We start from the raw sequence: 144,179 nt of genomic DNA on the forward strand, positions 1-144,179 counted from the left end.
GCCGTTTCCACAACATTGAAGTCGTACGACCTTACCCAATCTTAGTTTCGCCCTGTTCATCTCTAAGTCTTTTATTTAAGTTAATTAGCATGAAGACATTATTTAGGGAAGGCACGCAGCCAGCGTAAGCACCTGCTTATATGCACTACAAGACAAGATTTCCCTGTTTCGCAGGGCAGCAATCACTCAAGGCACTCGTGATATGCGCGAATGCTTCAGTCTTACGACAACAGTGTTTCATTTCCCCCAGTATTCAGTATATAATAGTATCCCGTTACAGAACTGCTATCCCCTTCACTCGTGGCAGCAGAACACCAAGCTTGTCGTTCACAGAAATAACACGAAATAGCCAAAATTATAGTTTTTTTACAGCTTTTTCAGTTGAAAGAGCGTGATTACGAAGTTATGCCTTTATTAGGCCACGTAATGTGACATTTATAGAGCGTTAAAGAAATTGCTATATTAAAAAAAAGCGAGATTTGTCGAAAAGGCAGGAAATTATACTTCTCCAGTCCAGCTATAGCACAGACAAAAAAAAAAAGACACAGTATCACAAGACCAAATAAAAGAACAATAACTGTCTCTCACAGGAGTAAAAAATGTAATGTCCAAATAACACGCGTTTGATTTTCGTACAGCAAAAAATGAAATAAAGTACAAAGACAATATTACACTGTAAATATGTCCTTGTTTTCCTCAGGTTTCCTGAAACCTATATATATATTCCTCCCGAACAGTGCTCACTGCACGGCATGCGCAGGGTATGAGATGCCGGCGTCATTGCCAACATACAACGAGTCGCACATTAATCTTGCCCGCACTCAAAGCTCAACAACACCCACTCAAAATTAATCGAGCGAGTTGTGTAAACTTTCATTCGAGGCGCACCTCCTTCTACGATACGATACTTTGTGTTCGAGTCGAAAGACGCTTCCGCAATGTGAAGCGCGTAGCCTCACAATTATGCCTCCGTTCTTCTGAAGGCTGCGTGCGCAGATTCTTTCAGATCACTATCAACAATCAGCCTCGTGCTCACGATCCTCACAACTCACTATTTACTCCCTTCCATATGGATTCGGCACCTCGCCGTTACACTCCGTTAAACTGACAAATCGACGACTGCCCCTCCCCGATTCCCCGTCGCCCTCGCCCCACCAATCTAATCGCATTCGGGATTCGTTCTATCGTCGTGAACCACGTCGTTAAAGACCACTCCTTCAGCGCACCTGCGTTGCCGCCGTAATCTACTTCCGCCTTTGCTCACGTTTATCGCATTAGTAACCTTCGACTGTTTGTGTGCACCCCTGGCACTTCAAACCTCCTCCTTCTCTCCACATCGCTTATAATTCATTCCTTCGACTGCACTCTCCTCCCAGCTCTCCCACCCCTCCCCCCACGTCCCACCTTCTTCAGATTCCATCCTCCATTAGCCTTTTCCCAATCGCGCACGACTGCCGGACCAGTACAGACACCGCTCGACAAGGGAGCAATATCACGAAGCCGACGGACTTCTTCACTGCACGCAACAACACAGCACATTCTTTTCTTATCGTCACACACACAGACAAGCAAACAAACAAGCACACCGGAGATGACCACGCTCCAATCGTGTCCGTTCACGTGACGCAAACTGCTCCCTTCCTCGCTACAACACAGCACGTACAGCAAGGTTTCACTGCACACAAAATCGGCCCTTCCTATCTACCTCAAGAGCGGCACGTCTCTTACTGCAATCACGCCTTGTCACGTGACGCAAGATTCGGCAGCCTTTCCTTGCTGTAACGCAGAGCAGACAGCTTGCCGGAACCGCTATAGCTCCTTCGCTGCGTCCACCACCTTCCATCGTAACGGTCATTCGAAGAAGCGGCCACGTCGCTGCCTATGTGTGCGTATCGGACGCGCGCCTTTCTTTGCTTTCTGTTTTCACGCCAGCGATGCCCGCGCGGCGTGCAACGCTCTCCAAACATGGTCAGCAGGAAGCAAGCGTGTTCGGCTGGCTGCCCGGCCCCTTCCATATTCATTCGCCGCGTAACACCCGTCACACTCGGAGATGCTTCCCGCTGAGCGAAAAGGTGCGGAGATATGAGAGATAGAAAGCAGACGGGCAAGTATGGGTGGTGTGAGAGATAAGGTGTCCGAAAAGAAACACCGTTCCCTCATTAGTCGCGACGAATCGAACATGTGTCCATCTCGTACGAATTTATCTGGACAATTATAGATGACGACATGGGAGCCCCCTGAAAGCAAAAAAAAAAAAAAAAACTTGCGCAACAAGAGTGAAAACGCCGACGGCGAAGCATAGACGAGATGGGAGCGCGCAGTTCTTTTCGCGTTGTGTATTGGCTTTGAAAATTAACGGTCGCGACTATGATCAATTCCCTGTTCCGCAGCATGCATGTATACAAAAACGCATATACATATAGCTCCACACCGAACAACGTGAGCATTCTCTTGACCATGTACTTGCTTTTTTTTTTCCACGCTTCCTCAATGTCTGTCGCAAGTGGAAATATGAAGAAGCTAAGGATCACCCGTCCTCTTTCGGTGCCACAGTTTCCCGCCTTCCTAAACAAGCGCTAGACTTTCCAGTGTGACATATAGTGTGAACTACGATGACGAACTATCATGAGCTAGGCTTGAAACCCTTGAAAGCCGTTCCAGCCCTTTTGCAATGCTTGGAGGCGACCTGGAGCGTGGTCAGAAATGTTTTTCAGGCGTGGCCGAAGGCGGTTCAGTTATACTTTATGTACGAGAGTGTATTTGTGTGCGTATATATATATATGTGCAAGCAAAAACTGAAAACTTCAGGAAAAGTTTACTTTCTCAATGTTATTTTGGCTGGTGATTCTCCGAAGCACACTTAAATCAATTTTCTCATATAATATGTACACTGCACCATGATGCGGTCACCATGTCGCGAATTCAAACTCGCCCCGCAGAGGTGGTCTAGTGGCTAAGGTACTCGGCTGCTGACCCGCAGGTCGCGGGTTCGAATCCCGGCGGCGGCATTTCCGATGGAGGCGGGAATGTTGTAGGCCCGTGTACTCAGATTTTGGGTGCACGTTAAAGAACCCCAGGTGGTCGAAATTTCCGGAGCCCTCCACTCCAATCATATGGTGGTTTTGGGACGTTAAACCCCACATATCAATCAATCGAAAATGCTCGGCAGACGCATATAGATAAGGAAACAAGTGTATAACTGAGGGCTCGTTTTTTCAACTTGCTTTGGGCAGGATCCTGCCCACGGCAAGTTATCTTTTCACCCACTTTTCTTCATATTTACATTACAATTTGGTCTAATATCTTCACCTGTATTTTCCTTGGCATAAGTGTCTGTTAGATCTTTCTCTCTCTCTCTCTCTCTCTCTCTCTCACACACACACACACACACACCATATATATATATATATATATATATATATATATATATATATATATATATATATATATATATATATATATATATATATATATATTGCTAAGTCTTCTGTGGATTGGTAGCACTGCAGCAAAAGCGACACCTTACATATTGCGTACGAACGCGCTGTCCGAAAGTAGGTGAAAGGCAGTTTGTTCAGGTATCACTATCCCCCCATATGCGTACGTGCGTACAGGGGTGATAGAAAAACAAAACGCGAACAGCGCGGCACCATTTTCATCACGCTAAGACCTTGATGGCAATTCCAATATTCCAGCGTGGTTCTTGATTGTATGATGGATGAGTCTAATGTTTTTTTTTTTTTAATCCCCATCCAGGCTACAACGCTTAGAAAAGAAATGCGAACTGAATGCAGAGAATGTAAACGTCGCACAGCAGTTCGCGTTCCATTCCATCACCGTTGTACGAGAGTGTATGGTCCTGCGGGTATGTGATATGGAGAGATGATGAGCGAGCGGCAAGAGTGGGAATGGGGTAGGTTGAGTAGAATTCTACCGCATTGTTGCCATACATGCTTCTTCACACAACTTCGACAACCTTGACGCACGAGTAACCGGCGCTTGCACGCTCCTACGAAGTTTTCTTTTACTTTCCCACGATGTCCCTCCGTCCATAAACCACCGTACGGCGACTACAGCGTACGCAGCACGGTTACACGAGGTAAAGCCGATACGTCTGCGAACAACAATATGCAATCAAAATGTGTTTAACCGTAACAAGGAAAATAAAGGGCCACAACACTGCAAACATCGTCATTTAACGACCCACAAGTTAAAGCATATGACAGAACAAACGGGTAAGAAGAACAAGATAAATGGCTGTTAACCAGAAGGAGATAGAAGGCCACTATTCATAATCTGATGCACACTGGTTCGCCCCACAATTAGCATTGACTTCGTAAATATGCTTAAATACTATTTTGTTCGCCATCTGAGGCGCCCTCCAGGTGCCCCCAAATCAGCGGATCTCGTCGTATTGCAAATACGCTGAGGCAAGCGACTCGAGGGACACTTCGTCTCGCGAGGAAAGCGCGCAGTCCGTGCCGAGTCGAAGAGCGCGTCGGCCGCACAGGCGAACGACCTCAGGTAACCGAGCTTGCCCTTGGCAGTGAATGGGACGTCGACGGTCGTGCAGCAGGCCACCGCCGGGAGAGGAAGCCGCCGGAACTCCCTTTCCCTGCGTCATTTCCTCCTCGCTTAGATGGCCGAAGTAGAGCCTTCTTCTTCCTCGTTTATTATGCCCCCGCCGCTGGTTGAAAGGAAGTGCGCCCGCTTGTCGGAACTGGGTTAGCTTACTACTGTGTCGACTGCCAACGCCCCGTTCTCTCCTCGCCCTCTGTCTTTCTCCTCGCGCTCTATACATGTGCGCTGACGAGGACCGACCGACAGAAGTGGGGCCTAATAGTTAACGTTTGTACTCGCGATAATCCTAGGTTACTATAATTATTGTTGTAATGATGATAAACGTTGAAGCTGACGTTAAATACTTTGCGCGAAACTGGCGGCAAGCAGGCTATGCAAAGAAGATAGCAAGTTCTTTTTCTTTTGTTTAAAGGCGAGGACCTCAGATGCCTCACCAAACGCGAAAATTGATCGTCGGCGACATCAGCGTCAGGGCGAGCGCGATTGATGAAAAAACTGATCACGTAACTACATCAAAATATGGCGTCATCGTGACGTCACGGGTCTTGGAGGGGGCGGTTGAGGATTAATACAGTGACTGAGAAGAAGAATACGCATCAGATGTGCAAAAATTACTGCAGATTCATGAAGTGAATGCTGATAGTCCCCGGGAGTGAAGCTAGGTAGTATAAGGCCCTGCTGTGGTGGTCTAGTGGCTAAGGTACTCGGCTGCTGACCCGCAGGTCGCGGGCTCGAATCCCGGCTGCGGCGGCTGCATTTCCGATGGAGGCGGAAATGTTGTAGGCCCGTGTGCTCAGATTTGGGTGCACGTTAAAGAACCCCAGGTGGTCGAAATTTCCGGAGCCCTCCACTACGGCGTCTCTCATAATCATATTGCCACGAACGTGGCAATATGATTACCCATTACCTGTGACCCATTACCTGTGACAATATGGTGGTTTTGGGACGTTAAACTCCACATATCAATCAATCAATTAGGTAGTATAAGGTCTATAATGAGTTGAAGTCACCGACCACTATAAAGGAAAGAAAGATGGGTGAACGAACATATTGGCGGTCTATTTTAAAGCTATGAACACTATAATATATTTGAAACACCTACATGTGTTTTGTCCGACGTAACTTACGACAACGGCGTCAGCGGGCATCGTGAGACCCTAAGGAGCTTCGATCCTACAAAATCAAATGCGGCGGAAGGCCACTGTGTTCGGTATCGCTCCATGTACTGCGTGCAATGTCTGGGAGTGTTAGCCGCGTAACTCGAAGGTTTCAGGTTCAGGTATCACCGACGGAAAGGGTGATTTTTTTCGCCCACTTCAGTTCATTTCCATTGGCATCACAATTACTAAAGCTAAATACAACATATAACGTCATTTATGCTTTCGTTGCGAACCGAGATGTCGTGGATTCGGCTTCCAGGCCATCGCATCGACGGATGAAATTGTTCATGCGCATTTTGAGGACGTCGATATGACGTCAGTGAAGTTTTGGTTGACCCTGGCATCAAACAAACACTTCCGTTTTAAAATACCCTCAAACCGTTTTACACGACGAAAAAATTGTTTAGTACCATTATTTTGTCCATTATTTCGTTTTCGGGTTCTCTTTATTGACGTTAATTTAAGTACCGTTTATTATTACAGTATTTATCTAGGTATATTTTATCCATTTGTGTATGTATAGCCGTATCCGGCCTGTATATGCAGTCTATTCATGTGCTTACTGATGTTGGTTTGTCGGATTCTGACAAGAGGCCCTCCCTAGATCTTACCTTTGGGCCTACTCCTGAAAATCTTTCACTATTTAGAATGGGAGAGGAGTAAGCTGTCCAAGTACTGCAACAAATATTTGTTTAGTATAATTGTTTGGGGAGAGTTATATGCAGCTACCTCGAGTATCCTTACGCATTCCGTAATAAAAAAGAGTTCAACGATTCCGAGTACTTCGTACTCGACTCTGGGAACGCAGTGAACCGTCCAGAATATGTTTGGAAAAAATGTTTAACGATTTCGAGTACTTCGTACTCGACTATGGAAGAGCACTGAGCCGTCCCGCAATATTCCTGAATATACGGTAAGTGCATTCTGCGTCTTTGTAAAGAGACTCTAAAGGGAACAAATTTATACAGGTGCTGCTAACCTAAATAATCCGCTTAGCCGTTGTGGTTGCGCTGGGCATCTCATTGATTTTTTTTCAAAAATTTTATTTAAGATTGTGGATTGCCAAATTGTTGGTCACGTATTCTTGAAAAATTCTGCACTTACTTCATATGCTTTATAGAACCCCCCCCCCCCCCCCATCCCGAGTTTCTGCTTGCCCCATCTATGGCTTTTGTACGTGCCACACAACTGGTGAAGTGGTAGAGTGTCAGTTAGAATGCACGAGCTATCGGTTTCGATTCCCTGTGATCATCGAGTACCCACCGGTTTAGAAGAGAGCCCTTAAGTTCTGAATGCTATCCCTCCTCCCTCCGCCTCCTATCACCCAAGGAGAAAGAGAGAGGCAGACTTTATATATATATATATATATATATATATATATATATATATATATATATATATATATATATATATATATATATATATATATATATATATATATATATATATATATATATATATATATATATATTTCCGGCAGAATGTTGGGCTGGGCTCCCACCTAGGAGCTAACGGAGAGACCGTGTCTCCCGGCAGCTTCCTTGGCCTGCTGGAGCACCCTAAGTTGCTTGTCCAGGCGTGAACTGAGCAGCGCAGTCCGCCAACGCGCCCAAAGGTCTTCATTGGAGGCCGCGACCCCAGAATTTCTCACTAATGCTGGACATTCCCACAGGATATGGTCAAGAGTGGCTCTGGTGGTACAGTACTGGCATAGATTACAACTATACACATCGGGATATATGTGGTTCATGATGACGGGGTTCGTGCATGTGCGTGTTTGTAGCTGCCGCCACTGAACAGGCTGAACCCTATTTAGCTTGGGGTGAGGCGGAGGGTACTCCCGCCCAGGGAGGTTAAAAAAGGCATTTCTTTTAAAGTTACTTGCTCCCACCACGACGCGGCACCATGCTTCTTCACGAGTTGCCGAAATCACCGTCATTCTTAACTTCTGACCACTCATCTCTTTCAATGAACGGTACGAGCACGTCTCACCCCGTGAGCCTCATCTCACAAGCACGTACGCAACGAGAGCGCGTTAGCAAGGGTAGTCTTGAGACAGGTACAAGTGGTCACTGATCTCTCCTCAATTTGTAGGGGAGGTCGCCCTGTCCTTCCATCCAGCGTAGCCTGTAGCGGCGCCCTTATCAGACAATAGATGGCGCTGTCCCAGACAGGCGGACGGAAGGACGCATGCACGGACGCACTGACGGATGGACGAACGGACACTTCGCCCCCCTCATCATCATTCACTCCGCGTATATGCTGTGATTTTTTTTTCAATTACGATGGTACATGGTAGCTGCTGCGTACGCCCTGGTAGCAACTATGGGGGTGGCGCACAGGCAAGCGGACGGAGGGGACGGCAGCGCACACACGTAGCGGCGTTCGTAGAAGCTTAATTTGTTACGTAGCAGCATATTGTTACGTGGAGACTCCGGGTAGCCGAACGTTCTTGTATGGCGGTGCGGGAACCCTTAGTACAGGGCTCTCACTGCGGCTGACGCTCTGCGGACCCTGCCACCTCGACTGAACTGATCGTTCTGGTCAGCAGTTGCCTACATCACTCCGCCGCAGTTTGTTGTATGTCCGTGTGGTATGGTAGTGATGACCTGATGTGCCCAAGTGAAGTGATGTAGGGTGGCTATGGCTGATCAACGTGGACAGCAAGGAGAAAAAACTCAGAGTCCCTTATGCACACACCTAGGACGACTGTAAGGTGACAGCCATACTCTTCTTCTTCTCAGTCGATGTATTGTTCCTGCCATGCTACCTTTTAAAGGCTTTCTGCCTGCGGTTCTCCACTGCCTCCAGGATAGGAGGTACCACACATGGTTTTGCACAGCCTCCGTGATCTGCCCACTGTTTCCTCACTGTTAACAAAGTCATGGAGTCATGTGACATGACGTGACTGTGACGTCATGATGAAGTCACATACTTTGGCCGTTTGTTACGCCATCACGTGATAATTTTCTTAATCACCAGTGTTGACGGTGATGGGAGACGCCAGTCAACTTTCGCATTTGATAAGGCCTATATGGCTTTCGCCTTAATAAGCCGAACGACAAATTTTGGTGAGGGTTGGCAAATTAGGATTAGGATACGTAGGAGCATAGATTCACCTACAACTAACGGCTTCATCATCATTTGGTGTTCGGAAAGGTAGGGAGTAAGTTCGCTTAAGTGTATGGTATAGTATCGCCGAATAGTCACACGGGATAGGAATAAGTACTTCGGAGGCGGATTTTCAGGCAGTGCTTGGGGCCCACCATAGTGGTCTAGTGGTTACGGCACTCGGTTGCTGACCTCAAGGTTTCCCGATCCAATCCCGGCTGCGGCGGCTGGCGAAATGCTAGAGGCGCATTTACTTAGATTCAGGTGCACGCTAAGGAACCCCCGGTCATGGAAATTTTCGGAGCTCTTCACTATACGATGTCCCTCACAATCGCATCTTGGTTTCGGGATGCAAAAACCCCCAAAAATTATTTTTATTGCATGGTGCTCGCCCTGTACATCCATAACAGCCAGCTCATTTGCTTTCAGCACCATGTAACCAGGGAACCGTATTGCCATACTCTTCCGTCAAGTACTGTTTACGCCCAATTACACGTGCGAGTGCTTTCTTGCGCCTGCAAACCGCGCCAATGGTCTAAGAACCACCAAGATCTTCTTAGAAACTTCTCATGGTATTATGTGCACAACGCGAACATTCCTGGAACATACTTCGAAGGTGACGTGCGAATTCTTCTGCGCAGATCAAGATTGGGCGATGTGCGTCAAGTCATGACTTTGAGGAAGTAACTGATTTAATAACATTGAGAGAACGTGCACCAGTCACGCCGCGCGGACACTCACTTTCTCGGGTCGCTGCCGCATGTCTTCTACTTTGTCCCCCCTCTTTTCTTATTTTTTTCTCTCTCTCGTCCCGATGGAAGCACAGAAGAAGTCGTAGCCTGCAAGCGGCCAGGTCCAATGCGTCAGATCATCATCTTGGTCATCCATCGAGACCAGCTCTGCAATTGTGTTGAAACAGCCGCGCTGCGCTGCTGCAGAGACTACCAGTCCAGTGGCTTTTCGCGAGGTTTCTCAGCGATACCAAGAACCGCCGCATTCCGTCGGTCGGCGAGTCCCATTGGCCTCCGGCACCAGAGCCCCGTCCTCTGCAGACACCGCCATTGTGGTTCGAGCTCGTTCTCCTCAACTTTACTATAGGAGAACAGAACACAACAATACGTAAACCGAATAGCAATAACGCTGGAACATCCTACGGCACATGTAAAATACCACGCGCATCACCGCTTGTCAGTTGATCGACAACCGACGCTCTGTAAGGCGCCAGTATCCAGTGTACATCGCTGTTATCAGACTTTCCGTTCACCGGCCACAAGTTGGGCCAAGTCTCATCTTGGACCTATGGTCGGCTCCCATCGCCCACATCACGGCCCAGTGACACAATGATTTGACACTAAGTAGTAAGGTGTGTGTCGAAATGCTCGCCAATCCGTGTAGCATTCAGGGCGATAAGCAAATTATGCGATGCGCCCCAGCAAGCAGTTGCGACAATCCACTCGGGAGTCCGTGAGAACTGTAAGTGATCGCGTTACAACAGCGGAACTGCTTGATCTGTTCGTTTTAAATGCGGAGCATTTCTTAGTCGCACGATGTCACGCGTCGTGCGTCGGCGTTGTCCACACCCCCACTGCGCATGCGCGCGACTCGCGCATCGTGCCGCATGCTCGTGCCGACTGTTTGCTTACACCCAACCCCTCTCTCTCTCTCGCCTCGCAAGAGCGACGCGGACAGCGTCTGCTAGTAAAAATCGACTGCTCGAGCTGCCCAAGCGTTCACTGGCACATCAGCGTCCTACCACTCGTGGAAGGCAACACTTCTCCTGCATTTATTAAATAAGAACAGTAAAGACGAAATAACAATTAAGCATTTCCAAACCATGCCAATGACGCAAAACTTACGCGATCCCCCCCCCCTCCCCCCTGTGACGTATTTACTCGAGTTCCCAACAGTCGGAAGATGCGGGGGGGGGGGCATTTTAGGGGCGAACAAGGAATTTTATTGTTCATCACACTACACACAAATTCGGTTCCACAAACGCATACAAATTCGGTTCCGCATACACATACAAATTCAGTTTCACAAAATTATGGCACTTGACATTTGTGTTCACAATCAATCTATCACATGTTGGCAATGAATTGTTCTGGCACACAACACAACAAAAGTGGGTTTGTTTAGGTACTTCTCAGGCCTTGAATCGGCGAACACGCCAAAACAACCCGATTGTTGACGATTTTAATGAAGGCACAGGACCATCGTTTCAGGAACACCTCCTCTCCTAGTGAAAATAATTCTAATTCTAAATGATCCGTTACAATATTATACAACCGCAAAAGCAAAGGCCATTTATTTTTACTCTCCTTTGCTTGATGCACAGCCAGACACCTGTTTTCCCACAACACGAACATACCAGCGGTCAGAACTAGACGTGCTAGCGCGCCGTTTGGACATCTTTTTCTTTTGAGAAATCTGTCTACACCCAAAGGGTGGTACGCCCTGTCCACGAGGGACCAAAAGGTCTTGGCCACTCGACAGGCTAACAGAGCGTGTTTGTTGTCCTCGAACATGCCGCAATGCACACACTGCTCGGACCGAACGTAGTGCCACTTATACATTCGATCCGCCGTGGGCAGGACGGACCACCCATAACGCCACACCACATCCTGAATGCTGCCCGGCAGCCAACTCGGTGTCAGCAACACCCACGGAAAACCTGGGTTTTTGACCTCGCAGCCCGAGTTTACAAGCAGCTCTTGAGTGAGCTCCGTATTACGCACCTCCAGGATGGGGGTGTCTAGATTTAATGCGGCTATACGCTTGTAAATTCCTACTACATGCCTATAGAAAGGCGTCGGGTTGATTGCCTTAGGCCCCGCGGGTTGCGTCTGTACGAACAAACGACCCTGCACTCCCAAGAAATATGTTGCCAGTTTCCTGGCGGGATGTTCCTCCTGAAGTTGCAGGACCTTAAGGGTCGTCTTCAAAGCATACGTGTCCGCGAGGGCAACCACCGAAGGGATGTTCCATCCGCCCTTCTCGCGAGGCAACCCCAACTGCTCGTATTTAACGAGGGCCGTTTTGGCATTCCAGAAAAACCTAATTTTAGGACGAAGCTCCTGGTTTAGAAAAAGTTTATTTACAGCATGTACAGAACACAAAGGCTTCATACCATTCCAGCAACAAAGCACATACACTTCTGCACATCTATATTTCACGACTAACATCACTACGTCACAGTGAAGACATTTGCTCTAATATACATGATTATGTTGGCATACATGTACACAAAAATTCAATGTGATATCACGATACATGGGTATAACGATACAATAGATCCAAATAAAACACAATTTGTAACAAATGAAATCATATATAACAACTCAACGGGCGCTGCTTAGCACCAAGTCGGTCGAAAAATGAGTTGTATCCTTTCGTGTTCCACCTTGACGAAAGGGCACGACCAATGCCGCAGAAACTCTTGCTCCCCGAGGAAGAAAAGCTCTTCGGAGAGGAACGCGAGGATCTCCCGTCTCATTCTCCCCAGTATCGGCCACAAAGCACGCCGGCGGCAATTGGCAGCTACGGCCTCACATCGGTTTCTCCAAAGGCTGAAAAGCCCCGCAACTATTAAGAGAGCGGAGAAGCGGCTACGCGGAAATCGGCCGTTGGACACGAGTGCTTAATGTACATGCCAATGGCTGCTAATGGGAAATGAGAGACAGGAGCATTCGGCTTTTAGTCAACGCGCACGCTGCGATCCCCATTAGCAGCCATTGGCATGTACATTGAGCACTATCTGACAAGAAAGGGTTGCTACGTTATACTCGCTGGGTGTAACCTCCTTAGTTTTAGAAAGGTTTAGCGAGCGTTGAGCCGCAGGGCCATGAATACAATGAACTAGTATATACCATGAATGAATTCGAGGTGGTTAAAGGGGGGAAGCAGATACGAAGCGCAAGCCGTAAGAAAGTAAAAACCGAATTATCCTGTCTCTCATTTCCCATTAGCAGCCATTGGCATGTACATTGAGCACCATCTGACAGGAAAAGGTTGCTACGTTATACTCGCTGGGCATAACCTCCTCGGTTTTAGAAAGGTTTAGCGAGCGTTGGGCCGCAGTGCCATAAATACAGTGAACTAGTGTATACCATGAACTCGAGGTGATTGAAGGTGGGAAGTAGACCCGAAGCGCAAGCCGTAAGAAAGCGTGCGTGTGCCACCTCTCGTTTAGTCCTTGGAATGTCCGCTGGATGGCGGTGCTTCTCTATGGGGAATATATGATGAAAAGATGCGAGATGGTGGTACTTGGAGTGTTGAATAGACGGACGAACGGACACACAGACAGATGCGTGGATGGACGCATGAACGGACGCAGGGGTGGATGCATGAACGAACGCAGTGACGGGCGCACGAACAGACGCATGGACGGTCACACAGACGGACGCATGGACGGACGAATGCTTCGCCCCACTCTCCATCATTCACTCCGTGGATATGCTGCTATTTTTTTTTTTTTTTTTGCAAATTTTGGTTTCGCGCGACCCGATAACTAAGCTGTGCGAGAGCGTGCAACCAGATATTTCGGCCGGCTCACGCTCTCTTCCTCTTCCTAATCTTAGGACGGACTAAAAATAAAGACCATTCGCTCTTGGTGTCATAGATTTTAGATATGGGTACCGCCGAGGCATATGCCTATGTGTTGCCAAGTAGTTCGGTAGATGATAAGGTCGATGGTCAGTACGCCCATTGAGGCTGACGCGATCAATGTGCAACGAAGCCATGACTTTGTGAACTGTGGATAAAACTTGTAAAATGTTGAGAGTAGCTTACTGTTCGTATTAATGGCAATGTCGGCTATCAGACCTTTGTAATGTAGGAGCTCTGCTTCTCACGGAACGGCTTTACGCCCTCCCATAGTAGAGTACCCAGTACTCTAAATCGTTACCCACATTTTCTAAACACAGCTTACTGTTAAATCATCTCGATGTTCATGAATGTTCTGTCCTTGTGCCATTTTGCAGTGTACATCAGTGCATACACAAATAAGTTATTTTCGCTATATGTAACAGCTTGCACTGTACATATGATCAACACAGTCCATCTTTCTGTGTGCACGTACGCATGTAAGACGTATCTGGAAATAAAATTCTCTTAAACCACTTCTAGCGGGACGGCTCTCCCATAGTTGAGTACGAAGTACTCGAAATCGTTAAAGATTTTTTTGCTAAACACATTTGTCGAAGTATATGTGCCCATTACTGGATTGTTATGAAACTTTTGTGTTTTGTACATAGTGTAAATAAACTTTTTCTAAATGGGGCTTCGTTCTGATCATCATTGTCCATCTTTCTGTGTGCACATAAGCTATGTAAGATATATCTAGAAATAAAATTCTCTTAAACGAAAACTTTGTTCCTGACGAAATCCACTCGGCATTTCCAGTTTGGTTGTACAGGCAGCAGAGCCTTGTATAGGCTGGTTTGAGGCTTACGGGACGGCTTTATGCTCTCCCAATAGTACCTCGTACTCTAAATCGTTAACAATTTTTTCTAAACACAGAGCACTGTGCATAGGGCCCTGATCAAGTGTCAGGCCCACGGGACGGCTTTGTGCGGTCTAATGGTTGAGTAATAGGCACTCAAATCCTTTAACCACTTTTTCTAATACCGGTGTCACACGCGCACTTTATTCGCGATCAGTGCCGAACCGGATTAATCACGATCGAGATTAGGTGCAGCTACGTGGTCACTTTTAATCACGATCAGGCGTGATCGGGATAAAGATTATCGCGGTCCGAGCATAGCGATCTGCCTGAGAGATCGCGATTTTTTTGTCGTTGGAACCCTTTAGCCGAGCTCGTTGAAAGCACAATAAACAATAAAATCGAGCATAGTTCAATAAAAACGCTTTAAAACAGCTAGATTTTTATTAAAAAAAGCAAATTCTAGACTGTTTATATCAGAACATTATCTGAAGCATTTGTCACGCAGTTTATTTACGTACAGACCTACTGGAAGGCCGAGGAACGCCAGAAGAGCGAGGAACGCCAACAGGCCGAAAATACAAAACAAACGCAAGCTCGGGTCGCGCGTGCACCAACGCTGTGGCTTGCCGTTTCATGCTGCTTCGTCGTCGTTCGCATAGTTCCCTACATTGGCCCCCGGTGAATAGCGTAGCCAACCTGGCGACTTAAGGCGTAGTCACTATAGCGGGGTCGTAATACGGCTTCAGGCGACTCACATGCACAATTTCTCGGCCACGACGGCGTAAGTCATGAGACTGTGTCGATGGCTCAATCTCATAATTGACGGGTGACGTACGGGCGAGAATGCGGTAGGGCCCGTGGTATCGTGCCAGTAATTTCGACAAAAGGCCAGGAGTGCTCGGTGGAACCCAGAGCCAAACGAGAGCACCAGTCGTGAAAGTAGAGAGATGTCGGTCGGTGTCAAGCCGTAGCTTCTGGTGGCCTTGGTCCTCGGTTGTCAGAGAATGGGCCAATCGTCTGCAATCTTCTGCGTACCTGGCAACATCAGAAATTGCAGTGTACTCAGAGGAGTCGGGCGTGTATGGGAGGATAGTGTCCAGCGTGCACGATGGTTCGCGTCCGTACAACAGAAAGAAAGGGGAGAACCCTGTTGTCGCGTGCGTAGCGGTGTTATACGCATACGTGACGAATGGAAGGACAGTGTCCCAATTGGTCTGGTCTGAAGCTGTGTACATCGTCAACATATCACCGAGAGTGCGATTAAATCGTTCTGTGAGGCCATTCGTCTGCGGGTGATATGCTGTCGTCAGGCGATGAACCATGTTGCACTGAGCGAGCAATGCTTGAATGGCGTCAGACAAGAAAACACGCCCCCGGTCGCTCAAAAGCTCGCGGGGAGCACCATGGCGAAGAACAAAGTTGCGCAAGATGAAAAACGCAACTTCCCTCGCGGTTGCTGCGGGTAGTGCTGCTGTCTCCGCGTAACGCGTAAGGTGGTCCACGCCGACAGTTATCCACCTATTTCCAGAAGACGACGTGGGAAGTGGTCCGTATAAGTCGATACCGACGCGGTCAAACGGACGCGCTGGACAAGGCAGAGGCTGAAGTGTACCGGCAGGGCGTTGAGGTGGGACTTTACGTCGCTGGCATGCAGTACAAGCACGTACGTACTTGCGGACAAATGTGTACATGCCGCACCAGTAGTACCGCTGACGTAGACGGTTGTACATTTTGAGAGCGCCAGCGTGAGCGCTTTGCGGGTCGTTGTGGAAAGCAGTACAGATTTCCGAGCGCATGTGGTTGGGTATCACTAACAGCCACTTCCGACCTTCAGACGTGTAATTCCGCCGATAGAGTAGGTCGTCTCGAATAGCGAAATGTGTGGCTTGACGGCGGATAGTTCTTGAGACTAAATTAGCTAACGGATCAGTCAGAAAGGCGAGGAGTTGGGAAATCCACACATCTTTGCGTTGTTCCGATGCCATGTCTGTGAAGTCGATTGGTGTTATGACAGCTGAAGAAGGTGACGAGGAGGCCGGGTCAGCCGGTAGCGGCGAGCGGGATAGCGCATCAGCGTCGGAGTGCTTGCGGCCGGATCGGTGTACAACACGAATGTCGTATTCCTGTAGGCGAAGCGCCCAACGACCAAGGTGCCCCGACGGGTCTTTGAGCGATGATAGCCAGCATAGAGCATGGTGGTCCGTGACGACTTCGAAAGGGCGACCATAAAGGTATGGGCGGAACTTCGTCAAAGCCCAGACAATTGCGAGGCACTCTTTCTCCGTGACGGAATAATTACACTCGGCTTTCTTGAGGGTTCGACTCGCGTAAGCGACCACGTATTCTTGGTACCCTGGTTTTTGTTGAGCCAATACAGCACCAAGACCGACACCACTGGCGTCGGTGTGGACCTCCGTAGGCGCATCAGGGTCAAAATGACGTAGTATTGGAGGTGATAATAATAACCGCCGAAGCGCGGTGAAGGATTCGTCGCACTCTTTTGACCAAGCAGAAATGCCTTTGGAAGCTGTCAACAGGTTGGTAAGAGGCGCGATGATGGAAGAGAAGTTGCGCACAAATCGACGAAAGTATGAGCACAGGCCGATAAAACTTCGAAGCGTCTTGATGGAATTGGGCTTCGGATAGTCGGCCACGGCGCGGAGTTTTGCCGGATCCGGGAGAACACCCTCTTTGCAGACGACGTGACCCAGTATAGTGAGCTGACGTGCGGCAAAATGGCACTTCTTGATGTTAAGTTGAAGGCCAGCAAAGGTGAGACACGTGAGAATAGCACGAAGACGAACAAGGTGAGTGGAAAAGTCGCGAGAAAAAACGACGATATCGTCTAGGTAGCAAAGGCACGTGTTCCACTTGTAGCCGCGAAGGATGGTGTCCATCATCCGTTCGAAGGTAGCTGGGGCGTTGCAGAGTCCAAACGGCATGACGTTAAACTCATACAGCCCATCAGGTGTTACAAATGCAGTCTTCGATCGGTCAGGATCAGCCATTGGAACTTGCCAATATCCTGAGCGTAAATCTAAAGAGGAGAAATATTCTGCCCCTTGCAAGCAATCGAGAGCGTCGTCGATGCGTGGCAATGGGTACACATCCTTCCGAGTCATCTTATTGAGCCGGCGGTAGTCGACACATAATCGGATAGACCCATCCTTTTTGCGCACAAGTACAACAGGGGACGACCAAGGGCTCTGCGATGGCTGGATGACACCACGCTTGAGCATATCGTCGACTTGTTCGTTGATAATACGGCGCTCTTCCGCTGACACTCGATATGGTCGTTGGCGTAAGGGAGCATGAGTACCGGTGTCAATGTGGTGCGTGATGTTCGCTGTGCGACCCAAAGATGGTTGAGCGCAATCGAAGGCAGAACGCAACTCTCGAAGAAGGGACAAGAGTTCGCTTCTTTGTGTCGGCGATAGCTCAGCGGCAACAGAGGGCTGGAATGAGTCTGGCGCGGGCAGTGTGGCCACAGGTGGCGTCATAGCATTGAGCTGGAGGTGAGGTGCGTGTTCGGCGAACTCTAGAGGGCGCAAGAGGTCAACGTCTTGTTTGTTACCCAAACATTCTCCGCGAAGTAAGGTAACTGGCGACGATAGCGAGTTCGCGACGAGCATGGCGGTAGCACCGGATTCCACGGTGAGTACGGCAAAGGGCAGGGCAGGCTACGGCGGCGGGTAAATACGTCAGACGGAGTGAACAAAACAGTTCCGGCAGGAGCGGCCGTACAGGTCAGGGCTACAAGGGCGGATGTTCTCGGTGCTATTTCCGTGTCTGCAACAACGACAAGTTTGTAAGCTTCAGAAAGAGAATCCACCAAACAAGAGGTTGGCAGCGGTGTAAGGGCAACTTCTGCACGTGAGCAATCTATGATGGCCCGATGACGTGAAAGAAAGTCCCATCCAAGAATGACTTCGTGGGAGCAGGATGCCAGCACAAAAAACTCAATGGCATAAAGTTCACCTTGGATAATGACGCGTGCAGTGCACACAGCTGTAGGTTCTATGCACTGCGAGTTGGCCGTGTGGAGCATCAGGCCCGAAAGAGGCGTCGTCACCTTTTTCAACTTGCGGCATAAGGTCTCACAGATTATGGAAACGGCGGCCCCTGTGTCGATAAGCGGTCCCCTCAACATCGACGCCAATAACGTTTTGCGGCGAGAAAGATGGAGGCCTTAAGTAGTTCGAATTGTATGCAGCTGTTGCCTCCGGAGCTGCCGCGATCAGTTTCCCTCTTCCGTAGCAGGTCGGCGACGCATAGGTGACAGGGAGCGTCGTCGTGGCAATGGTGACCGATGGTTTGCGTAGGGTCGAGGACCGTCAGTGGTGTACCTTGATGGCGTCCTAGACGACGACACCATTGGCCTGCCCACGGTGTCGACTGGAGGGGGATCTCGGTGACAGTGGCGGGCGACGTGTCCAGCGATACCACAGGCGAAACAGATGGGCCGATTATCCGGCGTCCTCCAAGCGTCTGAGCGACGGTAAAATGGATCTGAAGATCTCGCGTAGGGATACGGCGCCGCAATTGGGCACGACATAGGGTGGCGTGGCAGGTTGAGCATACGGCATACGCTGTTGCGTAGGCCGAGCAGCGACGGCAGCGTACGTGAGAGGCGTTGTGACTGGTGGTTGCTGATGCACCGGCGGAAGGGCTTCAGCGACTTGGGTCCGAATGACGTGTTGGAGGTCCGGTGCCAAAGCTTGCGTGGGCTCATGTGTCAGTGGCAGCAGCGACAGCTGGCGCGCTACCTCTTCGCGGACGAAGTCCTTGATTGTCGAAAGCAGCGGCTGCTGGTCGGTAGGATGGGCAGCTAGGTGCAAGCTTGCGAGCGTGTCTGGCGTCGTGAGGGCTTGACGAGCAATTGCGCGCTGCCTACGCAATTCATCGAAGCTTTGACAGAGGGAAACGAGGACAGCAATGGTGGGGGGATTTCTCGCGAGCAACATCTGAAAGGCGCCGTCGTCAATGCCTTTCAATATGTGCCTAATTTTTTCTTCCTCAGGCATGGTAGAGTTGATGCGGTTGCATAGATGCAACACATCTTCAATGTAGCCCGTGTAGGTCTCGCCTGGTTGCTGCGCACGGTGACATAAACGGTGCTCGGCTTGAAGCTTGCGTGCCGCAGGTCGTCCAAAGACGTCCGTAATAGCCGTCTTGAATGCAGACCACGTAGTAATGTCAGCTGCGTGGTTATTAAACCACAGTTGCGCGGTGTCCGCAAGGTAGAATGTGACGTAGCCCAGCTTACTTGGGTCGTCCCATTTGTTATTTGCGCCGACTTTGTCGTACCTCGCCAACCAATCTTCGACGTCCGACTCAGTGGAGCCCGTGAAGGCAGGAGGGTCTCGTTGAGGATACACGGCACCGCAAGTGACATGGACGGTCGAAGGTCCCACCTGGAGAGGCGTCTCGGTGGCCATGTTCGTGTCACGTAGAGGAGGAAGCTTACGGGAGCGAAGTTCCAGGTTTGTACGGGAGTCCACACACCTCCACCAGATGTCACGCAGTTTACGTACAGACCTACTGGAAGGCCGAAGAACGCCAGAAGAGCGAGGAACGCCAACAGGCCGAAAATACAAAACAAACGCAAGCTCGGGTCGCGCGTGCACCAACGCTGTGGCTTGCTGTTTCATGCTGCTTCGTCGTCGTTCGCATAGTTCCCTACACATTGTATATTTTATGGTTCCCATCAACCACATGTAATTACGGGAGACGCAGACGACAAGCAGATGAGAAGCAGTCGACCATTGCCTTTAGCACTTATAGTTCAACTTTCGCCCCGTCGGAGCTGTTGGGGCCCCTCGAAGCAAACTCATTATGAGTGTTGCAAGCCTTTTGACTACGTCGCAAGGTACGCGAAGTTCGTGGTCGAATGAAGAGATCTTTACAGCAATTGACCGTTGGCAGAAGCGACTGGAACAGACATGAGGCGCCCGAAGTGAAACACTGGCGCGTTACAACGAGATTCACGCTTCGCTGCGACTACACGGCTAAGAGCGGGGGCCATCAGAAATAAAAGCGAAGGTTAAGAATCTCACACAGCAATGCAGGTAAGTGCTAGGAAAGTTTTGTCGAATGATAGATTTATGAAAATACTATTGTAGTGGCATGCAAAGTTTTTGACGTTCGAGCGGTTCTTACATGAATAACATTGCTGCATGGTAAAGGGCTTTATAGATATACCGTACGCAGAGTTTTGTCAGTGGCATGTTTTACGGCGCGCAAATGCCACGTGGGGCATTTCATCTGAACCAAGCTCGAACCGAATTAGCTTGAGCCGTGTACCAGCGATCATAAAGTTGATCGCGATCAATAAAAAAATTGCCAAATCCCACGTACAGCGGGAATCGATAATATGCGAAGCACGAACGAGGAAGGGTGAAATGTCACTTTAAAATGAGCACAAAGTTAATAGGCGGAGGTAAATTATGCCGTACATGACTTCTATGTCATGATTTTTATGTTTGGGCGGCTCATTTACCTTCGTCATCTATTAACGTCACCTGTTACCAACTTTGTTATATATGCAGCTGGCGAAACTGCCATGAGCGTGCTATGAGCTTAGCATGTAGTCATGTTTTACATGAAGTCCATATCATGATTATCATACCTGGACGTGTCATTTACATTCATCGTCCATTCACGTCACGTAATACTAAATTTGGTATATGTAGAACTAGTGAAACGGCCGCGAGAACGCTATGAGCGTAGCATGTAGTGATGTTTTACATTAACGCATATTATGATTATCAGGTTTGGACGTGTCATTAATCTTCGCCGTCTATTCACTTCCCGTGATACCAAATTTGCTACATGTGGAGCTAGCACAACAGCGGCGAGCGCGTCATGAAGGGCCCAACCATACTTCGACGCAACGTTGACGCACTCGCAGGCTGGGCGCAGCAACGTCACGCTAGCAAAACGCGAGCACTCTAGTGTGACGCCAGGCGCGACCAGCATTTGTCGACGTGGTCCGGTGGCAACCGGCGCGAAATGCGATATCCTGCATTTCGACGACGTTACTCGGACAGCACAGCGTCTGCCGCTCTTCGTCACGGAGAGATGCCGTGCGCGTTCAAACGCGCATGCGTCAAAGGAACACAGCGCGGCGCGCACCTACGAGTATATGGCGTGCAGATTCACAATAAAGGTCAGTGTGCAGACCCACTGATCTCTACTAGGGGAATATCGGCGCCTGGCGTGGCATCGCCGACGTGACGCGATAGAACGATGTTCTTCATATAGTCATATAGTCATAGATGTTAGTCATATAGTCATGTTATATCGTACCAAGCTTGGTATCGATACCATTATCGAAGCAGCCAGGAAAGCTAAAAGTTGTAGGCGGTTAGATAGATAGATAGATACGCTCAAATTGCCCCGCTGCGGTGGTCTATATAGTGGCTATAGGTACTCGGCTGCTAATCCGCAGGTCGCGGGATCGAATCGCGGCTGCGGCGGCTGCATTCCCGATGGAGGCGGAAATGTTGTAGACCCGTGCACATGTACTCAGATTTGGGTGCACGTTAAAGAACCCAAGGTGGTCGAAATTTCCGGAGCCCTCCACTACGGAGCCTCTCATAATCATATGGTGGTTTTGGGACGTTAAACCCCACATATCAATCATCAATGAGATACGCTCAAAGTCGCCGAAGTTCGCTAATCCGAATTGCCCGGATCGCGATTAAGAGTGCCTGTGTGACACCGGTATAAAACTCACAATAGGGACGGCTATATGCGCTCGCATAGTAGACTATACACTTTACATCGTCGAACACGTTTTCTGAACACGCAACTGCTGCGTTGCTGGCTGGTTATGACGTAGCCCTGTCTATAACGGGGAGGGGTTACTGCTCTCCCGTAGTTGAGTACCAAGTACTCGAAATCATTAAACACGTTTTCTAAACACACAGCTCTATAGTAGAGTACAAGGTACTCTAAATTGTTAAACCATTTTTGATAACACACAGCTTCGTTACGAGAGGCAGGGTGGGTAACTACGCTAGGCAGTGGAAAGAACAATTTTTCTACATGGGCAACCCTGTAATTCTTGCCGATGCAGAATTATGAAGTGTGAGCCATGGTCATATTACATGGGTGACCAAAATTGAAACGAAAAGTGTTGAAAACTCATTGCTATAGGCATCAACGCCTGCCGACGTTTGAAGCGGCGACTATGTGAGGAGAAAAAAAATAACCAAAAACTCAATTTATTATATCGTTTTCAAATAGTCGTAATTTTTAGTATGTCAAAGTTAACTTTTACTTTACGTTTATCTGACACTTGGCTAAATAGTTGATTGCCTCATTTTTGTGGTCTAGTGCCATAAATGTTGAGTGTATCCAGGCAACGTGCTGTCATGGCTTGTGTTTCGTTCGAAGCATTGCTGGGATAATGAGGCATCGCTCACTTCAGCGTAATAGTTTCATGCGTACCTTCCGTAGTTTATTTATTTGCTTATGTTCTGTTCACTGGCGTGATATTTCAGAGCTGAACTATGAATGCGACACGCTAAGCAACGAGACGCTCTACTCTATACGGTTGCCAAAGCGATATTCGCAAGGCTGCTGTCTTGCTGCAGTAGTTTTCCACGATTGGGTAACGTAAGTTTTCGAAATATTTATGCTATTGTGCTCGTGAAGAGTTGTGCCGCAATTACACTATTTGGATAATAAAACAACCTTACTTTCTCAATCTTTCTTGTTGGTCTTCCTTTTCTCTCACGCGTGCAATTAGCGAGCCATAAGGCGATAAAGTCGCATATTTATAACGGCACGTATACGGTCAGCAATTGAGAAAATTATCAATCTCGCGCAATGTAAGGCAAACGCACGACGTCGCTAAACCACTTCCGCTTATGCCATGATATTTTATTTTTATTTTATTTTTGCTGTTAGTTGTACTCTGCGCACGTAGATGGCGGCGGTGGCGACGAGCCTTCAATTACTGGATCCATGGGCTTCTACGAAACTTACGCTATCAGTTTACATATGCCATGTGCGGGGTCCACGAGACGGCTTTTGGCTCTCCCATAGAGTACCAAGCACTCTAACTCGTTAACCACTTTTTTCTAAACACAACCTTCGAGTCACGCTCCCTTAGTCGCGAACATATTATACTGGGACTGCTCTCTCATAGCAGAGTACAGCGTTCTCTGAATCGACAAACATTTTTTTTTCAAACATACGTGTGTTTTATTTTGAGATGTTAGTTTACCAAGAGACGGCTCACTGCTCCCTCATAGTTGAGTGCGAAGTACTCGAAATCGTTGGATACTTCTTCTATACACGCCCTGTGCCCCGTCCTCCCCTAGCAGGGTACGCAGTTTCCGAGAGAGTCTATTTGCACCTCAACAGCTCGGGGTCACATGACCCAAGGCAAACGTCACATATGGCGCCTTTGGTAAAACGATCGGCTTCAAATGGCACTGCAAGTGGCTACGTCTCCTCAAGCCAGTTTGATGTCACGTGACAGAAAAGAAAGACGCATTTTTTTTACATTATGGTTATTGTATTAGTGATTATTTTGTTAATTTAATTTCTCACTCTTTGAATTTTTGTTTTTTTTATAATGTCTTCCTTCTTGTACACTTTTTTTTTCTTTTGTTAGCAATAGTGCAGTTACCGTCCATGCCTTGGGCAATCCCCCAGAGTGGGTATGTGCCGTGGATTCCAGGCTACAAACAAACAATCATTATGGTTCGCTTGCAATATTTCAAGTTATCTTACATACTTGTGGTCTTTATCCACGCTGCGTAGTTCATTACCTTGGCGGCTTCATTCATATTTTGCTCTATTGCGCCGCGGTACCTCGTTTTCTTCTGCGTCCGCGTCACAACTCGGCCGAAGATTAATAATATTCGTCAGAGTTTAAAATCTCCAAAGCAGATCAGATTATGAGGGACGCCGTATATAGTAGAGAGCTGCGGTAATTTCAACCACCTGGCGTTCTTTATCTGTGCACCTGAATCTCAACACACGGGTCTCAAAAGTATTTGCTTCCATCGGAAATGCTACTGCCACGGATTCAGTCCAGCGACCTTCGGATCACCTAGGCAAGAGACCAGAGCGAGTGCCCGTCTCACTGGCGAGTTGTGTGTTGCCATAACGCACGTAGTACAGTACCGGTCACGGATCAGCACATTTGTCTAAAACACCAAAAAGGCGTCTGCACTGACTACGTTTTCTGACCACCACTATTTTGAAAGAGCCGAAATTCTCGCATATGCAAAGCCGCCAAGGCTAAATGCTTAAGTGTGAGCATGTCAAGTTGCGAGAGCGTGCCATTATGGCATTCTAGACAAGTTTCCTGACCCCTATAGTTGCCGAATGCTCACTGGTTACTTCAAAAATTAGAAGCGTCCACTGTGTAATGCCGCGAGACAACCGAATGGCCACCGGGAAGACTCCGGGCCATACACCTGTAGACTTGAGTGGGTTCCTTTGATGCAAAGTGTATGGCGCCAACAGCCGTATCAGTAAATGCCGGCAAACATGTTCGGAAGTGCGTTTGACGGCACACAACAGGGCGCCTACATTACCGGCCGTTCATGTAGGCTCCCAATACACAACACACTTGGCACTCCCCTCGACAAGATTCATTACTGTCGTACTTACACAACAACACATGACACGTCCATGAGCACCAGAGGAGTGACTGATCACGCGAGCTTCCTTTGACGAGCTCTTTAATCCGACAGGGCACGAAGCATGGAAGCGTAATGATGGACTCACTGAATGATGGGGAAAAAAAAAAACGTGCCTTCCTCGCCTGCTTTCGTCTCTGCCGTAAAGGAATCTCATACCCCCATTGTTTTTTTGTCACTTAACCTCTCAGTCGCTTGACAAAGCGTAGCCAGTTGAAGCCAAGCGCTGTTCCAATGACGTCATATGTGACGCTTAACTTTGGGTCACGTGACCCCGAGCTGTTGAGGAGCAAATAGACTCTCCCGCAGTTCCCATTTTACTGGGAATTTTCAGCTGTCATTTCGGGCCAAAGAGAACCTTTGCGATAAAGCAGAGAAACTCGTAAATGGTTAAATTCACCATTGAGGACCAATTTTGTTCGGTCGGAGTGCGCTTCGGTTTCTACAATCAGTTCAGGCACATGCATCATGCAAGCATAGCCCTTGAGATCAGTTTGGTATTTATTTGAAGCAAGTTATAGTTCACTGCTGATGTAGACACCAAGCCCACAATTTGCGAAGCACTTACAGCACATGAGTTAAAATGGGAATTCTTCTGCGTAGTGCGGAACATCACTGAAATCATTTAGTATTTGTTCTAATCATGCGTTTGGAATAACCGAGACATCTTGAGTAGTATCTCCCATAGTAGAGTGCCTGTAGAGGTATAAAGCGTAAACCAATTGATTCTAAACATAGCACGTGCCCATACATATGTAGCTCTGATTACAGAGACGGTGTCAAATTTTCGTTTTATACATAGTGTAAATGAACTTTCTCAGAATTGTATAATACCCCTGTCACTCGGGCACTTAAAAGTCTTTTAAGTAAGCGGTATTCTTCCGAAAAGGATTTCCTGACAGCAGACACACGGCACAGAGCGAACTCCTTTTCAGAAGCGGTCTTTTTCGTAAACGGCGTTCGTCTATCTCTTTTACGGCTCCGAATGAGTAGCCTCGAAACCAGTCGGCGCCAGCAATTTTCGAGTGGTGGGAAAAAAAAGAGCAAATGCTTATTTTTCTGTCACCAAAACTTTTTGTAAAAACAAATTTCATATCCTGCAGAAGGTGTAATGAACTCTTCTAATGGTTATTTCCTTTTCTACTCTCGTAAGCAGCTACAACGTGTCGGCAATATCACGTGGTGACGCTCGGTCTTCCGCTGCTTTATCCTCTCCTTGGCGGCTTTTGCAGCGTCTGCCTCGCTTTCCAGAGCGAGAAGGCAGGCCGTGAGGCTTGCGATCCTCGCTTTTTCTCCCGTACGGTCGCCCATAACGTGTCGAGAGCAGTGAAAAACAAATACGGTAAATAAAAGCACAGTGGTGCCAGACGGACTTGTGCACGTCGCTAATTATGGGAACGCTTCCTTATCTAGTGCAAAAAACTTTCACATTGGTGTTTCTTCATCTCTTATTCTTAAATTTATTTGAAGAAACGAGCAGTGCAACAAGTCTTTAATTTGTACATCGTGATACATCGTTTAATTTTCCTTGCTTCTCTTTTAACTGCTAGCGCCACGCTTTTGCTAGCGTCTTCGAACGAAAACACTAAAAGGAGATCGTTGCTGCCGTGTGTCTGCGCCGCAAACACCTTTTTGTTAAAAGTCTTTCAACTTCGTAAAAGACCGCTTACTTAAAAGACTTTTTTGCGCGCCCGTGTGACACAGGTATAACATAGGCCAGTTCACCAAAGGGAGAGCTTAGCACTCTCATAGTAGAGAACACAGTGCTCTAAATCATGAAGCTTTCTTCATAAAGACACGGATAAATAAAGAAAGAAAGGATAGAAACAGGCACAAAAGACCATGCTAATTAAAACCATGCTAATTCCGCCCTTGTTATTTAGAAATGGCTAATGAACAACGCATCATTTAAGACCTTCATAATAATATAAGTGGGCCACAAGCTCCACAGGCTTAGCATACCCAGTTTCATTAAATTTTGTCGGACCAGTGTCGCCAAAGTGCGAAAAATACGTGAACTCAAAATACGCGATGTGAAATTCATGATGTCACGAACGTAGATTCCAGCACAAATTTTACAAACGAAATACTTACTTTGATTATCTCTTCCATTATTAAATCTATGGTGATAATATTAACATTAGACTTCTCTGAGCACCATTTACAAATCTAATCTGTTCATTGTTTCACTTACGTCACCCTTTAGGGCAAAAAAAAAATACACGCCTAACCCCGGTTTCTAAATATTTGGTTTATTCAGCGAAGCAGCTGAAGAAGAGAGGAAGAGAGAAAAACGAATAAACCAAAACTGGAGGTTGACCGAGCAGCCCAAAGGTCACGTTAGGTTGACCGGGTTACACACATTTCGGAGTCAGAAAAAAAAAAGCCGTAAAAACCATGGCTTTTCAGTCGGTCAAGCGGCTGTGGTTGTTATCCCTTTCGACAGAGGTCGTTCGCACTAAAAGCCCTTGAACAAAAGGGGCGGGGTTCTTTATTCCTAAACTTCGTGCTCCCGAAGGAGTCAGCTGCGGCCGCCATCAGATACGCAGCGGAGAAATCAAACTGAGGAGAAAAAAAATATCACACTAGAAATATAACACCCCAAGGAAGCGTAAACACACAAAAAAGGAGGCACACTTGCCCCCCTGTAAGAGCAGAGGTGGAACCGGGGAAGGGGGAGGAGAGAGGTTACAGAACCTGCGCAAAACAAACAACACCTTCAACCCTTTCTTGCTTCGACTGCGGCATCTGTAACAAAACCTTCGCCGTCTTGTAGCGAACGCGCAGGAAGCAACGTAAGTTAAAACGCAGGAGGCCCATACAAAGGGGTAAGTATAGAGGGACGGGTGGATGGAAGGGGTCGCAGCTCTTTCTTGCACGACCTTTCATTTCGCGAACTCCTATACAATAGAACATTTCGGCTCCGTCGCCCCTCGACTTTCGAACCGTCAACCACCGACCGTTTCTTCACCCCTCAAAAGAAGGGAAACTCACCCACTTGCTCCCAGCCGATCCAAGAGACTGGAAGGGTTAAAATCCTGAACAGAAAGGGGTTTCAACTCGCTTTTCGCGCATATTGGTATGTTTAAGTCTTTCGCATTCTATTCAAAGGTCGCTCTTTCTCTCTCTCTCCCACTTTTTGGTTTCAAAATAGGGAGTTCGGGTTAGCATGTGTACGGTAGACGGGAGGATAGGGTTAAGATGAAGAAAAACGAAATTTGAAAAAAAAAATGCCCCAAGAGACGAAGGTACAAAAAAATCCTGCCTGAGGAGAAAAGATGCTCTCGTTTTTTTATCCCCACCCCTCCTTTTTGACGGAAGCAGCGGGTCGTTCAGCAAGCAAACAGACGCACCACGGCCTCCGCTCCAACTTCCCTAGGTGGCGCTAGTGTGATCCGCTCTGCCAGACCGCTCCACTCCATTCTGCTATACCCTCTCTCGCCCGTCCGTTGGGAAGAGGGCGTACGGAATCAGTCGCGCGCTCTTCGTCGGGTCCAAAGGGTACGCGATATAAAAAAATGGAAGGGAGGGGGGAGAGAATGGGTGAAAATCGTTATCTCTGTGTCTAACAGGCGTGTGTACAACACAGCACCGTCACTAGACCAGCCTCGTGAACTTGCTCGCGTTCTTTCTCAAAAAAAAAAACATCGTCTCTACATTCTCCAGCTCGTGTCACCACTTGTGTTACTTCTGCGAGCAGCCTGCATCTTCACCTTTCAATACCAACCCTAACCCCTCCGGTTTTTTTTGCTCTTTATTTTCTAAAAGTGTATGTCCAAGCACAGAAAGGGTTGTAAGCGGGGAAAAAAATGTGTTCCGTAGTTCAGAGTGCCGAACAATGCCGTAAAAAATGGGATCCACTTTCAACGAAGATAGGCGCGAAAGACGGCGGCGGTAGCATATGCTCGTCCCGATTCGGTTCTTTCGCCCTCGACTCGATTACACAGTGAGCTATTCGAAAAGACCAGGGGAGCAAACCACGCTTAGCGACTCGGGAACTTCGTGCACAATGCCACTATGTTGGAAAGTGGAGCATATGGCCGGTAATTTGTATCTCAGATAAGAGATGGTAAAAAAAAATAAAGAGCGAAGAGACAAGTGTCTATTGAGCTCCGGATGGGCTCTTGGCTCTTGGATGCCAATAGGCATTTCATGTGTAAGGTTGTATGGGACGTGGAAAAGTGCTCGTTGAAATATGTCGACGTGATAACTCGGATACGTCAGCTACCACTCCCTGAATCGATATTTTTTACCGGTCCCACAAAGGAAAAAAGAAACCCTTTCGCGTTCTTTTCCTATGGGCAGCCACCCACGACGTTCAAGCACAGAAATGGGTATGTAGGCGTGGGGACATGTTCGTGGCCACCTGTTGCGTTGAGCGAGTTCAGGGGCTCTAGTTAGAGAGCCGAGCAGCATGTTCTCGCTAAAATAATTTATTCTGCAACGGAGTTTCAAGGATGGCCAGGCGATAAAAGTCGCAATCACCAGCTTAAGGTGAACCTCGCTACCTCGTACACCGCGCACGTACATAGCGCATAAAAAAGGCACCGTTGTGTGTCTGGATAGATGATGAGTTATGGTAAAACGGAATAAAACAATAATACAAGGTCAACATGTCTTACAAGCGCCGCAAGGAAGGTTCATGAAACAAATGTTAATCATGTTTCAGCTGATAAGCTGAAAATAGCACGAGTATCTTTTATACACAAAGGAGGTGATGGAAACTCATTTTTGAATTATCGTTCAATCTCTGTTTTATCAGTCATCAGCAAGGTTGCTGAAATTGTTAACACGCGCTTAGTTAGCTTCCTTGAGGAAATAAACGCAATATCAAACCAGCAGTTTCGATTTCAGAAGAGAAAATCACAGAACGGCCCTTGCTGCGCATGAAGGATGAAATAATAAACATAAAATGTAAACTTCTCACAGTGGGACTGTTCCTGGACCTAAAAAAAAGGATTTTATTGGGTTAATCATAAAGTTCTTTCGCTTAAGTTGCGATACTACGGAAAAAGAGGCCCCCCTTCAGATTTGATCACGGGCTAACTTGCAACAAGAGTATAATGCACTAGTGTGCATTGTACTCTTGTTGTTTATCCTTGAATTTATCCTTCCGGTACGCACGTGCGTACCGGAAGGATAAATTTTGGGGCCGCTGCTGTTTATTTTGCGTATTAATATAGTCGACATTCCTTGCGCTGCTTCGATGGTTATGTATGCAGATGACACAAATATTTTCATCTTGTGCTAACGCTGGACCGATGGGTAATTTTCATCGACTTCAAGGGAGCACTAAAGATGTTGTTCAACCTCCTAAAGAAAACGAATTCAGACCCCGTTTCATTCGACATGGTATACCTACATCACCTGGCTGTTACCGCAGTAAACTCTATCACATTTCAGTGGATGCCGGCTTATTGCGGCATTCTCTCTAACGAAAAATCACACGAAGCAGCGCGCAAAGGTCTTCGACAACACAATCACAGACGGACCTATTTCACGAAACCAGATGCTGCTGAGCTGACTAAAAGTCTTGCGTTTGAAGGAAATAAGACACGCTGGAACCTTCCGATACATCATTGTGTCTTCCTTCACTCAACCGACCCCTACATTGCCCGGCTGGTGACGCGAGCAGACAGGTGATGCTCGCAACGTACGGAGCTCTCGGCCTGCCTCGGACAACAACTGAGCACCTCTTGTTCCCGAACAGTGGCCGCGCGCATATCAAGCGTGCCCTTTCAGCGCTGCTCGACTTTGTAGACGGAAGCGGACTGCGTGAGCGAATTTAGAGAATTCGCGCCCCGTGATTTTGGTAGACGATCTGTGCGTCCCCCCCTTCCTTTGCTCGCTCTCTCCTTTCTCTTTCCTCTCTTCGCTCAAGTCTATTATCCCCCATTCCCCTTCCCATGTGAACCACTGCTGAGGTGTCGCACTTAGCTGCAGACAGTTGCGGGGTTCACTTTTCTTTTCTTTTCCAATTTTAAGAACCACTTCCCCCCCCCCCCCCCTACCTCAGAACAAGACTCTCATTCAATATTCCTCGACATCTGGAAACACTGTACAATCGTCTATGTCTAAACAGCGCATATGTTTACAACCTACGGTACCACTTCGGTCAGTCAGCGAGTCCGTACTGCAACAACTGTGGCTACGTCGAAGCTGTGGAACATATATTGTTCCAGTGTATAGCGTATGCCGACGAGTGCGCGCTTTATGAGCGTTGGATCTTTCTCCCTTGACTCTCTTCCTTGACTGTGTATTGGGACATTTAGCCTGCCCCACTTTACAGAGGCGTGCTATGAAACTTTTGTTTGCGTACTTGGACAGCATCAGTCAGATAGACAAACTGTAGCTGTAGTTTGACACCACGGAAAAACTAATAACGCGCGTCCTGATTCAATAGGCAAAGAGGTGGCCCTTTCCTTTCTTTTTTTTTATTCTGCCTTCAATCTTTACATTCTTTTTTCTCTGTCTCTCCCTTTTCGTACTTTCAATCCTCAATCCCCTTCCCCACGCAGAGTAGCAAGTCAGCGATTTATATATGTGGCTAAATTCTTTGCTTTTCAATAGAGTTATCTCTCTCTCTCACTCTGTTTTCTTTTCTGGGCATGACATAGATTCAGTAGCGAGCTATGCAAACACGTGGCAGGATGAATTGTCCAAATGGCTCACAGCAAATAAAATATAGCTCAATGTAAACAAGACAAAGTTCATATTATTAAGGCCGAAAAACAAGGTTATAGACAATGAACCCATTATTGCTTTTTGAAATAGTGCTCTATCGCAAGTGGTTTCCATATTACTTTTAGGCGTAATTTTTAATGATAGGCTAACTTGAACAGATCCCGTTTATCGTGCGTATTCTGAAGTTTTCAGTTCTGTTGGTATCTATATAATCTACAAAATGAGATTTGCTGCCATTATCGTTTAAGAAACAATTGTACTACGCTCTTGTGCAATCATACCTTCATTAATGACTATTGACTTGGGGAAAAACTACGCAATCTAATTTTCAAGCACCATTTGTTTTACAAAAAAAAAAAGCCATTCGTACCATCAGTAACATGAATTATCGAGTCAGTACAAACGAACACTGGAGCAAACTTGTTATACTAAACACACACGACTTGAAAACCTTAAGGTTGACTCTTGAGACATATCACTTATTTAAAAACGATGCTACATTTTCTCTCAAAAACATCCGCCATATACTTTCCGACATGTTAGCTACAGAAATAACAAGATACGGACGAACTACAATTCGCAAACGTTGCACCGCCAGGTTACAGATCTTTTGAACAACAACAGAGGTATAGAACAATTTATAAGAAATCAAAGATCAGGAAAGATAATCAGGTGCCAAATAAATCAACTGTATACTTCTTTCAGAGTTTTTTTTTATTGCGTTTCGTTCAGTGCATACTGCCTGCTATTTGCGTTCAATGTTATCGGTGTCAACAATTGTATGTTTCATTATATATTTACTTGTAAAATATTTATACGTGTTCAAAGTTGTACATGAAATAATACTTCTTTTATGTAAGTTTTTCAGTTGCTTCCGTTTTTTTTTTTTTTTTTGTCGTTGCTTATGTGCAAACTGTTGTTTCTGGTGGGAGGACCTCGTCCGGCATAAATGCCTTTAGTCGCCTCTTTACGAAGTGTATTTTTTTTTTACTTGAATAAAATCAATACAAATTAAAAAAAATGTGGGCCTTTCACACGAGTATTTAGGAGCACACAAATATATGGCTCAGAATTCAAAGGCAAAATTGATAAATTTAGCTTTTATTTTTTTACAGTTGATTTAATAGTCTCAGCGATGAATACTGCAGCATTTTATCACTGAATGTAGTTCTACCAGTGTTATCGTTCCATTGTTCTGGTTGACGCGGGTATGAAAGGGGATATGATGCTACAAGGAAGACAGATCTGTTAGTGTTACAATTCTTAATTGTTTTTTTCTGTTCTGCGACAAGCCTATATTAGCGCGAAGATGCTATTTTTATAACTTCGACGTTTGAAAATATATGACCACTGTGGCAAAGATATGGTGCCTTGAATACACAGCACATTGCGCTTTGTTTACGGCGGCCCCGCAGCGGTGGTCTATAGTGGCTGCTGACCGCGCCGCAGGTCGCGGGTTCGAATCCCGGCTGCGACGGCTGCATTTTCGGTGGAGGTGAAAATGCTGTAGGCCCTCGTGCTCAGATTTGGGTGCACATTGAAGAAACCCAGGTGGTCGAAATGTCCGGAGCCCTTCACTACGGCGTCTCTCATAATCATGTGGTGTTTTTGATACGTTGAACTCCACATATCGATCAATCGATCATTTGTTCATGCCGTTAGAGATATTCAGCTATTTAAGGCCTCAATGCACGTTGTTCGACGCGCGTGCGATGCTTGCGCAAAATTAGTTAAAACTCCATCGCTTGTTCACGAAAGCCACGGCTGTTTTCTGTGCGCAGTTGCAAAACTCTTGCATAGCAGAAAATATTCGTGTGCGCTATGATAACTTGTTTGCACTGTTGGCCACACAATTTTGCAAGACAAATGCTTCATGGCCAGTGAGGCTTTTTTTTTTTTTTGCATGTCTGCGGAAATGAATCACGGTAATCAAGCGTTCCACGGAACCCTGTCAGACAAGAAAAAAACACAGTTAAAATAAAATGTACACTCGCCAAGAAGTAGCAGAATGAAATGTGCCGAGATTAAACTTCGTTTTCTAGCTCATTTCATTTCTTAAGGAGAAAACCTTGGATGCCTCATCCGGGGTCACTCGACAAATTTATCGAGCGGCCGCGCTTGAACAAACATTAAGACTGACCATCGGCAGCGCCAGAACGGAGTTATACAAAAAATCACCGTCGCACGGTGATGTCAAGGGGTTGCGAGAACTTACAGCATAGCGACGACGTCACATAACGTGACGTTACGCGATGACGTCACGACACAGTCGCTGGATCAAACGAGGGCCGAGGACGCAGGCAGTCTCACAAAGCTACGCGCAGAAAGCTGCAATGCTGCCGATCCTGAAAGCTATACGCCACGTATGTTGCACACAGCCTTCGAGGAAGGGCGGGGAGATTCGACACAATCGAATGTGACACGAAAGAATGAACAAAAGAAGAAAGAAAATGTATTTCGCCGTCCAGTCATCTTAGACGAATTCGTGTGGAACCATGTCACTTACACTTCTTCGTGCGTGTTTGTTTTCTTTTTGGAAGGAATCACAGTGAATAGAAAGAAGTCACAGTTGCTATACTACACAGTGTTGTTTACATTCCTCCACAACAAAAACGGGAAGGCTTTCCTTGTTCCTTCCCAATTTCGGAACGAGTTCCCGTTACAAGTTCCTGTGATGCGAAAGGAACACGTTACAGTTACACTTCGAAAATTAAATGTCTTAGTAACATTAACGTTAAATTTGACATTTTTACATAAAAATATAATTTCACCTAATACTGAAGCGTAAATAACGTATAAGCTTACATCGAGATACATATAATACACGAATTGTGTAGCGCTGACAGCAGGTTATGCAAAAAGAATCCAAATAAACGCTCCGAGTCGAGTTTTTTGAAGAACACCGGCCGTATCGACACAAGCATGTCTAACTGGCAACCGGAGCTTGCGTGCTCGTCAATTTTAAGTCCCACACATGGGCACTTTCCCAAGTCGGTCTTCAAAGGTGCAGCCAAGGTAGATATTCAAATAGAAATCTCCACTCCTGCGCCTATTAAATAGGTGCATGGGTGGAGATAGCAATTCAAATATATGAATTTACCCACCCATGCAGCAACTTTGTAGGTGAATGGGTGGGTAATTAAATTTATTTCACTGGAAACCGCTTCGAAAGAAATTCCTTGGGAGTTTAATGAATGCCGATTACAAATATCTCAGTATGAGTAGAAATCAATGTTGTGGACACGCATTTGCAACCTAGTGAAGTCTCCTGTTTGAAGTCGGCTAAGATACTTTTAACTATTTCTCTCCCTTTTTTCTGCCTTCCCCTCTTTCCTTTTCTAAGCTTCCTTTGTCTTTTTTTTTATCTCTCGCCCTGTAATCGCTCTCTTTTTTTTCCTTTTTTTTTCAATTTATGTTTCCTTCTCACACTATCTGGGTCTCTTTTTATATATTCATCTTCAACTCTTTCTCTTCTCTCCCCCACCACCCTTTCCCAAACCATTCCTGTACTAAGCTTCGCTAGCGTGCGCGCATGTTGCAGAAAAACGCACAGCTGATAATTTGCTCAACAACTCGTTTAATTAGGATAGTTACTCAGCTGCTAAGGCATATATACGAGTGAACGGAGTGTCAGCCAGAATGGCATTTGCATTGGTAAGATGCTTATACATCATTACCGCTGTTGTAGTCTATGACAAAAAAAATGGCAGCATATCCACGGAGTGAATGATGGAGAGTGGGGCGAAGCATTCGTCCGCCCATTCGTTCTTGCTTCCGACGATTCATGCGTCCGTCTGGGTGACCATCCATGCGTCCATCCGCCCGTCCGTGCGTGCGTCTGTTCGTGCATCCGCCCCTGCGTCCGTTCGTGCTTCCATCCATGCATCTGTCTGTGTGTCAATTCGTCCATTTATTCAACACTCCAAGTACCACCATCTCGCATCTTTTCATCATATATTCCCCATATAGAAGCACCGTCATCCAGCGGACATTCCAAGGACTAAGCGAGAGTTGGCACACGCACACTTTCTTACGGCTTGCTCTTCGGGTCTACTTCCCACCTTTAACCACCTCGAGTTCATGGTATATACTAGTTCACTGTATTCATGGCACTGTGGTCCAACGCTCGCTGAACCTTTCTAAAACCAAGGAGGTTACGCCCAGCGAGTATAACGTAGCAACCTTTTCCTGTCAGATAGTCCTCAATGTACATGCCAATGGCTCCTAATGGGAAATGCGAGACAGGAGAATTCGGCTTTTACTTTCTTGCGGCTTGCGCTTCGTATCTACTACCCACCTTTGACCACCTCGAGTTCATGGTATATACTAGTTCATTGTATTCATAACACTGCGGCTCAACGCTCACTAAACCTTTCTAAAACTAAGGAGGTTACACCCAGCGAGTATATCGTAGCAACCCTTTCTTGTCAGATAGTGATCAATGTACATGCCAATGGCTGCTAATGGGGAATGAGAGACAGGAGCATTCGGCTTTTAGGTAACACGCACGCCGCGAACTTTTTATTGTTCCACAAAGCACAGGAGAAATCTCCCACCGGCACCACCTTGCAGGTCAAAATGTAACGCTGGTTACACACTACGACTACGACTACGACAACAAGGGACGTACGGGTGCCGCTTAAAGAGCTTCGCCCCTAAAAAAACGGCGTTACTTTACGTATTAGCTCTAAATATGGATGCCGGTATTTAGTGTTACGTGCTCGTCGTTGGGCCATGATACCAGCTGCAGAGTGGTCATATCGGTTCTCTGTCTGTGAATTCTTTCAAGGTACCATGCCTGTGATAAATAACTACCACGAAAGAAAACAACTGGCCAACACTCTTAGAAAAAAAGTGGTAGTACTGGCTAACTTTGGGGTAGTAATGGTTTGTCACATACGTTACAACCCTGGTAGTAAGCGTAGTTAGTAACGGCGAGGATGGTAACAGTTACTACCTTTGCTATTACTACCAGCATTTAGTAACTGTAACTGCCCTAGCCATTACCACCCATTGGTAGTAACTTTCAAAGGTTTAAAGAAAAAAGTAGTAACCGATACTAGCTTGTTCATTCATTTTTGCATATTATTTATTTATTGCTAATGCTGGTCAATCAATGTTTCTTTCCTAAACAACTTCGGGTAATCAGCCGTGGTGAGTCATGACCGAGAAAAATACATAGACAGAACAATATCACTATATTTTACGCATACATGTAGCATGAAGTAAGCGTGGGGTATATATAGCGCCTATTTTGCAGGGGCGAGTCTGGCAGAAGGGAGCGCTTGTGTTTCAGGATCAATTAAAACAACTGTGAACCTATAGCCCTATATTATACTACCTGGTTACCTGTGTTTGGGGACGTAGCACAAGACTTTTATATCAGTATCACTTATAAAAATTATATGTCATTTTTATTTATCATAAAAGGGCCACAAAACGGCATTATGTACAATGGCCAAAACAAGGTACCGAACTCATTGTCAGTGCATTTGAATGCTTCACACAGCTGATATACCAGCGTTTAAAAAATAATAAGTATTTTTGGGGTTTGACACGCGAAGACAATGATAATATTTGGGGACACGCCACACTGGAGTACTTGTGACCATCCTCGGGGCTAATTGTGACCGTCGGGTTATTTTAATCCACCGGTCTTGTTAATTTGTGCTGTATATTACTAAGTTTGTTGTAATTGTCTATTACAACGCGTGTAGCACTTGCATATGGTTCGTTAATTTGTACTTCTCCGTTTCGACAATATCAGAATCACGTTTTCTTATCTCGGTTGCTTAATTTAAAACAAATTGTATATTCTTGATCTATGGATATCTTCTGAATCATTTTTCCGTTTAATGATAATACGTCGAGACGATTCCTCTCATAAGTTATCAGAATAGGAATCACACACTATTTTGGATTAGATAGTGAACAGCCGGGTAGCAAAAATGTAGCAACGGGTAAGAAAAGTAGTAACGGATGCAGTTACTACCTATTTCATTCCAGATACTAACTGTTTACTAACGTAGGTAGTAAACAGGTCACAAAAAGTTAGTAACGGATGCAGCTAGAAACTGTTTACTAACGTAAGCAGTAAACAAGTAGCAAAATGGTAGTAACGGTCGAAGAAAGGTAGTAACCACTGCAGTTACTAACCATTTACTTGCAGTTCCTAACTTTTTTTTTTAAGAGTGAAGTGGTTACGACGCTCGCCTTCTAATTGTGGGTAGGCGGTGTCGAATCTCGCCTCGCCGAGATTTTCGGGCAACGGTTCCATCCTTTCTCGCTCCCTATATTCCTTTCTCTTGCTCCGTCTACTAATTCTCTCGCCCACTGAAGTCATATCATCCCACACGGGACAAATCAGTGCACGTGTTCTGAGAGCGAAGCAGAAGATGGAGACGATGAAGAGAGCGAGTACTATAGTACGTGAGTATGAAAATTTTTTTGATAGACAGCAAACTTCGAGCATATAACATCTCTGATGTGCAACATCAACCGTCCCTACCACGTATGCTCAGTCTCGGCAACGGGCACTGTCCTGCGCCTCCAGCCGGCGCCTGGACCTTGAAGTATTGAAAAACAGGATCTTGAAGTTAAGTGAAAGCCATGATCTTGAAGTATTTGCGTAGGCACACGGGGACAAAGAGGAGACGCACGATTACGCGAACGCAATCAATACGGTGGAAATGCGCAAATGTAACCAAAGCAAACGCAGACACGCAAACGGGCGCCATCCTCGCGTACGTGCGCAAATATTTCGAGATGAATACGTTCCAACTAGGCCAGATCACACTTTTGAATAACATGATGCAGCATAATAACGCACCTGACATGGTCGCCCAATCACCCTGTTCTGCGTGATGTGTTGCGTGCGTTGGGTCCTGTGGAACGTTAAGAAAAGGAACGCTGTTCTCCCTGCCGTTTTGTCGTATATGTAGCATGTTGCCGTTACAGTTCCACCGGTCTTAAATAGAACGTTCCCCCACTCATCGCAAAATAAAGTAGTTCCGTGAATGCCGTTCCGTACAACACTGCTACTACAAGCTGAAGCTCTGCGCTAAAAGCTACGTGCCCTAGATTACATAGAATTTGTTTTTGTTTTTACAAACCATGTGTCTCGTGAACATATTATATGAACGCACAAGGTTTTCCTGAATGCGTTTGTATGCCGGCATACGTCATATATACGTCCACATGTGTCAAGTGCGAATGCCTGTTTCCTAGGCACAGCCACTACCGTTCAGCCATGATCCCCGAAGCCACGTCAACTGGCGAACTTAATTATGCCAAGCCAATCCATCTTTATTTTTCTCACACGCAACAAGCGAGAGACAAGTGCTGTCTTTCAGGCAATTCGCGAGTAATTAGTTTAACAATAAAAAAAAACTGCTAGGCCACTTTAGCAGCGTTCGCTCTACTTTTTTTTTTTTGCTACTTCATCGCTAATCTGACAGTGTCTAATCCCGTTTGGGGCACTTGTCCCGCTCCTCACGTACATTTTTTTTTATTTCTTGCGTTACCTTGTTCCGCACACAAATGAGTCTGTAGTAAATATCTGATGGATCACGCCTGGCGGTATGCTTCACACCACGACAAAAACTAAACATCCACGCTGCCGAAACAAGTCTCACGTAAAGTGCTCTTCGGCGCATTACAATTTTGTGCTTCGCCGCACGACACATAAGGAAGCCGGGGAGAGGTCACCGGCCCTTTTTCTTAGTGCTCAGAGCCCTCCACCCCCCCCCCCCAAAAAAAAAGGGGGGGGGGAGGGGCACGCGACAGTCGAACGCTAGACACGCGTGCAGTGACAGATCGGCTCGCCAGGCGACGGCCGGTGGCGTATATATCCATTCAAGGTCCCCGCAGAGAGCACATTGTGATGCAAACTCCGCGTGACCTAATACCTCGCCGCTCGCACAATGAACTCAGCTCTACATTCCTGCCGCCTCCTCCCCTCTCAAGGTCTTAGCCACCCGGCCTATAGCTCTGGTTCACTTTTATTCTTTGAATTTAATACAAAAAAATCTCGCCATGAATACGAAACGGTGCCTAAGTGGCGACTCGACTTGTAGGTCGTCGGGGGCTCTGCCGGATTTGACGAGGGGGAGTTCCTTTACATATTACGAGACGGGCGTGCCACTTTTTTTTCTCTCCTTTTCTTCAACGCGAGGCAAACTACGACCGTTCTGTCACCTTGTCCGTAAGTGAGGCGAAGGAGGGAGAGGAAAGAGCATACTTCCGAGTCAAGTCCGTTCTTCTTGAGTATTGAGTGAGCTCCCCTGCCGTTATATGTATCCCCAGGCTTTATCAGATAAGTAACCCCCTCTTCTCGCCATTTGCGCCTTCTCTCTTTCTCGCTCTCTCAGGCACATCGTTCTTCTCTCTCTCCCCTCGAGAGTGGCTGAAAGACAGCGGTATTGGAGCGGTGGGAGAGGGGGGAGGCTGTTATGTAAGGAACACGCGCAACGCCGGCTGTTCAAAAAGGAGTGTGCCTGCTTCCTCCCCAGCTTCCGGTTGCTTCCGGGTCACGAGGAGCAAGGAAGAAGCTCGGCGTTTTTAAGAGCACGCGCGCGCCATAACATCCGGTCACGGGTGCGGAGACGAAGAAAAGGACTGTTGCGTGTTGGCGTTGGTGGGGAGGACGACGACTGTTGTTGCGAGGGCACGCGACGTTACCCGAGCCGTAGAAAAAAAAAGAAGTAAAAGAAAAGATGAAAAAGAAGAAGTGAGCCAGCGGCGCGCGCTCCACTTTGCGCTCGCTCGGGGTTTTTCTTTGGCGCTGCTCGTCGGCCTTCTTGGCGGTGCAACGACCGGCATTGACCTCCTCCTGCGAGCGCGCTTTTTAGTCGCGAGCCGCGGAAGCTGTCTTACGTGGCAGTTGCTTTTCCTTCGCGCCCAGCCATCTGCCTTCTTGCCTACCTGCCTCTCTTACTCGCGCTTGTCGCTTGTGTTTGCTTCGAAGAACGCCTGTAGCGACGAGACAAAGTACGCATGCGGAACACACACACACGATCGCATGCATAGGCACATACATACATGCACGTACGAACTTCGCGAATCGCCGCCGAGTGACAGGAAAATAAAAACGCACCCGTCTCGGTCGTTTCGAGGAGGACCAATCTGAACAGAGCGTAGCACCACACTTCGTACCGCATAACAGAGGGGGCTTGTCAATCTCTGTTCGCGACCTGCGCATCGTGAATTGTTTTCTACGCCCGCGGTGCAGATTGGAGCTCGGATGCAAGCTGCTGCCGCATGTATACGATGCGGTTGCGGCTTCTGCACGTGACTTGGCACGCCGCTGTCCTTTTTTTGCGGGTGCAATGCCGCCCCGCTACCACTCCCTTTCCACCGTCAGGCTTGAGTGTATTTTCTCTTACACGTAGTGTAGGGGATGTGTATATGCGTCGGATGAAGGTCGCCGCGGGCGATGGATGCGTAGCGAATGGGCCGAATGGAGAGGAAGGTCGCGATGGCTGCGCCCCCACGTGACAGTTGCGTGATTGATTTCGCCGTGCGGAAGCGTCGGCAATCTGTCGTGCGTTGCGGTTTTTGTTGTTCCTACGCGATGCAAAGTATGTTCGCCGATGCCGCACAATGCGGAAACGAAACGCATGCCACCGTTGCGCAGTTTAACGGCGATGGCACTTTCTGCGCTTACGCTCTCTGTTTTTTTTTTTTTTACTTGTTTAACAGTTATTACGCTTACTGTCAGATGGCGCCGAGGTTCATCGCAGTTTTTCCTCCATGTTGATTATTAATTCGTTGTTCAACGGGTAGTTGAACATCCCCCCAACAATGTAGGGCGTAGTTAACTAATTCTGTCTAAATAGTTATTAAACTCGTAGTTGCGTAATTAGAAGAGCCTCACTTCTTAGTTGTTGCTGATGTCTACGATCAATAAGATGTGGGCCTACTCTATGCGGCCGCGCCACTCTTCGCCGTCTCCGAATCAACACGTGCGCCAAACAACGCACACATATATGCAAACAAAAATAGAGAAAGTAGTATGAACAGTAATTACTGGAAAGTTGACGTATACATACACTGTACAACAAATGTTAGTGCTCCACATAAGTTTAAAGGAAAAAGTTTATTTTTCAGCGAATTATACGCCACCCTGTAACATGTGGCTGAGCACCATATTCAACACAGCCTAATATATGCTTTTCAAAATACATAAAAAAACACAGTTACAAATGTAGTCAACATCCAGATGTGCTGTAGCAGAGTGTAACGTCCATCTAGTTGGTCTGCAGCTTAGCGGAACAGTTGTGGCGAAAGCTGACAACGAGGGGGGGGGGGGAGAGAGAAGACAGAATATTAGACTTTCTACAAGATTATTTTTCGCACATCACGCGGACACATACATATTCAGAGGTGTGCGCGTGGAGAGGGCGCAGAAAATACGAGCTATCACACAACACCATCAACTGAAACTACACACCACTTGGCCTTTTAACCGCAGATTTAGCGCTGAATAAAAACAATATAATGCTACATAAAACACTGGCTGTATAGTCTTTTTTTTTCTTTGGTTGTAAACGAGTACAGAACAAAAAAAATATGAGCGTTTTTCAGTACGATTAGTACTATAGTATCGGAAAGCAGCAAGTCATGCAGGTAGCCTTAAAGAATAGTTGGTCATTCAGAGTATACACTGTGTACCCTGCTTCGATTTGTGTAACTTTGGCCCGCCGCGGTGGTCTAGTGGCGAAGGTACTCAGCTGCTGACCCGCAGGTCGCGGGATCGAATCCCAGCTGCGGCGGCGGCTGCATTTTCGATGGAGGCGAAAATGCTGTAGGCCTGTGCGCTCAGATTTGGGTGCACGTTAAAGAAGCCCAGGTGGTCAAAATTCCCGGAGCCCTCCACTACGGCGTTTCTCCTAATCATATGGTGGTCTTGGGACGTCAAACCCCACATATCAACCAATAGGTGTAACTTTAAGAGACAAGAAGAGAGCAGAGTGGGTTGGGGAACAAGCGGGGGTTAATGGGACACTAAAGTCAACTAACAATTTACGTCAGAGTGAAAGCTCAATGTATGACAACATCTAAAACGACAATGTTATCAAAAGAAGTGCCCTACTTACCGAAAATTTAAGGTGAATGCACAAGATTACGTGCGCCGCAGTAGGACATTCTCAAAATGATACCGATGACGTGAGACAAACCGCCTACAAATAATCACTAGTAATAGATCTAGCTGCACTAAATAAAGAACCTTCCGTGCACCAAGAGACGCAATAAAATTCCCATCGTTCGTTTCTGTTTGATTCATAGAAAAAATAACCTCTGGACGTTACTATGGAGAATGGCGCAAATGGTTCAAAAATTCAAATTTCGCGTGGTTAAACTGGACGTCTGCCATCTCGGACCAAATAGCACGAAATCGATCAATCACCGTTGCTGCTGCTGTGCCTCCCGTTGATTTCGTTGTGTCTACTAGTGCCGGCGACCACGCAGCGAAGCCGGGCAACGCTGTGCACGGTAGCATTCCGCTATGACGGCGGAATCCCGTCATAGCGTCCGGGTAGATGTTGTGATGCTCCAGGAACCATTCTAGCCGTCCAAGTACCATCCTCTCCATCACTTTGCCCAAGCAACTAGCCAGTGCAATCGGGCGGTATGATGTGAGCACCAATGGTGACTTGCCAGGCTTCAGTAATGGAACCAAACGGCTGGTCTTCCAGTTAACTGGGAGGGTGCCCTCTCGCCACGAATCGTTGTATATCTCGAGGAGGGCAGTCCTCGCACACTCACCAAGGTGACACAGTGCTCTGTATGATATTCCATCAAACCCGGGTGCTGATGTCCGTCTACACAAAGCCAGTGCTGCTTCAAGCTCATGAATAGAAAAAAGTGGTCCATGTGGTGATCGTGTGATGTCGTGCCACCACGTGAGAGCGTGGAGATGTTGGGATCTGCGAGTTGACCAGATAAGTTGGCACAGAACTCTTCTGCCACGTCGACCTCCGATGTCTGTTGAGAGAGGGCTAGAGCCTTGAATGGAGACCGCTGAATGGGAGCTGTCTGGAGCCCTCTTATCGTCCTCCACAAGTGTGATAAAGGCTTGCGAGGATCTAACGAAGCGCAGAAGGCTGCCCAACGTTGTGACTCTAGCTTGTCTATGCGGCGTTGTATCTTCTTCTGAAAACGTCTAGTGATTCGTAAATCGTCGATTGCTTTCGTGCGTCGGTACCTTCGTTCCGCACGCCGTCGGAGAGCCCGAAGTCGTTTTAATTTCACATCAAATACGGTTACTCTCGAAGAGCATGTGAGGGTGCACACTTTGTCTTGCACTGTGGACTTGATCACCTCTTCTAAGTCAAATGAGGTGTTCTCTTGACAGCGTTTTTCCATGAGAGATGCAAACTTGGTCCAGTCCACTCTTTGGATAGTTTCGCGTACCTTGCAAGGTGATAATCCTCTGATCTTGACATATGTGGGGATGTGGTCGCTCCCATGTGTTTCTATGTCCGCAAACCATCCGGCACATCTGACGAGACCTCGAGAAACAAAAGCCAAGTCAAGGCAACTACTGTATCCAGGGCCACGTAAAAATGTTGGGCTGCCATCATTTAACAAGCACAGCTCGTTGTCTGAAGCAAACGTTATCAGACTTCTACCCTTTGCGCTGATCTTCGGGCTCCCCCATAGCGTATGGTGGGCGTTGAAGTCTCCGATGATCACCCATGGCCCAGGAGTGGATGATAGGATGTGTCCTAGTCTTCTGTGGTCAAATCTACTTGATGGCGACAGGTATGCACCGACAACAGTGACAATAAGACCCTTTTTCTTCACTGTTAAGCATATATATTGGTTGTCGTTGTCAGGTGGTACAGGCTGAAGAATGTAGGTCAGGTCACGTCGAATAAATAGCAGGACCTTGCTGTTTCCACTATAACAAGCCGACATAAAAGATTCGTATCCGGAGAGTCTGATAGCGCTCGATAAATTTGGCTCGCAGATGACGATGATGGGAAACATTGGTGGAAACGAACCGACGGAAATCTGCAATGCGTGATTTCAGTCCCCGTGCATTCCACTGAAAAATTGTTGCTTTTTTGACCTCTTCCCTGAAAGACAGTGGCTGGTGGGCCATTATCTACTCAAGAGCCGCCAGTACTGGACTCAGAGCGTCCAGTACTTGAAGTGCACTTCTGGCTGACGTTGTGCGCATGTTGTTTAACACCGTGCAAATTGCATTAATTATGGGTCGTAGAAGAGCAATCACTTGCTTATCCAAGTTCCGCTGCTCCTCTGTTGTCGCAGCTTGCTCTGATGAATGCGGCTTCTGATGCGGTTCTTCCACAAGTTGCGTGCGCGTAAGTGGCGGCCACTCTTCAGTAGAGAGAGATCTACTTGTTTTATTTCTTCCATCGTCTGCCTTCGCCGCGGTGTACCCTGCTGTGGGCGCCGTTTCCAGATGTGTTGACTCACTTCTTGTAGTTGACTGTGTTCTTCGCGAAGATCTTCGACGGTGACGTCATCGTCTTCGCCGGACTTTTTCCGCGGCCTCTTTGTGGGTAGCTGTCTCGCACCATTTGTCTAAGAATAGTAAACTCCTTTTTTATGCGTGGACAGTCTTTGGAAGATGCACTGTGGGCACCTTGACAATTAGGGCACTTTAGCATGGTTGCGCTGCATTTGTCCTCGGTGTGTGGTTCTGAGCATCGCGGGCACACTTCGGAGTTCCTGCACGCTCCCTGCACATGGCCGATCTTCTGACACTTATGACATCGCATAGGTTTTGGAATAAATGGTCGGACCTGGTGACGAAAGTGGCCAACCTTCATATGGGAGGGGAGACAGTCCCCTTTGAACGTAATTCTTACACAATGTGTGTTACCAAGGCGGCTTACATTCACAATGACGTTATCCTCATTTGCCGGTTTTATTAGCACTGAGAGATCCGAGTTTGGAATTACAGTGGCGATGTCATAAATGACTCCTGTTGAAGTGGTGCTATCAGCTGGTATTATAGACTTGACATTGATGTTACCCAGTTGCGTTACTTTCTGAAGCGCGTTTAGCGCACGTGGGTTCAGCACATCGATTGCCAAGATGTTCTTTCTTGCGTTTAGACGTACTTCTTTTATCTGATTTGGCGTAATATTCTCGAGATACACAGAGAGCGCTTGCCTGTTCAGCCCGCGTAGACTGTCGGTAGCCTTCAGCGGCACAAACAGGATAGAGTGAGGCCATCGCTGAGGGGCAGTTTTCACGGTGGTCGTGCTTGATGCCGAAGATGCATTGACGATCCGTCGTTTAGCCTTGCGGTACAGGACGGGTTGGAAGCCGTCGTCCGAGGACTCGTCGCTTGATGCGGAGTACAGCTCAGTGTCCTCACTCTCACTGGACGCGTTTCCTCGCTTCCTCGAAGCAGTCCCCGCGGTCGAACCGGACTCGGACGGTGCCCCGTGAGGTTGAACATCCATCACCACGATATATGGGGCGATAGACCCCACAACTGCGGCGAAAAATCCAGAAAAGCACAAAGACGAGCAAGGTGTGTTCCGTAAACGAATCACTTCGTCTTCCTTTTTCGTCTTCGTCTTGCAGGTAAAAGCGTAAGACTGGTTACACACTACGACGAGGGACGAACGGGTGCCGCTTTAAGGAGCTTCACCCCTAAAAAAGTACACCTTAGTCACCTTCCTTTCGCATGCTTCGCATGACATCGATTCCTATAGCATGTGGGATTTGCTGATTTTTTTTTTCTTGTAGGCTCTTGCTATCAAGAGTGGTGGAGGTGAAAAACTTTTTTTTTTCAGTTTAGAGAATGAATCAGAGTTGTGACATATCGCATGCTTGGGCCTTATTCCGGGACACCAATGGAGTTGGCCACATTGAGGAGCGTTGACTATCCAAGGTGAAGCAGCCGAGCAGGTACTCCTCCTAAGCATCTCTACTTGGAATAGGGAAATGGGATGAAAAAGGAAGGGGGTTGGCGGGGCACGAAGCAACGATGTGGTAGGTGCCGGCCAGGACTCCACAGATCGAGAAGGTGTCACTGATTTCCGGCGAAAAATGCCTGGCAACCGCCGGACTGAGGTATAGGTGTTCGTCCAGAGGCTCGTCGCTCGTCCGCTTTCGCTCGTCCACTTTCTCCAGACCACGTGCGGCGCCCGCGTAGAGCCGTCTAAAAGCCCGGTAATGGGCAAAAATTTCGCGGGAACGGATTAAGTTTGTATTACCAGGATTCGCCTGCAGGACATGGAGGTGCAGCGGCCGGATGAGAAAAGCACGGGCAGCGGCGTTCACCTCCTCTATGCCGAGCTGTCCCAGTGGCCTGGTGTCCATACTATACGAATAGGGTGAGGGTTACAGCGCCAAGAGGCTGCGCAAAGTAGGTAAGCTCCCATCGGGGTGATAGAACCCTGAAGATGTTGGGAACGGGAGGTGGACTGCGCAGCGGCCAAAGCAATAGCAACCTCCTCAGCTTGCGTCACAGCAGTGTTGGCTCTAAAGGAGAGCCCGTCGAGGTGTTTTCCCTCTGTTATCAGGGCTGCGTGTAGTTACCGGGGGGGGGGGGGGAGACGTCTACGTAGAAAACCTGAGGGCGGGATGTAGCTCGGGGTTCATGTTACGGGGTAGTGGTTCCACCCACAGTTTTTGACGCCGGAGTTCTGGTATGAGTGTCGGAGTGTCTTGGTCAGAGGTCGTATTGATGCCAGGCCTGTGTAGCAGACAGGCACCGCGAGGGCATCTGCGAGAGGCGATTAATTTGGCTAACGCGATGAGCTTCCCGCAGATCTGCGAAGGAGTTATGCAACCCTCGTGCCACGAATCGGCTGTTGGAGGTGGCAATGGGAATACACACACAAGGGGCGCTTCTACGAACCGCTTGCCGTGGAATCGCTTGCCAGCGCAACTGTCTTTCACAGCGCACCCGACTTTACTTAGTGAAAGACGGTTGCGCTGACGGGTTCCCATTCAAACCACGAGAATTGTTTGCCATCGAATATAATGACTATGCATATAATTATTTAAAGGTTCGTCGTTGCCAATAACATTGTTAAGCTTTCGTAAGCATCGATGTAATAGTATTGAATAGAAGTTAGCAGGACGTTGAAGTTCTCGAAATGAAACCAGTGACATATTAGTGGGTCTTTGTTATCACACGGCACAAACAAACGGAGCAATCGCTGAACACGTCTATAAGAATTTTGACATCCCCGTTATGACCACCCGTTGGGTGCAAGCAATGTTTAACCCGGGACGGCTTTGTGCTCCCCCATAGTAGAGTACCCTGTACTCTAAATCGTTACCCCCTTTCTCTAATCCCCCCCCCCCCCCCCTGACCACGTTCGGAAAGTGTTTCCGTTGTGTGGGACGGCTCAGTGCTCTCCCACAGTTGAGTACCAAGTCCTCGAAATTGTTAAACATTTGTTCCAAACACACATGTTGTCATTCTCGTCAGTTAAAACAAGTGTCCCCTGTACACTTTCTAGGACACCGTCTAGAACTATGCGTCCAGGTCAGTCTTTACTTGTTATTATGGCTACTATACTGCATATTATTTCATTAAACGTTCAGGGTTTTCGCAGTCCGGCAAAGCAGGCTGAATTGATTAGTGTCGCCCGCGCTGCAAATTGTGATGTTTTGTGCCTCCAGGAAACAAATTTCTTCTCGCTATCCGACGTGCTTGCCTTTAAACGACAGTTCAACCTAGATTGTTATTTCTCTTTCGCTACATCTCATTTTACGGGAGTAGGTATTATTATTTTTAATCGAGCTCTATTACGGGACCATCATGGTTTTTACGATGGCGTGGGCCGGGTTTTGGCTTTAGACTGTAGCTAATTTTCTTTCAGATTAAGGATACTGTGTGTGTATGGGCCAGCGCAAGCTGGACAGTCTAATGACTTTTTTAGAGACCTGGATGTGTTTTTTTCTTGACGGTCGTGATGTCATAAGTTGGCGACTTCAACTGCGTCCTAAATACACGAACCGATGTACAAGGTCCTGGCTGGGGCTGGTCTGCTTGGAATTCACGCGAGCTGCGTCGCCTTGTCCACCACTTTTCATTACTAGACGCGCACAATGTAGTGCACGGAAATACCTTTGTTTGGACATGGCGAGGTGGACGATCCTCCAGCAGGCTCGACCGGGCTTATATTCCCACGAGCGTTAGAGGCGTTTGTCTCCGATTTATGCGTTCCGTCGTTCCCACCTTTTCCTGTGTACGTATCTGATCATCAACCTATTGTCTTGAAGCTCGAAGTTCCATTTTCTTTTTCGGAAAAGCCATGGCGTCTCGACGTTCGCGTCCTGCTGGACGCGCGCTCAAGATCAGATTTGTCACGCACAATACGTGTGTCGCTCACGGCGTCTGGTCCTGAAGATTGGGATGCGCTTAAAACACAGTGGCACCTGCGCTTCGCAGTGGAGGGGCGTTCGCTTCGTCGACGCGTTTCTGAAGAGCTTGCTGATACTGCGATGAAGTTACGCATTGCTTTGTGCGCCGAGACGCCTTCTCCTCTGATGCGAGCGTGGCAGCGTAAACTGCGTGAACGCTTTCAACGCTTGACTACTGCTTCGTCCCTGGCGGCAGCAGCATGGCGCTGTAGACACAACCCATGTGCATATCCCGAGGTGCTGCGCTACGCGAGACATTCGTTTTTTTTTTTGGGGGGGGGGGGGGGGGGGCAATCAGAGCCATCTGTCTCTATGACAGCACAAGTACCACCTGCGCAGCGGCTTCCTACGCGTGATCGATCTGTTTTCTTGGCGCATTTTGAAGCAATGTCGTGTTCGGCCATGCGGACTAACTGTGATGAAACACCGCCAATGCTTAGAAGTTTGCCCCGTATTCCTCAAGAAGCTGCCGATTGCCTGCACATCCCTCCGTCGGCTGACGAGGTAAAGGCGGCACTGAAATCTATAAAACGTGGAACGGCCCCAGGGCCAGACGGTTTTCCTGTTGAGTTTTACTTGACATTTTGGGATGAGATTGGTGCTACCTTTACCGCGGTAATCCGGCGATGCTACGAGAACGGTGTCTTTCCATCAAGTTTTCGAGATGGACGCATTGTGCTTATTCCAAAGGGTGATGCTTCCTCTGTTAATCCTGAAGATTGGAAACCTGTCACGCTCCTCAACGTTGACTAGAAGATATTCGCGGCGGTAGCCGTTCAACGTTTGAGGGGTCTGTTGAACACCCTGGTAGGTCATCACCAGACTTCATCAGTGCTTGGACGAGAAATACACAGCTTGTCATATACCACACGGGATATCACTCTGTCGCGATCTGCGCGTGGTGTCCTTGTGTCTTTGGACCAGGAAAAAGCGTTTGACCGACTAGAGCACGCGTATATCCTTAATATGCTCACAGCCTTCGGCTTTTCTCATTCGTTTGTGGAAATGATTAAAAATACGTACACTGGTCTGAAAAGCACACTAGTTCTGGATGGCTGGGAAAGTGCCGCCTTTTCCATAACACGTGGGGTCCGTCAGGGATGTCCATTGTCTCCTGTGCTATTTGTCCTCAGCCTTGAGCCATACTTGCGTGCTCTTGACGCGGATTCACGTGTCCGGGGTCTTGCGCTTCCTGGTAGCGGTGTCGTGAAAGTCACAGCTTTCGCTGATGATATAACCTTGTACCTTTCAGATGAAGATAGCCTTTCACGCAGCCTGCGTGTATTTTCCCAGTATGGCGACATTTCAGGTGCAGCGTTGAATATCTCCAAATCCCGGTATTAGCTCCCCAAACTCCAGGCTTAGCGCCGGTTTTCCTATTCAGCCTGCCGCGTCCCTTCGTATTTTAGGTATTTTATACAACCACTACTGCATTTGCGAATCTGTTTGGTTAAACGCTCTCGAAGAAGTAAGACTGAAAATTCAGGATGCACGGGATTTTGACTCCCCGCTTCTTGAGCGTAGGTACCTAGCGCAGACTGTATTTCGCGGTCGCATTTGGTACCTGTCTCACATCGTGCAACCATCTTTACGTATCGTGCGATCACTGCAGTCTGCTTTGTGTTCCTTTTTTTGGTCAGGCGGCACTGAGTTGGTCTCTCGCGCGGCACTGGGACAGCAGCGTTCTCAGGGAGGCTTTGTTTTCCCTTCAGTGTCCATACGCTGTCGGCTGCTGGCACTGCGCTTCCTTTTGCACCTAGTGCAAGGGGAGGAATCTCCCGCACGAACGCTTGCATATTACTTTCTGGGTACTCATGTTCGACATTTGATGCCTAATGTGCAACTTAACAGGGGGCCGCAGTCAATAACATTTCCTGCGTTTTATGCAACAACTGTTGCATTTTTTCGCCATGTCAAGTCGAGCTGTCCTGGCATAGATGTTTTGAACAACCACATAGTTGAGACAACTGCTGCTTTGTAGCTTCCGTTGGTCCTGCCAGCCCACCGTGCTCGCTTTAGACGGGTGTCTTGGAGCACCTTAACGGCTTCTTTTCTGCCTGCACACCTCCGGGACTTCATGTGGCGCCTAGGATGGGGTGTGCTTCCCACTCTCGACCGCCTTGAAAGGTGGAGAATAGTCCAGTCAGCAACATGTCCGAACTGCTTCCTTCGGGAAACAAATCAGCATTTTCTGAGGCATTGTGTCATTGCTCGCGTTTTTTTGGAGAGCCGTACATGCCGGATTTCACTGCCTCAGAGTAAATCGCTTCGTTTCTTCTGGGCGTTGTTCGCGAGGCCGCTTCGCTTGTCTTCTCATTGTTGCTGGCTCTTTCTGCCTCTGGCGCAACCGCTGCGGTTGCAGCGGGCCGCCGCCGCCGCGCGCTCTACCCGATCCTAGAACGATTGTACTCGGAGCTGCTGTCTGTTTTGTCGGAGGAGCTCTTCTTCCTCGGTGAAGAGAAACTTCTTCGGCACTGGTCTTGCCCTTTTGTGTCGGTCTATGACGGACGAGTGAAACTTGTCTTACGGCCGGCCTGGTATTGGTAGGCTGATCTGTCGATGCGCCGGCAGAAATGGCATGCCAACATGTAAATATGCAAAATGTACATATTTATGTTTTATTTGTGTCTCTTTTTTACCTTGAAGTATTTTTTGTGCTTGTGTTTGTGTGAACCATCGAATGTACATGTTCTTTCAACGTCATCTCATATTCATGTTCATGTAAATGACGTCTGTTTTGTCATCATCGTTAGAGTATGTCTAAGAAGGAAATGTTCTGTTGAGTGTTATTGACGTTTGTGGAAATAAATTTTCTTTCTAAACAATAACGTCATCGGTCCACGGGACGGCTTTTAGCTCTCCCATAGTAGGGTACTGAGTACTCTAAATCGTTACCCACTTTTGCTAAACATATGTCGTTGTTTAGGGACGGCTTACTGCTCTCCCAAGTAAAGTACCAAGTACTCAAAATCGTTAAACATTTTTTTTACTAATTACATAGCGTTGTGGTTTTAACAAGGTATGGCGCACTTCTCTCCCATCTATAGTTGAGGACGAAGTACTCTAAATAACCTTGCCCTTTGAACTGTGTTCGCCACCTTGATATCTCATGCCCTGGTGAAACTACCACCAATTGATGTACACTAAGGAAAAAAAAATAGTCGTTTTTACTCTCACTCCTCCATCAACTCTGTATTGGTGGAAAATAAACTATTATTATTATTATTATTATTATTATTATTATTATTATTATTATTATTATTATTATTATTATTATTATTATTATTATTACAAAGTCACATGTGTATTCCTCAAGGGCTCAAGGACCTCAACCACTCCCGGGGTTCTACACTAATGCAGGGCATGCGTGTGCATTCGCGGTTGACAAAAAAAGAAAAGAGAAGAAGCAGATATACAGAGAGATAGAAAGGGGTGATGGAGTGGAGGAAATACTTTCAGACGCGAGAAAAGGCCACAGTTTAAACTCAAGGACACGCGTTATTCGCACCTTTCAGGAATCTTCGAAAGTTTACCTTCACGCGAGAAGCATGCATGAAAACTTTTGAGAAAAAAAAAAGGGGGGGGGGAAGCTCCTGCATTGCTAGTCCACATAAAAAAACTCCCTCACGCGCCCCTAGAAGACACTTCTTCCGCCGGTTAAAAGCATTTACGGTAGCTAGGAAGGTGTGTTCGCAAACATAGCTCGGCGAAGTGATTTGGGACTTCAAGAGTCGCTCTTGAACATTTTTTTTTCAATTCTTTTTCATCTTGAACAGGCTGGGCTACCACCTAGGGCTAAGAGCGTTTCTTCTGCCAGGGGCGTCGGCGGGATTTTGTTTTGGGGGGTGCGAACCCCTCATGACCGCTGGACGAGGGCCGGACCGTTGGTTTAGCTCGAGTGGGGAACAAGTTCTGGGTGGCTTGAGGGGGGCAAGTGCCCCTTTCGCACCCCCCCTGCCAACGTCCCTGTCTCCTGCTCCGACTAAAAGTTTTATTTTCGCACTTTCTCACTCGAGCTCTTCCTGGCGTGAATCTTGAGACTGTCGAAGGAGTCGACAACGCCACGACTGACATGACTTGGGGAAACGACGACGTTTCCGTATACGAATGCAACGTTTCCTGCTCGATTTGACGCCTGGCAACAATGCTCAAGGGTTGTCGACGCGCCATTCGGTGCTGCAGATTCGTGAAAGTGGTTTTGAATGGCCGTCGAACCTGGAACCCCAAAAGTTGTTCTCGCGAGTGGGTCTGGTTTGTCGTCGACTACGCAGATATATCCGCCAGCTTTCTCACCTACCCATGCAGTACTTTGAATTCACGCCTTAGGAACACACTATAGAGTCCTGCGACGCATGTCAACCTTCCTGTCCTTCCGTTGCCTTGCTCTGTGATGCATATACCGGTTTCCATTCAGCCGCAGTGGTTGTGTTGTAGAGTTCGCGGTCGAAGGAAAAAAAAGTGCGTAGATCCGAGCTGTAACTTCAACGATTGCTGTAGCGTTGAAAAGTCCCGCAAGCATGTGTATAAAGGCATGTGCGTCCATGAAGTACGGTATAGTTTCATGAGCCCGCAACGGCAGGATAGAAACAAACCAAACGACGAGAAATTTCGAGCAGATTCAAGAGGTATACCATATAATTATATACACATCTGCGATCACGAAATAAATGCGTGTCTTTTCACACTGATTATTACTTCACTAGATCACTTATGTCGGAACACCTGATAAATGTTTGCCAGACATTCAGGTTTTCTATCTGCAACCCGAAACAGACACATCCCTTTGTATTGAAAAATTGCACTATTTTAAACACTCGGTATAGTGACTGACGTCAGGATAATAAGTAAACGCGCTTTTGTGGAGCATAAGAAAATCCAAGTTCGTTTAGCAAAAAATAACAAAAACTTAAAACTGCTGGAATAGAAATTATGTCAGGAAAGTGAAGCCAGACTGCGCCGTCTTACTCCAGGCACGATAAAAGGTTACCACACAGTTTAGAGAAAGTTTATTTACAGTATACATGTAAGAAATCACATGGTTAAGATTCGAGTGCACAGAGCTATACATATACACGTGCACAAAGACGTACGACGACGTACGTCATAATGTGCGCTTGGAAAAAAAAAATGTTTGACGATTGGGAGCACTAAGCATGCACTCCACTAATCGAGCAGCAGAAGAGTGAGAGAGAGAACTTTATTCAAGTGGAAAATTTCACAGGGGATTGGTGGTCAGGCCATACCTGGCCGCCAGTCGGCTCTGAAATAGAAATGATTGTTAAAGTCGGACAAACCACATAATATAACAAAGCTGGAGTTTTACGTCAGGAAACCTGGATATTGTTAGGAGGGACGCCGTAGTGGAAGGCTCCGGAAATTTCGACCAGCTGGTGCTCTTCAACGTACGCTGACCTCGCACAGTACAGGGGCTTTTACCACTCCGCCTCCACCGAAATGCTACCGCCACAGCCGGGATCGAACCGGCGACCTTCGATTGATTGAGTGATACGTGGGGTTTAACGTCCCAAAACCACCATATGATTATGAAAGACGCCGTAGTGGAGGGCTCCGGAAATTTTGACCACCTGGGGTTCTTTAACGTGCACCCAAGTCTGAGCACACAGGCCTACAACATTTCCGCCTCCATCGGAAATGCAGCCGCCGCAGCCGGGAATCGAACCCGCGACCTGCGGGTCAGCAGTCGAGTACCCTATAGCCACTGATTCACCGAGGCGGGCCAGAGGAACCGCATAGCGACAATCAATCGCAGCGCCGGAGTCCCCTTTAGTTAATTTGAGGAAACTCTATATGCCGAAACCCAGTCTCTCCTTTTTTTCTTCTTTTCGGATGGCGGTGGGAGGGGGGCTCTCTTTTGTGTTGCAAGTGCGCGTGGTGAAAGCTAGTAGTGCCAACGCGAACGGAACGTTTTGTGTTTAGAGTGCGACGCATTTTTTTTTTTTTTTTAAGGGGCGACATTTCTTAGGGCCGAGCCTTACGGCATTCATCATGCTTCAGAAAACCGAAATCACAACTGAACAGCTGCACAAGGACAAAAAAAAAAAGTGTAATACCGGTGTCACACGGGCACTTTTAATTGCTATCAAGGTGATCCGGGTCGGTTTTCTTAACCGGGATCAACTTTATGGTCGCTGCTACACGGCCCAAGCTAATCTGCTTCGAGCTTGGGACATATCAAATGGACCGTTTGGCGCTTGCGTGCCGTAAAACATGTCATTGACAAAATTCAGCATACGATGTTTCTGTAAAACCCTTTCACAGTAATGTTATTCGTGCGAGACCCACTAGAACGTCAAAAACTGCGTGCCACTGCAAAAGTAATTTCATAAACCCGTCATTCGATAGAGTTTTCCTCTAACTTACTGGTATTGCTGTGTGAGATTCTTGATATTCTTTTATTTATGATGGCACCTGCTCATAGCCGTCTAGTTGGAGCGAAGCGGTAGTATCGCTGTACACACTTCTGGCGCCTCAAGAATACCATTCACTACTGCCAGCGGTCAATTACTGTAAAGATCTCTTCATTCAGCCACGAAATGCACCTACACTGCGACGTAGTCGAAAAACTAGAAACACTCAATCTATTTACTTTGAGGTGCACCAACTGCTCCGACGGTGCGAGAGTTGCGCGAAACTAGGCACGGAAGACAACGGTAATCTGCTTCTTTTATTGATATGTGGGGTTTAACGTCCCCAAACAACCATATGATTATGAGAAACGCCGTAGTGGAGGGCTCCGGGAATTTCGACCACCTGGGGCTTTTTAACGTGCACCCAAATCATCGTCTGCTTCTCCCATAACTACATGCGGTCGATACGAACCTTAAAATATGCGACATTTTAGATATTGTTTCAATTTAAACAGTTTACCATTTATTTTTCTAAAAAAAGTTCAGCTTTTAAAATGTACTTTTATTGAGCTATACACGATTTTCTTGAATTATTGTGCTTTCAACCAGCTCGGCCAGGGAACGCAGACGACAATAAAATCACTAATTCTCGGCCAGATCGCGATAGTGTTGATCCCGATCGGGCCTAATCGCGATTAGAAGTGACCGGGTAGCAGTACTTACTTCGAATCATGGTTAATCGGGGTCACCACTGATCACGATCAGAAATGTCCTTGCATTCAAATATGTGACAGCACAATACACTATCACCTGTGACCTGCACCGTCCCTCTGTTAGTCCATCCGTCCATACATCTGTCCGTCCTTGTTACTAGTCGGCGACTTCAACGTAGCTATTATGGACCTTAGGACACAACTTCGTCCACTTGTCATCATTCACTTCGTGGAGATGCGTGATTATTTCTTTTTTTACGTCGAGCGGCCATGGTAGGAAGTAGAGGTTTTTTTTTTTTAATTACTAAACTTCATTTTTAGATTCACATAATTTATTGCGATAGCACTCTAAGCTCATCTTTACGTGAATGGCGACGTAGGTTCCGCATAATGTCTGAGGGCGACAAGATCACCCCAAGCTCGTTAATTTAAATTTCACGGCACTGGAAATACTGCCCGAATCAACCAAATTATCGAAGGCACCAACAAAAAAAAATAAATGTCTACTGTGTCAATATTAATTCGCTCATTTCCTTGAGGAATACATAAATCCACGTAACAAGTAATTATTTCGCACGAGAGCAGTAACCAAAACGCTATTGTGGATGGCGACCACACCTCCCCACATTTTCGGCGCTTCGTGCTCCGAGGATCGTCTGAATTGACCGCATTGCCATCTCGGGTAGCTGAGACAGCAACCCGTATTTGTACGGGTTGGTTTCACTTGTGTTTAAAAAAGATTATAGCTTTATACTCTATTGTGTATTCAAACGAACACTGTGTTACATAGCCACAGTCGTACAGATTTCGCAGCAGCAGTCTCAGCAGCCAATTTAAGTTTACATTTTTAGTACTACGTCTATGCTCCTCACACGGGAAAAGATAGGCGTACAGACAGTACGGGCTTACCTTTATAGTTTGCATGAGCCGTTTCCATCGAATGCCAGGCGTACCCAGACCAGACACAAAACCAGTGTGTTTCAGTACCGCTGCCACTCATCCCTATGCGAGCCAATAATCACCACGAATTGAGAATTACCGACACCACGTCGCAGTACAAAGCCGTATGTCACCGTACCAATGAACAGCCGGCGTACCGAATCTGAAGTCGCTATGGCAGCGACTTTAATTTGGATTAGGCCGCTTAGCCAATAAAACCAGGCAGTTTCGGTTTCGAGATCGGCAATCGCCTGTTGCGCAAAGACGATACAACTCGAGTCGGCCTCGGCGCATGCGTGGAGCAATATATGCAAAAATGATTAGTTGTTGGCGTTTAACGTCCTAAAACCACCATATGACTATGAGAGACGCCGTAGTGGAGGTCTCTGAAAATTTTGATCACGTGGGGTTCTTTCACGTGTGCACACGGGCGTCAAGCACTTTCGCCATCAAAAATGCGGCTGCCGCGGCAGGCATTAGATCCCCCGACCTGCGGTATCAGCAACCAAGTGCCTTAGCTCACAGAACACCACGGCGGGCAAGCAAAAATGGTTGTCAGGTGCAGTTCAGCACACAATTTTCAATCACTGCCACTTATAGCACCTGCAGTTACCTACCCTACCTATGCAACTCCACGACCCCCCCCCCCCCCCCCCCCAACACACTTTGCATGAATCATTCACCGCGGCGGTCCTTTCAGAGCCATCCTCCTCTATGGTGTCCCCCATAATCGATTGGATATACTAGTCAATTAAGTAGGCTCACACACACACGCACACACAATAAGAGGAGCAGCTACAACATGGGCACACTGGTGTTGCATGTTGGGTAATGGAACTTTTAACGTATAGGGACGGAGTGAACACCACCACACTGTAGCACATGGTACATTCAGTCCATCCCTGTATGATAAAAAGCGCGATTACCCAAAATACACACGCTTACACACACACACACACTCACACAAACAGAACATGCAGAGGTCATTTCCCCTCTTCATTTATGTTAGATTGGCTTTAGCCCATTACACATCCTGGTGGTGCAGGACAATCCCATTTTCTTTTTAGTTATCTTCATATATAGGGGACCAAAAAGCACACACACACACAAGACAGCTTGGAAGTATCAAAATTTACTAGGGCAGTTCTGGTCTGGTACTTCGAGTAGTGCAAGAGTGCTCGTGACCTTGATATAAGGTGCAGTGCTCGAAGGTTGTCCGTGGCACATGCTTGACAGGTCACGGTAGAGAGCATGTGCATAACCTACTGCACTGGGCATTTTTGCAGATACTAGACAGGATAAACTGAAGAGCAAAAACATAAAAGAAGCTTTTCATTTGGCATCTTTATTATTAGTTCGAGCAACTCAAATGCAGTGTCTTTCAGGAACAATGTCAATTTTGCAGTGATGTCACTAGCTAAGTTTCTGATTCCAGTATATTACAGCGGTTACACAGCAGTCATTCTTATCCTAACACTGTGTTGCTGTTATCCTACAGGCCTAAGGTAGTAACACCAAAACGCTGCTTTCAATGCATGATGAATGACTGGTTGAGGAAAGTAGGCGACCCCTTCAGTCATGGGACATCCAACATTCTACATTGCACAAAGCAACACTGTCGCCAAAAGTGGTCGTCTCTGAATGCGGCTTCTGAGGTCACATCCTCGCTTGACACCTTTCCTAGACATTTTGCATGATTTGGCTCCAGGCATGTCGGTGCCTACCGGTGACTGCATTCCATGGTACTTCTACCATGAACATCGCTCCTAAAGACGTAATGCAGTCATTAAACAGCCTTTTGAGCAAACATGGCCAGCATGCACAGAATGAAAACCAACTAGACAATAAACATTATTTATGAGTTGCTGAATCAATTAGGTGTCATGCTGATTAAAATAAAACTAGCACATACACTACTATTAGGCAAGGCTTTTATATCCATTATAAACAGTGCATCTTCTGGAGTTATTAGAAAGCAAAATATAAGAGCTAGTTTATTTCCCTTTTTGTTTTATGAGATAAGGTGCCAGTGACTTCAAGGGGGTCGAAGATAGACATGTTCATTTATTACACAGAAATAACGCTATTCAGGAATGATTGCAGCAGTGATCACGTAAACTTGCAGTTGGAGAAGTCCATCTCAGGATGTTGTTCCATGAACCTAGAATGAAAAAATCGGGAAGACATATTGCAAAACTCTTCAAGAGCGTGACGAACATGATGCAAACTATCAACTGTGTCAGGATACTACAACAGCCATTGGTCCATAAGCAAAAAGCAAGACAATCTTTTTTTTTTTTTTTCATTTTGAAATGCATTGTGTACATTGTGATGCAACATAATTTACATTAAAGGGTCACCAAAGGGAAATAAACTCGTGTAGCGATTGGTGTCATTCTAAATCGTGCACTAAATGCAGCTCCCCCACCGTGAAACCTTAGAACTGCATAGCACAGGCACCAGCAATTCCCCTCTGAAGAGTTCCCACTGTTCCTTCAAATCAGACAAAACTGGAAGGTCACCAAGGCGAAAATCTGCGAGAACGGCGTGCGCTAGTTTTTGTGGCACTTTACTTGACTTCCTGCTTGCGACAACAGTTGAGATAAATGTAGCCTGCAACAACGAAGGCACCTGAAAAGTGTCGATGGGAAGAGAAATCGCGCGCACAGCGAGGCACCCTCTCTGGCACATCAGGCATCAGTCACTTGTTTCCGAAGCCTTTTGAATAATTTAAAGATAATTATAGCAATCACTTCTTGGTTGTTTCTGTTACCTATATTATTTGAGACCTTGTTCGTTTATTTAAACCTGGTTTTGATCCTTGCTAGCCTTGTTTTAGGCCTCTATTGACCACTTGATTTTGGGTGTGATCATGGTTCACGAGACTTACGGATGAATGGCAAACCAGACCCCCGAGGGGCTACACACTTGGAACGATTTCTCACGGTTTAGTAAATGACCGTTTCACAATACCAAAGGAATAACTACTGCTGCAAAAAGACGCAAGTAAGGGAGCAAGTGCGCAAAAATAAAATGCACGTGGTGCCTTGACGTTTCCTCACAGAGTCATTGTGGTGTCACCGATTTTGACAGCATTTATCTGGTGTCTTTGTAGCTCCTAATTGAAAAAAAAAAATTTAATAAGGAGCACGTTGTCTGTTCTCTGCAAGGGCCAGAGATGTAAAGTACCAAACCGCAAAAAATTTTATGGGATTAATGTGGCCAAACAGCAAATAAATTATTTACCCACGGAAATTCGTGAGGCCACACTGGCATTCATGTGCAGATTTTCGGCACGAAATCTACAGAGAAAGATTTTCCGTTCTATTAATACGCTTATCAGGTTGAAATTATTAAAAGTCGTTTTCAAAGATAATCTATCAGAAAAAGTTGACTCGTTTCACTTTAATGTCCTTTTGATTAAACCATTTAAATAACACATTGCCATTGTAGGCCGGTGGGTGAATATGCCTGTGTAGGAGTTTTCAAACACTGTTACAAGGAGAAAAACCATTTTGGCCTTAATTTAGCATTGACGAGTGACAACTCGCATTCCCCTAGATTGATGATTAAAAAAGTAGAGAAACAGGATGTTTTCTTAGAATAGAAAATTTATTTTCCTGCAAGTTCATGCGCTTCTACAAATGCCTCGATTGTGTGTGTGTGTACATATCAGGGGTCGTTACCTAGTCAAGCTACATTCAGACAGAGAAGCTTCAGCCGTCTGAAAAGATCACATTTCCACTTTTCGGTCCGTGGAAACATTTTCTAGTCGACATAGAGCAGATATCCTGCTTTTGCTGCACTCGCAGTCACAGGCATGCGCATGCATAAAGGCAAAATGCAGCTGTTTTTGGTTTTCACTGTGCGAAACTACTTTCACTTGACATCAACAATCACAATAACCAGTGGGACATCACTAGTTTCATTTCACAAGCCTACAAAGTTCAACGTGCACAGCTCAGTGCAAAGGTATTCTATGCAAAGTTGTGGTTCATCCCCAGCATGTGATAGCGATGACAGTGTGTCTGCTTCTCCTGTTGGGAGGCTGTTGGCAACGCGGTTTCAGTTTCGTTTTCATGCGCAGGCAATTTGCAGATTTTGTTTATCAGTAGAAAGATGCACATTGGATACGATTTTTAAACGTTGAGAATAAAGATTCAACCATCTTTATGGTCGTTAGCTGCCACTGGCAAGAATAATTTATTCTACCTTCCTTGCAGAGGCACAACGTCGTTTCATGGGCTTATTCGGGCTGTCTGTACCCAATTTTTGGGAAAGGCTGAGTGTCACTGCCTATATTATCAAGTATTTAGATTATACAACACCCTTATTACACGACAGATTTGCGTGGTTCCCTGAAAGTAGTATAATCAATGTTTCGCTGTAGCTTGTTGTTCGTAGTGTTACACATCACTCTATGTTTCTCAGCTTCTGTGCAAAGCAGCAACGACAGCTTTTCCTGGAGCTTCAGTACTGTATACACTCACCTAACGGCAGCATTCATGTAATAGCTACACCCAAAACTTAGTTTTAAGATTGTCCCCCCAAAAACATATTTAAAATTTGTCACGTATTAGCTACACCCTTAAAATTTAGAAAAGTCAGCAGCATCATCTATCATGCAGTGTGAAAATTCTGAAAGTTTTAAGGGACACTGAAACTAAAGAGAAACAATATCTTGGTTCAGATTGACAAACTGCATTTCGAGAACTTTAATGTTATATGTTTTATTATCGTAGTGGAGCATACACACCAACGCGTATGCGCCTTCGGAAGAGAACGAAAAACCCCACGCTCTGATTGCGCGAGAACCTTTGCCGCCTTTGCCAAACTTGCCGTACAGCCATTTTTCGTTGCGACCTCTTTGCGACTTCTCTGGTTGAATAAACATCATCACATTTGGTGGAGGTTGCCGAGATCTACAAGCAGACCTGGAACTCCGCTCTCGCAAGTTGGCCGAGAGACCACCGCGAAACATGACTGACGCAGTTACCAACCAGCCCATCCTAGCCCAGCCAGCACCATCGGCTGCCCCGTCTACCTGCCCCGGCGCTACCCGCCAACAGGACCCACCAATCTTAAGCGGCAGTGGTGAGCAAGACGTCGAAGACAGGTTCTCCTTGTACGAACGCGTAAGCGCCAGCAACAAGTGGGACGACGACTCTAAGCTCGCCTACGTTATATTTTACTTGGCAGACGTAGCTAAGCTTTGGTATACCAACCGCGAAACCGCCATCGCCAACTAGTCCTCCTTTAAAACCCTCGTGACTGAAGCGTTCGGCCAACCAGAGGTCCGCAAGCTCCGCCCTGACCAGCGTCTACGCCACCGAGCCCAGCAGCCTGGCGGGACGTTTACTAGTTACATTGAGGATGTGCTCGACCTCTGCAGGCATGTTAACCCATCAATGCCTGAAGAAGAGAAAATTCAGCAGATTCTCAAGGGTATTGAGGATGGCGCATTCCAGATGTTGCTAGCAAAAAGCCCGACCACGGTGGCAATCCTCGTAAGCCTGTGCCAGAGCTTCGATCAATTGCACCGTCAGCGTTCCATCGCCCGACAGTGTCCCACCACCACATTCGATCTCGGCCGTCACACTCGCAAATGCCAACGTTTGCCAAGAAAGTCTGTCCAACCAGAACAAAGACTTCATCAGGGAGAAAGTCACCCGACAGCTCTCCCAGCAGCCGCATAGTGACATGCCCACCGCAAGCCTGCCTTCGACACTGCAGCAGGCCATACACACTAAAATTTGCGATGTCCTCCCTACAGTGCCCGCCCGTTACCTATGCAGTTCAGTAGCATCTAATCTCTCAACTGTCGGCTACGCACCACCTGCGCCACCTTCACCTCTCAGCTACGCAGCTGAGGTCGCACGGCCCCCACCGCATCCAGTCTCCTTATCGGCTCAACCTCCTCCGGCCTCGCCTCCAGTTTACAGGCCCCCAGCTTGCTTTTTCCGTCTAACTAATGAGTGGCGCACCAGTGACAACCGTCCTATCTGCTTCGCGTATGGCATCGCTGGCCACATTGCACACTTCTGCTGCCGCCGTCCCACACCTGCGTACGCCTCCTTTGGAACTCCTACCTTCACGTCGCCGCAGGCCACCACGTCTGCATATGAACAGAGGCACTCCGACTCGGATCGTCACCCATCAACTGCTCGTCTCCCATCCCCTCGTCGCCGATCAACATCGCCTATGTGTCGTCCACCACCTCCTGAGGAGGGAAACTAATCAGTGCAGTTCCAGAGGAAAGAACTGCAACTTCTGGGCAATTCTCAAGGCCTCCATTTTCGCCGCAAAATGTTGATGTCGACGTTGAGGGAGTCGCCACACCAGCGTTAATTGATACTGGGGCTGCCGTTTCTGTGATGGACGCAAAATTTTGTCGCAAACTGAAGAAAGCGACCACATCTCTCTGTGGCATGGTGCTGTCCACAGCTAGCGCGCAACGCATTCATCCCTCGGTTGTGTGTACGACGCGCGTCGTCATCCAAGACGTATTGTACATCGTCCAATTTTTCGTTCTACCATCTTGCTCTCATGACCTCATCCTGGGTTGGGATTTCTTATCATGTCATAAAGCTATAATCGACTGTTCCCGTGCGGAAGTGTCCCATGTGCCAATGTGTGAATTTCCATCGCCCGACCGTTCTCCTATGCTCTGCAAACTCATCGCTGACGATGACATCACCTTGCCTCCGGAAGCTTCAGTCCCTATTAGCCTTTCATGTGTGGCGCAACCTGATGCCACGGTGGTGTTTACGCCACCTCTGGTTTTTACTGAATGCAAGGGCATCGTTCTCCCATTTGCCGTTTTTACAATTGCATCTGGTTTAACCGTAATGGTGGTTACCAACCACTGCAACTACCCCATTGGCTTACACCGTGGTGAAACCTAAAGATATGTGCAACCTGTTGACCATATCAATGATATTATTCTTCCCGACAAAACCACATTCGCGTGGAAAGGTGGGCTGCTTGCCGGCGTAGTGCTCTCGTGGAAGGGACAGCAGACGAATCGGTAAAGTAGTCGAGTAACAAGGCAAAGTATGGCTTTTTACGCTGCTTTGAAAGCATGTAATTGGTGTCGAGTGGTGACAAGGTGGTAAAAAGGGGTGACAGAGAAGCCACATATCCCATTCCAAATCCCATTGCCACAATCACTCATGCGTCTGAGCCATCAAGTTCGTCAGCCTTCGACAATGCTATTGACGCAGACCTTCCCCCCTCGCATCGCCGCCAACTTGTTGCGCTCCTTAACAAGTTTCGCTCTTCTTCCGACTTTCAAGAACCTGCTTTGAGCCGCACCACGACTGTCACTCATACTATTGACACCAGCTCACATTCGCCTCTGCGACAGTGTCCTTACCGCGTTTCCACCGTAGAGCGCCGCGTCATTACGAAGCAAGTAGATGACACGCTTAAACGTGGAGTCATACAGCCTTCTCTAAGCGCTTGGTCATCACCTGTGGTTCTGGTAAAGAAAAAAGATGGCACCATTCGATTTTGCGTGGACTACCGCCGCTTAAACAAGATTACGACGAAAGATGTCTACCCGCTGCCACGAATAGACGATGCTCTTGACTGTTTACAAGGCGCCGAGTACGTTACATCCTTCGATCTGCATTCTGGGTATTGGCAGGTGCCAATGGCTGAGTGTGATTGCCCTAAAACAGCCTTTGTAACACCGGATAGCCTATATGAGTTTAAAGTCATGCCATTAGGGCTCAGCAACGCGCCTTCGACATTTGAGCGCATGATCGATACTATCTTGCGTGCCCACAAGTGGAAAACTTGCTTGTGTTACCTGGATGACATCGTAGTCTTTTCAGCTGATTTCCCGACACATCTTCGTCGTCTCCACGAGATTCTGACGTGTCTAGCTTCTGCAGGCCTACAACTTAACACCAAGAAGTGCCACTTCGCAGCCCGAAAACTTACCATCTTGGGACACGTCATCACAAGAGACAGTGTTCTTACGGATCCCGGTAAGCTTCGAGCTGTCGCTGACTTCCCAATGCCCACATAACTGAAAGCTCTAAGAAGCTTCGTTGGTCTCTGCTCCTACTTTCGTCGCTTTGTGCATAACTTTGCATCCATCATCGCACCTCTGACAAGCCTGCTTTCCAACAGCAAAGATATATCTGCATGGTCACCTGCACGTGACGACGCATTTCGCCAGCTGTGCCGCCTGCTGACCTCACCACCTATTCTTCGCCAGTATGACCCCACTGCTGCCCCAGAAATTCACACCTTGCAAGTGGCGTCGGTCTTGGTGCAGTTTTGGCACAACGGAAAGGCACCCAAACGGAATACGTAGTCGTTTATGCAAGTCGCGCTCTCAAGAAGGCTGAATTGAATTACTCCGTGACAGAGAAGGAGTGTCTGGCCATAATCTGGGTGCTGACGAAGTTTCGCCCGTATCTTTATGGCCGTCCTTTTGACGTGGTCACAGACCACCACACTCTATGTTGGCCGTCCACCTTGAAAGACCCGTCCGGACGCATGGGGTGTTGGGCACTTCGATTGCAGGAATACGACATCCGTGTCGTATAGCGTTCCAGTCGCAAGCATGCAGATGATGCACTTTCCTGATCGCCACTGACACCATATGTGGCTTCTCTGTCACCCCTTTTTACCACCTTGTCACCACTCGACACCAATGACATGCTTTCAAAGCAGCGTAAAAAGCCATACTTTGCCTTGTTACTCGACTACTTTACCGATTCGTCTGCTGTCCCTTCCCAGAGAGCACTACGCCGGCAAGCAGCCCACCTTTCCACGCGAGACAACATTCTGTACCGCCGCAACTACATGCCTGGTGGTCGGAATTGGCTCCTTGCTGTTCCTACTTATATGCACTCTGAAATCTGCATGAATTTCCATGCAGATCCCCAAAGTGCTCACGCAGGTGTCCTGAGAACCTATGAAAGGCTGCGCCAACGATATTACTGGCGAGGAATGTATCGCTTTGTGCAAAAATATGTTGTCTTGCACCACTTGCTAACAGAACAAGACACCTCCACGGCACCTTACTGGCATATTACAGCCGCTCCCGTGCCCGGCTCACCCATTCGACCGCGTGGGTATCGACCTCTATGAACCCCTCCCATATAGTGGCTCTGGAAACCGATCATCTGACACGCTACGCTGAGACAGCACCTCTACCGGCAGCTACCGCCCACGAAGTTGCACTCTTCATTCTACGCCATAATGCTCCACGGGAATTACTCAGTGATAGGGGTCGAATGTTCCTGTTGGAGGTCAACCAAGCTATCCTCGCTGAATGCAACATCATCCACCGGAAATCTACCGCATACCATCCACAGACAAATGGACTGAGCTGTTCAACCGCACACTTGGCAACATGCTGAGGATGTACACCTCCTCCGCCCACACAAACTGGGACGCTGTATTACCTTTTGTTACCTTCGCTTATAACACCCCGACGCAAGCGACTACCGGTTTTCCCCCTTCTTTCTGTTGTACGGCCGCGAACTTTCCCACCCACTCGACACTATACTCCCGTACCGCCCTGATGCATCAGAGTGATCCCCTCTTTCGGAAGTTGCCAGATACGCTGAAGACTGCCGTCAGTTGGCTCGGTCTCTGACAAGTGAGGCTCAAGGTCTACAAAAGACTCGACACGACAACGTTCACCACATAGCTCCTACGATTCGTGCTGGCTCCCTTGTGTGGCTTTGGGTGCCCCCGCACGTTCCTGGCCTGTGTTCTAAACTTCTGGCCCGGTACCATGGGGTGTACTGTGTCATTGACGCAACCTCCCCGGTGAACTACATCATCAAGCTAACACAATTACCAGATTTGCGCCGTTGAGGACGCGAGACCGTACACGTCGACCGTCTCAAGCCGTACTACGACCCCCTCATTGTGCCTACTCCCCGAGTCACCAGGATGGCTACTCTTCGTCCCGGGGGTATTGTAGTGGAGAATACGCACAAACGCGTATGCGCCTTCGGAAGAGAACGAAAAAACCCACGCTCTGATCGCGCAAGAACCTGTGCCGCCTTTGCCAGACTTGCCGTACAGCCATTTCTCGTTGTGACCTCGTTGTGACTTCTCTGGTTGAATAAACATCATCACACTATCATAAGTTCATTATTAGTAGAAAAAATCAAGGTTGAAGTTTCATTTTTAAATCTCATCCCTGAATCTCCGTGCGTGACATCAAACATTTTTTAATGTATTTTCGTTTTTGCAACATTGGCTCGATCAGATTTTTTTTAAACTTCGTATGCTAGGTCAATGGCACCCAGAGAGGACAATGTACTTCATTTTTATTCATTACAAGCTATGCAGGACCTAGTAGACACCTTAAAAATCTATGAGCTCAGTGTGTATGGTGAAGGAATTTTAAAGTGGCATCTCCATTTATATTTTCTTTTTGCACGTTTTCTCCCTTACTAAACGCCATGTTGCGGTAAGAGTTGTGTTTTTGGGATTTTGAAATTGTACCTGGTTTTGCTGTTTATAGTCCCTTACAAAAAAAGAGGGAGAGAGAGAAACAAGGCACCTATGCTGAGTTCTCAGCAGCTGCAGGTGTCAAAAGAATATTTTTTTTAGGTTTAGCAACTGCCTCCAAGGCACTTCTATCCACCAAACACCGACCCAATTTCTGAGGAGGGCATCACTTGTGGATGCGTGAATACCCAAGTGTGGGGCGGGGTTTTCTTTAGACTATGGAGGAAAGCTTTGAGGTCATGTTAATCTCGAACAAATTCAACGTTGGACGGCATCAACCAAGACAGACCGGAGCTTGAGGATTAATGGGATGAGTAAAGAGGAAGACAAGGGCGAGCAATGGCATTTTTGCAACTACATGAACATGTCAAAGGCTGTTTTTCGCTTTTCCCAATATAAGGGAGTACTGCAGTTCAATAAAGGCAGGTAGCTTAGAAAATGCCTAAAAAGAAAATAAAAAAGTTGTGCCTCTTTCTCCTTGCAATGGTCACACCTGCGATTTTCACCCAAGATCTCGAGGAAGGCGGGCGACACGTTTTAGTAAAAAACTGCGGCAATTACGATGATATACATAGTACTAAACAAAAAAAAAACTAACTCCAGGAAGAGCTCACAGATACGTCCACTTGTAAAACGAAAACTCCAGGAAGAGCCCACAGATACGTCCACTTGTAAAACGAAACTTAAAACGAAGGCTGCTTCATTACCAAGCTTTCAGAAATTAGGCTACCTTACGAAGTTCAAAATATCAAACTAGGTACATTTTACTAACTGACCCTCAATCAGAGGCAGGTAGGCAAGGTGCCCATGTACTCACTTCTTAAGAACATCCTGTTTCTTTTGATCATCTGAGGTTGGCAGACCCATTTCCCGCTGCCTCTGGTCGTACATCATTTTCTCCACCATGCCCCGCGTTTCTCCATCAAGGTCCGAGAGCTGCACAAGCAAAGCCGCTCAGTTACATGAAGTTCAGAGTTTTATGAAAGCAATAATTCACTGAATTCACTCTCTAGACGTTGCACCACTTGTCCAGCACTAGTTGCAAGTTTATTGCCACAAATCAAACCAACAAGACAGAAATAATGATTGGGTTTTCGCATAACAAAACTACCATATGATAATTACAGATGGCATAAGGGAGGGCTCCAGAAATTTCAACCACCTCAGGTTTTTTAATGTGCATCTGCTCATGGGCATCTAGCATTTTGACTCCATCGTTATGAGGCTGCCACAGCCGGAATTTGATCACATGACTTTCGGGTCAGCAGTTAAGCACCATTGGTTTGCTCACTCATGCTGCTGGCGCTCAAAGGCACATTTACACTTGACATTAAATGGAGCAAAAGCAGCAAAACTCATTGAAAGTTCACTCGCGTTGCCGCTTACGCTGCCGGAAAACCGTATTGTGAAGTCGACAAAAAAAAAAAAAAATCGATCCTGGAGAATTCACACCAGAGAATTCAAACAAAAACATCAGAGCAGCCAGAAAACTACAACCGCACCCGTCTAAAACGTTCACATTTCTTCTGTCCCTCGTACATGTTACCGTCGCCGCTTGCCCGTTTTCTGAGCATTAAAATTCGTACGGAGTTCTGGTTATGCATGCAAAGCGCTGAAAAGAAACAGTTTGCACCTTTACAAGCATTGTTTTGGGGACACGCCAGCAGAAACGACACGAGCGGGTGCACCGCAAGCGGCGGTGACGGATTCAGTCGGCAGTGCAACAGCGAGACACGTCGAGGCATGCCGCCTCGCTGCTGCTGCTGCTGCTCCTTCTACTTGCGGTGTTGTCAGCGATCGTAATCCACATCAGGCTCTAGATGAATGCCTCCTTGTCAAGGCCGTGAGCTTTGACATGCTGTATGGGTAGTTCGCAATCGCGCCAACGTGATCCACCGCCAACACCTTTGCCGCTGGTCGTTTACATCCCAAAGCTTGAGAGCTAGTGCAGGCAGTGTAACCAAAGTCATGAAGCAAAAAGGCGATCTGCTATCGGGTGTTAAGAAAAAACTTGTCACTATGTCTTGGAGCGATTTTTTCATGTCAGCCTCGTGGTGTGGTTTTCCAGCCACTCAGTGGGCGAAGCGAGAAAAATTTCGGTGAGTTTTGTAGCATTTCCTGCCTTCGAGGTGAAGTGTGAACGGGTTTGGTGACAAGCCGCGTTGTACCGCTTGCGTGCAGCGGTTAATCGCACGTTCGTATCATCCCCGGTTGATGGGGAAACCATTCGTATAACACCGAATCACGGTGTATTTATTTTATGTAGTGTAGTCCATCCGAAATAACATTAAAAATTGGTATCCTGGTGAAATTCCCATCCACTGTCATCGTATCGAGATTCTACTGCATTTATGGTGTGCAACTTCAAGCAAGGGGTCGTAAATGTACTCGTGTGGAAATAAGGCTGTAAGACAAAAAACCACCACCATACAATGACAACAGAAACACTCAAAAGATGAAGTTTCTAGATAGTTAATGCAGCATACTACCTGAACCTTCTGTTTTTCTATATAAAGGTAGAAGTCGTGCTTGATAAATAGATGAATGCCATGAGCCCATCATGAACGGTTCATAACTGTTCACATCACAGTGGCCATCACAGTGGTTCACATCACGTTGGCATCACAGTGGCCAGCCACAGTGATGCCACAGCGCACACTCAAATGCGAAGAGCTGCAAAACAAGATGTTCAGGGCTGCACAAAGCAACTTCTAAGCTTTCTGCTTACAAACTAACTCTTTCTCAGCAGTTCCATCGAGGAGCTGTTGCCAGGCAGCAACACGAATCTCTGCAAGTACGGTCTCTGCAAAAGATGTTTTTATCGCAATTTTTGCAAGCTTTTTATGCCTCTTAAAGTTTAGGTAAGTACCATACTTACTCCTAATTTTTGTCACCTCTATGAAATATATATATATATATTTACTTGCATATTTTGCACTCCCTGAGCCAGCTCGTCGGCCCACGCACGAAGGGACTGCGGACTTTTGGATTCTTTGGACGGGAGTGTTTGTCCCCCTCGACATTTCTATCTATCAGTTATTGTACAGAGATGTCTACATTAGATGGGACGAGATATGTACAATTGCCAGGACAACCACGACTACCATATAATACAAGAACTAGCAGTAACTCAGGTGACATCCCACCAGTATTGACAGAAGAGGTTAGGAAAGCCTTCAAGGGAATGCAAGAGAGAAAGAGAGATAAATAGAGAGGAAAGGCAGGGAGGTTAACCAAGCTTGGCTCGGTTGGCTACCCTACACTTGGGGTGGGGGAAAAGGAGAATAATAGAACGGAAAGAGACAGAAAAGGAGTAAGAAAAAGAAGCATGAATAGTCAGCTCGATACTACACAGCACGGTCTCGCACAGTTCTTTCACAAGCGGTCGTGAAGTCTGGTGGTCCTTAAAAAGTACATGAGGGCTTTCGTGGCTTTGCGCGTATGGGAAGCCGTCGGCCAAGGTCCCAGGATCTTCTCTTCTGTAAGCGGCCGTAAATCCAGCTGACAGAGCTTGGCTTTTATAATACGTCGTTCGGTCTGGTATGCTGGGCAATGACATAGAATGTGCTCAAGCGTTTCCTCGCAGGCACAGATGTTGCATGCGAAGTGCTCGCCATTCCAAGGAGACGAGAGTACGAATTCGTAAATGCCACGCCCAACCTCTTGCGACACAGTAAAGTTTCAGCGCATCGTAGGAGCCCGGATGGCAAACGAAGTTGCAAGTTTGGGTCGATCGAATACAGGTGCGTGTTAGAGAAACCCTGCGTATTCCATTGTAGGAGAGATATACGGCGAGCAAGTGATCGTAGTAGCCTTGCAGCGTCCGTTCTCAAGAGTGGTATGGGCGTGCGCTGGTCTTGGTCATGAGCCGATAGAGCAGCTTCATCCGCGCGGTCATTGCCGACGATTCCGCAATGACTCGGCAACCACTGAAATACAATATCGTGACCTTCCGTGAACGCTTCGTGGTAGTCGTGCCTTATCTGATATACTGATTGTTCATGTAACCCGTGCTGCATAACAAACCGCAGTGACTGTAAGGCTGACCTGGAGTCGCAAAAGATAGCCCATTGGTTAGGTTGCTGGCGAAGAATGTACTTTACTGCACCTTGAAGAGCTGCGAGCTCTGCTGCTGTCGACGTCGTGGTGTGAGAAAACTTGTACTGAAGCAACACATTTTCAGATGGAACAACCACTGCTCCTATAGAGCTGTTGGAATTAGTGGAGCCATCGGTGTAAACATGTATGCGGTCGAAGTATTTTTCGTCCAACAGACGCAAAGTCAATTGCTTCAGGGCTAGCGTTGACATGCGTGCCTTCTTAAAGATTCCAGGAACTGACAAGCGCACGTCAGGTTGACGAAGACTCCATGGCACAGTTGCTGGATGCATCGCAAGTTTGAAGCCAGGCGGTAGTATGTCCTGATGTTTTGTCACGATACCGCAGTACGAGGAATAGGGCCTGCGAGCTGTCAAACACGCTAAATGATGTGACGGTAGCCGTGATAAATGCCGAATGTGCGCTCTCAGCGTCTCGACAATGACATGCGTTGTGACCGGTTGTTCTTGTGCAATAACAATAGTTGACACTGTCGATGAACATCTTGGAAGGCCAAGGCATGTCCAAAGTGCTTAAGCTTGCACGCTTTGCAGTGCATGCACGGATGTTAGTCTTGCACGTGTTGAACAGGACAGGAAGGCTGTACCGGAGAGTTCCGAGAAAGAGGGCTGTGTAAAGCTGCAACATGGAGTGCACGGATGGGCCCTATGATTTTCCGGCGATGTTCCGTCGACGAAGTTGAATACATTCTCAATGCCAATGAGCTTTTTCTTCAGGTATGTGACATGCGGGCTCTAGGTTAGGTCACGATCTACGATGACACCTAAGAATCTATGAGTGCTCTTATATGAGATTGATCTGCCATCGATGCACAATGAGTAGAAAGACATCGGTTTGCGTGTGAACGCAAACCGATGCAAAGAGGCAAAGCTGCTGGTGAGGATAATGTAACATCGGATGTGAAAAACAAGGAGGAGAGATTGTGTTAGAAAAACTAGCCAACCTGTTTATGAAGTGTCTTCTGACAGGGAGGGTACCAGAACTTTGGAAGAATGCTAACATCATCTTAATCTTTAAGAAAGGGGATGACAAGGACTTGAAAAATTACAGGCCAATCAGCTTGCTCTCTGTCGTACAAAAGCTACTTAGAAAGGTAATTGCTAGCAGAATTAAGACAACATTAGAATTCAATCAACCAAAGGATCGAGCAGGATTTCAAACAGGCTACCATATAATGCGGAATATAGGTCGACCCCTTACCTAGACCGGAAAAAAAAGAAAAATGCGGCATTGTTCATTGATTCACTTTATTTAGTCCTCAGAGTTGTCAGAGCTCTCCTCCGACGTCAACTGCTTTTCACTAGCCGCCTCCCATAGCATGTCATCCTCAGTGCCGTTGACAGCGTTGCTGATGCAGCACTTCTTAAATGCAGGCACCACCATTTCTTCAGGCCGAGGCCTCCATGCCTCGGAGACCCAACCACAAACGCAATAGGTGGCCTGCGCAGCCGGCCTGTCAGGGTCCGCGGGTTGTTGCCAGCCATCCATTCAGTGTACAACCCACGCACACGGTCTTTGAAAGGTTTATTAAGGGTGACGTCCAGCGGTTGCAGTGTTGACATCATCCCTCCCGAAATGAGGACAAGATTCGTCTTTCCGTCACGAAGACTCTTCTTCACTGATGCCATCAAATGCCCGTGAAATGCATCCAACATGAGCATGTTTCGGTGCTGCAATAGGGCTCCGGGGTGCCATTTCCACACTGTGCAGATCCACTCATACATTAAGGCCTCGTCCATATACCCCTTCTCGTTGACACGGATGACGACATCTCGCGGGGAAGCCTCCTGCAGCATCGTCTTCCACATGAAAATCATGAAGGGGGGCAACTTTCTGCCATCGGCCGTGCATAACAGTGAAGCGCGAATGCTCACTTCTGGTCGACAAAAGCTTCACCTTTTTTGCCCCGCGTTCACCAACAGTCGTGGACGACGGCATGTCGTACCACACTAGCGTTTCGTCGGCATTGCCGATCTGGCCTAGCACGTAGCCATGCTGCCGCCAGAGGCTGTTCACGTAGAGTTGAAACTGTATAAGTTTGTCCTCGTACATCTACAGTAGCTTCTATCATATTGTCGTGCGCTGTTTAAGGGCAATCGCATGGAGCAACGGACCCAATAAACGGACCCCTTAAAATCTTTCCTTGACAGACCGGCTTCACGGACGAGCTCGACAGCTTTTGTGCGAATAAGCTCCGCATTCACTAGCAGGGATCTGGCACGGTGCTCGCGGACGAAATTCACCACTTTGTCCTCGAGTTGCGGGTGCACAGCTCAGTGACTGCGAAATGACATCTTCCTCGCCTTACATGCTGACAGTTTGGATTTTTGGTTGTGCCAGTACCTGATGCTTTTCTTGCACACTCCAAACTGCTGCTGTGCCGCCACGTTGCCATTCGCTTCCGTGAACTGAATAACTTTTCTTTTAAACGCGGCGGTGCACTAGCGCCACGCCCCAGAATTCATAGCTGGCCACAGAGTAAGGTCGCCAATCGCTACGAACACTGAATGAACAAGAAAAGAAAAATGGCGTCGGCAGAGAACGCGTCAGGTGTCGGCCCAAGGAGGCGATGTCGATGCTGATGCCCCAAAAGCATGTGACACTCCCCCAGACAATCTTTTGGCTTATGCCAAGGGCCGGAATATTTGTCGAGGGTTGACTTTTTAGTGAGTGACAGTTTTCGGAAAAAATCTCGACCTATATTCCGCACTATACGGTACTCAACGATGGACTATGTTCATACTGTCAATCAGGTAATAAAGAAATGCTCACAATACACCCAGCCACTATACATAGCCTTCATAGATTACGAAAAGGTATTTCATTCAGTAGAGATATCAGCGGTCATGCAAACAATGCATAATTGACGAAGCATATATAAACATCCTGGAATAAATCTACAGAGGATCAAGTGCCACTATAGTGCTCCACAAGGAAAGCAACAGAATAAGATGAAAGAAGGGTGTAAGACAAGGGGATACAATCTCCCCAATGCTATTTACCACGTGCTCACAGGAGGTTTTCAGAGGCCTCAGATGGGAAGAGTTAGGGATATGAACAGTTAGTGGAAAGCACCTTAGTAACCTGCGCTTCCATGATGACATTGCCTTGCCGAGTAACCCAGGGGACGAATAGAAATTCACGAATACAGAATTAGACAAGGAGAGCAGAAAGGTTAGGTCTTAAAATTGATCTACAGAAAACAAAAGCAATGTACAACAACCTCAGAAAAGAACTGGACTTCGAGATAGGTAGCAGTGCCCTTGAAGTTGCAAAAGAGTCTGTCTACTTAGGACAAATAGTAACCAAGGAGCCGAATCACGAGACTGAAGAAACTACATAGAAGAATAAGAATGGAGTGAAGCATATTCGGGAAGCATTCTCAAATTATGACTGATAGATTGCCACTGTCCTTCAAGAGGAAGGTATATAACAGTTGTATTTTGACGGTACTTCCCTACGGAACAGAAAACTGGAGTTTTAAAGAAAGGGTTCAGCTTAAATTGAGGACGACACAGCGAGCGATGAAAAAAAAATGGTGGGTCTAACCTTAAGAGAAGAGAACAGAGCAGAGCTAGTCAGGAAAAAACCACGGTTAAGATATCGTAGTTGAAATGAAGAAGAAGAAATGGACATAGATCAGGCAAGTAGCATGTCGGTAGGATTACCACTGGTCATTAAGGGTAAATGACTGGATTCACAGAGAAGGCAAATGGGTGAGGGGGACAGCGAAATCGCCGCTTTGCCGCAAAGCAAAGAAATGAATACGATAGCAACAAATTGGAAGGTCACGCACATAATGGCAAGCAGATCGAAACGTTCCCCACGTTTCTCACACACAAATGATGCACGAAGGTACTCACAGGTACAGATGAACGCGAATAAGGGTCTCAGTTGATACTTCGCTGTGTTTGAAAAGCGCGCCCTTTTCGCAAACAGAGGCTGTACAACGATTGCAGTGACTTTTGTGTGCCCGGTAACTACAGCAGAATCGTTCCGGCAAAACCCAAAGGCTAGCCAAGAGGTACGTTCCTCCCCACTGCAAAATAAGGGCGCGCAATCCAGTGCACACCCCCTTATTCTCTACGCGGCCCAAGGTACGCATGAGAGATGAGAGCCGCCGTGCGATCATTGCGCCACCATGTTAATAATGCTGAAAACTTGATAGTTCCCCCCTCCCCGAGATGCCCACCAACAGCAGTAAGTGGTAGATATAAATAGCTTGCCGTTTGCAGTAAGTGGTAGATATAAATAGCTTGCCGTTTGAATGTTGAAGGAGGTATCCTTCAGTGGCTCAGTGGTTAACATGTCACATTCACAATGCGGGGGTCCCACGTTCGATTCCGCATGCCGGAGTCTTTTTTTTAAAATTTTTTTCCTTCTTGTGTTTTTATATACAGTCAAGCCTCGCTGTCACAGTGTTTTGTGTTGTGGATCGCGGGCATTGAAAAACATTGCTGTATTATGCCAACACGCGCACCGTACAGCGAATGTAGCGCTGTTGTTACCATGCTGCACACTTTAATTCAGTGACAGCCGAAATGCGCCTCCGTCTGCTGCCAAGACTGCTAGAGCATCGCAGAGAACACATTGCTTGCAGAAAGCTCTTCGGTGCCGTGTTAACCCTGCAGGCTACTCACCAAATCTGTGCAGCAAGCGGATTGGCAGTCACAGTGTGCACAGAGTGAGCGAAGCGCTGAACGCAACTAGCCAAGCAGTAAGCGATTTGGCTCTCTGCGACTGTATCTCGTATTGAATAAGAAAACTGCGTCAGTTTTTACTTAGAAACAGAATGCAAAACAACTGTATCATGGACAGCCGATTGTGTCTGTTCTGTCCTGGCAGGAAGGAAAGTTGTTTCCTTACTCCATGGTTCTGTCCTGTACGTACCACGCCATAATCCGGATCCCGCGGTGGTTTCGAAATGCTCATCGGCGTCGCCATCACGTGCTATCGTGTGGTTCTTCGAGAGTAAGAAACTTTTCTTTGGCAAAAAGAAAGAAATAGCCTTGCGGAGGGCACTTTAGGCAATATTTCCCGCGGCACTGCGTTTCTTATTTTGTTGGCGGAAATGGCGCATGCCAGGGGATGCAAATCTGTATCTGATGGTTAATGTATAGTACGCTTGGTGCGTAGTTATGACGCCATCCCTGGCAGGTACGTATTAATGGAGTCTTACTGTATATAGATACGTATACATATACGGTGCATGACATCGACGCCAACACCGATGCCGGCGGCGAAATCCAGCTGATAATGTCCATATAATTGCTATCGCAATAAAAGTTAGTTAGCCAGATGAGATTACGACGTTTGTGGTTATGAAGTGGCAGCAGCAAGCACAGGACAGGACTGAGTTGAATGGCGGAAACAGGGAGAGGCCCTTGTCCTGCAGTGGGCGCAGTCAGGCTGATGATGATGATCTCTTCGTCTCTACAACCTTGAGAATGCACACTCATGTCACGACATGGACAATTTTTGGCACTGGAGCCGTGCGAGGGCCTGGTGGGCCTGTCGCGCGAACTGTTCCCTCATTCTCTGCACCCTTGCTGCAATGGAGGCTTGGTTGATTTCAAAAGTTAGGCTTCGCCTTCCACCCGTCTCGTCTTTACTGTTCTCTTGCAAAATACTACAGTAATTAGTATATACAGCAAAATTCAAGCTCGCTGTTGTCGAGTTTGCCAAAGAAAACGGTATCATGCCACTGCCAAGCGCGTGAAGATCTTCAACGTGTGACGATTGGCATGATCGGTACGGAGGAAAAGAAAAGAGTGCGCGCTTGCTGATACAGGTTTCCTGCCGCTAAACAAGGTATTTTCAATTATGAACTCAACGCTTAGGTCCTCCTATATTGTGAGACCCAGTTTCTCCCAGGACTGTCAAGAAGAGCTTCAAGAAAATGGGACATTCAAACATGCTGGACAGAACTGAGGGTGATGCGCTTCCGCAGGGCAGTGGCAGTCGCCGCGACGATGATTCTCAATCGGACCTCTCGATCAGCGATTCCGAACACCACGTGACCGGATCTGGCTGGTTGAAGTACACGCTAATTCTGTTAAATAAAGATTTACACTTCGTTCATGCTCCATTTTACTTAATTTTCTTTAATGTATATGCTGCCCACATTAGGACTATTGCACATTATTTCGTATGTATAACGAAAAAAATTACGAGCTTCAAGGGAGAGAACTGTTCGCAGTACCCCATCTTGCTCATATGGCTGGCAAAATTGTGCGAGGCGACAACCGTTCCAGCAAGGCAATAATTATATCAAGGCAAGTTCAGCTTCCTGTTCAATTTGTCGTAGCAAACGCATTACTGCACAACAGCAACCTCTTCGAATTAAAATTTATAGTATGAGGGAGATCGCTTATACCAACCTTGGATGGCTCGGGGTTCACTTTCCTAGTGTTGATTTCTGGGTCTGTCGTCACGAGACGCGTCCACCATTCCATCTTGTTTACCTGTAAGAGAAGGAACTTCAGAATATTTCTTAAAAAGAGGCAAAATACGGATGCAAGGGGGTAACAGTTATTTCACCGTTTGTATAGCAAAGGAAAAAAAAAAGCAAGACGTCATTTTGCAATCTCAGTGCATTTCTTTTGTGTGCCAAACTGTGGGCAATCGCTGCCTGTAATCATTTGCTGCATCGCCATGGAGATAAGTTTAAGTTCGCACAAGAAGATATCAAAAGAATAGTTTTTGGCACCGAACTCAAGGGTGCATCATTTAACGGGATGCAATAAATTTCTTTCAACACCAGTTGCACATTTATCTTCCAGAAGTTCGAAGACAAGCTTGTTAGCTTTCCGCATGATCTAGCTTGACTTTTTCGCTACCGTGCTTCTTCAAAGAGTTCAATTTGAATGATGCATTTTCATGTTTTGATTCTCGTGCGCTCGCAGAGTTTGCGGGTACTTAACACCACCTAGGTAAGTGGGAAATGCACAGAATCCGCCCTGTATTGAATGTCTTTTGCTTTGGGAAAATTTTTCTCTCGCCGCAAGAAGTTTCCAATTGCTGAATAAGAGCATCGAACATGGCGTCATTTTGACGATGCGTTTCTCGCGAATTCAGTGCATCAACAGCAGACGTTGAGAATAAAATCAGCAGCAGTGAGTCTGGAGAAGATCCATGATGAAACAAGCGCTAAAAATACACACACTCAAAGAGGACACAGACAAGCGCTTACTAGCAACTGAAAATTTAATTTCGAAGCGAACACTAATAAGTTCATCACACTCATGTACGTCATTCCCGACTTCCCCTGTCATCATCAACGACGTGATATAACAACATATGCACTCCCATAATCAATGACACACAACCGGAAACAAACACGTGTCAAGAACTAAGAAAAGAAAACGTAAAACAGAAAAAAAAAACGTACAAGAGAAAAAACAAAAAAAAAAACACTGGGTTATGTGACCTCCAAAAAAGCAAATTCCGCATCTGTTAGTAGAACTGACGCTTGACTGACGCAACTGTCCCCTCCTTTCCTTATTCTATACGCTTCCATTATTTCTCTCGTCGTCCGCTTGTTGTGCCTGTCAATAATTCGTGTGTCGGAAAATTTCGGTTGGCAGGTGCACTCCTTGCAGTGCATCGCTAAGTGTGAGTAAGGGGCCCCCTTTAGTGAACTCTCATGGTCACGAAGGTGCACATTTATGCACTGGCCCGTCTGACCAACGTATTCCTTTCCACATGTGAAAGGAGTTCCGTATACATCTTTTTTGCACTCAACGTACCTCCTGCCATGATTTATGCTACATCTGCTTGATTCTCCAGTTCCTTTATTGTTGACTATCCTTTCTACTGGTGGACAAATCTTTGATAATTTGTTTTCAGCTGAAAAAACAACCCGTAAGCCATACCATAATGCAGCTTTTTCAACCCTATGTGAAATATTGTGCAGATACGGGATGACCAATGTCCGCTCTCTTTCACCCTAAACTTTCAGGAAGATGGTGACACATCGAATTTAAGCACCGATGACGAGGATATGTCAAGCCGCAAAATCCAGCGAGTGAGTGTCAGCTGTATGTGTGGCACACATCTTGTTGTCTAATTGGTAGTTACGGGCGACGGAGTGTGTACTGACAGCAATTTTACCCATTTTGAGGGTCTCTGCGTTCTACGAAACACGATTCCTTGCCAGCATAAGACAAGCGTGTGCAGTGTCTTCCAAGATAAAACCCAGAAGTGGAAGTTGGAGGCGCGCTTGCGAGTATTGTCGATGCTTCGTACGGACCGTCAATTTCTTCCAGCTGTTTTTCACTGCACAAGTGACCAGCATGATCTGCGACTACACCAACAGTCGATACTTCGTTCGGACCGTCGATTTCTTTCAGCTGTTTTTCACTGCACAGTTCACTCACAAAGCATGGTGGTGTACTTGAGGCCATGAAGCGAGGGGGAGCGCTGAAATAAAATCATTGCTGCCTCTAATTCCATTTGGCCAGCCTTGCATAAGGTATTTTTTTAGCATGAATGCTTGGCTTTCCATTCAGAGTATTCTGGGTTCTCAGGTTTTGAACCACATTCACAGCCGAGGCAAAAATTAGAAATAACAACATAGTCTAGCTCATAACCTGAAAAAAAAAACTCAATCACAGTGGCTGTTCCAATGTGAGAGGTGTGTCCTCTTGTGTGCCAGCTTCCATCAAAAGAGACAGCAATATTTCCAGGGTCGCCGAAATTGAGTTCCTTGTAGAGGCACTTTACCACTGTGGCACACTTGGTCGGCACAAGCTCTCGTTGCTGCTGGCTGAAGCTTCTTTTTCAAGTACTCTTGGTACGTTTTCGTGAGAAGGCCCCAATGTAAAACACCGATAGTGGCAAAGATGTCATTGACAGCTGTCTGACCATTCCCAGAGCTCTGAACCGCACGTGCCTTGCGAACTAAGTTTTCGAATGGGTTGCAGTTACTGCTGCCACCACCCCGTCGCGAGCTCCATTTCGAACCAACTTCTCCGCAGTTGCTGCAGTGAAGCTTCCGCTTAACGGCTACGCCGTACTCGCGCGCATTATGTTCGATAGTCAACTGACCACGGCACACTCGGCAAGCAGATTGTTCGTTTAATAAACTGTTCACCATGTCGAGGTCAACCATGGTATACCTTGGGGCCGACTAACTTTCGGTGCCGCGCTGACTTGCGAGAACACTCATTTTGTGATCGGTTGTCAAGACTGAGGAAGGTTCCGCTGCTTTTTGCTGGGCACGACGCTCGATGAGTTCTCAGTCAGCCGATGTCAAAAATGTTGCGTCTATCCTCGCAGCTCGATTGCGCATACTTGAGGTACTGCAGGCAGCGGTCGAAGTCGCCACCACGCTTTCTCTGACTGCGAGATTTGCTGCAGCAGCATTCTCTGCTGTCTTAATCACAAGCGGCGGCGTTGTTTCCTGGCACCTTGTTGCAGTATCATCGCAATCAGCTGATTCCGACGGCACCGTAATCGCCGTCGCGATCGCTTGTGTTGCAACGCCGCTTCGTCGCAAAATCCATTGCGCTCTTTCGCCGAGATCTGCAGCTATCTTCGTCGGCTGTTGTGATGATTTATGGCACCCTGAGTGCGTGTCGCTACTGGTAGAAGTTGTAGCGATCGAAGGCTGCCTTTGTGTCGGGCTGCGGTATCACGGCGACTGTCGGTCACCTGTCCCGCTCGGCTCTGCCGACGTAGCCTGCGCTGGCTGCGAGGACTCCTTGGGCTGCACAGCACATTTTTTCCTGCGCTTGCCGAATTTGTGAAGTGTGCGGAGCTTTCGTGCATGGTTCGGCATCTCGATTTCGACTGCAAAACAACAAAACTGCCAAAATGGCGGTGACAACGCGCGTGTTTGCGGCCACGCGCGCATGATCACCATCGTTGTGAGTCCCCACGCTCCAATCACAAGCCACTGTTTACACATGTGACTGCTATGGACCAATGATACCGCACGGTTTTGTCACTTATTTTTGCATGGTAGCGCAGACTGGCTGCAGCATTGAAGGTTCGTTCCTGGCGGAAAAGCGAGCTCAAAAGAAGCTCTTTCAAACGAGACTAAGCTGACCGCGATCAGATGAGTGGTTAGTGCGATATTAGCAGCACAAAAGGGGGCTGTTTTCGGCGATTTTGTAAGCGAAACCGAATTCTGGGATGAATAAACACAATATTATTTGGCTCAACGACGCGTCATTTCGAGTTCATTTTTTACTGGCAGGTGCTGGATGATATTTTTACGGAAAAGAACAGTCACTGTAAACCAGCAATAATGGCGTGACCGATCCACCAGCGATCAAGCAGAGACAATTCTTAGTCTTCCTCATTTGGCACACACGCGCGTCGCCCCCTTGAATATCAATATGCATGCATGTAGCATAACTCCCGGCGGCACAAGCGCTGTATCGGCCCATCTAAATGTCACCATCATTAGGAGAGTTTTAGGGCTTCAAGCGCGCAACATGTACAATATCGGTAGCCTGTTGGGCACATGAAGGCGACGGGATGGCAGGACTAGTTTCATATGTTACAGGACTAACCAAACGAAGGATTCGGTATGAACCTGTGTAGCAAGTGAGCAGTTTTTCTGACAAGCCAACTTGACGGGTCGGAGACCAGAGCAGGACGAAAGAACCGGGCGGAAAGTGTACATTGCAGTGTCGTTGGTCATACAAACGCTGTTGCTTCTCTTGCGAGGTCAGAAGGTGAGTACGGGTGATCTTTCGTGCGTGAGCGGCCCGAGTGATAGCGTTCATGGCATATTCGCTGGTCGGTACTCCAGGGGACGATATAACGGTGTTTGGAGGCAATGTTGGTTCTCGGCCAAACAGCAGAAAAAATGGAGAGTAACCGGCAGTGTCATGGCGTGAAGAATTATAGGCAAATGTGACGTACAGCAACGCGAGATACCAGTCGGTGTGGTTGGTAGAAACATACTTAATGAGCATGTCTGTAAAAGTTCGATTTAGACGCTCCGTGAGTCTATTGGTTTGCGGATGGTATGACGTAGTCAGCTTGTGTCTCATTATACAGGACTGCAAGATGTCGGCTATGACTTTCGACAAAAAGGTGCGGCCATGGTCTGTAAGCAGCTGCCGTAAGGTTCTGTGTTGCAAAATCACATCCTTGAGGAGGAAGTCCGCGACATCTGTGGCACAGCTTGTTGGTAGAGCTCGTGTGATGGCATAACGCGTGGCGTAGTCGGCGGCCACGGCTATCCACTTGTTACCCGAGGAAGACAAGGGGAAAGGGCCAAGTAGGTCCCAGCCAACGCGGAAGAACCGTTTTGTCAAGTGGTTGAAGACGTACGGCGGAAAGTGTCGATGGTGTTTTGCGGCGCTGACATTTTTCACAAGCCGCAAGGTATCTTCCGACTTAGCGTGCAAGCCCTGGCCAAAAGAAGCATCGCCGTATTCGGTCATAAGTGCGCGACACACCCAGGTGACCAGCAGTCGGAAGGTCATGAAGCCCATGTAGAACTTCAGAGCGAAGGTGTTTTGGAATGACAAGCAGCAGGGCCGGTCCATCCGGCTCAAAACTTCGGCAGTATAATACACCGTCGTGGAGCACGAATGAGCGATTGGACTGATTAGACGATGGTGATTCAAGGCGCTCAATAATAGCACGCAAGGACGCATCATGGCGCTGCTCGTCACCGATGCATGTCATTTGCGAAAGAGAAAAGATGCAAGACTCGGTGTCAGTGTCAGGCATAGTGCTCGACTCAGCAACCGGGTAGCGAAACAGTCTGTGTCCTGATGTAGGTTGGTTGGTATGTGGGGTTTAACGTCCCAAAACCCCCATATGATTATGAGAGATGCCGTAGTGGAGGGCTCCGGAAGTTCTTTAACATGTGCGTCCTGATGTAAGCGTCCGGACTTGAACGTCACCGTGTAGGTATATTGTTGCAGTCGCAGAGCAACAGTATACCTACACGCCCGAGCTACACGCCCGAGCTACAGCGCCCGAGCCGGCCAGTAGGATCCCACAGCGATGTAAGCCACCATAGCGCATTTTGGTCAGTTATCACAGAGAAATTTGTGCCATATAAATATGGGCGGAACTTTGAGACTGCCCAAACAAGAGCAAAACATTCACGCTCTTTAACCGAATACTTGCGCTCAGCAGCTGTGAGGAGGCGGCTAGCGTAGGTGACAACTCAGTCGTGTCCCCGTTGGCATTGGGCTAGGACGGCTCCAATTTCGTGACCACTAGCATCGGTTCGAACTTCGGTCGGAGTGGATGGATCAAAGTTAGCCAATATAGGTGGGGTCGTCAGTAGCGTGATTAGGTGAGAAAAAGCAGCAGCTTGGTCGGTACCCCACGTAAATGTGACGTCTTTCTTCAGAAGCCGAGTGAGGAGTCGAGCGATGGTTGCGAAATCTTTCACAAACTTTCTAAAATAGGAACAAAGTCCTACAAAGCTCCGGATGTCTTTGACTGACTGGGGTACAGGAAAACTGGTGACTGCATGAATTTTCTCGGGGTCCGGCTGCACACCAGAGGCCTCGACAAGGTGGCCCAACACTGTAATTTGCCGGCGTCCGAAGTGGCACTTCGACAAGTTTAAATGAAAGCCTGCAGTGCGGAATATGTCGAGAATAGCTGACAAACGCTGAAGGTGGGTCTCAAATGTTGGGGAATATATGACGACGTCGTCAAGATAACAAAGACATGTTGACCATTTGAACCCTTGTAGCAGAGGGTCCATCATGCGCTCAAACGTGGCTGGGGTGTTGCATAGCCCAAACAGCATAACCTTGAACTGATATAGGTCATCCGAAGTTACAAATGCAGTCTTCTCTTGGTATTTTTCGTCGACAGCAATTTACCAGTAGCTGGAACATAGGTCTATTGAAGAAAAGTATCGGGCGCCATGGAAACAATCGAGAGCGTCATCAATGTGGGGTAAAGGATAAACGACCTTTTTCGCGATTCTATTCAGATGGCGGTAACCCACGCAGAAGCCCCACGTGCCATCTTTCTTTTTAACGAGCACAACGGGGGACGCCCAAGGGCTCGAAGAGGGTTCAATAATTCCTTTGGCTAGCATCTTGGCAACTTCTTGTTGAATTACTTTACGCTCGGTGGCAGACACCCAGTATGGTCGCCGATGAATGGGAGGAAAACCTGTGTTAATGCGGTGCTTGCCAAGTGAAGTCTGGCCGAATGGACAGCTGTCGATGTCGAATATGTCGCGGTATGAAGCCAGAAGGCGGCATAGCGCCGCTGACTACTCAGGTTTGACGTCCGGGGCGATCATGGAGCTTAAGGTTGCATCAAGGCACGTGGCATTCTGCGAGTGATGTGCGTGATCAGAACATATGTCCGCTGGAAAACAGGTGACGTGGTCGTCAATTAAGGGTCTTAGCGTGGCGACCGAAATTCCTTCGAGTAGCACTTGTTTTATGAAACCGAAACTGATAACAGGTAAATATGTTCAGTCAGAGGCCATGGTTACGACGGAGAGTGGGACATTTACGTCACGTGCCAGGAGAACATCAGGAATCGGCTTCACGATATAATCACAGTCGAGCATGAGAAAGGGTGTTGCCAATTCAACAAATGTGAGAGCTTTAGGTGGTATCCGGAGGAAGTCAGTGGTGCACAGGCTGTTCGGGAGTTCAGGGTGAGAATCCAGGAGAAGAGAAGTTCTAGGCAGAGAGCACCGGCGCCACAATCGATCAGGGCAGAATGCGCTGATAGGAAGTCCATGCCAAAGATTAGGTCGTGAGAGCAATTTTCAAGCACGGTAAATAAAACGAGGACATGGCTGCCGGCAATGCTAACACGAGCGGTACACATTCCAGTGATGGCCAGTTTCACCATCAGCGACACGGAGAGCTTTAGTCGCTGCAGGCGTGAGGACTTTTTTGAGTAGGCGACACAGATGAGCACTCATTATGGACACTTGAGCTCCGGTATCAACTAACGTCATAAAAAAAATACCGTCCACATACACCTCAATCAAGTTCGTATTAGTGGGGAGCGTCAACTGAGGATTTGAATCGGTCGCAATTGATGCAGCACTACTTCCCGGAGCTGCATGGTCTAGTTTTCCGTCTGAGAAAATCCATAGTTGATCGGCGACGGAAAGCAGCGTGGTTGGGGCGATGGGGATCAGCGGCGTTAAGGTGATGGCGAACGTGCGGTGGAGCGGCTGTTAGGGACATTGGAAGAAGGGTACACATGACTGGGGGAATACCGACGAGAGTCCTTGTATGGGCGAGAAGAGCAAAATAGGCTCCAGTTTGAGGGCGTCCAGGTGCTGTGGCAGTAGCGGGAGATGTGGCCAACTCGGCAGCAGCGGAAGCAGATCGGTTTGTCGTCTGCAGTTCTCCATTCCGTCGGATTGTGGGATCGCGGAAAAAAATGTGAGTCATGGCGTGGTGCATTAATCGTCATTGTTCTGGATGTGGGTCGGGACACAGAGCAAACCACAGGAAAACCGAGCTTTGCAATTTCCTGCCTCACGACGGCTTGAATAGCGGAGACCGCCGGAGGCGTTTGTGCGGCACCATGGTCGAGTGAAAGTGGAGGAAATGGTGCCGGACTTGATGCCTCAAGCTCCCGTGGAACTATAAGTGTCACGCTGTCCTGCATGGGTGGTGCGGCACCGAGATCGATGCAGGTTGATGTAACAGCCGTGTTTGGTAGCCGCGTAAATTGAGGCAGAGCACGGCGCTTTTGGACATTTCAAGCGGCGGCATTCCTTAATAAATATATATACGGTCGTGAGTTTGGTGTACACGATCAAGCTGAAGGCGTCGTCCACGATGCCCTTGAGTATGTGGCCCACCTTGTCACTCTCTGTCATTCGTTCGTTTACTTTCCGGCACAACGCGTGCACGTCCTGTATGTACGAGACATAAGACTCAGTCGAGGATTGCACATGAGTGGCGAGTTCTTTTGGCACTTCCATTTGGCGACCCGACGGGTTGCCAAAGATGTCGCGTAGTCGCTCCTTGAAGGTATCCCAGCTGGTGAGCTCGGTCTCATGTGCGTCGAACCAGACCCGTGGGGTGCCGTCCAAGTAAAATATTACGTTGGCGAGCATGATGGCAGGGTCCCATCGGTGTGTCTGGCTAACCAGCTCGTACACATGGAGCCAGTAGTCAACGTCAAGCCCAGGTTGTGCGGAGAATGTACCGGGATCACGGGGTAGGGCATCGTCAGGTATGTAGTGGCTGGAGCTACAGATGGAGACGCTGAAGGGTTGTCACTGGTAGCCATGACCGGAGACTAAACGGTGCGGCCACTTCGAAGCTTCATGGTGAAGAAAGGAAACATTCCACTTCCACCAAATATGTTACGGAAAAGAAGAGATGCCGTATCAACGAGGCTGGGGAATAGATGTATTTAAAACCAGCGGTAATGGCGTGACCGGTCCACCAGCGATCGAGCGGAGACAATCCGTCGTCTTCCTCGTCAGGCACACACTTGCATCGCCCCCTAAAATAGCTACATGCATGCATGTAGCAATACAAAGATAACGAAAATTACTTAACTGAAAAACCGATTATTTGGGCGTTTTTTCGTCGCCAAGCACCGTATATACTCGTGTAAGGGCCGCACTTTTTTTTCGAAAATTTTGCTAGGTGCGGCCCTTACACGAATCAGGCCGATTTAGTACAGGCAGTACAGGCCAAAGGTCTGTACTGTTTATGCAACAGTAGCAGAGTGCAAGAGTCACAAATGACATGCCAGAAATGTTTTTATTCGGATTCCATTTCGCTGTCCTCGTTCTCGGAGGAGCTCGCCTCGGCGTCTTCCCAGAGACGGTCATCTTCGGTGCCGTTCATGGAGTTCGAAATTCCCGTTACCTTGAAGCTTTTAGCAACTACTTCTACTGACATGGCACGCCACGCATTCAAAATCCATTCACACACCTGTTGGAGCGACGCCCGCTTCAGCCGTCCTGTAGGGGTCTTCTCGTGGACGCCTCCAGCCATCCATTCAGAGTAACATCGGCGAAATTCCACTTTGAATGGTCTGTTGACGCATACGTCGAGCGGCTGCAGCACACTCGTCAGGCCACCGGGAATGACGGCCAAGTCCGTACGAGTTGCGGCAACTCGGTTCTTGACGCGGTCGGTCAAGTGGCCCCTAAAGCTGTCCAAAACAAGGAGGGCTTTCCGTTGTAACAGCCCTCCAGGTCTGTTTGCCCAGACGGTCTTAATCCAGTCAACGACCAGTTCCTCGGACATCCAGCCCTTCTCTTGCGCACGTACGACGATTCCCTGAGGGAACTTCTCTTTTGGGAGAGTCTTCCTTTTAAATACGACGTACGGCGGAAGCCTCCTGCCGTCTGCCGTGATGCACAACATCACAGTGCACCTTTGGCGTTCTGCACCAGTCGTGCGCACAGACACACTTTTCGCACCTTTTAAATCCACTGTGGTGCTTTCCGGTGCATCGAACCACACAGGTGTCTGGTCCGCATTCCCAATTTGGGACAGGTCGTATTCATGCTCCCTCCTGAGAGCATTCACGAAGCGATGAAACTTAATGACGTGGTCTTCGTACTCGCGCGGCAGTTTTTGGCAAATCGTCGTTCGGCGCCGAATAGAAAGCTGGTTACGGTTCATAAACCGCGTAGCCCAGCCCCGACTTGCCTTGAATTGTGCCGGGGGTATTTCCATGTGGCGAGCGATGCTGAGGGCTTTGACGCGTATCATGTCAGTCGATACGGCGTAGCCGTCCCTTCGTGTGTCGACGACGTAGTTGACGAGCTCGCTTTCGAGTTGCGGGTACTTGCACTTTTTCCCGCGAAACGCCTTTCGGCTCCTGTTAGTAGCGGCGAGGGCATCTTTCTGATTCATCCAGTAACGCACGCGCTTCTCATCGACGTCGTACTTTCGTCCAGCTTCCCGCTTCCCGTGCTCCTCGGCATAGTCAATCACTTGCAGCTTAAATGCTGCAGTGAATGATCTCAGATGCCGGCCCATCGTCCGTCACGTGCGCTGGCTTCTGCAGGGTTCACTACAACCAACAAAGTGACACCGACGACACCGATCTGAAGTCGCGCTGCCAACGTATCGACACGATGCTAGGAACGATGCCAACAAAGAGGCCGCACAAGGCAAATATGGCGGCGCGCTGTCAACAGCGTGGTCGGCGCGTCGGCGGAAGTAGAATAAAAGCGGAAAAGCGTGCAGCGCCATCTGGCTGTAAATGAACTAACTACACTTTTCTGGCGGGACATTTTGAACTTTTGTTTTTTTTTTTTCGAAATATCCGCTTTCAAAGTTGGGGTGCGGCCCTTACACGAGGGCGGCCCTTACACGAGTATATACGGCATTTGGGCGTTTTTTCGTCGTGTCCCCCCTTAATGTGTGTAATAAATGTATATGCAATGCCTATGTTATTCGACAGACCATTTTTTTTTAGCTACAGTTGGGTACCAAACCATGTAAATAAGGCATTATTATCTAGCCGCAAAAAATTGTTTTTGATACCTAGTAAAACAACCCCTTTCCCCGTGGTAGTGTTAGAGTTAACTAGACAACTAGACGATGTGACACAGACCGTGCGAATGAAAATCCTGCATCATACGACAAAACTTTGACTACAACGATTACGAAGCGCAGCTCCAGGGATGTCAAGCTCTTGCCATGGGGTGACCAGCAGTCATGCTTCATTGTCATGCTGGCATGCAGAACAAAGGGCAGAAAGCTCCCCCCCCGTTCTATGTTTAAAGGCAAGACAATGCTGTTGTTGTTTTTATGAAGAAAATAAAGGTGCATAGATCAATCCATAATGCTGGAACGAATTCGTATGGTCTGGAACTGTTGACTTAGTTCAATGCTGTATCTATACAGTATGCTGATATTGGACGCATTTCGCAGTAGCTTGTCTGAAGCTGCAAGACGCACACTCTGCTGGTAAAGTGAACCACATAATTATACTAGATTGCACGAAGTCTACCTTTAAGACGTTAAACTACGTGGAAACCAAGCCTTTCAAGGACTTTATATGGGTGGAGTACCAAGAATGGATGTTTCGCAACCACCTGAACATCTTGATGGGACACTCGCAGAGGCCTCCACCTGCAGCTGGGTCACAAGCAGTGGCTCCTATAGACAACCTGTCTACAACTAGGTGCTCTCTTTATGACAAGTTTGGAGCGGTGGGGAGATGCTGGCCAGCGATACCTTGAGGATCAAATCAGTTTGATCAACAAGGCATGCAGGGCAGAAAGTGCCTGTGGCGTCCGGCGGGCAGCCAGTACTGCTAGTTGGCACTTGTGAACCAAGCTGGGCTCGCAACACAAACGCCTTCCTAATAACACCATAAAAAAAGCTGCGTAAAGATCGGACCTACACATTGTCAGAGGTGCATTTCAGGAATAGCAAATGTGAGAAAAAAAGCTTTCACCCAAACAAAGCCAGAGAGGAACAGAAACTGAATACATTTGTTTAAGCACTCATTCATTGTTGCTTGATTCACTTCTTCCGAAACTCCCAAGCCATAGATATCCTCCCACAGTACATGTATCCACAGTACCATCAAGGGTGATTGCCAAAACCATTAGCTGCCGATGGTTTAGGCAACAGAGAACACCTTTCTTATAAGGGCAGCAGAATACCGCTCTCGCAGACCTGACAGAGGAGGCTGTAGTGGAGTGTGCCATGCGTTTCCAATGACTACTGTTGCCTGCAGAGCTAGCTTACCCAACGCAGAAGCCTGATTATGATGATAGAGCACCACGCAATACCGAAACCAAAACTGTGAATCCCGGCGAAATATTCTTGGAATTCAAATACAGCACGAGGCAGAAATTTCGCATCATAAAATCTATAAAAAACCTCAGACTATGCATGGGTTTTTTATGGTGAACGCTTTTCCTTCCTTCCTTCCGTGGTCATTGTTCCCTGCCAGATGCCATGGAGCAAACTTTCTTGAAGAATTGGCGCATCAACAACTTGCTCGATGGCACTGAAGTCCAGTGACAAACATCTTTGAAGGTGGGCCGAGAGTGCCGTTGCGAATACAAAACACATTTCAGCAACTTATGGCCATTTCTTTTCTTTTTCACCCATGCTTTGGGGGTCGACCACTATTCCCACTCGACCTATCAAACGATATATAATCACACCCAGTGTAAGTGCACAATACGATGCAGGAAAGTGTTTGCATGCATCCTCTCCATCCACCGTGCTCTATTATTTGCGACGTTCTACACGGCATAACCATGATGATGCATGCCTAGGGGGTCGACTACGGATTGGTTTTCAAGTCTCAGGTTATTCGAAGTGCACCTAAATCTAAATACACCAGTATTTATTGCCCTTTGCCACCATCGGAGTTCAGCCAAGCCACTACTATAGCGGGTACCATGCTTCAAACATGAGCAGACTTCAGATTCAACCCCTCTCTCTCTCTCTCTCTCTCTCTCTCTCTCTCTCTCTCTCTATATATATATATATATATATATATATATATATATATATATATATATATATATATATATATATATATATATAAAAGACGCTGCTCCTTTTTCGGCAGCCGTTCTCTCCAGCACGGCATGCAATCTAAATGGCCTTGCAACACTTTTTCCTAGTGACGATTAAATGGCTGTTTAAAGGAGGCTATTGCTTAGTGAATCGAATGTCACATCAATCTTTATAAACAGCCAATTACAAGCAGAGCTAGAGATTTGTCGCACGCTGGGATTGCCTTCTCTCATCCAAATGAGAAAGTAAAACTAAGCAGGAAGGGTTGGCATGTGGCAAAGAAGCTATGTCACAAAGCGTGATGCCCTTGAGCACTTTTTTTTTCTTCAAAAGCACTGCTTACTCTCAGCATGATGGCGAGCACGAGGGCACATGGCAGCCTTGGTAATTGAGCACCTCACGATGTTCAAATCAGCCAATGACAGTTTACTTTGGTACGTGGTGCGGTCACAAGGGTAAATGGCATCATTTGTAGAAAGAAGAGAAACAGCCAACGACAGTGAACTTTGGCATGTGACGTGGTCACAAGGGTGTATGGCAGCATTTGTAGAAAGAAAATGGCCATATTTCTACGACTGAAAATTAATTGTAAATTCCAGACCGCTTGCCGTGCTATGTCTGGCTCTCGTGCTCTAAGGGTTCTTGAATATTGATCAGCAGCATTAAATGACCATGCTGAATAAGTGCTGCAGGGCCCCTTTTATGTGTTCGGAAAAACCGCATGTACCTCAATGACTTGAGCACTGGTAAACTGTGGCTACAAGCAGCGGGCAACAGGCTTGATGCAAATTATTATTCCTCCAACCATCACGGCACTCACTTTTTCCATTGTGACTAGGATGGTCTTGGAATCCTCGAGGATCCAGCAAGACTCTTCCAGCTTGATCTCGTTGAACAGGTCACCATCGATGATCAGTGGAAAGCCCTTGAGACCAACTTTCAGGTGCTGTGCAGGGGACGGGGAAAAACAGTTAGGACTTTTTCAACTGTAACCATTACAAAAAATTGTGGCCAAAAAAGTAAACGGTCACGGTGTAGCATACCTTGAAGCATTATAAGATAACCGTTAGGATTTTACATCCCAAACTAATATATGATTACGAGGAATGCCGTAATGAGCTCCAAAAAATTTTCACCACTCGGTGTTTTTTTTAAATTTATTTTTAGCATGCCCCTACACTGAAGTGCATAGTCCTCTAGCATGTTATCTTCACCGAAAAAATGGGGTCGCTGCAGCAGAGATTTGATAACACAACACATATTGAAGTAGCTGGCTACTCAAATCTTATAGTATATACAAGAAAGTATATAGTCCACCAACGTTTGCAAAATTTTGTTTTTATCTAGTACATAAGCATATTAATGTTAATGGAATATCAGAGCGAAAATATACATGGCAACAGTGGCGCTTGTGACACCATCTGTGACTGCTTTCTTCAACTTTAGCACTTTGAAATTTGTGTGCTAAAACAAACACTCCGACCCAAAAAAAATTAAATAAAAAGGAAGAAAATACAGTTGCCGACCGTTTATTTGGATGCTGAAAATTCGGATATGTCTGTTTATCACCCATCTTCTGTGTGAGTGTCCTCGCTTAAGTGCGTCAAGAAAAGATCTGAAGTACTAGATAGACATGAAAATTGCCCATTGTCGGAGGAACGGGTCGGTTTTATAACTCTGGCTGACACCATCTTCGGCACCCAAGGCACCAAGAAGGTTGCTGCACTTTTTTAGGACAACCGGTCTCAGTGATAGACTATAAACAGTGTCGTTTTACCATATTATTCTTTCCTTTGTTTGCTTTTCATCTTTTTGCAAACTCTCTTTTCTGTCATGTTTTACTCTCTTCGTCCCTTTTCCCCGCACAGAGTGGCCAACTAAACTAAGAACTGGCTAACCTCCTTGTTCTTCTGTTTTTTTTTTTTTTTTCCTCTTCTTCCTCCACGACTGAAAATTCAGATGGCTGTGAGCCGTTCAATTTTTCAGACTCCAGCTGGCTGATTGAGTGAGGCGTCGAACATCACGGCCAGCTGTCCGCAATGTTTACAATGTTGTCACTAGGTTGCGAGCACTGAAAAGTTGCAGGGTTGCACTGGTCATGGCTGGAGTTCGATTCAATGTAAACCTCAATGAAGAAACTACGTCTGTCGATCTTGAAGGCTATGTGTTTTGGCTAACGTAATGGCTGTTTCTTGGCTTAAGCAAGTCTAGCATCCATTGTACAGCTACTACGACCAAAAAGATAAGCCATGCTCAGAGTCGGCTCACTGCGACATTCGAAATAGCTGCAAGCACAAAATGGGCAAAAAAAGAAAGGACAGAAACACGTGCACTGCAGCATAAACTAGCCTGCCAATTTTCCCTTTAGGCATTTTAGAATCTTCTTGTCTGTTGTTTCTGCAGCTAGGCCTGATCTGCTTATCGCTCTTTTGTGTTGCTTGAAGTGCGAAGTCTCACCTGCCTGAGCCACTGAAATAGCTCTGACTACACCAGTTCCATTCACACTGTCAGTACCAACGAAGTAGTGGAGCAGCTACAACACACAGACGACGGCGAAAAAAGCCACATTTATTCCTCAGATTGCAGGCAGCCGACCCCATTCCAATGTTGTTTAGAAGTTTTCGCGGTGGTGGGCAACGACGAGATCATCCGTCAGGGACTTGACCAGCACAGGCGCCCCCCACACCATAATTATCAAATGCAGATTTTGCACAAACTGTACAACCTACAACAGCTATAACCTACAGTGACAGCCAAACATTGGCTGAAATACTTGGTCTTGGTTCCCTGTGATCATGCAGACATGCAGTGACAAGTTTTTCTGGCCACAGGGCCAATAAAGGTGCTTTTCTCGTAGTGAATACTCATTTTCAAACTCTCGATTATTCACACTTCAGTGATTTCCACCGAGTCTGAATAAATTGTACACTAAATTGCATATAAAAGACCAGCTTATTCACAATGGCCTCTTTTTATTCCCATTTGTTTTGCATTAAACATGAAATTACTATTTGTATGACTAACACAAATGGTTTCTATACAAACATGCCATATTTTACAAGGGGAATAGACAACACGTTTTGAATTTGCAGAAAAACAGACTGGAAGATGCTATTCTCTCGTGTGTTACGTGGGTTAAAACTTGGGTGCTGAGAAACAAGCTGGTGAAATATCTATGCATTTGGTTGTGCACTTAATTTACAAAGGATATTCTAAGAACATATGAGTGGCCTGAGAGTGTTGACAACACTGGCGCCTTCTCCAGCCGTGACGTAAAAAGCCGCTTGCTTTTGCGAGCCTGTGTATTCCAGACAATGATTCTGTCTTGAGATCAGCTGTATGAACAATGGAGCTATTTGGCTTTCTTCAGCTAGGCATTGAAAATTGAGCAGTTCGCTGCAGTTTAAGTTAAAAGAAGACGGCTCCACTCTGTGGAGAAAATGATTTCACTGGTGGCTTGGCAAAATGATGGTCGTCGTCGATGGGTGAAGTTTACAGTTAGCGACTTCTAGAGTTCATTTTGCAATAAAGTTCTTTCACCATCCATTCTTCATATATGCAGAAGCACAATGGACCCTTTACGTATATTTTTCACTGAAAACTAGAATTTGGTGAATAACTGTGTCATGGCCCCTTCTAGCCAGCAGAGAGACTGAAGGTCCCCCACAAAGTAAACCGCCACCATGATGCACTTACGTGCAAACAGCTTTTCAGCCTGAACAGCTTCTGCAACACATGTGACGTTGCACACCTCAAATACAATAAATAAGAAAGACCACAGCTGACGATTAATAGGTGAGAATTATTGCAGAGATGATGGTTGGAAACTATATAATGCAGCACACATAATGCAAGCATCCCAGTGACAACAAGTGTGATGTAGACCTTAGCCCTCTGTTCCCCACTGGAATACTAGTGACGCTTACACGAGTTGCACATCCACGGTGTTTTGTGCACTTTGAGGATTACCTCAGATTAAGCAATGTGTCGCTACATACAGGCTAACCTGTTGTGTTAAACTAGAAACGTTCGATGCCTGAAACATGCACGACATGCGTGCAAATGTGTAGCTCCCCAGACCCAGTTTAGTTTGCCTTTACCATTCGCTTGGCCTAAAAATTCAGCAGGCTAAATAAGCAAGAGATTTTTACTACTTTCAGTGTTGAAAATGCACTGGCAATGTCGCGAAACAGTCTTGCAATCTACCTGTAGCAACACCGTCGCTTTTACACTGCGACACGGGCAAAGTCTGAAAGATCAAACAGGACACTGAACACTCCTATTGCAATATCATGCACAGATAGCAGGTTCGAAGGTGTTAATGCAGGCACTTTTTACAATGTTTGAAAAAGTGACCAGTAACATTTTGATTCAGAAACCTTAGTTTTAATTTATAACACAAAAAAGAACTTCATAAAGCAAGCATATACGAGTTGGTGCCTCTTTTCTGGAATGCCGGTCAAGTTACTTTCGTCAGCCACCTAGCTTGATACCCTGATACGACCCGAGCATAATTGGAAATGCATCCTTATGAAAGCTATATTAATACTAAAATTTGCATTCCTCCCCTCAAATCCAGGCAGCTCGAAATATGGCACTGCTGCTGCATTGAAACATAAATGGGCCTTACACTCTCTTGCAAAGAAGAAGGAGATGATTGAGGCAAAGAACTGAAAGAAATCTTCACGCTTATATTTCGGGAAATGCGGTAAATACTCTTTGCTTGAAATGTCGCTGATGCAACTAACCTTTTTCTCGAAGTCGACGACGACATCTCGTGCCCTGATCTTCAGATTCCTTGGTATGGGAACCCTGAGCTGAAAATAGTGTGTAAAAAAATTTTTTTTTTGAATAAAGAGTGGAATGGTTATACTGTGTGCCAGAAACAAAAAAATTGATGCACTCTACAACTGCTGTAAACCAACAAGGAGCACATACAAACAATGCATCTACCGGCTACTGGATACCAAACACGGTACCTGAGGTCACGTTTCCCCACTTATAATCATCACAAAACTGATCGCAATGGCTTAGCAGCTGGTGTATTGTCTCACATACGATCACAGTGGCTTAGCAGCTAGCGTATTTTCTCACATACAAACCACTTCTGCATATAACTTACAAGTAGTGGGGGCATCCCATCGTGCTGTCGCAAAGCCACTTCTTTTGTATTATCGTGAAACAGTACCATGAAAACAACTGGCATACTAAAATTTCTGTATAGCCCAGACGCTGACATTAGCTATGAACCTTTTGTGCGTATACTTTGTGTAGGTTATACGGAAGAAAACTATGGTATGTAAATGTGCTGCTAAGCATGAGAGCAAGGGCTTCAATTTATGGCTACAGCAGCCAAAATATGAAGTCAGAACACTAGATGCCTGTGTTATTACTCTTTACACATATTTCAACATATTGTCACGCGCTAGGAGCTCGAAGAAACGTACAAGGAGACGGAACTGTGAAAATCTCAGACACAAAGAAGGATGTCTCCGGTCGCTTGTCTTCATCTTCTTCATTCACCGGCACAGAACTGACTCACTGTTTACTGGCACAGAACACCAGGTGGCATTACTGCTCCTCCCAAGAGAGCATCGACCCGATGCTCAAACAAAAGTGTGCACAGCAGTGGGTCGAAGTAGGCAACATAAACATTAAACAAAGTAGTGCACGAAAGAAAATGCATCCTGGGTCCGGCCATCGGGAGTAAACGAAATTCACTGTTCACATGAAGAGTTCACTGGCACACGAAGAAAATTCGCATCACCGCGTAAAGTATGGTTTTAGGCAGACTATGTGTACAGTCTTTGGGCGTGGTAACCTGCGCTGGGATGGTGGTGAGCCTCTGTCTGGAACCATTTCGTAGTTCACGTCGCTTACACGTCTGAGTACTTTGTAAGGTCCAAAGTATTTCTTCAATAGTTTCTCACTAAGACCTCACCGCCTAATGGGTGTCCAAACCCAAACTTGGTCACCAGGTTCATAATTAACTTCTCGATTGTGGATGTTGTACCGCCGTGTATCTGCGCACTATTAAGTTCTGATGTGCACACGGGCCAGTTGACACGCTTCCTCAGCGCGCTGAATGTACTCATTGATGTCAAGGGCTAATTGGTCGAGCTTGTCGATGTCCTCATACAGAATCATGGCGTCTAGCATAGTTCTGACATCTCGACCATAAACGAGCCGGAATGGCGTGAAGTGTGTAGTTCCCTGCGTTGCAGTGTTATTCACAAATGTTATGTGCGGCAGGATGCGTCCCACGCTTTGTGCTGCACGTCCACGTACATAGAGATCATGTCGGCTAGCGTTTTGTTTAGCTTGTGTAGCTCAGCCTGACGATATCATCCAAGAGCTTCGCTGTGAAAGATGTCCCTCGATCAGTAATGACATATGATGGTACGCCATGCCGTAGCCCAATTTGATGCCATAAAAAACTGGTAACTTCAGATGCGGTCCCTCGTGGCAATGCCTTCGTCTCAGCGTAATGCGTCAAATAATCAATTGTGACAATAATCCATTTGTTCCTGGAAGAAGACAAAGGAAACGAGCCTAGGAGGTCCATTACCACTTGATCGTGGTAGATCGATCGCTTGTAGATGGTCTGCAGGCTTTAACGGTGGTGTCATACGACGCTGGCATTCACGGCATCCCTCCACGTAGCGTTTGACCCAGGCAGGCATTTTAGGCCAGTAGTATAGTTGTCGCACCCGATCCATAGTTCTCGAGTAGCCCAGATGGCCGGATCCGATCCATAGCTCTCGAGTAGCCCAGATGGCTGAATGTGGGCGTGTCGTGGCAAGCTAATAAGACATCGCGGAGGGTTTCAGGCACATCGAGAAGATGACATCTGTCACCAGCCCCAGTGTCCCTTTAGTATAAGATGCCATTTCGTAGGCAAAAATGATGACAACGTTCGCGACAATGGACGAGGAATAGGCCCGGTGCCACCTTGTAAGTGATCTATAATCATTCTTCGGTCGGCGTCATTTTGTTGATGAGACATCAGATCCGGCCCGCTGAGAGTTGCCACGAAGGTGCTGTCCTCTTCTGCGCTTGTACTGGCGGATTGAAGAGGTGCTCATGATAGCATGTCGGCATCTTCGTGCTTTTTGCTTGACTTGTACACGATGGTGACATCAAATTCCTGTAGGCGTAGACTCCATCGTGCTAATCGTCCTGAAGGGTCTTGTAGATTGGCACTCTAGCACAAAGCATGATAATCAGTCACTACTTTAAGTGGTTTTCTATAGAGATATGGCCTACACTTTGTAATTGCCCAAATGACCGCGAGACATTTTTTCTCTGTTAGGAGTAGTTAGATTCTGCGCGAGACAGTGTGTGACTTGTGTAGGCTATTACCTGTTCAATGACGTCTTGTCTTCGTACCAAAATAGTTACAAGACCAATATTGCTGGCATCAGTGCGTACTTCTGTATCAGCATCTTCATCGAAGTGGCTGAGCACGGGAGAGAAAGAGATCCGGTGCTATAGTTCCGCAAAGGCAGTCTGTTGTTCGTCAGCCCAGACAAATGGTGTGTCATCACGCGTGAGGCATAATAGTGACTCCACAATGTTAGAGTAATTTTCAATAAAGCGCCGGTAATACGCGCACAGACCCAGAAATCGTCGAAGACTTTTCTTGTCTGTTGGAGCTGGAAAAGCGGCGACGGCAGCAGTTTTGTCAGGATCAGGCCAAACACCAACAGCGCTCACGACGTGACCAAGATACTTTAATTCTTCGTAGCCGAAATTACATTTCTCAGGCTTGAGTGTGAGATCGGCCAATCTAATGGCTTCGAGCACATTCCGAAGGCGACGAAGATGCTCGTCAAATGTTTCTGAAAACACGACATCATCGAGGTAGACGAGACAGTTTTTCCACTTGAGGTCTGCCAGTACAGTGTCAACCATTTGCTGGAATGTGGCTGAAGCGGAACAGAGGCCGAAAGGGAGCACTTTAATTTCATAAAGGCCATCCGGCATTACAAAAGCGGTCTTTTCCTGGCACGTTCATCGACCTCTATTTTCCAATAACCACTCTTCAAGTCTACGAACGAAAAATACTTCGCGCGCCCCAGCTTGTCCAGAGAATCATCGACTCTGGGCAACGGGTATACGTCTTTTATTGTGACATTGTTCAACTTCCTGTAGTCGACATAAAAGCAAAGCATGCCATCTTTCTTTTTCACAAGAACGACTGGTGATGACCAAGGGCTGCTTGAAGGCTGTATCACGCCATCGTGAAGCATTTCCTTAACCTGCGTTTGAATCGCGTGCCATTCGGTTGGTGAAACACAATAAGGTTGCCGCTGTATGGGATGCGTGTCGTCGTAGTTGATAATATGGTGTTCTGTTATCGATGCTTGACGTACCTTCGAAGAACGTGCTAAGCATGTGTGGAACTCCTGCATCAGCTCACTCAAACGCTTGCTTCAGAAAGCGTTGGATTGATATCAACGCTGCGGAAAGGCGCTTCAGCAGTGCCAATGGCCTCGGAAGCAAAACACTCGGTGACATTGGCGACTGGTCGGCGTAGGCGATGACAGTTCCAGGAAAAAGGTGCCAGTGCTCGTAGCTGAAATTTGTGACAAAAACGTCGCAGTGATCATCACGAAGGTCAACAAAGATTCTCGCTACGCAGACACTCTGAGACAGCAGGAGCAAGTGATTGCTTTCCACGACTGCTTCACCGTGCATCACTCCGTTTCACGCCACCTGAACCACAACAGTTGCACGGGGTGGTAACGTGACAGCGTCGTCGATGACGCGAAAAGACACTCGTGAGTGGCTGGGGTCCGCGTAAGCTGTTGTGGCGTTTGTGGTCCCGAAAGTGACTAGACATTGTCGAATGTCAATTATAGCACCATGCTCCCCGAGAAAACCCATGCCAATGATCAGGTCTCGAGAACACTGCCGGAGAATGCTCAAACTGGCAACAAATGTGCAATGGCGGACTTGCAATCCTGCCGTGCACATACCGAGTGGCGTGACGATATGTCCCCCAGCTGTACGAATTGGCGTTCGGTTCCAACGCATCGTTACTTTCTTCAGAAGGGCGGCCAGTTTTTCGCTAATTATGGAATAGTCTGCGCCAGTGTACACTAAAGCGCTGACTTCGTGACCATCTAGCAGAACAGGAATATCTAAGGAAACTCTTCCGCAAAGCCGGTGATGTCGTTGTCATTGTATCGTCGGTATCTTCAGTCCACGTCGATAGGGGGCCTTGAGCATGACCAGTCTGAGCGGCCATGCCCCCAAAGGTCGCTGAGGCTAGTTTTCCCGACACGGGCTAGGTGACCGCCCTGCGCCACGCCCGAATAGGTGCATGATTCGGCGAGAACCGCCGCGGTGATCGATAGCGTGGGTGGTGCAGAGATGTTCATCCGTGCTGCTGGGCAACGTAGTCAGCAATTTCTGGAGGCCGCTGGTCGAACCTAGGAGGTGCGGAGTTGGCCGACAACCACGAAGTCCCAGCTCTCGATAAGTGCACTGTCGGTAGATGTGCCCAGGTTCTCCACAGTGATAGCAAAGAGGACGTCGATCGAGGGCCCGCCACACGTCTGATTTTCACGGAATTGGTCGACGGTTGCTGAGGTATGGGCCCGCTTGGACTGCCTGAAGCATGGCTGGGGCTGTGGTATAAGGAGGAGTGAAATGTGGTGCAGGTTAGCGCAGAGTTTGGTCTGCCGGAAGCATGGCAGGGGCCGCGATGGGAAGCGGAGCCAAAGGTGGCGCTGGCTGGAGCAGAGTTTGCGCATACGATATGCGAGGGAAGTCATTTAGGGGCCGCAGCTCTGTCTGACAGGACGGTTCTCGTAGTGCCTGCTGAACATCCCGGACGTTTCCGGACAAAGAACTGACAGTGGGCGCCGAGGGCACTGATAACTTTTGCAGTTCTTCACGGATTACAGAGTGTATGAGCTCTCGGAAGAAGTCGACGTGGCCCCAAGACAACTCATGTAGACCGTAACAGGCAAAGTTCACTTGTCCCTCGTACGTCTGGGTCCATTGCCGAAGCGTGCTTTCAATCAGAACGGCTTCAGCAAGAAACTCTAACGTAGTCTTGGGGGGGGCTGCGTACAAGACCACTGAATAACTGCTCCTTCACTCCACGCTTCAGGTATCGCACCTTCTTTTCCGGCACGCGAGGGTCGGCTCATGGAAAAAGACGCGTCATGTCCTTCACATACATTGCGACGCCTTCATTTGGCATTTGCATACGGCACTGGAGTTTACGTTCAGCTCACTCTTGGCAATCAGGACTTGCATACGTTTCGAGAAGCCGGCGTTTGAAGTCCACCCGTGACGTGAACACACGTGCCCGGTTTTCGTACCAAACACGCGCCCCATCAATCAAACTGAAGTAGACATGTCAGAGCTTGTCTCTGTAACCCCATATGTTAAGAGTGGCAATGAAGTCATAGTGGACTAGCCAATCTTCAACATTCTCATGGACAGCACCATGAAAGGGATTCGGCGTCGTGGTTTCAACAGCGTATATTGCATTGGCATTGCGCCTTCCATACCAGCTGGGTTGGAGCCGCTTGGGACGGCGCTGCCAGGGATACCTTGGGCCGTCATCTCCTCTGAGAGAAGTCGGAACTCAGGGTCAGGTCTACGGATCCTTCGGCTAGCACAGTGAACAGGCGTAACCACCGGTATGGGGCTGGAGCTTCTTGTACTGAGAGGGGTTCGGTGCATGGGGTACCTTGCACCTCCACCAGTTGTCACGCGCTAGGAGCTCGAAGAAACGTACAAGGAGACGCGGCTGTCAAAATCTCAGACACAAAGAAGGAAGTCTCGGCTGGCAGGGGTTGCTCGTCTTCGTCTTCTTCGCTCACCGGCACAGAACCGGCTCACGCTTTACTGGCACAGAACACCCGTTGGCAATATTTTAAACTCTTAAGCATTCTGATATTTTGAGAAGTTTACACCGCCAGCCACTTTGGCGAAGGCACTCCGATGTTCCACGAACATCTTGATGTCACTGGACCATCATCAAAAGTACAACTTTTGTAGGCACAAAATGAATATTACCAAGAACAAGTTGCAAATGCATTTTAAGCCAGAGATTTCATTCTTTTCATGCATAAAGAAAACATGATTTGCTACTTAAGAATATATTTATCTTAATTTGACTGCTCATTTGGCGTCTTTCTTTCCTGAAATAAAATGTCACGTGCGTCCGAATAATATTGGGTAAATTTTACACACGTGCAGATAGTTCGTCATCACTCGTGTACGATGAGATTGAATAGTGAATTTAGTATGAACAGTCATTCAAAAAGAATATGACTGCTTCATGTGAACGCACCTATTTACCAAATACCTTTCTCAAAACAGCACAAACAAGCGATCGAAGCAGATCATGTGCAAAAGAGAAATGACAAAGAGTAGAAGAATAAAAAGAACATCGCTGGTAATGGAGAAGAGAAAGCCATGGGACAGCAAGCTGGCACATTTCCATGATGCTCACCTCAATCTCCGAGAGGGTCTGGGTCCACTTGTAATTCTCCAAGTCACAGCCATTGCCAGCGTTGGGCTTGAGCTTCCCCTTGTCATTTTCGTCTTCTTCCTCATCCTCATCCGCCTGATGAAAGTTAACACAAAAGTGAGCCAGTGCACTACACTACAATCTCATTAGAACGTTCTATCAGCAGACTTAGCAATTTATGAATAGTGAAGCATGCTAAAAGTGTAGAACATGGCAAGCTTATCTACTGCATGGGAGAGGTCAAACGACAATAAAAGAAAAGTGAGCCTAAATTGCTAGGCATTCTGATAATCTACCTGCCTCCCCTCTCTACTTTTCCGTCTATTTACCTTTTTCTCTTCTTTGGCTCCCTTCTTTGCCTCGGCAGCCCTCTTTGCTTTCTCTTCCTTTTCCTGAGAAGAAGTACACAGAGACATGTTATTTGCAATAAGCTCACATCCGTATTTCAGAGCCACAGAAATAGAAACGAAATCACTAAATGCTTGTTAATGACACTAGCTTACAAGCCCGCATATCTCCCTCCGCAGTGGTGGCTACATTTATGCTTGCTGCGTCAACTTGTAGTGAAAACAGAGCAAGATACAATGTTCATTGGATGAACTGAACCTTCTCCATTATCAGTATGTCTTGACTTCAGCGTGTTGCGTATGACTGTGATCGATCACTTTGGTGAAGTTAACGCAACGTTTGATGGTTCGTATGACGTGCACTGCTTCAGGAGCTAATTCGGAAGACTACTGCTTTTCCTTTCTCGAAATGACCACAACGAATAACTATTTGCGCTCAAATTTGGACCTAGTGATTTTATTATAATCATGTAAAAGTGGAGCGTCACTGACTGCCCAAAAATAAAATACTTTATACATACTGATTACAATTAGTGACAAGCTCACGCAAGACAACATACTGCCTTATTTTCTTTTCTTTTTTGGAATGACATATTGAGTACCTTGAAATTATGCTATGTTAATTTGACACATTCGTAGACAGTGCATCATAAACTGTGCCTGAAGAAAATATGCCAAATATACTACTAGCAAGCCTCATAATTGTTGGCAATGACCACGAAACACACACTGCTTGTCTTTCATGATAAAGACATTTTGGCTCGTGATTAATCGTAGAAACGACTTCTTTACAGTGCAGTTTCACAATATTTGATGTGGCACACTATTGGTGCTGCATGATGTTTACTGGGAGAAATCTTGAAAAGACGCACAAAAATACCAGATTTTGAACAATGGAAATGCCGGAAGTCCAACCCAACTTGATCAACATTCATTTCCTCTCGAAAGGCCTGCAAACACTATTCAAACCCCCAATTTTCACTTGCAAGTTGTGTTGACTGAAGTATAGACAGATCAGTGCAGCAAGAAAAGCAGCAATAGGGGCACGCATCACTGAAGCTATTCTTTCTAGAAAATTCAAAACACACACAAAAAATGCTATCCTTAAATCGATGTTTGCATGGTAAAATGACCACATTTCACTCGCCAGTGACAGTGCAAAGGGCTTCCAATGGAATGAGCTGCAAGATCCCATGCAGGGGAAGCTTGCACGCCATTGTTGCTTGTCTTGTCTAATGTATTGTTGACACTGTTACCACGGTAATAAGCAATTTGGTGCCAGACCACATCATTTTGTTTACACAGTAAGGCTGTTAGAAACTAGTTACCCTGATTTGTCAGAATGAGAGGGTGCTACTGCTTCGAAGCAAGGCTATGTCTGCCATTTTCAACAACGGTGCTGCGCGTTACTCCCTCCTCTCATTCTGAGAAGGGAAACTGTGAAACGAAAAGAGCAGTAAAGCAAGGTTGCCCCTAGCATTCTGGGACTGTCCAAAGTCTTGTAAATTGTTCGGAAAGCCGCCCGCAGCAACATCAAGGAAGGGTATCACTTGCACCAGCGTACCACACGTGGGCAAAGAGGCAACTCACGAACGTACAGAAGCAGGAGGAGGGGAGAGAGAACTTTTTCATGTGGACACCTGACCTGCGCAACCAAAAAAAACCAGAGGCGAAGAGGCAGCTAGCACCTCTGTCGCGCTTAGTAGTTGCAATCTTTTCTTTTTGTTGTTGTTGAGAGGTCATCTATTTAGAGTTCTATGAAAAAGTACAGAATAGAAAAATTAGACCCAGTATCGATCTCAGCCTGGATGCGGCACCACTATCACTTTTAATGTTACTATTATCCAATCATACGTCTGCACCCATCTTCATAATTTCCACCCGCTATAGTTCTGCCGAGTGCCCCTGCATGTTCATGCAGTGGCAGTGAGGTAGTTACTTTATAGCGTGATCAAAATACTAAATCATTAGATATGAGTACTTATATCAATGCTAAAATTATCCACAGCTATCAGCCTATGCACACCACAAATAAAAAAAAAACTCCAGGCCTGCGCGGTACGTGCAGCGCTGTCAGAAGGAAAGCTAGAAGAGCAGCCTTTCAAAGCTTTTTCTAAACACTTTGAGTTACTACTACAAGCACACTTGCTAGGTACTCAATACGCCATAAATAATCATTTTTTCTGTAGTAGGCCAGCAATCACTATACAATCCTTCATCATTCTCTGGGAAAGCGTGGTATCCGCTACACATTTGTTAGGAATATTGTGCAATTTTTTTATGCTGTGGTTGAGGAGGATGAAGAATTATGCCTAAAGTGGGTATGCACCACAGTCAATAAGTGACCAAGAAAGAGTTTTCTAATGGGTGGGAGCATTGGGCGACCCACTCGTTATGCAATTCAAATTTTGTGATGCCTGGTTGTTCTTTTTATGTTCTAAAACGCTTTATTACTCAATAACGCGATTCCTTTCCCGACATCCAGCCTGCCTAAGGCCAGTTCAGAAATCAGTTCTAAGCACTGGCGTGGCTCAGTGGTAGGATACTGGGCTGGCACACAAATGACACGGGTTCGAATTTATTGTGTCATTGGCGTTTTTAGGGGCGAAGCTTCTCTTAGTCTAACCTCGCCCTGTGTCAGGTGTAACCGGCAGTATCAGACAGACAGACAAACAGATAGACAAACAGACAGATGGAAGCATGGACGGATGGACGAGCAGACGGACTGATGCACAAAGGGCCGGCCAGATGCATGGACAAACACAGACAGACAGACAGACGCTTAGCCTCACTTATCATCATTCAGTTCGTGAATATGCTGTGATTTTTTTTATTTACCAAAGTTTTTTTTCTCCTTATTTCTCTTATTTCTTGTTACGGCTGCGGCGGACTACAATGGCGCCACACGTGACCTGTGTTCTGATCCCATAACAGCTTTTGCTGACACACAGGCGCTTCAAACGTGTTGGAGGGCTCCTTTAAACATACTACTTCGACCCTTCGGTCAGGAACTACAAATATATCCCATGCTTTCTATGAATTTATGTGGTTGCGGGCAAAAGAAATAGGCCCCCATCTATGTACCCCTTTCTCATTCATGGCTTATGAGATAGGCAACTTGAATGCATATCTGCACAGTTCTTTCAGTTGTCACACACAGAAGACGTGTCTCTGATCATGACACGTGTACATGCAAGAACGGGTACAGCACTAAGCATACCACAAATTCAGAGGTTGCAGTCCTTTTTCCGAGAGTTGCTCTTGCGCCTGTCACACTCTTGCATGCCTGTATACATTAGAATGGCACACCCTCTGTTTCTAATACCGAAAACCCCAACCTCCTGCAAACATGCAAGCTCCAGACAGAAAAACAGAACAAGATAAAATTCCATACACCTGGTGCTAATATTAAAACAATGCAGCCACAAAGATGGTTCAAGCAAGCAATACAAGCCGAGTACCTAGCATGCAGGTGTGAGACTTTTACTGCGGCTCGACACAGTTTCTGGCTTAAATTTGACTGTAGCTCAACAATATCACCATTTACAGTGTGTCCAACAATGCAAAGCACAGTGCGAAGCAAGCAAAGGTATGCAAACAAAAACGTCGTGAATGGTAAACCTATGCCTGTAGCTGTCTTTCCGTATGTTACTTCAGCAGCCAGCCAATGCTGGAAAGGCCAACTTCGGCGATTTTTTGACTATATGTCAGTGTAATGGTGCTTCTATGTTCCTCAGACACTCTTGTGACGAGCCCATTAGCTGAAATGCGCAGCAAAGTCAAAAATAATTTTCAATAAGCAAAAAGGCACAATACCAAAACCACAATCCAACAGAGCTGACTGTCTACATATGACTTGCTATTTGGTAAGAACCAGAAGTTGTATATTGGTCCCGCCGGCGCGGAAAACTGTGAAAGGAGGGATGAGAAGGCACTCGAGCAGAGCCGAGCGCGCCGAGCCAGCTAAAAACCACAGAGGAAGGAAGGAAGCTTTTCCACACCAAACAAGCAATTCTTCCTTCTTCACAAGACTTTTGCCAATCTATACTATTGGCCATGACGTGAACATTCGAGTCTCGTACTGTTATCAACAAAAAGGACCTGCTTGCTTGCTCACAGATACGGGCAGTCCCCACTCTTCCTCCAAGCCAATGAATGAAGCTTAGACAAAAAAAAAATAGCAAAGCAAGCCGGGGGCCTCATTTGGATTATGAAACGTGTGTACCTCCACTGTTACAGCTATGTTTCAGAAAATTCTTCAAGCTACATGCTCTCTCTGAATACAAAGCTACCCCACAACTAAATTTTGACCTCTAGGTGGCTCAAGGGACCTTTAAGATACTCTTCTGCATTTCTCACAATTACAGTTGCTTTACACTCATGCCTACTTTGTACAGGTGCTGTAATGCTAAACTACCAACAGATGGTTCTGTCAACATTACTGTGGCCTCTATCACGAACTACCAGCATGTCGAGAAGCTGTGTGATCAGTAAACATAATCATAGAGCAGCAAGACCAGTTATAATGAGCAATAAACCAAGTCAAAATGCTGTGAAAATGGTCCCCACTGAAACAGGAAAACAATGCATGCACAATAACATGATGCACTTAGCAGGAGTGCAATAGCCGAAACAGAATTTGGAGCAATTTTTGGAGCAGCAAAATGTTACTTTTCAAGCAGTAAAATCCAAATTTAGAGCAGGTTATGGGGAAAGAAATTTTTTTTTTATCACGAAAAAACCAAATATGGAGCAATATCAAAAAGAAGGCTTTCATTTAGAAACAAAAAAATGCACAAACCATTCAACTTCCCCTAAATCGTGCAGAGTGAATATGAGCACTTCTATTTCAATAAAATTATTTTGAACCACATCACTCGGCAGACAATGCTAAAATCTCCAAATCTCCATTGGCATTTGCCACACCAGTCAAATCCTTTGACAGACTAAGAGGATTCAAATGTGGATCTGCTGAGATGGTGACCTTATAGGTGGAAAAAAAAAGGCGCAGTTTTGCTTAGTATTTTTAGGGGCTGCCCAAATTTTATACAGTGCTCCAAACAATTGCCAGTACTTTTTTTTAAATGTCAGCGATCATACTAGTACTCACAATCATGGTGAGTATACATGCACGAGTAATTTAACAAACTGTGCTGTGTACCGCGACAAAGCCAAGCAGCCTCTTCCAAGTCTTAAAACACTTTTACACACATCACCAACCAGTGTACTGCGGCAAGGTGGACTACGCGGAGTTCTGCACGGGTTAGAACAAGGCCAAGAAATTTTCGAACCGCTACAACCCCCCTTTATTTTATTTACGACGGAGTTAGGTTTAAGACGCAAATTCCACTGTTATGTAGTCAAATATCCTTGCAAGGCACGTTTGACTAGATAAAGTAACACCAGAACGTGCCCATGGGCTCGGCACCGCTTATTTATATTATGCGCCCTTGCTATGGCAACTGAACGTGGTCACCGGCAACGCCAGCATTCGCAGCACGTCGAGTTTGTTCGCACGCAGCAACAGCAACATACGCTTCCAGCTTTAGTTTTTAATCCACCACGGTCAATGAATGGATGGGCCCACGGTGGTGTTACTTTATTTGGTCGATCACGTTTCGCAAATTTCCTGCCGTGGTTTAGGGTAAGGGTCTGCACGCCTATATCTCTGAATTGATAGAGGACGTAAACTACAGGTGGCCAACATAACCTTCATTTCTTGCTGAAATTAGCGCACGGGAATTCTCGCACAGTGTGGTGCGATTTCAGCAGATTGAATAGTTTTGGCACAGCTCAGTGCAAAAATGAGGAATTGTATCAGATTGGCACAGCTGTTACACCCTACTTAGATCATAATGGCCGTCATACTTAGTTATACTAGCAAGTTAAGTGGCTACATTCGTGACATAAAGTAATAACTGTTGACAATAATTTGTGGCTAACCGTACATAGTTGTACATAGTGGTGTTGCAAGGGGATCGAGAGCTCAAATCGAAATTTCATCAACCCCCTCCTCCTCTACAACATCATCCACGAAGCTTGCGCAAGCAGCACAGCAAATGATATGTGACAAGCACGCAAAGTCCTTCTCTTCGGCTTTTACTGTGTCCTAACCCTTTGCGACATGCATTATGATCGGCTGCCTATAAATGAGTGAAAATTACAAATATGATGCCAAAGTTCAGGAGACCGAAATTAAAGCAAGTGGAAATGTTAAAATATATTATCGTGTATTTTACAGGAATTCAATATAGTTATTACATAAACAATTATTTAATATATGTAGTCAGTCATGCTATACTTCATAAAATTTTTCAGAATTCAACGACCCACTCAAATTACGTGTGAAAGTTTCGTCATGGCAGCAAGGATTCTTAAAATGGTAAAAAAAAAGTTTTGAGACTCCTGCTGGAGTGCTCCACCTGCCCAATGCCTCATTTTGTACGGAACCGTCTTGCACAATGCGATCACGTGAAGAAACGAGGACGCCTCGTCTCAAAGAGTGAAGCAGGAGCACTAAAGCAAACTTTTTGTCAGTACTGCTTTGAAAGTCTTGCAATCATTGCTTAAATTATGAATCACCCTGTGGTCATGGCATGACCACAGGGTGATTCAGGGTGAGCAATGGAAGACGAAGTATAACTGCGTGCCTGGCGGTACGCACCTTGTCTAACTCTTTCTGAAGAGCTTCAGCCTCGGCGTCTGTAATTTCCTCAACAACGCACTCTTCTTTGTCCTTTTTGATTTTCGCCTTTCGTTTTTCCTCGGCTTCTTTGGACTTCTTGTCTTTCTCCGCCTTCTCTGCCAGTGCCATAGACTCGTACTTGGAAAACTTCTCAAGTATCAGCTGCAACACATGTAAAAAGATTGTCATCGCTATGTGACGTTCACTGCAGCCTCAGGGCATTGCCAAATGATTTCGTAAATTACTCCACTTTGCACAAGCTAACTTCCCAGAATACCTGCAAAATTTCCGATAACACAACACCACGTAACTTTCTGCCATCCTTGTCTGTGGTTCCTGTTCTTTGTCCACCACTATGTGAACCACAGTTACCTCTATGAATTAAGTGCATAACCAATGATCTTCAAAACAGCTCACAAAATCAGCCAACCAGATATTTGCTTTCCGGTTAACCTCCATGCCTTTCTTCATACTGTGTATATAAAACTCGCTCTATAAAATTATAACTCTGTTCGGAACCTGGACACAACAATATATTCATAGCCCGGACGAGATATCTTTGACAGGTGTTTCAGCATCCAAAACCAAAACTTGGGTTTCGAGAGTTGGAAGAGTAAACATTATCGAATAACATTTTGCCCTGTCGGATTCTTTGATGTGCACCCTAATATCCGACCTCATAAAACAATATTAGACTCCTTGCCCGAGTCTACAAAATCATTCAAAAAGCTTATCATCCACGAAATCTCCTTACTGGTTGCTCGAACGGTCGCAATGGTGCCGAACAAAAGGTCAACTTAGACAACAGTGGCATGTAACTTCAACAAAGAACAAATGCCACGAAGGGGTCGTTTCCGAAATGCACAGCCGATTACAAAATTAGGTGACCTGTGACACTTCAACTGACCCAAGTTGCCTCTTGGGCAAAATATTCTGAAACACTTTACATTTACATTCTAAACATAAGCGTGACAGCTACACGAAAATGCAGTTTGGAAAGTTACTTGACCCACCCTTTTGGCGGAGCCCGGCCCGCCACCGGTGTAGAAGTCCGTTTTTCTGGCGAGAAAGCTGAAGAAGGTTTCCAAAAGCTAGAAAATGAAACAAGGGCACATCATTACTGCGAAAAGCTCCAGCAGTTGGGGCTTTTATGTTTCACAGAACGGCGACCCAAGACTGTACTTAGAGCAGCTAAGCATTGCTGTTATTCTTCCAGTGATGGAAGCGACATTTTGCTTTTTGGAGCAGATTCTGGAGCAGGAAAAATGGTGCTTTGCAGCAGGCTTAAGTGTCTTCAGAGCAGAAAAAAATTCTATAGCTTAGGGTTGCTATTTGCGTTTTTGGAGCAGACGTGTGTTCCTAACGATTCCTGCAGTCTAAAACATCACTTAAGCCCCTAATAAATATTTATATTTATTATTAAGCATTCCATATGATAATATGCAGCTAGTATACAAGCCGTATAATAGCATCATTGGTATAAATCATGTGGGCGGGGGAGGGTCAACGGAGTCTGAAATTTTCAGTATTCAGGCTGGGGAGGACAGCCCTAGCAAGTGTACGCCGTGAAATTTAGCTTGAGCATGTGATATAATTGAGCTAGCATCAACATTTTAAAAGGCTCTTTATCTGTTACTGCATACCTATGTTAAATGACCCTCAGCTGAACTATGGAAATCGTACAGAGGTGAAAAAAAAAAACTGAATAGAACAATGCAACCGCTCAGACACCGTGCTGGTTTTGTAAAATTCTATTTGAAAGCATGATTTAATTTTTATATAAATAAAAACACAACACATAAAAAAATACAAATTGGCCACCATTGCCTGGTATGCGTCACCTCTCGTGATTTTTCTGGATCAACGCCACTGAGTTGCATACTAGGATAATAGTGTGTATACAACTTGCTTTCGGTTTCGCTTAGCCTCACGGGATGGTCCCATGGTTGAACTTGATTCTTTTTAGTTTGCCATTCCATTTTGGTGGAGGTTTGCAGCAGTTACCAGCAAATGTAGCACTTTAAAGCAGCATGCAGCAGCATTTCTCTTTTGGGGCAGTTTGGAGCAATTGGAGCAGCACCTTCATCACTGTTATTCACTATGGTTGTGTGCAACCAAGAACTTTCTAGAATCGAAGTCAACGACAGCGCCGTCTCCAAAAATCGACGACGCTGTGCGTCTACACTTGGACCGTGGCTAGCCACAATTGAGAGATTAAGATTAAATGCAACTGCGACAATTTCAACGCTTCTAGTACGGGCGAGGCTCGTTTAAAAGGCTCTAACGCGATATCGGACCCGGTGAACAGATCCGTCAGTCATCGGAACATGCAGGCGTGTTTACGTCGTTAGGCCTAGTCACGACCACGAGCGGTGTGGCAACCGCGAATTTATCGCTGTCCGACTTACATGTTGCACACCACCTTCGTGCTGCTGCGCCAAGGCGAGCAGCATGCCGTCGAATTTCTCCACGTCGGATTCGGGCATCGTGGCCTTGTTGGATGCGAGGTAGACGGCACGCAACAACAGAACAGCGAGTCCGATGCACGCCTGTCGTTTACCGCGGTTTACCGGCGTCACACGGCCGGCGTTGCCTGGCAATGCGGAAAGCAAGCGTTACCATCATCATCATCATTAACTTTTAAAACGTGTTCTAAAAAACTAAAAAACAAGCCTTTTGGCATACCTAATATAAATTTATAAAATTTTTACAGATGTCATTTGCGTGGAAGTTAGTTACCGAAAGTGTTGCCTGGTACGAACTCGGTTGCGGTTTCGCTTTCATTGTTTCATGCAAATTTGTCAATCAGTGCGCCCAAGCTTATCATTAGTGTGCAGAAATGAGAGAATGAGACTGCAGTCAATCTTCAGAAAAGTTATAGAAGTAAAATTTTGAAGTTTTGCTTTTAAGCAAGCAAGCAAGCTCGAACACCCATTTATATAGCCAGTAAGTCAGTTGAATTCCCCCACCTTGAATCTTACGTAACGCGCAACACAATGTAACTTGAGCACTTGGCGTTGTCAGCTTTGTTGTAATGGTTATGATGATTGTGATCACAACTAACGCCAGGTTTTGTCAAAAGTGGGAAGGAGATGAGGGCTATGGCTATGATGCGATTCTGAACCACAAAAATGTATTGCCTTCAAGATTTGCGCGAAATGCGATTCTGAACCACAAAATTGTATTGCCTTCAAGATTTGCACGAAATGGTCGCTGTGGTAAGCATTGTCAAAAATTTGGTACTATTATTATTTGGAGAAAGCGAGCTGAGACCAAACTTGAGTCAATGAACAAGAAAACAAAGCGGTGCGTTAGAGTTGTTGGTAATTTTGGAGGCCATTGGAACGCGATGTGGAGCGTGCAACGTTTCCCGCTTTTTCTCCGACAGATGGCAACGTCATTCAAGTGAGTTGGTCGTTCATGTTTTTTTGTGATTTTTGTTTCTCCTTTCGATAAAGTCTGACACAGTCTACGATGACACAGTCTGTGAAGTGCAGTGCATCGTTTGTTCCGAAGTTATTAGCGAAATAAAACGCGCGAGATTGAAAAACAAAACTTGACCTTTCTTATTTTGATAGTTTGTTTCGCAGACCGGGTATAATTTATTAAAATTGAAACGGATTCTCCCTTTCTTCTCCATTATCTTGTATAACTTTCACCGTATGTCCGTAAAGTGAATTCTACACCACGAACTTCAAATAGCTTTTAGATATTTAAGCAATTTTATTAGCAGGAAAGCGTCACGAGAACAGCACCACTGCAACCACACGTCTGTTCAAGTGACATATGGTTCTTTTAGAATATGGCGTGATCCTCCCTGACTCTGAACCTCATTCTAACGAACACTAATATAACGGGTTATCGGTTATAGTGACCTAAACTCGCACTTTGGTCGGTGAAGGAGGCGCAAACCCGCTGATGAAGGAGGCGCAATCGTGATAATGAACACAACGGACTACGTTTGTGAAGCTCAGAGACAGTTAGATAATGACACGTTTTACAAGCGACTAAGTGAAAACAAACCCCACCGAAAAATTTAAGGACATCGTTACTGATACAATCAAGCATTTAATACTGGATGACAAACTTCCAGACAAAGCAAAGCACTCATTAGTCCCACTGAGCCCTGTTCCAGGAAGGTTTTACCTATTGCCTAAAATACATAAGCCCAATAACCCCGGTCGTCCTATAGTGTCAGGCATTGGCACTGTCACCGAATTACTTTCAAGCTATGTCGATGGCCTGATTAGTATACTACCTCCAATTTATTCATCCTATCTGCAGGACACTTCTCATTCCCTCGCTGACATCATCGACCTCAATATACCTGCTGACTCATTTCTGGTAACATTAGATGCTGCGTCACTTTATACTAATATTCCCCACAAAGACGGCATTCGTGCAGTAGTAGATGTTTATAACGACTCATCATGTGACAAATCTGTTGGTAGCTGCACATTAGCCACATTATTAAAACTCATCCTGGAGCTTAACAATTTTTAGTTCGGCGGTGTTCACTACGTACAAGTTAGTGGCACTTCAATGGGCACCAAAATTGGTCCAAATTACGGAAATATATTTATGGGCCAATTGGAAAATCATTTTCTTTCAACGTGTAGACTACAACCATACTACTACAAACGTTTTATAGACAACATTTTTTTTTATCTGGCATCACGGCGAAGCGGAACTCATGACTTTCATTGCAGACTTTAACAAGGCTCATCCATCCATTTCATTGTCACAATCGTACTCGAAGGCATCCATCTGTTTTCTGGATGTAACAGTATCCCTTTGCGGCGAAAAATTATCTACTAAAGTATACAGAAAACCCACCGACGCTCACCGATACCTTCATTTCAAAAGCAGCCACGTAAAACATTGTAAGACGAGTATACCCTATACAGTCAAGCACTTCGTTTCAAAAGGCTGTGCTCTGAAAATTCAGACTTTGTTGAAAACTGTGATAAGCTTCGTGATGCCCTAACTGTACAACAGTACTTGCCTCGGATTGTCGACAACGCGATCATGCGCGCCGATGCAATGGACCGAAGAGCGCTTCTAAAATCAAATAAAGAACCTGCGCACCCTAAGCACATCAATTTAATTCTGACACATTCTCCGTCAATTCCAAATGCTAACGCGATCCTCTAAAAGCACTACAGCATACTAATGCAGAGCAATCGTCTCAAAGACGTCTTCCCGGAGCCTCCACGAGCAGTTTACCGCAGATCGAGAAACCTACGAGACATACTTACGTCATCCAAAATATCAACGCCAGCCCATGTGGGGTGTCACCCATGTAACAAGGCACGCTGCATGGTGTGCCCCCACATGAGCACGTCGCGTATTGTTAAGAGCTCTGCGTCAAACTTCACTCTCTGGATAAAAGGAAATTTCGACTGCGACACGAACAGTGCAATCTACTTGCTTCAATGCTCATTGTGTGACCTCCAATATATTGGTCAAACGGAGACAGCTTTCCGATTGCGCTTCAATAATCACAGGTCACACGTCTTGTGCCTGCCTTGCCTTCCCCTGTCCAAACACCTCGCTACCCCAGGCCACTCTTTCGACAACATAACTGCCATAATACTCGAATCTGGTTTTAAATCGCACTACGAAAGGGAAGTTCGTGAATCTTTTCTTATTCATAGCGTCTGGAATAAACGAGAACCCAGGAAGGCTTACGTTTTTACCGGCAAAACCGCCGTAGCCCACATACACGTTTGTTCACTGCCGTGATTACGTTGCGGTGTCATTGGTGACACATTAGTTAGTTGACCAGAACGCATGCACACTCTGTTACCACATTGTGACATCAATGGTGATATTATGCTCATGTATATTTCATTGACAATGAACGTAACTTAACATGACATCGCCTTCTTTTATTGTTTCTATTCATTCACAAATGTTGCGATATCACAAGTGTCCGTCATATTGTTTGTATCAATGTTTTCAAGTCACCTTGCCCTACCATATTCTGTATAGCGCACTGCTGCTATCAACAAAATGCTGCGTATGTCTGAATATCTTTTTGTTAACATGCAGGTCAATATTGATAAGACTGATTATTCACAATTGGGGGCCCCATGCTATGTCCTTAAGAAGTGCGTGTTAGTGTAATATGCACGTATGCCCTGACGAAGGCCGGTCGCCGGCCGTAACGTTGGCAATAAAGCATCGTTTTTCGTTTGCTCGTTCGCTCGTTCGCTTCATCTGGTGACATAACTCGACCCGAATCCAGGAAGACTTTCAAGAAATATATATATATATATATATATATATATATATATATATATATATATATATATATATATATATATATATATATATATATATATATATATATATATATATATATATATATATATATATATATATATATATATATATATATATATATATATATATGGCAGGTTGTGGAAAGGTGGGCTACTATAAAGCTGGCTATACCAATAATATGACAGTAATGTACAAAATATACATAACAACACGAAAAATAAAACTAAAAAGAAAAAAACTAGTCAGAGGCACTATGTACTACATACTATATGCACTATAGGGCTTATAACGCATGAATGAGCACAGTATGTATGGGCATAGTCCAGTTCATATATCGGGATCGCATCGCGGATAGAGTCCGTACAAATAATGGTAAGTGTTGATTAACCTATTTTAGCATAGACATTTCGGAGAACAAGCTTTTAATTTAGAGAGCGATAAATATAAAGTGAAAGAGATGATTGGTGCTATCCGAAGACAGGTAGCGGAGCCGTTGGAAGTGTGCCCTCATTTTGGCTACTGTGTAAAAAGAAAGTGGACATTTTAATCCTAATGACCAAGTGAAAACGGAACGTACCCGCCGTCAATAAATAGAAGGTACAACAATTACATTGATCTTATTTCGATAAAATGGGCGAAGGGCGGATCAGTGCGATTGTGAGGCGATACTCAAATATTCATGTGGCCGTGAGGTGGTCAGAAGTTGAACCGGGAGTTTCATTATTAGAGCTTCGGTGAGAAAAGGAGTATACAGGAGAAGTCATAGAATAATAATTATCAGGCAGCATTTACTAATATTGTTCATAACCAATCATTAATTTGCAAAAGTTTCTCCTATGAAGATATTTCTTCTCCGGCGTTATTATTATTATTATTATGTTGCTGTTGTTGTTGTTGTTGTTGTTGTTGTTGTTGTTGTTGTCGTCGTCGTCGTCGTCGTCGTCGTCGTCGTCGTTTGTCACAGAACGAGCGCTCAAAAAGGGCGCGCCGCCAAATTCTCGCGACGAAACGCCGGAGTGACGCCGCGAGGTCAACGATAAAAAAAAGAAAACAAACATCCAAAGACTCCCCGGGCGCGCGACTCTCTCCCTCGGAAGCGTGGGTTCGCCGCAACACCCTCTAGTCTAGAGGGTGTTGGCCCGAGCAAGCACTGGAACTTTCTAGATGGAAAGGGGCGTGGTGATGCCGGGTTGCGTCATCCGTCACGGACGACCTTCGAACCGTCTCACCCTCTCCCCAGCCTTCGCTGCGTATCGCGCCGACGAAAGGATGAGAACTTTCTGGAATCTCGCGTGGAAGGTATTTAAACGAGCAGCCGAGATGAGAGATCAGGAGAAGACGGAAGTTAGCGGCAGAGCGCATAGGGATTCCGCCGTGTAGTCGGCGAAGGTTTTGTCCGTAGAGACAAAGCAGGAGAAGAAGATGATTTCCACCTGAGGGGTGACGACTCGAGCTACAGGTAAGAGTGTGTGTTTACCGCTATCGAGCGAAGACGCGTGGCAACAGCTGCGTGTGTGAAGCCGACGTGTTTCCGGCGAAGAAGTTTAAAGCTTGGAGAGCGGCAAAGTGAAGACGTGAGGTTTCCTGGAAGAGAAACTTCGGGGACAGTGGAACGACAGAGGTTTCCTGGAAGAGAAACTTCGGGGCAGTGGAACGACAGAGGTTTCCTGGAAGAGAAACTTCGGGGGCAGCGGAACGACAACAACGCTGGACTTTGAGTGAGTGATTCTCGGAAGAGTATCATCCAGATTTTTGTTCCAAGTACTTTGGACTGAATAGGTTTTCTATCTCTTTAGTCTTCAAGTGTCTTGGTTGTTCAATGCATGCGACTGCATTGTAGTGCGTATTGTTGTCCGTGTCCGTTGTTTCGAGTGTGGCTGATTGTACTGTGTAGTACGTTGTTTGATTGGTGACATATTGTACTCAACTATTGTGGAGTGTGCATACTTGTGTATTGTTTTGATCTGCCATTATTGAGAATATAATTTTGTTTTGTTTATCAACTCTCGGCTCTGACTTGTTCTTTGGGCCACAGCTGGCGTCCGCTGGCGCGCCAAGTAGGACCACTTCTAAATTGTCCACGCTTTCGTGGTGCGGTTCGGGGGGACGATACTTTGGCCCTTGGAATTAGCCCGGCAATCGCCTCCCTAATTAACGGGACCCGTGACATCGTTCTTGTTGTCGTTGGGAATTGAATAAGGAGGGATGATTCACGCTGATTGCGTAGAAAGAGTGAACTGCAAAGTTTCGCAAAGTGTTTGGTATTTGCGGCCGCTGCATAAAGCCACCGAAACGATTCGGTCGAACAGGGTACATCGCGCAGCCCTTGCAGTCGTGAATCGTCGTGCAACCGTGAAGCGCACGAATACAGAAAACACAGCCATGACGATGTTAGTATACGCAAAATGTATGAGCTGGAGGCCTGTGTATGGGTGGGCCGAAAAGTGATATAGGCCAGTCATAATAAGTTTTTTTTTACATTCATATGCGGTAACTTTATCAAGAGGTGACACTTCTTTAGAGCGGCCAGTCGGCCAGTTTAGGTACAATTTCTGAAAGAAATAAAAAGAAAGCATAGTCCGACGCAACACCAAATGTATTCATAACGCATGTTGCCGCCTTGTGCTGCAATTGAAGAATGCTCGGAAGCTTGGAGCTTACGCGAGGTAGCAGCCGCGAACAGCGCCAGCGTCAGCAACCGGACGCTCGACCACTCCAGACAAGCGTGATTAAGACTATACATTCAAGGAAGTCCATGGCTAGAAAACTCGGACACCTCGTTGAGTGTCGAAAGCAGAATGCGATCATTAGCTTCGCGATTATAATATCATTAGCCAAAATTTATCATAAAAACAAGTTCTGTGCTGATCAAAGATTTATCCCGCCGAAAACCTGGAAATTGTATCACCGCAGGGGCTTTACCAAAATTTTGTTACAGGGGGCGAAGGTGGGGCACCTTTTTGATTGTGGGGTAGGGGCATCCCATTGTCATTTTTCGCTCTGTATGTCTTGGCGAAACAAATCTCGGGAGGGGGAGGGGGTGGCGTTGTGCCATTCCCTGGCTAAGCCCCTGAATCTAGCAGCATCCTTCCAGTAGACATGTCCAGCGACAACCCATCCTTTAAAAGGAAACTAGGTAACATAAATCATGTGATGGCATGCCACACCTCTGACTTTATCCGCATGAAGCTGCACTAGCGAGTGTAGCGCTGACATGTTGCTCTGTGTTATGAACAACAGTGAATGTATGCTCTCCCCTTTTTTATCTTTCCAGTGTCATCCCAATCTTTCAGCGCATCCACAAACTAGACATTCGTTGTTGTTGCCTTCACAACCCTTTCCATCTTCTCTATTTCTCCTTTAGCTCTTATTATTTATCCTTCCCATCCCCCTCCTTCATCACTTTACGTTAGTGGACCATTAATAACTATCTTGCTGTTGGGCTTAGCTATTTTTGTAGCAGTCCAGTCGCTTACCTCGAGCCGTGGACTTAAAAAAACACCAATACCAGGTAAGGCGGAAGCAAGCAACATTTTGAGTACAATGTGATAAATCCAAGCCGCGTTTTTGAAGATGCACACCAAGCAGGAACTCGAAACAAAGAAGTGCATTTCAGACTGGGCGGCCGGCTGACCACCGCTTCAACAAACAAGAGTGCTTTCTTCGAACGAACGCATGAGGACGTGCGGACTGCGGTGCATGAACACTGTAATTTATAGGTCGAACAAAGGAAACGAAACGATGGGAAGGAAACGGAAAAAGAATACTCGAACCGCTGCCGGCGAGCGACCCCACGCGGCGCTCTTTAGCGAAGGCAATAGTTTGGTTTAACGGGACACCGAATGTTTTTCGTGTATATACGCGCGGGATAAAAATAGAGTGCCGCGAATTTAGAGAGAGTGGATGGTCACTTCACGTTCAACGAACCTCAGAACTTCTACTTTCTTCTAGCAAACTTCGTGTTCTGTTTTATTGCATTACGAGGAAGGAAGGGTGGCATCGTCTTTATTGTCGGCTTGCGTTTTTTTTTCTTTGTTTTTCTACAGCAACCCCAGATATGCAAATCAAGCCGAGTCAAAACGAGTGCACTTTGAATAATGATAGCTTTTGTTCTGTATGAGAATATCCATACTATTTGAGCTGTAATAGTAATAATAAAAATACAGTGAACGAGGCAATGACCGCACTATCGTTTGGTTGCTATACGTAAACGAAAAAAAAAAGTATGCAATCTATAGGAAGACCTACAAGTGGTTTTGCTCGAACGTTCACAACTCAGCAGTTCAGCTTACCAAACATGTTTCTATTGCTGTTTCGTTTCCATCAATGAAGAGTACGAAAAGACGCGTAGAAAAGCCATGCAACAGATGGTGTGCTTTAGTTTCCGTTGACCATGCAATGATTTAGGGTAACAGAACGTTGTTGTTTGCCTCAATCGCATTATAATCGCTGCATCAGGGAACGCCAGCCTGTAATTTCCACTGGAGGCTGGTCTATACGTATACATGCTCCTGTCGGTTGTGTCTCAATTAAGCCTCGATGCATAGGTTCACTCCAGTGCTGAGCAGTTGAAGCACAACCCCTTCATACCGTGGCATTTCTGCCAACATTATTGCTTTTTTTTCTTATAGAAGACACACAGGCGTTCATGTAGAAGGCGTTTACAATGGCAGTTACTATAGCTCCAGATATATTGAATTACCTTGTTGGTTATTAGCAGGGGCGGCGCCAGGATGTTTTTACTGGGGGGGCAACCACGAAAAGTGAGTTCCTCCGGGGGGGGCAAGCTAGCTCTGCTCCTACTAGGTTTTCAATATATGCTTCCGGGCACTTGGGTGGGCATAGGGGGGGGGGGGGGGCAGGCGAGAATTTCGGGGGGGCTCCAGCCCACCCTTGCCCCCCCCTCTGGCGCCGCCCCTGGTTATTAGAATATGGAAGATACGCGACTCTGTGATGCATTAGTCTCAGGCAAGTGATCTGCTGGTTATCGAGACATTAAAGATAGCCCGCTTTTTCAGTTTTATTGTCTTACATACGCTTTCAATCTCTAAGTAACCATTTGAAAGACTTCTATTTAGAGACGTGTTTGAGTTTTTATGCTTTATTATAAATGGTCCTGTTTTTCTTGCGCTTTGGTTGCAGCCTGTATATACGGTCGTGCCAAAGGTGGCGGGTCTTCAGGCCGGGTTTTGAGTTCCGGCTCGACCCAAAACCCAATGACGACGCCTCACTGTACGATGTACTGAAACAACGATGCATATAAAAAAAAAACTCCGCAGATCCCTCGTATATACCTTGGAAATCGATGTCTAAGGAGCATTCGAAGTTCGGAAGGTGACTGCCGTAATTATTTTTGTTGAGTGAAACGTTACGAAATGACGCTAAATATGTGTACAAATGTCGTACGCACAGACATGCATATTGAACAGTCGCATATGTTTTATAGAACCATGTTGCTTACAGTTGCGTAACGTCCCCACGGCAACATGGGTAGTGTCACTGCGGTAGTGCGGTAATTTATAACGTAACATATTTTCATCTTCTTAACAGTTCAGAGAGCTGAAACAATAACGGGTCAAATGTATTTTTAGGAAATTTGCAACCTACTCATGAATCGGTTTCCAACAACCTAAAAATATAGACATATGAAAAAGGGAAACAGTTAATCTAGCAATAAAATAGTTATAGGACGCGATATAGGAAACATCGCAAGTTCTTTGAAAAGCGTGGCCTCATGTTTTAAACAAAAGTTTGTCCTTAGCAAGAAAAACACCACGCGCATCGCGCACGATGGTTCGCAAACCACATGTGAAGTTTATCCGGCGCAAAGAAGGGATTTTTAATTACTGAACAAATTTCAAATGCATGCTAACCTGTCCGTGCCTGCCCCGCACCACCCAAGTGCACAACTCCTCTTATTTCGAGCTATAGCTGAGCATGATCTAAAACGCAATGCAACAACGTATAAGGTAAAACAAATGCAAATATCTCACCAGTGTGAGCTGCATGCGTTCTTTCTCAAAGAGCTACATATACACAATAAGGAGGTATTTTTGACATATTACGCAAAAAAAACATGAACTAAATTGTGGGACTACGTCCAGGAACAGTAAAGTACACGGGGTTAAGCCCTGTGTATACTTCATTTCGTTGCCAAAAGAAGTTGTCCACAATGAGCAGAGAAGCGCGCGAGCGTCTTATGGTGGTATTAGGAGCCTGACGTTTCACGCGTCTATACTCGAGCGACGCAATTATGAAGTTGGCTGGAGTGATAAACTAGGGAGAGAGTCTGCGTTTTTGGAAGGCATCCCTGCAAGCTATATATCTTCCGAATTTCAGGACTCCAACAAGATCTCCTACAGTAAAATGACCATGATCTTGATGCCAGCCAAGATGAAAAAGACATGGTGAAAGCGTTCAGGAGCTTGCAGAGATTCGTGTCTTGATTATGACCAGCTACCCCTGACAGCTCAAGAGACGCTCATGAACCACTGCACAGAGTCCACGCCTCACCTGTTCGGCAAACCACTGCCGCAGCCGAAGATGTCGCGGAGTCCACCTTGACTCTACAAGGCGTTTTACACGACATACTTAATGTGAAGCGATTTGCGGATGTGACAGTGGAAGTAGAGATGTCGCCACATTTTGCGGAAAGTGGATTGGCGGAGATGGAACCGGACACGCTGCCGTTATGTGCGTGGTTGTACTGGCGCGAAATGGAACGCATACGAGGCGAAGAACCTATCCCCGATACGTCACCATCTGACCGGTCAAACCATCGACATTGCCCAGTCTTCAGGATACCAGGTGGCGAAAGTGAGGTGTGACGTGTCCACTGTATACTGAGCGTGCCATGCAGTCCAGGAAGCAAGAGGTTTACAAGAACTTCTAAACAGCATTTTCACTCCCATTCACATTGCATCTGAGGCGGCAGGCCAGACAGTCAGGCCGATTTGCGATACTCCCGGCCACTGACTGGGTATTGTAACTTGATGACTGTCTTCCCGCGCAACACCAGAGTTCTCATTTATACAGTTGATGCGTTTTAAGCCGGCCCTGCGCATGCAGGGCCGGCTTGTGAATCGCGGCTGGCTTCATCGCTCGTATTTGAGCCGTGAGCATTTCTCTTCGTTCACGACGTCCGCGTTGTGCGGAGGATTGGCAATTTCCTGCGGCAATATGGTGGTTTAGGTACGTTAAACCCCACATATCAATCAAGTTAAGAAGACGACCACGAGAGCACCCATGAGCGCAGGCGGCTACATAGATAAATATACGTATAGATAAACTTCCAAAGCTTTTTAGATTCTCGTAGACATGCTTCGCATTTAAAAATTCGTTACGCGCACACAGTCAGGTGAAGCTTCAGGGAGACAGCAGATGGTGTGCCGGCAGGGTTGTATAGCCCAGGTTGGAAGCAAAACAAGGCTGGAGGGGGGAGGATCATCCTCAGCTTGTCCAAGGCTTGCATGTCAGTCCAGTGCAGTCATAGCTGGCCTGACAGCTGGCATATGAGGCCAGCACGACAGCACTGGTCACTGCAGTCTTGCGTCTCTTTGGCGTGTAAGATATGTTTCCGCTGCTATAACCTGCACCTGTATGGCGGGCGGTGAACATGTGTTACCATTGTGGCAAGCACGTTTGGGTGAAGCGCGCGGGGGTTAGAACATGTATGACATCATATATGGCGGCGTCGAAAAGTGGCCGCAGTCATCGATGACTACACGCAACCGTATATGATATGCGCGTCAATTGTGCTATACGTTTTTTTTTTTTTTTTGGTCGCAGCTTTGTTCAGACGGGCGCTACTACTCCTACCGAGAAATGTTGGGGGAGCCTACAGCCTAGCAAATCGTTCTGATAGTTACGCTCTGAAGATTGTCCCGCGTGTCTCACGATTGGCTTTCTGTGGTGCAAGCTGTCTGTGAGACATCATCGCACTTTGCTCTTTAGCATTGCAGAGACCATCGCCCAGCGAGGGCACTATAATGCTAGAGCACTCTTTTATGCTCTCAATTTGTTCTGCCTTGCCTGAAATCTACTTCATCATTGGCGCAAATACCTGCGGGAATGAGTAAACGTTTCATACACCGATCAAACGCTACTTGTTTCGCAAAATTAGAATTCTTTCTTCAAAAACGGGTAGCATCAACACAGGTCCCTCTACAAGCTGCTGATTTTATACTTGTCGAGTGTGCAGAAGCGTTGAGGGTCTTGGTTGAACCCTGCCAAGAAAGTTTAAAAGATTTCAGTTTTAGTCTCTGGATAAGCTCCTTCGGATTGATTATCATGCGGTAACTTTCAGCGATCGGTGCAGCTAGCAACAAGGCGACAAATAAAGCAGCGTGTCCAACTTGATATACCGGACCAGGGAGATGGTGAGCACTAATGTTTCTGCACTAAAAAGACTACCCGTATACGAAGACATCGGTCGGTTCGGCCGATCCCACACCTTGAACGATTCTATTTCATGCGAAGCATTCAGCGAGTAATCGTCTGTGCTGAATTTTTCACCTTGAGCCAAGCGTCCTGGGGCATCATTGGGTTTATTAATTTCCTCCACTGCGGCGCCTCTCATAATCATAACGTGGTTTTCGATTTGGAAATCACCTATACACGGGATTAAAGGACAGACTTTTTAGTGGAGACCGGACTGGACAAGCGCCTATGACTGACAGCCAGAGATGGGTATTATATAATGTGGTCATGTATATACTGACATTAGATTAGTAAGGTGTGCGTGTAAGTAGTTTATGACTGTGTGAACTGCGCGAAGAAAACTGTGTATTGGCATGATATTTGAACTGATTTCAGAGTGCTGTTATGTTTTTTTTTTCTTTTCTGTATTGTTAATTTTTGGGTACCGTTCTGTATTATGATATTATTTTTCGCTGCAGAACTTTGTGATATGGAGTAGCCGAGGCAATAGGCACCTCAACCTCTCCACAGCAAAACAGTTAAAACAGAACAGAACAGAAAAGGATGCACTGCACACTGTGGCGAATATAGTGTGTTTTTTTGTTTTTTAGACGTATACACCGAAAAAGGAGTCTAAACAACGAAATGAATTATAACTGGCCGGGTGACTGTCCGTAACTTACAAAAACCGGATTGCTTCCTACGGACGTACGCACGAGGACGCGCGCTCTGGGAAGCAGGAACGCTGCAGTTTGAGAACAAAGAAATAAAACGAAGGAAAGGAAACGTAAGAGGAAAAAAAAAACTCGAACCGTTGCCTGTGACCAAGGAGGATTTTGCTTGTGACCAGCCGCGCGTGGTGCTCTTCAGTGATAGCATTAATTTAGCTTAACAAAATGCCTGATGTTTTCTGTGTGAATGTGGGAGAAAAATAGAGTGCCTCTATAGGAACTTCGAGATAGCGAATGGTCACTTCAGGTCGAACGAATTTCAAAACTTAAAGCTTATTTTCTTCCGGTAACCTTCGTGTTCTATCTTATTGCATGGCAAACATGAAGGAGGAATGCGAAGAAGGGTGGCAGCATCTTTATTATCGGCTTTCCTTTTTTCTTCTTCTTCCTACAACCCGAGGTATGCAAGTCGAGTCAGAACAAGTGCACACAGAATGATGGCAGGCTTTGTCCTCTATGAGACGTACTTGCTATTCGAGCAGCAATAATGAAAAGAAAGATAATAGTGAACGTGTTAATAAACGCCCTATAGATCATTTGGTTGCTTTAAGTTCAACGAGAAGTAAATAATCACAGAAATTAATTGAAATGGGCTGAGCTACGCACACGGCTTTGTTGGAACATTCAAAACTGATCAGTTCAGCTCATCAAACATATTCCATTCTCGTTTGCTTCCTTCAATGAGGGGTACACAAAGAAGCGTGGTAGCAAAGAAATATATTGTTTGCTGCAGTTTCCATGGACACGCAAACCTCTAGAGTAATGGAAATTTGCTGCGTACGTTGATTGTATTATAATGGGCGCAGCAGTAAACGCGAGCCTGTAATTCACACTGAAGACTGGTCTTTACATGTACATGTGGTTGTCGGTTTTGTCTCAATGAAGCCTCAATGCTTAGATTCGCTTCAGTGCACAGCAGTCGAAGCACAACTCCTTATAACACTATAGTGTTTCTGTTTACATTCTTTTCTATTCTTCTTAGGAACACGCAGGTATATATGCAGACTGCATTTACGATGGCAGTTATCGTATCTCACGATGCTATGATATTGAATTATTCTGATGGTTAGTGCAATATGAGAGATACGTGGTATGTCATATATTGGTCTCATGCACGTGTCTGTTGGTTAGTGAGTGATTAAAGATAGCCTGCTTTCTCGTTTTCTTTTTTTGTCGTATACGTTTTAGATATCGAAGCGACCATTGAAAGACTGCTTTGGAGCCTCTTTCGCACCCATTTCTCGCTTGAGGCATTTTTTTTTTTAGATGAACCAGTTTGTTTTTTTTTACGTTTTGATAGAAGCGCACAGCCGTACCAAAAGTGGCGGTTCTTCAGGCGAAGTTTCGAGTTCTGGCTCGATCGAAAACCCAGTCATGATCCCTAACGTTACGACGTATTGGCACAAATGTATTTTAAAAAAAGATGCAAATTCGTACTCCTGCAAACGTGCAATATACGAAGCTACACAACCGCGACCATATCACCACTCAGCCTCGTGCAGACCCCACCCACTGCCCCGCAGCCACGATCGATTTTGTGTCGACCTTTAAACAACATTGACTTCCTTCTTACTGGTTCAAAGCGCTTGGACAACGACTGAGCAAATGACTTTGCGGGAAATCCGCAGCATCAGCCCGTTGAGCCGTGATAAGGAAACGCTGCCATCATCGGGAAATTATGACGAGGTAAAAACATTTAGTACAGAGATAAAAGAGCCAGACACGACACGAATAAGGAAACACTCACCAGTCTTTCGAAAAGCATGACTTTTTTCGTAACTTCACAGTTGAAAAAAAAGTTTGTCATCGTCAGGCAAAACATTACGCGAATAGCGGGCTATCTCCACCGATGGCACGTGCAGCTGATTCGTGGCAAGGAAGTCGTAATTTACAATAAGCAAAGATTTTTGAAGCGCCAACCTCACAGCACCCTTACGTACACTCTGGCCATGCGTCATAAAACCAAATCTGAGGTTTGAAAAGATTCCCCGATTTCTCGTCCCAGTTCCGTCGGATGGACGATATGTTAGCGTGCCTTCAGCCGCAAGTAAGATATATAGCCGAGGAAACCGATACGCAATACCATCGAATCTAGGTTTCCCCTCGGAACTTCATCCCTTGTTTCATATACCTCACAATGTACGCTCACCTCAGCACCAAGACTTTTGTTCGAACGCCACTGAACCATGCCCAGGCGAAAACACATATAACTCATCGGCACTTCCTCGCAGCGTGATCTCAGCTGCCAACCGATCCCAAGTGAACCCGGCACAACTCTTTGCCTTCCCGCTCACGAAATCAAGAGATTCAGCGGGCGAATGCGCGTACGGCAGCTACCTCTTGCACAGTTATTTATTTTTTCTATTCGTTTCCCAGCATGCAACTGAACTTTCCTTTCGGTTTCAGTACACCTATAGTAGTTCGACACTGTATGCATACAAGCAACGCTCGGCTCTGTCCGTATAGCGTGCTCCAAATCACGCTGACCTCCGCTCCACGATAGACGACCTTCCGCGTTTGCGGTCCCGCCTTTTCTTTTATACACGCGCAGCATGTACCATCGGAACACAAGGCTTGTCCTTTCACACATTTGATTGCCTTTTCCGTCCTCGTACCCATGTGAGAACGTCAATCGTGTGTCACGAAAGCACCTTTCGGGTTATACGTGTAACCCAGGCTCCAGGGCTTGGGATGGGGCGCCGCAGGCAAGCAGCAAGGGGCTGCAGGAGGAACACCGCTGGCCCGCACGTTCTGTGTACACGTGCACGAAGTGTTTGACACGACTCAGCATTCGGAACAATCGAAAGTGCATCCGTCTACCGTTCCGATTTTGCTTTTTATAGATTCCATACCAGCGGCAGGCTTTCACTGCGCCACGTATGATTGTCCCGGGCATTTCGTGCATACGTGACGACAGTCTTCTCTGTATATACACAATTGAAAGTGTCCATTGTTCCTTGTGTCAACTCCGGTAATGGCCGGTCTCGCGAAAAGAAGTTCGCATACGTTAAAATGGGTCCGACGAATGCGGAAGTCGATTCTCGTGCATCCTCTTTCTTACACTTTATGTCTTCTCTGAATGGGCTTTGACGGGAGACCATCGACTCAAAACAGCGGCGGTTTGTTGCGAACTGCGCGCACCCGTTTCTCAAGACGACGTGCGCGCGCCACTCCAGATACGCGCTAGCCCTGACAGTGGCTATTAACGAAGAGGAATTTTCAGCTTGTGTCACTGTTCGCAGGTGACCATGCACGCGTTTGTGTGCATCCGTCCGCAAGGGGGCGGTTGTTTTGGGAGCGACGCAATTGTGGCTGGGTGAAAAGTAACGCCACGTCAGTTATGCGGGATGAGATATCTTTCGGTTACCCGCTCCTTGCACGAGTGATGCAAGGTGGCCTGTAACGTAACCGTCAGGGACGCTGTTCTCGAGACACCCTCTAATTCGGCCATGTTGTCACATTCGCCATTTGTCCGCTCTGATTGGCCCAGATGGTTGCTACGACCCCCCTCATTGGCTTGAAAGCCGCCGTTACGAAATTAGATAATATGGCGAAATTTTACGATGTCCAGCGCACGATGAAAAAAGCTAGCGTGCACACACGTACACAACAGATAATTTTTAGGTACGCATTAAAAAAAACACATGATCACAAAAGACAACGTAGAGGGCTGTTTCAGAAATTTCAACCACATAGGTTTCTTTAACGTGCACCTAAATCGAAGGGACACGAGAGAAGAGAGCCGAACACAACGCCGTTTTATATGGCACACTCTATTCATAGAAAATCGGGACATGGTCTTATAGCACGGAGCAAACATAAAAAAAAACTAAAGGGGGAAAAGAATGATTGATTGATATGTGGGGTTTAACCTCCCAAAGCCACCATATGATTATGAGAGATGCCGTAGTCCAGGGCTCCGGAAATTTCGACCACCTGGGGTTCTTTAACGTGCACCCAAATCTGAGCACACGGGCCTACAACAGTTCCGCCTCCATCAGAAATACAGCCGCCGCTGCCGGGATTCGATCCCACGACCTGTGGGTCAGCCGCCGAGTACCTTAGCCACGAGACCACTGCGGCGGGGTAGGAGGGGGAAAAGAAACAGGATTGTTTGGGTAAGTGGAACACGGAAAATAGTTCAACGTACTTGGACAGGAGCTTAGAACGGCCGACATTTATTCCCACTCCGGGCTTCTTCGGTGTATACCTGGGTGCCTAAATCTGGAGAAGAAGTGTTGCACGTAACTGGCTGCATCGCTATGATTGAAAAGTATAAGCGGACTCTTTATGTATAAACAGGTTAAAGCCGCGTAGAAAACACATCAAAACATGTACCTTCCTTATGTGCGTCATCGTCAACGCGCCTTTCACCTCATAATGACTAACTGCTGCGAACTAACGGTTCTTATTACGTGTTGTGGCATTTCGGGTAATGGTGTTTTCACCGATGTGAGAGGTTTTTCCGGGTGTGAGCCTTTCAGGATCTCAATAATGTTGTTGGCATGCCTTGTTAGGACAGCGAATGAAAGCCGTTGGTGTATTACGAGGCTACCGTTATATCTCGTGCTTACAGCGTGCCCTGTAATTATTGTTGCCCAGTGTTCCTTCAGTTGTTGCCCAGTGTACTTCAAGAGAGAGAGAGACAGAGAAAGGGAAGAATATCAGAAAGGTAGGGGGGTTAACTAGACTAACTCAAGTTTGCTACCATACATGGGGGAAGATGGGAATGAGGGAGTGAAGGAGAAAAAGAGAGGAGGAGGAGTTACACATTGCACATAACACACAGACCGCACACACAGTGCCAGTTTTCACAGGTGGTCGCACAGGTCCTGATTGAGACATTTTCTTTGGGTTTGACCTCCCTACGCATAGGAAATACAAACGGCAGTGAATGGACGACATAGAAATTTTTTACGACAAAATTCGACACCACCCTTGTGCTTTTGCTCGTGGCGTCCTTTGCAGCATGGGCGCGTAAAGGCGATAACTAGACTTGTCGGTCAAATTGATCATGCACGCTGATGACACTGATATTTTCTTTGCTGGCTAGTCAATCCCTGAACTTCAAAATACTGTGAACACATATTTAAATAACTTGTCTTGCTGGCTCAAACTAAACAAGTTGCGGCTAAATGCGAGTAAAACTAAATTTTTGTTGTTTGCGCCTATCAACAAGCCACGAAACATAAGTATAAATGTCTCCTTTGAGGGCCAGCCTTTAGAACAAGTAAAGGGTACGAAAATTCTTAGATGTGCGGTTCCAGGAAGACCTTTATTGGAATTAACACATAAATAAGCTAATAGCAGACCTAAGTAGAAGCGTTGGATGTATGTACAGATTATTTCCATCATTACCCATTTGGCTAAAGATTTGATTGATTTGTGGGGTTTAACGTCCCAAAACCACCATTTGATTATAAGAGACGCCGTAGTGGGGGGCTCCGCAAATTTTGACCACCTGGGGTTCTTTAACGTGCACCAAAATCTGAGTACACGGGCCTACAACATTTCCGCCTCTTTGGCTAAAGAAAGCGTTATAATATACACTCTTCTACTCTGCAGGCTAAGTTATTGTGTCTTGTGTTGGGGAACAACGATAGCACAGAACTATAAGACGTTACTCATGTCACAGAAAAAAGCACTACGGCTAATCAAAGGATACTACGGTCATCCACAAAATTTTCGAACACGTCCATTATTTTCTAAATATTTCTGATTACAAGCAAACCAAATATATAACTACAAAATACTTTTGTACAAACAAAATTGCAAACTATACCTCACCTTTGATTCTTCTCGGTGTGTTGAGTACTGCCTCCGTACACCTGGCATAAGAACATCGAGAACTAGGACCACCTATCGTCAGCAACATACTAACTATCAAATACCCAGTCTCCTCAACAAACTTCAAAATGTAGTTGACCTAAATAAGAAAAATTCCAAAAATACATTCAAGGAAATATTCTTCATAGCTGCATTGAATATGCTTAATATATTATTTAGATTATTTATTACTTAATGTGTACTAATTCTTAACTGTATAGTTTCAATGCTCTTGTTTTCTTTTGAAATGTATATGCCTGAAAATGTGTTTTTGATCTCATCTATTTTACATATTGCGGAGATAATGTTTTTCTTTAATGGTATCTTGTCTTTTGTTATGCATATTGTTGTGTTATCTTTCACATTGTAGCGTTTATTTGTATGATTAGAGTTTGCTGATTTTTAGTCTTTTAGTAAAAGGTTGTTTTTTATCTGCGTCTAAGTTGTGTACCAGACTGTATTTCGGAACAAAGGCCTCCGTCAGGCCTTATAGCCTTTTGCTTTTGCTTCGTTTTTTTCTATGTACAGGAAAAAGAAATAAACCCCAAACCTCAAACCTCAATGGTACTTTCAGGCAACAGGCACACCACTCTGAACTGTCGGTAGTGTTTTCTTGCTTCTGGCATTTTGTTTTATTTTGTTTTGTTGCTTGTTGAACACTAGCTCACACCCACGAGGAGGATTTGGCATACTTTTGGTCACAAAGAAAAATATAACCACTATGCAATATTTAAAGAAAAAGGGGTAAGAAAGAAGCACAAAGTGAATCAAAAGTGATAGCAGTAAAATTATTGGAAAAGAAGTATAGGTAAGTAATTGATAAGAAGATAACTGTTTCTTTTCTTTTTGGTCGGTAGCACTAGCCGTGTAATCTTATGATGGTATGAATAAAATGTGTAACACGGTTATCATAGCCCTTTGGCTCGCCCCGTACTGACAGCCTTGCATCAAACGACACAAGGTTAGGAATAGTAAACAGTAAACCAAGCATACCAGTTTGCATCTCAAGAAACAGTCCACGAAAATGAGGTGAAACAGCAGCATGATATGAAAAAAAGGTATCTATCGGGTCTCGTTTATTGTACAATACACAAATACTTCGGGAAAAGCAAGATTTGTGAAGGTAATAATTAAAGCGGGGAACTCTACAGAGAAAGCTTGTGAGGGTTACTACGCTTGACGCGGTGGTGTTCCAGGAGAACTGTCAGTGCCGGTACTCCTCTGGTGGTATAAAAGAGCTGTTTCACAATCCTTTAAAAATATCAGGCGTTTGAACCTCTCTCCTGTAGTGAAGGAAAAGAGTGGTGCTACCGGTAACACCAGACCACCTAAATACGCCGTAGCAATGCGAGTCAGCTGCATCGTTTAGAAAAATTACAGCATGCCCATGGAGCCAGCGAACTTTTGTTAGGCCATGTGATACGAGATTTGAATATCACGAGAAGATGCGATTGCTTCGCGAATGTTCAATAAGTTATGCCATTTCCATATCCTTTTCCAGGACACCGAAGTCATAGCCCTGTAAGTAGATCTCGTTCAGCCGTGCACGCGGACTCGTTGCCCATTCTCGAGAGCAATGCCCAGCACGCAACGTGTTACAGAGGTGCACTGTGCTTGGCCTAAGCAGCGCCCGTGTAAGGACGGTTTTTGCGGTCATTCCGAAGTGGGACACCTGGGTGCATACTGTGCATGCGAACTGTCCCATAGAAGCCGCGGAGCGCCCGGAGGGGGCGTCCCTCTTGGAACACTGAACGTCTTCGACACATGGGATAGTCGTACCACGGCCATTGGATGAAAAACAAGGTTGTTGTTTCTTTTAACCAGCGGCCGTGGTCGTATACACACTGGCTTCGTCGGTGAAGAGCTTCTTCGCAGAAACACGTGCGCGCCCTCCCCGCCCCGAATCAGTTTCCTGCCTCTTCAATATACCTTTGCACGTACGCACGTCGCCATCGAAATGCGGCGGCTGTGGCGCATTCCAGTAGCAGACGCCGCAGGTCGGTCAAAAGCCGCCAAGCCGCGGGACGATTCTGTCGGTTTGTCACGTACACCAACTGTGCAGCTATAAACGAGATAATGAAAAGGAAAATAATAAAGTAGGCAAGTATACAGCGTAAGCATAGGCCTGTGCACGACGGGTGGAGGGGGGATGGGTGCCCCTTTTATTCATTGACGGAGGAGCTAAGTCTCCCCCACATTTGCATGATGAAATGGAACAGTGCGAAAAGAAACGCGGACGCAGTGCAAGGAATGTTGAAAAATAGGAAAATTTTCCAGTTTGTACACTTCTACGTCCTTTCCGTTATGTCTACGTTTTCTCGCGCTGTTATATTTTGCCATACAAGAACGCCAATGCAAACAATTCTTCTTCTCTCCACTTCTCGGTATTCTATTCTTTCCACTTTCGCGATAATAAAATATCACCTGTGATACAACACCGACTCCCCCAAGAGTGAGTACTGCTCAAGAACACCACCTTCCCATCTTGCTGCCCTGAACGTTTACTAAGTCAAACCTGTATACCATCATTGCGCAAAGTGCAAGGTCATGATCGTGACGGCTTTAGGGGCGAAGCTCCTTAAAGCGGCACTAATTCATCCCTCGTAGTAGTCGTAGCCATAGTGTGTAACCAGCCTTACGTTTTGACCTGCAAGGTGGTGTCGATGGGAGATTTCTCCTTTGCGTTGTTGAACAATAAAAAATTCGCAGCGTGAGCGTTAACTAAAAGCCGAATTCTCCTGTCTCTCATTCCCCGTTAGCAGCCATTGACATGTACATTGAGCACTGTCTGAGAAGAAAGGGTTGCTACGTTATACTCGCTGGGCGTAACCTCCTTAATTAAGGGCTAAGGTTTAGCGAGCGTTGGGCCGCAGTACCATGAATATAGTAAACTAGTATATACTATGAACTCGAGGTGGTTGATGGTGGGAAGTAGACCCAAAGCGCAAGCCATAAAAAAGTGTGCGTGTGCCACCTCTCGTTTAGTCCTTGGAATGTCCGCTGGATAGCGGTGCTTCTATATGGGGAATATATGATGAAAAGATGTGAGATGGTGGTACTTGGAGTGTTGAATAGGTGGACGAACGGACACACAGACAGATGCATGGGCGGACGCATGAACGGACGCAGGGGCGGATGCATGGACGAACGCAGGGACGGACGCACGAACAGACGCAGGCACGGACGGGTGGATGGACGCATGGGCCGTCACACAGACGCATGCATGGACGGATTGAAGCAAGAACGAATGGATGGATGAATGCTTCGCCACACTCTCCATCATTCACTCCGTGGATATGCTGCCATTTTTTTTTTACTAAATGACTGCCGAGGACCCCCGATGTAGCATTCCAATAACTGCTCACACTCCCCCCCCCCCCTCCCCATCTTTGCTCCCAGAAAGCCAAAGACCAAAAACAAGCTGTTCTGAGATGCACGTGCTGGCTTCATTTTCCTTTTTGCATTCATCGAGACTTCTGTTTTCTTCTGACTCCACTGATAAGTGATGGGAAGGAAAAGGGGAATGAACCGTTGCTCCGCCCTTCATAATTGAGATCTCTGCGAGTGATAGAACGCGTCTGTCACTACTAACTGTTTTTCGTTATATTTTCCACGATTCCTGGGACGCTCTCTGCGTCCCGCCTTGTGGCGATGGCAGCGGTGACTTCTACAGGCCCACGTGGTCAAATGTCAGCGCCCTCAAGCTCTTCTGTGGCTCAAGGCTCATGGTCCATCACCAGCGACGGCTCAAGAGATGCTCCTGCTCTCGTGCCCATGGACGAAGAACGAACTGCTGGCCCGTCTGGCTACAGCTCAACATTTGTAAGCTCCGCAAGGAAACGAGGCTCTTGGTGCAGCTCCAGTGAAGACATGGACATCTACTCAGTCGACAGCGACGACTCATCAGATGGCAGCTTCGTGTCTGTGATGAGCCGCAAGGCCAAAAGGAGGCTCATCAAGACGCCATCACCAGCAAGCACGTCAACCGTGAAGGCAAGGAGTGAACGCTGGCCGCATACCATTCTCTTCATGCCCGTGGATCCTTCCGCCAGCCTTCGAAAATTGAACAGGCAAGCCATTTCCAATGTTCTTGAGGGAATAGCACAGAATGAAATCAAAGAGGTCCGGCTAAACACACGTAAGAACGTTTTAGCTGTTGACACAACACATGCAGACACGCTGGAGAAGCTTCAAATGATGACAGAGTTTAGAGATGTCAAAGTACGAGCGGTCGTACCGATGACTGGGACCTGCACTGCAGGTGTCATTTATGACATTGACTTGGCAATACCAAACACGTGTGATGACGTTTATTGAACCGGAGAAGTCGCAACGATGTCGCAACGTAAAGTGGCCGTACGACAAGTCTGGCAAAAGGCGGCCCAGGTTCTCGTGCAATCAGAGCACGGGGTTTTTCCTTCTCTTTGGAAGGCGCATACACGTTAGTGCGTATGCTCCACTACAATACCCCCCGGGTTGAAGAGTAGCCATCCTGGCGACTCACGGAGTAGGCACAATGAGGGGGTCGTAGTAGGGCTTTAGACGGTCGACGTGTACGGTCTCGCGTCCTCGACGGCGCAAATCTGGCGATTGTGTTAGGGGCTCGACGATGTAATTCACTGGCGAGGTTGCGTCAATGACACGGTATGGACCATGGTACCGGGCCAGAAGTTTAGAAGACAGGCCAGGAACGTGCGGGGGCACCCAAAGCCACACGAGGGAGCCAGTACGAAACGTAGGCGCTATGTGATGAGCGTCATCATGCCGGGTTTTTTGTAGACCTTGAGCCTCACTTGTCATAGACCGAGCCAACTGACGGCAGTCTTCAGCGTATCTGGTGACTTCCGAAAGCGGGGAGCACTCCGATACATCAGGGCGGTACGGGAGTATGGTGTCGAGTGGGTGGGATGGTTCGCGGCCGTACAACAGAAAGAACGGGGAAAAACCGGTAGTCGCTTGCGTCGCGGTGTTGTAAGCGAAGGTAACAAAAGGCAAGACAGCGTCCCAGTTAGTGTGGTCGGAGGAGGTGTACATCCTCAGCATGTCGCCAAGTGTGCGGTTGAACCGTTCAGTGAGACCATTCGTCTGTGGATGGTATGCGGTAGATTTTCGGTGGATGATGTTGCATTCAGCGAGAATAGCTTGGATGACCTCCGACAGGAACACTCGACCCCTATCACTGAGTAATTCCCGTGGAGCCCCATGGCGGAGAATGAAGCTGCGGAGAATGAAGAGTGCAACTTCGTGGGCGGTCGCTGCTGGTAGAGCTGCAGTCTCAGCGTAGCGTGTCAGATGATCGACGCCGACAATAATCCACCGGTTTCCAGAGCGACTATATGGGAGGGGGCCATAGAGATCGATACCCACGCGGTCGAATGGGCGAGCCGGGCATGGGAGCGGCTGTAACATGCCAGTAAGGTGCCGCGGAGGTGTCTTGTTCTGTTGGCAAGTGGTGCAAGACTGAACGTACTTCTGCACAAAGCGATACATTCCTCGCCAGTAATATCGTTGGCGCAGCCTTTCGTAGGTTTTCAGGACACCTGCGTGAGCACTTTGAGGGTCTGCATGGAAATTCATGCAGATGTCAGAGCGCATATGAGTTGGGACAGCAAGGAGCCACTTCCGACCACCAGGCATGTAGTTGCGGCGGTACAGAATGCTGTCTCGCACGGAAAAGTGGGCTGCTTGTCGGCGTAGCGCTCTCGTGGAAGGGACAGCAGACGGATCGGTAAGGTAGTCGAGTAACAATGCAAGGTATGGATCTTTACGCTGCTCCGAAAGCATGTCAGTGGTGTCTATTGGTGACAAGGTGGTAAAAAGTGGTGACAGAGAAGCCACATCTGGGGTCAAAGGCGATCGCGAAAGTGGATCGGCATCTGCATGCTTGCGACCGGAACGATATACTACACGGATGTCGTATTCTTGCAATCGAAGTGCCCAACGTCCCAGGCGTCCGGACGGGTCTTTCAATGTGGACAGCCAACATAGAGCGTGGTGGTCTGTGACCACGTCGAAAGGGCGGCCGTAAAGGTACGGGCGAAACTTCGTCAAGGCCCAGATTATGGCCAAACACTCCTTCTCTGTCACGGAGTAATTCAACTCAGCCTTCTTGAGAGCGCGACTTGCATAGGCGACTACGTATTCGGGTTGGGTGCCTTTCCGTTGTGCCAAAACTGCACCAAGACCGATGCCACTTGCATCGGTGTGAATTTCTGTGGCAGCAGCGGAGTCGTAGTGACGAAGAATGGGTGGTGAGGTCAGCAGGCGGCGCAGCTGGCGAAATGCGTCGTCACATGCAGGTGACCATGCAGATATACCTTTGCTGTTGGAGAGCAGACTTGTTAGAGGTGCGATGATGGACGCGAAGTTGGGCACAAAGCGACGAAAGTACGAGCAGAGACCGACGAAACTTCTTAGAGCTTTCAGTGATGTGGGCAACGGGAAGTCAGCGACAGCCCGAAGCTTATCGGGATCCGGAAGAACACCGTCTCTTGTGATGACATGTCCCAAGATGGTTAGTTTGCGTGCTGCGAAGTGGCACTTTTTGGAGTTAAGTTGTAGGCCCGCAGAAGTTAGACACGTCAGAATCTCGTGGAGGCGAACAAGATGTGTCGGGAAATCAGACGAAAAGACTACGATGTCGTCCAGGTAACACAAGCAAGTTTTCCACTTATGGGCACGCAAGATGGTATCGATCATGCGCTCAAATGTGGCAGGTGCGTTGCAGAGCCCAAATGGCATCACTTTGAACTCATATAGACCATCTGGCGTTACAAAGGCTGTTTTAGGGCGATCACATTCAGCCATTGGCACCTGCCAATACCCAGAACGCAGATCCAAGGATGTAAAGTACTCGGCGCCTTGTAAACAGTCAAGAGCATCGTCTATTCGTGGTAGCGGGTAGACATCTTTCTTCGTAATCTTGTTTAAGCGGCGATAGTCCACGCAAAATCGAACGGTGCCATCTTTTTTCTTGACCAGAACGACAGGTGATGACCAAGCGCTTTGAGAAGGCTGTATCACTCCACGTTTAAGCATGTCGTCTACTTGCTCCGTAATGACGCGGCGCTCTTCGGCGGAAACGCGGTAAGGACGCTGTCGCACAGGCAAATGTGAGCCGGTGTCAATAGTATGAGTGATAGTCGTGGTGCGGCCCAAAGCAGGTTCTTGAAAGTTGAAAGAAGAGCGAAACTTGTTAAGGAGAGCAACAAGTTGGCGGCGATGCGAGAGGGGAAGGTCTGCGTCAATAGCATTGTCGAAGGCTGACAAACTTGATGGCTCAGACGCATGAGTTATTGCGGCAATGTGACATGGCGTTTCGTCGGGAGGAATAATATCATCGATATGGTCGACAGGTTGCACATATCCCAACGTTTCACCACGAAGTAAGCTGATGGGGTAGTTGCAGTGGTTGGTAACCAGCATTACGGTTAAACCAGATGCAATTGTAAGAACGGCAAATGGGAGAACGATGCCCTTGCGTTCAGTAAAAACAGGAGATGGCGTAAAGACCACCGTGGCGTCGGGTTGCGCCACACATGAAAGGCTTACAGGGACCGAAGCTTCCGGGGGCAAGGTGATGTCGTCGTCAGCGATGAGTTTGCAGAGCCGAGGAGACCGGTCGGGTGGTGGAAATTCATATGTTGGCACAAGGGACACTTCGGCACGGGAACAATCGATGATAGCTTCATGACCTGATAAGAAATCCCAACCGAGGATAAGGTCATGAGAGCAAGATGGCAGAACAAAAAACTGTACGACGTACAAAACATCTTGGATGACGACGCGCGCCGTACACAGAGCCGAGGGATGAATGCGTTGCGCGCTAGCCGTGGACAGCACAATGCCACAGAGAGATGTGGTCACTTTCTTCAGTTTCCGACAAAATTTGACGTCCATCACAGAAACGGCGGCACCGGTATCAATTAACGCTAATGTGGCGACTCCCTCAACATCGACATCAACAACATTTTTCGGCGAAAACGGAGGCCTTGGGAATTGCGCACAAGTTGCAGTTCTTGCCTCCGGAACTGCACTGATTAGTTTCCCTCCTCAGGAGGTGGTCGGCGACGCATAGGCGATGGCGACCGGCGACGAGGGGATGGGAAACGAGCAGTCGATGGGCGGCGATCCGAGTCTGAGTGCCTCTGTTCATATGCAGATGCGGTGGCCTGCTGCGGCGCGTAGGTAGGAGTTCCGAAGTATGCGTTTGCAGGTGTGGGGCGACGGCGGCAGAAGCGTGCAATGTGGCCAGCGATGCCACAGGCGAAGCAGATAGGACGATTGTCTTGAGTGCGCCACTCATTAGATCGATGGAAAAAGCGAGGTGAGGGCCTGTAAACTGGAGGCGATGCCGGAGGAGGTGGAGCTGATAAGGCGACTGGATGCGGTGGGGGCCGCGCGACCACAGCTGCGTAGCTGAGAGGTGAAGGTGGTGCAGGTGGTGCGTAGCCGACAGCTGAGAGATTAGGCGCTACTGAAGTGCACGGGTAAGGGGCCTGCACTGTAGGGAGGACATCACAAATTTCCGTGCTTATGGCCTGCTGCAGTGTCGTAGGCAGGCTTGCGGTGGGCGCGTCGCTATGCGGCAGCAGGGAGAGCTGTCGGGCGACTTCCTCCCTGATGAAGTCTTTGATCTGGTTGGATAGACTTTCTTTGCAAACGTTGGCATTTGTGAGTGTGACTGCCGAGATCGATTCCGGCGGTAGGACACTCTGTCTGGCGATGGAACGCTGACGGCGCAATTCATCAAAGCTCTGGCAGAGGCTTACGAGGATTGCCACCGTGTTCGGGCTTTTCGCTAGCAACATCTGGAATGCGCCATCCTCGATGCCCTTGAGAATCTGCCGAATTTTTTCTTCTTCGGGCATAGATGGATTCACACGCTTGCAGAGGTCGAGCACGTCCTCTATGTAACTAGTAAACGTCTCGCCAGGCCCATTCTGATAAAACCCATCATCTACCCATTCTGATACCCATCTGATAAAATCTACCCATTCTGATAAAACCGGCGTACGAAGGAGTGGTCATTAAGCATATAAGCCGCCCCGGGAACAGCCGCTGCGTTAGGATAGTCTTTAAGGACGACTCAATCCCTACGCACGTCAAGGTGGGACATTTCCGGCATGTGGTACGGCATTTTGTCCCAAAGCCGCTTCAGTGCCACAAGTGTTTCAAGATCGGTCATGTCAAGGGCGTCTGTGCGAACTCTACCGTATGCCCCCGGTGCGCGGAGGCGCACACGGCAGACACCTGTTGTGCAACAACTTATAGGTGCGGCAATTGTCGAGGTACGCATGAAGCCACGTCTAAGGAATGCCCAAGACTCAAGAAAGAAATGGGTATTCTGAAAGAAATGGTCAGGGATAACTCCACCCATAGAGAAGCTTCACACAAAATCCGGCGTCGACGTCGCCACCGACGGAAGCGCTCCAGTCATGGTGATATTCATGCACCACTTCGGTCTACACCACCATCAACATCCAGTAGAAAGCCAGAGAGTACAAGAATACCTCCACCGGCGAAGCCTCTCTCCCCTGAAGACTGGCCGGTGCTTGCGAACGCACGGCCTTCCGAGCAGCCTTCCCGCTCTCTGCTCCCACTGAAAGCCAATGCTGCTGATGACGAGGCTCCTACAGCAGATCGTCAAATTATTCATATGCTGCGATCCATTGTGAGTGTCATCAGAAGTCTTCTGACAAGCATCGATACGCCAACTGCTAGGAGCGGTCTACAGGTGCTGGACGCGTTGAGTCCGGTCCTTGCAAGCCTTTAGTAAAGCCATGGCCGACAATCACAAGTCGTTCCGTCAGGAGGGCAGAGAAGCGTCGATTTTTCAGTGGAACGCAAGAGGTCTGAGATCCCGCATATCTGATTTTCGCCAGTTTGTTCATCTGTACCGATTTCCTATCATGATTATATGTGAACCGAAATTATCGCACCCAATCAGATTATCCGGCTACGAGTCATTTTTTCTCTTCAAGTGACATCGAAAGTAGCAAGGTTGTTGTATTTATTCGCCGAGCGCTTACTTACGTCGTCCAGCCAGTGCAACCTCACGACGGCAATCAGTATGTGTGCTTGTCTGTTAAAAAAGGAAAGGTGACATTCGCACTTCTAGGCGTGTATCAAGTCATTTCGACGCCAACAAACTAGACGGCATATTAAGGGCACATCCGGGTCCGTGGGTTATCACCGGGGATTTGCCATTTCCCGTGGGTTATCACCGGGGATTTCACCGGGGATTTCGCATCATCCCATTTGGGGAAGCTCAAGGCTTAATTCAACGGGACGACGTCTAGCATCATTGGTTTCCAGCCATGGTCTCGTCCTTCTGAATGACGCCAGTCCTACGTTTTTACGAGGCACTACATATAGCAGCTGCCTTGATTTGTCCTTTGTTTCACGCCGATTTGCTACACGGGTAAAGTGGTTTTTGGACATTGAAACACACAGAAGCGACCACATCCCCACTTACCTGAAGATTAAAGGTATTTCGAACACGTACTATTCTACCACAACAAAAAAGAATAGATTGGAGTGTGTTCAAAACTCAACTTGAGGATACTTGTGAAGAAGGCCTGTCCAATGGTCTTCAGCAAACTATTAAGGAAACTGCACCTGCGGCTATGCGCACAATAATATGCTCTTCGAAGTACTCTGAATGTGACCTCGAGCTGGAGCGACTTCGTGCGATCCGCCGTCGTGCCGAAAGACGATACCGACGCACCAATTCCACAGACGATCTACGGACAGCCCGGCGCATCCAAAAGAAGATACAACGGCGCCTTGACAAATTAGACACCCAACGATGGAGGAAATTTTGTGCGTCGCTAGATCCTCATAAACCACTTTCTCAGATATAGAGAATTGTGCGAGGCCTACGTTCTGTTCCAGAGCAGCGTTTTCCCTTCAAAGCCCTTGCACTTTTTCAACGCCGGCATGAAATTGAGGTAGCAGAAGATTTCTGCGCTATGACCGTGGGCCAGACAACGTACACAAGCCTACATACAGTGAACCATATCCCTAACTCACAGGACTCACGCATGGATCTACCGTTTACATCACAGGAGCTCGATGCGGCGCTCGTCTTATGTAATAAGTCGTCGTCAACTGGCCCGGATGACATCTCATACAGGATGCTGTGCAACCTTGGTAAACGGGCACGAGAAGCACTCCTTAACATCTTCAACGATTCCTGGCAAGCTGGCGTCGTTCCGCAAGATTGAAAGATTAGCCGCTTGGTACCGATCCTTAAGCCTGGCAAATCTCCCCTGGACATTGCCTCTTACCGACCAATCGCACTCTCAAGTTGCGTAGGAAAGGTAATGGAGAGAATGATCTTGGCCAGGCTTCAATGGTACCTGGAATAGTATGAGATATATCCGAACGCCATGGCTGGTTTTCGCCGTCACCGATGTTCGATCGACAATGTTATAGATCTCGTCACATATGTCCAGCAACAAAAGGCAGGTAAACGACTATCTGCAGCCATGTTTCTTGACGTAAAAGGAGCATACGACAACGTTCTACATGACGCCATCCTCGAAGCCATTGAGTCAGTGGGCCTAGGCGGGCAACTGTATTGTTGGACACGCAGTTATTTACAAGGGTGGACCTTGTTGTGAACACTGCAGATGGTCCAACCTCCCAACACCCAACGCATCGTGGAGTCCCGCAAGGTGGCGTCTTGAGTCAGACCCTCTTCAACCTCGTTCTCATTGGTCTTGTAGAACGACTACCAAGTGTGGTCAAGTTATCCATGTACGCTGACGACATCTGCGTCTGGACATCTGGCGTGACAAGACCTCAGGTACGCGCAAAACTTCAGAAAGCTGTGACGTTGGTATCAGTGTACCTCAAGGACCAGGGTCTGAAAATCTCGCCAGCGAAATGCGCATTGATTGCTTTTAGTCGAAAGCCAATGAGACCATACGCTATATCAATCGATGGCCAAGTCATACCATATGTCAGGACGCACAGATTTCTAGGCGTATTCATTGATAGAGACCTCTGCTGGGGCCCACATGCGGCCCACTTGAAGAAGAGGCTGACAGAAATTGCTAACTTATTCAAGTATCTCGGAGGAAAAACCTGGGGGACTTCAGTACATGCAATGATGCAATTGTACAAGACGCTTTTTCTTGGCTATTTGCGCTACAGTTTGCCTGTGTTGACCAACACCTGTAGAACCAACATTCGGACTCTCGAAAGCATCCAGGCTATGGCTCTGCGAGTTTGTCTGGGGCTACCGCGATGTTCATCAACAGCTGAGACAATCGAGATCGCTAATGACTACCCGCTAAGGACGCATATCATGATGGAAGTGCTCAGAGCACACGTGAGGCATCTTACTCGTGCCCCTGCCCATCATCTAGCTTCACTGCCAGAAGCCCGACCTCGTTCCTCATTTTGCCAGACAGTCTTGTCATATCGCACACGCATTCCTACGGGATATACAACTCCATCGAGGATTTCAACTCCCCCATGGAGTATGACCTATGCACATGTTGAACTCACGGTTCCAGTCATAGGGTCATAAGCCCGGCTCTCGTTTCCAGCGCTAAAGCAGCTTTCTCTTCTCTCGTTATATGAGAAATACAGTGAGCATACTCATCTATATACTGACGCTTCAACTAAAGTGGATGGGTCTGCAGGGTCGGTGATCTTTCCTGCAACAGCGACAACGGTGAAGTTTCGTTTATCCCACCAGACATCATCGACAGCTGCGGAACTTGCTGCTCTACGTAGTGCAATTCAAGTTATTAAACACCAAGAAGCCAAGAAATGGAGCGTGTTCACGGACTCTAAGGCAGCACTACAGTATTTGATATTCGCCTTACGCCGGGGTCCTCATGAACAACTAGTGCTGGAAATTAGAGAGCTGCTTCACCACCTCTTCGACGAAGGACACAGAATCACGTTTCAGTGGCTTCCAAGTCACTGCGGCATATTGGGCAACGAACATGCCGATGCAGCTGCCCGATCAGCACACGAAGATGGTGAAGAAAAATCTATACCATTTTTAAGGACTGATGCTGCAATGACCATCCGAAAAATCGCTAATGCAAAATTAAAATCTCTGTGGAAACCGAGTTCTTACGGCACACGCGACTGCATAGACTGGACACGTCTCGTCGACTCCGGCCTCCGTCTGGACTCTCTCGACTCGAGACAACGGTGCTTTGCCGACTATGGCTTGGTGTCGCCTTCACCAAAGCTTTCGCCTTCCGAATCGGCATGGAAGACAGTGCTGCTTGCGGTCATTGCGGCAGCGATGAAACTATAGAGCACGTTCTCTGTCACTGCCCT

The 144,179-nt window shown here is 46.8% G+C and overlaps 1 protein-coding gene and 1 long non-coding RNA gene across 2 annotated transcripts; both read right to left on the reverse strand.

The window, feature by feature from the left end:
• Positions 1 to 41,720: 41,720 nt before the first annotated feature.
• On the reverse strand, positions 41,721 to 57,296 carry LOC142817252 (uncharacterized). Its single transcript, XR_012895132.1, has 2 exons — positions 57,001 to 57,296; positions 41,721 to 41,930 (listed from the first exon to the last, which is right to left on the reverse strand). It is a non-coding gene; the product is annotated as an uncharacterized LOC142817252 (long non-coding RNA).
• A 1,778-nt stretch (positions 57,297 to 59,074) lies between these two features.
• On the reverse strand, positions 59,075 to 112,188 carry nudC (nuclear distribution C, dynein complex regulator). Its single transcript, XM_037425502.2, has 10 exons — positions 112,014 to 112,188; positions 110,619 to 110,696; positions 109,585 to 109,767; positions 102,903 to 102,965; positions 102,556 to 102,669; positions 95,825 to 95,893; positions 91,897 to 92,022; positions 78,018 to 78,101; positions 68,336 to 68,454; positions 59,075 to 59,191 (listed from the first exon to the last, which is right to left on the reverse strand). Exons 1-10 carry the CDS (start codon positions 112,089 to 112,091, stop codon positions 59,140 to 59,142), a joined length of 966 nt encoding a protein of 321 aa, XP_037281399.2. The 5' UTR covers positions 112,092 to 112,188; the 3' UTR covers positions 59,075 to 59,139.
• Positions 112,189 to 144,179: the final 31,991 nt, after the last annotated feature.

This window comes from Rhipicephalus microplus, chromosome 5 (genome assembly GCF_043290135.1).
Source record: "Rhipicephalus microplus isolate Deutch F79 chromosome 5, USDA_Rmic, whole genome shotgun sequence".
NCBI lineage: Eukaryota > Metazoa > Arthropoda > Arachnida > Ixodida > Ixodidae > Rhipicephalus > Rhipicephalus microplus.

What these genes read in the sequence shown, in the direction of transcription:
- nudC (XM_037425502.2), bottom strand. Translation starts at nt 112,091, where the DNA reads ATGCCCGAATCCGACGTGGAGAAATTCGACGGCATGCTGCTCGCCTTG. An exon ending in TGAACCCCGAGCCATCCAAG is followed by an intron (nt 68,455 to 78,017) that starts GTTGGTATAAGC and finishes TTGCTTGTGCAG; the next exon opens with CTCTCGGACCTTGATGGAGA. An exon ending in AAACAGGATGTTCTTAAGAA is followed by an intron (nt 59,192 to 68,335) that starts GTGAGTACATGG and finishes TTTTCATTCTAG; the next exon opens with GTTCATGGAACAACATCCTG.